The sequence below is a fragment of the Hylobates moloch genome, unplaced genomic scaffold, assembly GCF_009828535.3.
Source record: "Hylobates moloch isolate HMO894 unplaced genomic scaffold, HMol_V3 SCAFFOLD_4, whole genome shotgun sequence".
Lineage (NCBI taxonomy): Eukaryota > Metazoa > Chordata > Mammalia > Primates > Hylobatidae > Hylobates > Hylobates moloch.
Window position 1 is genome coordinate 60,114,766 of NW_026652279.1, and position 144,179 is coordinate 60,258,944.

General features: G+C 42.5%; 4 protein-coding genes, 2 non-coding genes and 1 pseudogene across 16 annotated transcripts in view; 2 read left to right on the forward strand and 5 right to left on the reverse strand.

Annotated features, from left to right (window-relative positions):
- The first annotated feature begins 6,271 nt into the window (after positions 1-6,271).
- Positions 6,272-42,869, forward strand: LOC116467428 (large ribosomal subunit protein eL32-like; annotated as a pseudogene).
- On the reverse strand, positions 25,381-25,483 carry LOC116467661 (U6 spliceosomal RNA). The gene has a single exon (XR_004247875.1). It is a non-coding gene; the product is annotated as a U6 spliceosomal RNA (small nuclear RNA).
- Positions 42,870-47,995: 5,126 nt separating the features above from the next.
- Positions 47,996-68,158, reverse strand: PCNP (PEST proteolytic signal containing nuclear protein). Of its 2 annotated transcripts, none has more exons than XM_032150285.2 (5): positions 67,973-68,158; positions 62,830-63,044; positions 56,933-57,007; positions 52,170-52,225; positions 47,996-49,841 (listed from the first exon to the last, which is right to left on the reverse strand). In XM_032150285.2, exons 1-5 carry the CDS (start codon positions 68,097-68,099, stop codon positions 49,715-49,717), a joined length of 600 nt encoding a protein of 199 aa, XP_032006176.1. In that variant the 5' UTR covers positions 68,100-68,158; the 3' UTR covers positions 47,996-49,714. The 2 variants fall into 2 exon arrangements, with proteins under 2 accessions (XP_032006176.1, XP_058293555.1); XM_058437572.1 differs by lacking the exon at positions 67,973-68,158 and adding an exon at positions 63,068-63,192 and having other exon boundaries at positions 62,830-62,992.
- A 7,423-nt stretch (positions 68,159-75,581) lies between these two features.
- On the reverse strand, positions 75,582-79,778 carry TRMT10C (tRNA methyltransferase 10C, mitochondrial RNase P subunit). The gene is made up of 2 exons (XM_032150286.2): positions 79,640-79,778; positions 75,582-76,913 (listed from the first exon to the last, which is right to left on the reverse strand). Exon 2 carries the CDS (start codon positions 76,899-76,901, stop codon positions 75,627-75,629), a length of 1,275 nt encoding a protein of 424 aa, XP_032006177.1. The 5' UTR covers positions 76,902-76,913; positions 79,640-79,778; the 3' UTR covers positions 75,582-75,626.
- A 39,188-nt stretch (positions 79,779-118,966) lies between these two features.
- LOC116466342 (putative protein FAM172B) lies at positions 118,967-120,052 on the reverse strand. The gene has a single exon (XM_032149139.2). The coding sequence runs from the start codon at positions 120,050-120,052 to the stop codon at positions 118,967-118,969; it is 1,086 nt and encodes a 361-aa protein (XP_032005030.1).
- An 8,640-nt stretch (positions 120,053-128,692) lies between these two features.
- SENP7 (SUMO specific peptidase 7) overlaps positions 128,693-144,179 on the forward strand; it is a 187,914-nt gene continuing 172,427 nt past the window's right edge. For 6 of the 10 annotated variants that reach the window (XM_032150287.2, XM_032150290.2, XM_032150291.2 and 3 more), the window contains exons 1-2: positions 128,708-128,814; positions 140,974-141,023. In XM_032150287.2, coding sequence (XP_032006178.1) covers positions 128,775-128,814; positions 140,974-141,023 — 90 coding nt within the window. In that variant the 5' untranslated portion in view covers positions 128,708-128,774. Of the gene's footprint in view, positions 128,815-129,377; positions 129,557-140,973; positions 141,024-144,179 lie in introns of all 10 variants that reach the window. The other 4 variants (XM_032150288.2, XM_032150292.1, XM_032150295.2 and 1 more) reach the window with 2 other exon arrangements.
- Positions 139,847-139,949, reverse strand: LOC116467719 (small nucleolar RNA U13). The gene has a single exon (XR_004247924.1). It is a non-coding gene; the product is annotated as a small nucleolar RNA U13 (small nucleolar RNA).

The following is a 144,179-nucleotide window of genomic DNA, read 5'->3' on the forward strand; positions in this document are numbered from 1 at the left end:
TCCTGCCTTCCAAGTAGTGTTTGCAAACGCACGTCCCATCATGAAAGAAGTGAGGAGGAAAAAGTAGGATGGAGCAGAGGACATAATAGGCGGAAACAAACAATAGAGGTAAATAAAAAGAATTAATCTGATGGCTTCACTCGACTTAGGTGCAGTTTTAAGGGGCCTGGCCCAGGCTTGGGGACCTATGTTTCTTGTTGGGCTCTGTTAGCCTTTTTGATGCGAGAGTGATGAATCCAAGCCAGAATGCCATCCAATTTCAGAGCCGTCGGCGTGGTGAGGATGACGGTATGAGGTCCTTTCTAGGCAGGAGTGAGTCCTTCTTTCTGTAACTTTTTAACGTACACCAGGTCACCTGGCTGGAAAGAGTGGCAGGGCCCCGTCTAGTCAGGAAATGGATTGGGATGAGCTCCCCGGACAAGTGGCTGGATGATGTCTTGTTACCTGTTGGAGAGACTGCAGGTACTGTAATAAATGAGCTTGTGAGATTTCTGCTAAATGGGTATCCCTTAGCTTAGGCAAAATAGGCAGAGCCCTCCCATACATGATTTCAAAAGGTGAAAACCCAGCCGCGTAAGGAGTGCATCTTACTCTAAGAAGGGCTAGAGGAAGGAGCTTTACCCAGTTTTCACCGGTTTCTAGGAATAATTTTGTAAGAGTACTTTTTAGGGTGCAGTTCATGCGTTCTACCTGCCCAGAGCTCTGGGGTCGATAGGCACAAGGGAGTTTCCATTGAATGTTTAGTGCCTTACTGACTGACTGAGCCATGGACGAGGTGAAGGCTGGTCCGTTATCAGACCCTATGGCAGCAGGCAGCCCATGTCGAGGGATGATCTCATTGAGTAAAAGCCTAACTACTGTGGTGGCAGTCTCGTTTCTGGTGGCAAATGCCTCGGTCCATCCGGAGAAGGTGTCTATTAGCACCAGGAGGTATTTGTACCCTGCCTGGTGCGGTTTTATCTCTGTAAAGTCAATTTCCCATCTTTCTCCTGGTGCGTCTCCCCGGAGACAGTGGCCCGGGCTGGGTTTAGGACGCTGCTTGGTGTTTACCTGAGCACAAGCCGTACACCGAAGAGCTGCTTGGTTAGCTAAGTCCTGAAGGTGGGGGATCTTGAAATGGCTCCTCAGAAGCTGGGCCCGTTTTACTCCTCCCAAACAGGTGGTAGAATGCAGACAACTGATTACAGTTTTCCCAAGGGCTCGGGGCATGAAGATTCTGGAATCAGGAAGAATCCACCAACCTTCCTGATTTTTACTGGCCTGAAAATCCGAAGCCTGTCTTTCTTCCTCTGTGGAGTATTCTGGGTGATCTGGTGAGTCAGGTTGTGGAAAGGACACTGCAGGCAGTAGGGTCAGAGGCACGACTGGAAGCCGGGCTGCCTCCCGAGCTGCAGAGTGTGCTGTTTGGTTACCACGAGCAATGGCCATGTCCTCTCTTTGATGTCCTTTGCAGTGAATTACAGCCACCTGCTGAGGGAGCCAAACGGCTTCAAGCAGGGCTAAAATTTCTTCTTTGTTCTTGACAGTCTTTCCTGCTGAGATAAGTAGCCCACGCTCTTGGTAGACGGCTCCGTCCACATGCACAGCAGCAAAAGCATACCTGCTGTCAGTGTAAATGTTAATACCTTTGTCCTTACCCCATCAGAGGGCCTGAGCGAGGGCAACCAACTCAGCTCTCTGTGCCGAGGTACCTGCTGGTAGTGCCTGGGCCCACAGTATATCTGTCTCCATAGTGATGGCCGCACTAGCCTTTTGAACTCCCTGCTCAAGGAAGCTGCTACTGTCTGTAAACACGGTGGCGTCCACCTCCTTTAAAGGCACATCTTGGAGATCAGGTCGGCCAGTTTCTGTAGTCTCTAACAGTTCTTGGCAGTCATGGACAGGTGTGGTGAAGTCTGGATCTGGGAGCAAAGTAGCTGGATTTAAACACATTGTGGGAGAGAAAGTTAAATGAGGCTGATCTAACAGTAAACTCTGACACTGCAAAATGAGAGCATTTGACATCCATTTGCCGGAAGCACTTCGCAGCAAAGTCTCTACGGCATGAGGAGCCGTAAGGGTTAAATTTTCACCTAGAGTCAGTTTATCAGCCTCCTGAACCAGGCTTGCTGTGGCTGCTACAGCAACCAGACAAGTTGGCCACCCAGATGCCACAGGGTCCAGTCTTTTAGACAAACAGGCCACTGGGCGTTTCCATGGCCCCAAAGTTTGAGTGAGTACCCCTTTAGCGACTCCTTGGCTTTCATGAAAAAAAGGTGGAATGGTTTTGAGATATTTGGGAGGGCTAGGGCAGGGGCCTCAGTTAATTCTTTCTTTAGGTTTTGAAAAGCCTGTTCTTCAGTGTTAGTCCAAACTAGTGGGCCATTCCGTCCGGTAGCGGTGTACAGGGGCTTGGCAATTTCCATGAACCCCAATATCCATAGGTGATAGTATCCCACAGACCCCAGGAATTCACGTACCTGTCTCTTGGTGGTGGGAGTGGGGATTTGCAGGATGGCTCCCTTCCGAGCACCGGTGAGTGCCCTTTTTCCTTTATCTCATACCCCAGGTAGGACACTCTGGGAAGACAAAGCTGGGCCTTCTCGGCCGAGACCCGATACCCGAGCTCCTGAAGGAGGTAAAGTAGGTCCCTAATATGTCGCAGGCAGCTGTCAGTAGTTTCAGTAGCCAGTAAAAGGTCATCCACGTACTGAAGAAGAGTACAGTCAGGGTGACTGGCTCAGAATGGTAGAAGATCTTGTTGGAGGGCTTCCCCAAAAAGGGTGGCGGAATTTTTAAAACCTTGAGGTAACCGAGTCCAGGTCAATTGGGTGGTGTCTCCTGAGCCAGGATCTGTCCATTCAAAAGCAAAGATAGGTTGGCTTTTGGGGGCCAGAGGAATAGCAAAGAAGGCATCCTTTAAGTCAAGGACAGTGTATACTGTATGTTCTGGTGGGAGCAGGCTGAGTAGAGTACAAGGGTTAGGGACAGTTGGATGGACAGTAACTGTCCACTTGTTAACTTCCCTCAAGTCCTGCACTGGTCGGTAATCATGTGTTCCGGGTTTCTGGACTGGCAAAAATGGAGTATTCCAGGTGGACTGACATGGTGTGAGTATGCCAGCGTGTAACAGTTGCTGAATGTGGGGACTGATCCCCTCTCTAGCCCGCTGACTCATAGGATACTGTTTTACCTGGACTGGCAGGGCAGTGGCCAGGAGTTCTACAACTACCGGCAGATGATGCTTTGCTAGTCCCGGGGGGTTTGACTCGGCCCAGACTCGAGAAAAGAGAGTCTGTAGATCCAATAGGAGAGAATTAGATTTGTTCTCCAGGGGTTGTGATGGTGAAACCAAAAGATATTCCTCTGACAGAGGGGTAGTTAGCAGGAGTTGGGCAGTAGGGGGCGTTGTGTCCCCTAATGTGAGGTCAGCCTGCTGGGCTGAGAAAGAGATAGAAGCCTATAACTTATGGAGCAGGTCTCGTCCGAGAAGGGGAAAGGGGCACTCTGGGACTACAAGAAACAAGTGGGTTACTCTTTTCTGTCCCAAACTCACTTCTCGTGAGTGGGTAACAGGATATTCCTGAATAGCTCTGGTGGCCCCTTGTACAGCCACTCTTTTATTAGAGACACTGCCTAAAGGTGTCTGCAGTACCGAGTGTTCCGCCCCGGTATCTATTAGGAAATGTACAGGCTGCCCCCCCACACTGTAGCGCTCATCATGGGCTCCCAGGGGCCAAGAGAGAGGGAGCCCCAGTCCCGTCAGTCATCAGACTCCTCTGCTGCAGGGAGGGTGAGGACCTTTTTCTTTTCTGGTTTTTCCTCTGGCTTTAATGGGCATTCCTTCTTCCAGTGTCCAGTCTGCTTGCAATAAGCACATTGGTCTGTTTGTAGGGAAACCTGCTCACTTTTCTGGCCTCTCTGGTGTGGACCAGGGTCCCCTGGCTAGTGCTTTGTAATGGGGGCCCTTCCTTTCTGGCTTCCTGGATGGCTGCCACTAAGATTTTCGCTTGTCTTTTGGATACTTTATCAGGAGCCCTTTCAGCTGCCTGAGCTACTTGTTTTTGTTTTTCAAACTCTCGATTGTCACAAACTTTCTGGGCTACTTCTAAAAGCTGGCTAATGTTCATTCCAGCAAATCCCTCCAGTTTTTGCAGTTTTCTGTTAATATCAGGGGCTGCCTGAGCCACAAATGCCAAATTAATAGCACAGCTATTCTCGGGAGCCGCCGGGTCAAAAGGGGTGTAAGTTCGATAGGCCTACTGGAGGTGTTCTAAAAATGCTCCAGGTGACTCATCAGGCCCCTGGACAACTTCAATTGTATTAGACAGATTCATGGGTTTTTGAGCAGCTCCCTTGATGCCCACAAGGCGATACGGGTGAAAATCATCCAAAGCTCTCCTCCCACCTGAGGAGTTTGGATCCCAATCAGGCCGGGTAGAGGGAAAAACCTCCTCAAGGAGGTTTTGGGCTTCCCCCTCTGGTCCACCGGCTGATGTAAAGAAATACTTTCTGGCTTCTCTTCATATAGGATCCCTCTCTTCAGAGGTGAAGAGGATTAAAAGGAGTTGCTGACAATCATCCCAGGTGGGCCGGCGAGTCCCGAGCACGGACTCCATCAGTGAGGTCAAAACCTGGGGCTTTTCAGAGAAGGGGGGATTATGAGCTTTCCAGTTGTACAGGTCAAAAGTAGAGAAAGGGACATAAACTAAGAACGGGGCTGAGCGCTCATCACCCAGAGAGATTTGTGCCTCAATGGGAGGAAGGGCGCTCCCTTCTCCTGCCAAGGCTGTCTCGGGATGCTATAGGCGGAGAGCCCACAGGGGATGTAATCGAGGAGACTAGGGAAGATCCTGAGGGAGCAGGAGGGTTATAAGGAGGCGGAACTGTGTGAGGAAAACTCCTCTTCTTCGGAGGGAGGCAATACAGGAGGAGCCAAGGGAGCTGAGGATCGGGACAAAAGTGTGGTCTGGCTTAAAAGGATCTTGGAGGTTGGATTACAAATGGCGCATGAGCAGAGCCAAGGGGGAGGGCTCCGGACCAAGCTCAGCCATTGATCAGTGTAGGGAAACTGATCGGGGTGACTAGGAGTTCCAGCAATGACCCTCCATACAGCCTGAACAGCTGTGAGGTTTAGTGACCCTTCTGGGGGCCACCCGGATCCAAACTTTGGCCATTCTACTTACAGAGTGTCCGGAGTTTGCCTTTTTTAGGGCGGACTCCGTAATCATCTGAAAAGCCCAGAGAGAAATTTTGTAACATACATTGGAGAGGGCTCCAACCTTTACAAGGTCGGGAAGGAGAGTTTCCCATTCTGGAGGCAATTTAACAAGGTTTGAGCAGAAATATTAAACCCAGCATGGACAGAGAAATTCACGACCTGGAGGGCTGTAGTATCGGAAGAACAGAAGTATCATAACCAGAAGAAGTAGGAAAACAACTATAGCCAACACTTCTTGCCACATAAGGTCAGTTTTTTACACTTCAAGATCTAGGGAGAGGAAAAGACGCGGGTCCGAGGCCAGTGGGACCTATGTGATCCCCCCCTCCTCTTTGACCTATAGCCTAAATATCTTTGGTGTCTCCACGACTCGAAGGCAAAAAGTTCAAACTTGGCCCTTTCTTTTGAGGGTTTAAAGAGGGAGGACAGGACCAAGTCTTCCAGACGCTGGACTTGCTGCAACACAGGAAAACGAGATGTGCAGGGTAAAGGATGGGGATGAGGAGGAAAAGGGCCACTGGGATCTTCCCAAGTTTGGAGAGTAGCCACGGAGGGGTAAAATAAGAGTCCAGATGGAGTAAAGCAGTAGGGGCGTAGGTTTCTCTGCACAGTGCCTTATTTAAGGGCACAAGAAAAGTTATGGGATGACAGAAAAGGTAAGCAAGGAGGTCAGCAGGGTGGCTATTTTGGATCCACCACGGGTCTAAGAGGAAGATGGATCGGTCGTTGGGGCGTGGGGTATGGCAATCTAAATGCCAGCAATCTGTATGGTACCAGAAATCCCAAATGGGCGAATGTTTCCCACACCGCTCCCTGTAACAACACCTGATTTGTTTCTGACAGAAAAGGCAGGACCGGGAAGGCCAGCCCAAACGACTGATGAGAAATTTGACCTCCTGTGTTAGAAAATCTGTACTCAGGACTTTGAAGAAGTCCTTGCCCAGTCGTCTTGGGCAATATTGATGACCTGACATACGAAACTTAGATAGACACCAGACAGGACAAGAGACACTGGGGTATATAAACAATTATGACAATTTTTATAGACAGACAAGGGGAGGGGGTCCTGTGATGGGATCAGTCAGATGCCCACCTGGCCGCTCCTCCAGAGGGGACTTAGGCTCCTCTTGGCATTGGCAGGCCAGTATAAACCCCCAGCTCGGATTGAACTATGCCCGATGCTGTCTTAAGCCTTATGAGGTCACCACGGAACTGCAGGTGAGGGCCCTCTCAAACTCCGTAGCTTTCGCCGTGGGGCTACAAACTGGAAATTCAAGCACAAGCCTTTGAACTCCCCATTCACACACTCACTCACACAGAGTTTATTACAATTCTTTTTTTTTTTTTTTTTGAGACGGATTCTCGCTCTGTCGCCCAGGCTGGAGTGCAGTGGCGCAATCTCGGCTCACTGCAAGCTCCGCCTCCCGGGTTCACGCTATTCTCCTGCCTCAGCCTCTCCGAGTAGCTGGGACTACAGGCGCCCGCCACCACGCCCGGCTAATTTTTTTTGTATTTTTAGTAGAGACGGGGTTTCACCGTGGTCTCGATCTCCAGACCTCGTGATCTGCCCGCCTCGGCCTCCCAAAGTGCTGGGATTACAAGCGTGAGCTACCACGCCCGGCCAGTTTATTACAATTCTTATTTCTGTTCTAAAACAGAGGTCTCCTGGAGACCTGAACGAGAGAAGGAGAAGACAGGGAAAGAGAAAGAAAGAGAGAGACAGTGACTAGCCTTACAGAGAAGCCTGATAGAAACCAGGACTCTGTCCTTCAGCATCCTAGAATATGAACAGAGTTAGAGGGACGCCCTCGTTCAGGGCCCCTTCCCTCTCAGAGAAACAGAATCAGACAGAAACCAGGACTCTGTCCTCCAGCGTCCTGGAATATGGGAGGAGTCAGAGGGAAACCCTCGTTCAGGGCCGCTCCCCTCCCAGAGAAACAGAATCAGACGGAAACCAGAAACCAGGACTCTTTCCTCCAGCATCCTGGAATATGGACAGAGTCAGAGGGACTCCCTTGTCAGGGCCGCTTCCCTCCCAGAGAAACAAAGTGAGATCTGACTTACCTTCCTGGGACCAGAAATGGAGGACTCAGAAGTTGATTTTGGTGGGCACACACCAGCAGTCGATCCGTTCCCCTCTGGAAGACCGGGGCCTATGGGGCCCTGGAACGTCTCAGGTGGCGCCTCCGCTATAAGCCTCCCGTCTTTCCGGGGGAGCCAGGAGTGAGTCTGGCACTCACCCGGTGGCGATAGATCTCGCTGGGGCCTCCAAATGTCGTAACCGAGTGAGTTATAGAGAAACGCCACACTCTGAGACGAATTCAGGAGTCCTTTATTAGCCAGCGACTGAGAGACGGCTAGTGCTCAAAATTCACTCGGTCCTGAAGAAGGGGCTAGATTTTCTTTTATACTTTGGTTTAGAAAGCGGGGGAGGGGGGGGGCGTCTAGTGAAAACAATCTTACAGAAGTAGGCAAAAAGTTAAAAGAATAAAGGGTTACAGGAAAGTAAACAGTTCCAGGTGCAGGGGCTTTAAGTCTATCACAAGGTGATAGACGCGAGGCTTTAGGCGTTATCAGCTGGACACAAACGCCAGGGCTCTGGGTGCTATTAACCGGGCGAATTCCTGGGAACTGCGGATATAGCTTACCACAGTATCTTATCAGTTAATTGCATTCTTGGATGTGCTGGGAGTCAGCTTGCACAAGTTAAGTCCTTGAGGAAGGGGGTGGGTAAGGGGCTGCAAGTGAAGGAGCCAAGATGGAGTCTGTCTGGCTCTCTTAGCTAAGGGAGAATCAATTCAGGTTAAAACAAGGTAGGGTATTACAGTGGTGCATGCCTGTAATCCCAGCTACTCAGGAGGCCCGCAGGAGAATTGCTTGAACTTGGGAGGTGGAGGTTGCAGTGAGCCGAAGTCATGCCACTGCACTCCAGCCTGGGTGACAGAGCAAGACTGTCTCAAAAAAATTAAAAATAAAAATAAATATACATTTTATGATTTTACCTTTTTTTTTGAGATGGGCTCTTGCTCTGTCACCCCGGATGGAGTGCAGTGGCTCAGTCATAGCTCACTGCAGCCTTGAACTTCTGGACTCAAGGGATCCTCTCACTTCAGCCTTCTGAGTAGGTGGGGACTATAGGCACCACCAATGCTGGCCTATTTTTTTTTTTTTTTTTTTTTTTCCATAGAGACGGGAATCTCTTTTTGTTGTCTAGGCCGGTCTTGAGCTCCTGATTTCTATAGCTATCCTCCCACCTCAGCCTCCGAAAGTGCTGGTATTACAGGTGTGAGCCACTGCACCTGGCCTTACTTTTTATATTTAGATCTATAATCCATCTTGAATAGAGCTAGAGACCAAGCTTCTTTTTTTAAGTATAGATTCCCAATTGTGCATACATAATTTTTTAAATGTACTGACATTTCACCACTGTTCAGCAATGTCATCTTTGTCATGAAGCTAGGGTACATACACATGTGGGTTTCATTCCAGACTCTCTATTCTGCTTCTTTGCTCTATTTTTGTATCCTTGCACCAATAACAGATTGTCTTAATTAATGTAGGTTTATGATAATTTTGACATCTGGTAGAGTAAGTCCTCCCACATTGTTCTTATTGCAGTTTGTCTTGGATATTCTTTCCATGTGAATTTTAGAATCACATTGTCAATTTTTCTTTCTTTCTTTCTTTTTTTTTTAAGATGGAGTTTCACTATTGTCGCCCAGGCTGGAGTGCAATGGTGAGATCTCAGCTCACTGCAGTCTCCGCCTCGAGATTCTCCTGCCTCAGCCTCCTGAGTAGCTGAGTTTACAAGAACCCAGCACCATACCCACCTAATTTTTGTATTTTTAGTAGCGACGGGGTTTCAACATATTGTCTAGTCTGGTCTCAAACTCCTGACCTCAGGTGATCCGCTCACCTCGGCCTCCCAAAGTGCTGGGACTACAGGCATGAGCCACTACACCTGGCCTACTTTTCAATTTTCATAGCAAAAACCTGCTTGGTTTTGACTGGAATTGCATTGACACTATAAATCAATTTGGGGAGAATTGATATTGTCGATGAAAAGAGTCGAACTCTAAAATATTTGAAAATATTTATTCTGAGCCAAATACGAATGACCATGGCCCATGACACAGCCCTCAGGAGGTCCTGAGAACATGTGCCTAAGGTGGTCGGGGTGCAGCTTGGTTTTTTACATTTTAGAGAGGCATGAGACATCAATCAAACACATTTAAGAAATACATTGGTTTGGTCCAGAAAGACAGGACAACTCAAAGCAGAGGCTTCCAGGCGATATATGAATTTAAACTTTCTGGCTGACAATTGGTTGAGTTTGTCTAAAGACCTGGGATTCATAGAAAGGGAATGTTCAATTAAGATAAAAATTGTGGAGACCAAAGTTCTTTTGAAGTCTTATAGTGGCTGCCCTTAGAGACAATAGATGACAAATGTTTCCTATTCAGATCTTAGTTAATCTCTTTAGGATTGGGAGGGTCTGGAAGAAAAAGATCTAGCTATATTAATAGAGATTCTTTACAGATGCAAATTTTCCCCCACAAAGAACAGTTTTATAGGGCCATTTCAAAATATGGCAAAGAAATATGTTTGGGGGTATATTTTGATTTTCTTCCTGTCTCATAATGTTATGCCAGAGTCAGGCTGGAAAGTTAAATCATGACATATAGGCCGGGCGCGGTGGCTCACGCTTGTAATCCTAGCACTTTGGGAGGCCGAGACGGGCGGATCACGAGGTCAGGAGATCCAGACCATGGTGAAACCCCGTCTCTACTAAAAATACAAAAAAAAATTAGCCGGGCGTGGTGGCGGGCGCCTGTAGTCCCAGCTACTCGGAGAGGCTGAGGCAGGAGAATAGCGTGAACCCGGGAGGCGGAGCTTGCAGTGAGCCAAGATTGTGCCACTGCACTCCAGCCTGGGCGACAGAGCGAGACTCTGTCTCAAAAAAAAAAAAAAAAAAAAATCATGACATATAGGGTTAAATAAAACCTATCTGATGAGAATTTGATTTGTAGGCATGACTCCCCAGACCCCTTAGACAGGAACTTGGGCAATATAAAAAATTAGAGTTTAGTCCTCAATATCTTTATAATACTGAATTTTTGTGTATAATGTTTTATGTGAATATTGTATATTTCTCCACTTATTTAGGTTATTTTAAATTTGTCTTACAGTGTTTTATAGTCTGTAGGTGTACATTTTTTGTTAGATTTATTTTTAGTTACATTTTTATATAATTGTGAGTTGTATTGTTGTGGCTCAGAAAATAAGGCTGGGCATGGTGGCTCACACCTGTAATCGCAGCACTTTGGGAGGCTGAGGCAGGTGGATCACCTGAAGTCAGGAGTTCGAGACCAGCCTGGCCAACATGGTGAAACCCTGTCTCTACTAAAAATTTTAAAAAATTAGCTGGATGTGGTGGCACGCACTTGTAGTTCCAGCTACTCAGGAGGCTGAGGCAGGATAATCGTTTGAACCTGGGAGACAGAGGTTGCAATGAGCCAAGATCATGCCACTGCACTCCAGCCTGGATGACAAAGTGAGACTCTGTCTCAAAAAATAATAATATGCCCCAAAATACAGTGCTTTGGGTGTGCTGAGTGCTTTGAACTAAAGAAGAATCAAGGTCTCTTTGACCTCCAGCTCCCCTGTCCTTCCTCCTCTTTACCTCCCTAAGCACAGGAAGGGGCTTTCTCTGAAGTTTCCTTATCTGACTAAGGGAAGTTCCTCCAGAAGAAATGCAACTACCGTGGGCACCACCCCCAACCCCCAAATAATCTCATGCATAGGGAAAATTAACTCATGGCAAGACTAAAGGTCAACACCACCTATTCTGAGGACTGCTACCTAAGAGACATTACCTGTATAATAGAGGACTGCTACCTAAGAGACATTAACTGTATAATAAAACAGCCTTCGTTCCCCTCAACATCCCGTAACCTGTCATTGCTTCTCCCCAGAAATCCCAAGCCCCTATTTCTATTTTTCCTTTTTTTTTTTTTCTTTTGAGACAGAGTGTCACTGTCGTCCAGGCTGGAGTGCAGTGGCACAATCTCAGCTCACTGCAACCTCTGCCTCCTGGGTTCAAGCGATTCTCCTGCCTCAGCCTCCCTAGTAGCTGGGATTACAGGTGCCTGCCAACACGCCCAGTTAATTTTTTTTGTATTTTTGTAGAGACGGAGTTTCACCACGTTGGCCAGGCTGGTCTTGAACTCCTGACCTCAAGTAATCCACCTACCTTGGCGTCCCAAAGTGTTGGGATTACAGGCATGAGCCACCACACCTGGCCCCCAAGCCTCTATTTCTTCCTGTAGGTTATGACACTAGAACAACTTAAGTCATCTGGTCCTTCTTTATGTCTCATGAGTTGTGGGACTCCTGTACACATGCATGTAATAAATTTGCATGCCACGGCTGGGCATGGTAGCTCACACCTGTAATCTCAACATTTTGGGAGGCCGAGGTGGGAAGATCATGAGGTCAGGAGGTCAAGACCATCCTGGCTAACACAGCGAAACCCTGTCTCTACTAAAAATACAAAAAATTAGCTGGGCGTGGTGGCATAGGCCTGCAGTCCCAGCTACTTGGGAGGCTGACGCAGGAGAATCACTTGAACCCAGGGGGCAGAGCTTGCAGTGAGCTGAGATTGCGCCACTCCACTCTAGCCTGGGCGATAGAGCAAGACTCCATCTCAATAAAATAAATAAATACATAAATTTGCATGCCACTTGTCCAATGGCAGTGGATTATCAGAACTTATTAACATTAGTGCCACTAAAACTGGTATACAAACTCGTCACTGTTAAATTTGACTGGCTTTTAAAAACTTGTATACCTTTTCTCCTGCTAATTTGTCCACCGTCAGTGTATTTCACAAACTCAAATTACTATTATTATTGTTATTATTATTTTGAGACAGAGTCTCATTCTGTCCCCCAGGCTGGAGTGCAGTGGAGTAATCTTGCTCACTGCAACCTTCGTCTCCCAGATTCAAGCGATTCTTGTGCCTCAGCCTCCCAAGTAGCTGGAATTACAGGTGAGTGCCACCACACCCAGCTAATTTTTGTATTTTTAGTAGAGACAGGGTTTCAGTATGTTGACCAGGCTGGTCTTGAACTCTTGACCTCAGGTAATCTGCCTGCCTAGGCCTCCCACAGTGCTGTGATTACAGGCGTGAGCCATTGCATCTGGCCAGACTCAAATTATTGAAACTTTACAGATATTAAAACTTTACAAAAACTTTACAAATATTAAATTATTGCAACTTTATAGTAGAGGGAAAGTTGAAAACTTCCCTAAGGTTTGTCTTTTAAATTTTAAATATATGATATTTTTCAATTATCATATATATATATATATCAAGACAAAACAATTTAGTATATGAAGAGAACTTTCTTCATCTATTAAAAGAAGTCTGGGCTGGCTGTGGTAACTCATGCCTGTACTCTTGGCACTTTGGGAGGCTGAGGCAAGAAGATTGCTTGAGCCCAGGAGTTCAAGACCAGCCTGGACAGCAAAGGGAGATCCCATCCCTATATTAAAACAAACAAAAAAAAATAGCCGGGCATTGCGGGGCGCAGCTGTAGTTCCAGCTACTTAGGGGGCTGAGATGGGAAAACTGCTTGAAGCCGTGAGGTTGAGGCTGTAGTGAGCCATGATTGTGCCCACTCCACTCTAGCCTGGGTGACAGATTGAGAACATTCTTTTTTTTTTTTTTTTTTTATTGTCAGCTAAGCTGCCAAGATTTTTTTTTTCTGCAAACCTTTTTAAGTGGTGAAATGGTTTTTTTTTTTTTTTTTCAGAAAAGCAACAATAAAAACATTTACCTGTAAACAGGCACAATCATTAGAAGGCTTTGCCCATTCAGTAATAATAATAAATATGAACAGACATATGAAGTACCGGAAGCGCACACACACACACCCACACACACAGTTACTATGGCCATATCCCCAACCCCTGCCCCCTCAAAAACATATTTTCATGGTGGAAAAACACCCATGTCTTCACCAGATTATCATATCCACAGAGGTCATGACATATCTCTGACATTACTGATGCTAAAGTCAGGGATGGAGAGATCGCAGAGGAGGAGCGGGCAACCGTAGGAAATATTTCTGGTTTCATTTAATCTGGGGACTAGAACTGGAAGATGACTCTGTATTTCTTCCAGGGTTGGTGTTTTTTATCCTACCTCCTACATGGGGGCTGGGCTGAGCCTACTTCTTCACAATGGCAGCAGGAAGAAGTCCCAGCTCTGATTCCAGAGTGGGCAAACCAAGATGAAGGCAGAGCAAAGCCCTGCAGAGCCTGAATGCCAGGCTGGCAGGTTCACCTTGTGCTTGTTAAAGGACGGATCAACTGGGCCAGGATACACTCAGACTTGTCAGCTCACAGGCAGACACTGCTTGACTTCTGTATTAGTCAGGGTTTTCTAAAGAGACAGAACTAAGGGAATATGTATATATGGGGAGTTTATTCGGTATTAACTCAAACGATCTTAAGTGGTGAAATGTTTAACATTTTCTCTGAGATGAGAAATAATACCTTTTATACAACAACCTTGTTTAGTTATCTTATTAATTCAAATTGCTTGAATTTTTTACATATCCAATTGTGTCATCTGCAAATAATGAAATTTTATATTGCCTTCCTATTCCTGTTGTAGCTTGCCATCTTTCTCTGTATAGGATTTTCCAGTACAATATTAAACAGATGTGATAATTGTCATTTTGTCTTTTTTCCAATTTCAGAGTGAAAATTTTCAACATTTTACCACTTAGAATGTTTTGCTGTGGGTTTTTGTAGACATCTCTTGTCACATGAAGAAAGTCTCTAAGCTTTCTGAGAGGATATTTTAAAATTATAAGTGTAGGCAGGTGCAGTGGCTCACGCCTATAATACCAACAGTTTGGGAGGCCAAAGCGGGCAGATTGCTTGAGCCCAGGAGTTCAAGACCAGTCTGGGCAACATAGTAAGACCCTGTCTCTACAAAAAAAAATTTTTTTAAAAAAGTACATGCTGAAGTTTATCATAAATTTATCAAGGCTGGGCGCAGTGGCTCATGCCTGCGATCCTAGCAATTTGGGAGGCCTAGATGGGAGGATCGTTTCAGCCCAGGAGTTCAAAACCAGCTTGGCCAATATAGTGAGACCCTGTCTCTACAAAAAATTTAAAAATTAGGCCAGGCATGGTGGCTCATGCCTGTAATCTCATCAATTTGGGAGGCCAAGGCGGGCAGATTGCTTGAGCTCAGGAGTTCAAGACCAGCCTGGGAAACATGGCAGAACCTCATCTCTACAAAAATACAAAAAAACTAGCTGGGCATGGTGGCTCCCAGATTTAAATAATAAAATAAATTTTATCATCTCATTGTATTAATGTGATGAATTTAATGGATATTTTGAATGTCAAGTTATCTTCTTTTCCAGAACAGTCCTAAATCCATTAGCCATGAAACAATGAAGTAGGCATTCTGTGGGCTACAGCGAGTTTCTGAAACTGAGGTAAAGTAAGGATGAGGTCTATCTTACGTAGGAGGGCTGGACAGCATGGGTTATCAAAGCCTGAGTCAGAAGAAGAGGACATCTGTAATACAATTTTTTAAAAAATCTGATCTTTGTCCCTGCTTTAAAAGCCTTGGAATTTCCTAAGTGATCCAACTGTCTTTTGTTATTCACAATGAGCCCCTTTCTCTCATTGATGATACCTGAGTTTATGCCAAACAGGTGACTCATGGTATGGCCCCTAATTGTTTTACAGTGGGGGCTTATCTTAGGAAAAGCCAACCTTCTAAACATTGAAGATTTCAGTCCCACCCCCTGACCTCCTGGGGAGGTAGGGGCTGGACATTGAGGTCACTCATGACCATAGATTAAATCAAAGGTGGCCACATAATGAAACCTCTAGAAAAACTCTTAAAGAGGATCAAGGCCGGGTGCAGTGGCTCATGCCTGTAATCCCAGCACTTTGGGAGGCTGAGGTGGGTGGATCACCTGAGGTTGGGAGTTTGAGACCAGCCTGACCAACATGGAGAAACCCTGTCTCTGCTAAAAATACAAAATTAGCCAGGCATGGTGGTGCATACCTGTTATCCCAGCTACTCAGGAGGCTGAGGCAGGAGAATTGCTTGAACCTGGGAGGTGGAGGTTGAGGTGAGCTGAGATCACGCCACTGCACTCCAGCCTGGGCAACAAGAATGAAACTCCGTCTCAAAAAAAAAAAAAAAAGATAAAAAAGGATCAGAGGAGAACTTCCTGGTTGGTGAACATATGAGGTACTGATAGTGACAAAAGGCAGTCAAATGGCTAGGCAGACAGGGGCGGGTCCCCAGTGAAACCCCATCTCCAAGCCAAAGATAGTTTAAAGCCTGAAAGCCAAGCTACAAGTTAAATCCTCAGACCAGATTAAGAACTTGTCTTCCTATTTGGCATGCTTTCTTCTGATTGATCCCTACCCTTCACCTATTTTACATATACCTACCTTTTCCTAATTGGTTTTCTACACTGTCATGGCCACCTTTAAGTAGTGTCTTCGCTTTAACCTTTTTTGCATACTCACAAACCAATCAGCACACACTCATCATTCTGAGTCCATAAAAGGCCCTGGACCCAGCCACATGGGGGACTTTCCTGCCTTCAGGTAGGGGGACCACCCCGACATTCCCTCTCTGCTGAAAGCTGTTTCATCACTCAGTAAAATTCTCTGCCTTGCTCACTCTTTGATTGTCAGAGCATCCTCATTCTTCTTGGGCACAGGACAAGAACTCGGGAACTGGAGTGCAAGCCAGAGTCAGCCTGGGTGGGCTGAGTGGGTGGGCCATCTCCTGCAGCAGGTAGGGTGGCCGAGTGAGGCCTGAGTGGGCGTCACTGGCCAGAGGTCCCCAATCCCATGCCAGTACTGACACACTGTGACTCCACAAGGACAGAAGCTGTGCTCCTCCCTGTCGCACCTTGCCTTATGCATCTCTTTCACTTGGCTGTTCTTCAGCTGAATTCTTTATAATAAAACTTTAAGTACATTACTTTTTTTTTTTTTTTTGAGACAGAGTCTCACTCTGTCACCTAGGCTGGAGTGCAGTGGCCCGATCTCAACTCACTGCAACCTCCACCTCCCAAATTCAAGTGATTCTCCTGCCTCACCCTCCTGAGTAGCTGGGACTACGGACACATTTGTTGTATTTTTAGTAGAGACGGAATTTCACCATGTTAGCCAGGATGGTTTCAATCTCCTGACCTCGTGATCTGCCCACCACGGCCTCCCAAAGTGCTGGGATTACAGACATGAGCCACTGCGGCTGGACAGTACAATACTTTTGTAGCCTGGTGCAGTGGTGCACATCTGTAATCCCAGCTACTAGGCTGAGGTGGGAGGATTGTTTGAGCCCAAGAGTTTGAGAGAAGACTGGGCAAAATAATGACCCCACGTCATTAAAAAAAAAAAAAAAAAAAAGTAGTGTTTTTAATGAATTCTGTAAGTCATTCTAGTGAATTACCAAACCTGTGGTCAGAAGCACAGGTAGCTTTGGGATATCTAAGACTTGCACTGGCATCAGAAGTCAGGAGCAGTTTTGTGGAAAAGAGCCCTCAATTTGTGGAGTCTGCATTAACTCCAGGTAATGGCAGAACTAAATCATAGGACACCCAGTTAGTGTCAGACAATTGGTGTCGAAACATAGCATTCATGTAGAGGGCTGGTCTGGATTGGAGTGGTAGAGATCAAGTTGGGGGTATCCATGTGGGAAGTATAAGGATTGGAGGCAATAAGGATTGGCTGCCTAAACTGAAGATAAAATACATAAACATATTAAGGATATCTGAAAACCACAATGAGTTTCTATGTCACACTGAGGTAGGAAGCAGGACTTGACTCCAGAGGTGAGGCTCAGACACCAGAACAAATTGAGGACTAACTAAAACAGGGACTGGGAGGAAGCAGCTTTCCATAAGACATGCCCACCAGTGTGCCATGTCAGTTTACCATTACCATGGCAACACCCAGAAGTTACCACTCATTTGCATGGCAATGACCCTGTGACCTGGAAGTTACCACCCCTTTTCTAAAAATGTCTGCATAATCTGCCCCTTAATTTCCATATAATTAAAAGTGGGTAAAGGCTGGGCATGGTGGCTCACACCTGTAATCTCTGCACTTCTGGAGGCCCAGGTGGGAGGATCACTTGAGGCCAGGAATTCAAGACCAGCCTGGTCAACACAGCTAGACCCTGTCTCTATTTTATAAAATTTGAAAAATTAAACATAAAATAAAATAAAATTAGATTTAAAATGTGGTTATAAATATGACTGCAGAACTGCCTCGGAGTTGTTCCTCTGGGCACATTGCCTGGGGGGTAGCCCTGCTCCACAAGAAGCAGAACCTCGGCTGCTGCTGTCCACTGCCACTTCAATAAAAGTTGCCGACACCACCAGCTCACCCTTGAATTCTTTCCTGGGCAAAGCCACACACCCTCCTGGGCTAAGCCCCAATTTTGGGGCTCATCTGCACTGCATCAACACCAGTCACGATGACTATTATTAAAAAGTCTAAGCCAGGCACGGTGGCTCATGCCAATCAAGCTTGCACTCCACATTCTGAGTCCGTAAAAGGCCCAGACCCAGCCAAACAAGGACTTTCCCACCTTCGAGTAGGAAATCCCAGAACTTTGGGAGGCCAAGGCAGGTGAATTGCTTGAGCCCAGAACTTCAAGACCAGCCTGGGCAAGATGGTGAAACCTTGTCCCTACAAAAAATACAAAAATTAGCTGAGCATGGTGGCATGAACCTTTAGGCCCTGCAACTCAGGAGGCTGAGGTGGAAGGATCATCTGAGTCCAGGAGGTCAAGGCTGAAGCGAGCTGTGATTGCACCACTGCACTCCAGCCTGGGCGACAGAGTGATGAGACCTTGTCTGAAAAAAAAAAAGGATAACAAATCTGCACATGACATGTAGCCCTGAACCTAAAATAAAAGTTAAAAAAAAAAAAAAGTCAAAAAATAACACGCTGGCAAGAGGCTGCAGAGAAAAGGGAATGCTTATACAATGCTAGTGGAAATGTAAATTAGTTCAGCCACTGTGGAAAGCAGTTTAGAGATTTCTCAAAGAAATTAAAACAGTTCTGGCCGGGCGTCGTGGCTCACGCTTGTAATCCCAGCACTTTGGGAGGCCGAGGCGGGCGGATCACGAGGTCAGGAGATGGAGACCACGGTGAAACTCCGTCTCTACTAAAAATACAAAAAAAATTAGCCGGGCATGGTGGCAGGTGCCTGTAGTCCCAGCTACTCGGAGAGGCTGAGGCAGGAGAATGGCGTGAACCCGGGAGGCGGAGCTTGCAGTGAGCCGAGATCGTGCCACCGCACTCCAGCCTGGGTGACAGAGCGAGACTCTGTCTCAAAAAAAAAAACAACCAAAAACAGTTCTGGATCAAAACTACCATTTGATCCAGCAATCCTATTACTGAGTATACACCCAAAAAATATAAATCATTCAACCATAGAAATGCATATACATGTATGTTCATTGCAGCACTATTCACAATAGCAAAGACATGAAATCAACCTAGATGCCCATCAATGATGGACTGGATAAAGAAAATGTCATCTGGGCATGGTGGCTCATGCCTATAATCCCAACACTTTGAGAGGCTAAAGCAGGAGGATCGTTTGAGGCCAGGAGTTTGAGACCAGCCTGGGCAATATAGTGGGACCCTGTCTTTACAAAAAAAATTAAAATTAGGTAGGTATGATGGCGCATACCTGTGGTCCTAGTTACTAGGGAGGCTGAGGTGGGAGGATCACTTGAAACTGGGAGGTTGAGGCTGCAGTGAGCCGTGATCTCACCAATGCACTCCAGTCTGGGTGACAGAGTGAGACCCTGAGTAAAAATAAAATAAAATGTCATACATATACACCATGGAACACTATGCAGCCATAAAAAAGAACAAAATCTTGGCCTTTGCAGCAATACAGATGGAACTGGAGGCCATCATCCCCAGCGAATTAACACTGGAACAGAAAACCAAATATCGCATGTTCTCACTTATAAGTGGGACCTAAATATTGAGTACACATGGATACCAAGGAGGAGACAGTAACTCCGAGGCCTACTTGAGGGTGGAGGTTGGGAAGAGGATAAGAATTAAAAAACTACCTATCAGGCCTGGCGTAGTGGCTCATGCCTGTAATCCCAGCACTTTGGGAGGCTGAGGTGGGTGGATCACCTGAGGTCAGGAGTTCGAGACCAGTCTGGCCAACATGGTGAAACTTCACCTCTACTAAAAATACAAAAATTAGCTGGGCGTGGTAGTGGGTACCTGTAATCCCAGCTACTTGGGAAGCTGAGGCAGGAGAATCGCTTGAACTCGGGAGGGGGTGGTTGCAGTGAGCCAAGACTGTGCCATTGCACTCCAGCCTGGATGACAGAAAACGACTCCATCTCAAAAAACACAAAAACAAACAAAAAACTCACAGAAAAACTACCTATCGAGTACTATACTCATTACCTGAGTGATGAAATGATCTGTACACTGAACCTCCATGACTGCAATTTATCCATGTAACAAACCTGGACATGTACCCGCTGAGCCTAAAATAAAAGTTGGAAAGAAAGAAATAATAATGGCCAGGCATGGTGGCTAATGCCTGTAATCCCTGCACTTTGAGAGGCCGAGATGGGTGGATAACTCAAGGCCAGGAGTTCAAGATCAGCCTGGTCAACATAGCAAGACTCCATCTCTAATTTAAATAAATAAATAAATAAAAAGAAAATAATAATTTTGATTCTGAGACAAAGAAGTTAATAGAACCAGACAGAGAGATGAACCAGTTACTGAAAAACTCTGACCAGGACTTTAGAATAATTATGGTTAATATGTTAAAGGATCCAGTGTAAAAGGTTTCCAGCCTACTTGAGCACATGGACATTTTCTGCAGAACAATGGAAACTATAAAGAAGTATTCAATGGAAATGCTAGAAATAAAAGTCATAATTTCAGGGATGAAAAATTCCTTGATGGCTTTGCCAGGATACTTGATTCATCTAAAGAAAAAAAAATTCTTTCTGACCTATGTATTAGCTTTTTTTTTTTTTTCTTTTGACAGAGTCTTGCTCTGTTGCCAGGCTGGAGTGCAGCGGCATGACCTTGGCTCACTGCAACCTCCAACTTCCTGGTTCAAGTGATTCTCCTGCCTCAGCCTCCTGAGTAGCTGGGATTACAGGCACGAGTCACCATGCCCAGCTAATTTTTTGTATTTTTAGTAGAGATGGGGTTTCACCATGTTGGCCAGGTTGGTCTCGATCTCCTGACCTCGTGACTGCCCGCCTCAGCCTCCCAAAGTGCTGGGATTACAGGCGTGAGTCACTGCACCTGACTTCTATCAGCTTTTTAAAAGAGGAGAAAAGAGGTCGGGCGCAGTGGCTCACACCTGTAATCCCAGCACTTTGGGAGGCTGAGGCGGGTGGATCACAAGGTCAGGAGTTCAAGACAAGCCTGGCCAAGATGGTGAAACGCCATCTCTACTAAAAAAATGTAAAAATTAGCCAGATGTGGTGGTGGGTGCCTGTAATCCCAGCTACTTGGGAGGCTGAGGCAGGAGAATTGCTTGAACCCAGGATGCAGAGGTTGCAGTGAGCCAGTATGGCGCCACTGCACTCCAGCCTGGGTGACAGAGCAAGACTCTGTCTCAAAAAAATAAATAAATAAAATAAAATAGGAGGAAAGAAGTTTGAGCTAGTGTACTGTATGTATTATAGTACTATTAACTAAGTCCTCACATTTGATTTATGTTATTCTTATAATAAAATCTGATAAGGTTGTGGTTAGGTTACAAAAAATAGGATATGAAAAGTCAGCTTTCTTGCTGTCAGAGTAGGGAGTTATAGAAAGGAGAATGATGAACTGGAATGGGAAGCATTGATATAAACTAGTAGTTGTCAATATATAGATACATAGACATATTTAGATGTGTATATACATATATGTACATACAGTCCCAGTTTACTCAGATGGCCTGGGAGCAATGACCTCCTTCAGCAATGATTGCAACCTAGCATCCATAGCTATGGCTGAATGTTTGTGTCCCTCTGAAATGTGTATGTTGAAATCCTAACCCCCGAGGTGATTGAATTAGGAAGGTGGGCCTTTGGGAAGTGATTATGTCATGAGGGTGGAGCCCTCATGAATGGGATTAGTGCCCTTATACTTCATTTGCCCCTTCTACTACGTGAGGACACAGCAAGAAGACCCCATCTAGGAACCAGGAGGTAGGCCTTCACTGGATGATGAACCTGTTGGCATCTTAATCTTGGACTTCTTTTTTTTTGTTTGTTTTTGTTTTTGAGACAGAGTCCCCCTCTGTCATCAGGCTGGTGTGCAGTGGTGCGATCTTGGCTCACTGCAACCTCTGCCTCCCGGGTTCACGCAATTCTCCTGCTTCAGCCTCCCGAGTAGCTGGGACTACAGTCGTAAGCCACCATGCCCAGCTAATTTTTGTATTTTTAGTAGAGACAGTGTTTCACCTTGTTGGCCAGGATGGTCTCAATCTCTTGACTTCATGATCCACCCGCCTCGGCCTGCCAAAGTGCTGGTATTACAGCCATGAGCCACCGTGCCGGGCCAGACTTCTTAACCTCTGGAATTTGTCAGAAATAAATGTGTTGTTTATAAGCCACGGTTTATGATATTTTGTTATAGTGTTACCCACAAAGCCGATTCTCCCCCTAAAATGGTCTTTCCCTGTTCAGTGCTACAAGGCCAATATGCAAAACCAAAAGTGAGTGTCAAGCAGTGCAGGCTTTATTCAATGGCCACACAATTGAGGGAGTTTGGCTCACAAATCAACTTCTCGACTAGTGAAGGATGAGGGGGTTAAAATATAGAGTTTCTCGCCTTGGCATGCAGTGGCTCATGTATGTAATCCTGGCACTTTGGGAGGCGGAGGTAGGAGGTTCTGTTGAGGCCAGAAGTTCAAGAACAGCCTGGGAAACATAGTGAGGCCCTGCATCTACAAAAATTTAAAAATTAGCTGGGCATGGTGGCACATGCCTGTAATCCCAGCTACATGGGAGGTTGAGGCAGGAGGATCACTTGAGCACAGGGGTTCAAGGCTGCAGTGAGCTGTGATTGAACTACCACACTCCAGCATAGGAATATTCATAGATTTTCTGGAAATGAGCAGTGAACTTCTCAGAACTGAAGCCCTGCCTTCCTTTTTGTCCTTTTATGGCTTCTGGTCATTCTCATGCCAGTGTCATTGTCATGGGTCAGTGTCATTTAGCATGGAAATGAGATTTAATAAAGCCTGAGATGTTTTGTTTTCTTTTTTTGGATGGAGTTTCGCTCTTGTTGCCCTGGCTGGGGTGCAATGGCACATTCTCTGCTTACTGCAACCTCCACCTCCCAGGTTCAAGAGATTCTCCGAGTCTGGGATTACAGGTGCCTGCCACCACACCCAGCTAATTTTTTGTATTTTTAGTAGACACAGGGTTTCACCATGATGGCCAGTTTGGTCTCGAACTCCTGACCAGCCTGAGGTCTTTTTGAGGTCGTTTGGTCAGCTATCTTGGTTCTAACCAGTCTCAGCTGGTCTGGTAACAAAGTGAACTTTTTAACACAGACGTCCTGTTTCTTAAAGGTAAGCTGAGTTAGGGTGGGGTAGAAATTTAGCTATTTCAAGTAGGCATGACACCAGGTAACAGTAGCCACCCAAACAGACTAAGACAGGGGTCTCTGTTTGGGGATTCACTAGAAATACTCACAGGACTCAGTAAATAGTCATACGCTTCTCATATGATAAGTAACTTGGCAAAAAAAAAAAATCATACTCATGTCTGTGATTTTTATTTTATTTTATTTTGAGATGGAGTTTCCTTCTTGTTGCCCGGGCTGGAGTGCAATGGCACCATCTCGGCTCACTGCAACCCCTGCCTCCCAGGTTCAAGCGATTCTCCTGCCTCAGCCTCCTGAGAGCTGGGATTACAGGCGCCTGCCATCACAGCTGGATAATTTTTGTATTTTTTTTAGTAGAGACAGGGTTTCACCATGTTGGCCAGGCTGGTCTCAAAATCCTGACCTTAGGTGATCCACCTGCCTCGGCCTCCCAAAGTGCTGGGATTACAGGCGTGAGCCACTGTGCCTGGCCTATGTCTGTGATTTATTACAGAAAGGATACACAACAAAATCAGTGAAGGGAGAAGGTGAATGGAACAAAGTCTGGAGGAAACAAGCACAAGTTTCCAAGAACTGTCCCACAGTGGAATTATTCTTAATTCCTCTGGCAATGAATTGTGATGAGACATGCAAAGTGTTACTTACCAGGGAGGCCCATTAGAGAACCAACACCCAAGGCTTTTACTGGCACAGGTCATGTAGGCATCCTCTGCCTAGCACATTCCAAATATCCAGACTCCCAGAAGGAAAGCAGGGGTTTAGCATAAACCACATTGTTTGTTTGTTTGTTCTGAGATGGAGGCTCATGCTATTGCCCAGCCTGGAGTGCAGTGGCATTGTCCTGGCTCACTGCAACCTCCACCTCCCAGGTTCAAGTGACTCTCCTGCCTCAGCCTCCTGAATAGCTAGGGCTACAGGAATAGCCACTGTGCCCGGCTAATTTTTGTATTTTTTTTTAGTAGAGACAGGGTTTCACCATTTTGGCCAGGCTGGTCTTGAACTCCTTACCTAAAGTGATCTGCCTGCTTCGGCCTCCCAAAGTGCTGGGATTACAGGCATAAGCCACTGCACCCAGCCATAAACCACATTATTTATACAAGAAATTTAGGCACAGTGAGCCTCACTTATTGTTTAGGAAAGGTTTTATATCAGTGTAGGGAACTGTTTACTAGTCATCTTCCCAGACGTCAACCGAGGGCCAACTTTGCACAGGAGTCTTTGTAAGGATAGAAATCTCAGACCTATGTTGTCTTTTTTCTGCACATCCACTTATCTAAATACACTGAAAATTCGATAAAGAATGGAGTATTTACATAATTTTCCTATAAAATAATTCTTAATTACAAATAGGAAAAGAGAACTTCATGGTGGAGAAGCCTGACAGACATCACCTTAATCAACTAATCATAATAAGCATCAGTAATAGGATAAATCAAAATTGTACACCGCTTGGCACAGAATATGATTAGAAGAACACATTACTTGTGATATTTCTGTGAAAGATACATAACTTAAATTTAATCATAAGGAAGCATTAAACAATCCCAAGTTGAGGGATCTTCTTCAAAGCAACTGGCCTGTAATATTCAAAAGTGTCAAGGTCACTAAAGAAAAACTGAAGAACTATACCAGACTAAAGGTGCCTGACAACATGTGACAACTAAGCATGATCCTGAACTAGATCCTTTTGCTTCAAAGCAATTGGTGAAGCTTGAACTTGACAAATAAAAGTTGTATATATTCAAGTAGTAATGTAAATTTCCTGACTGTATTGAGGTTATGTAAAAGATGTACTTATTTATAAAAAACACAGCTGAGCATGGCGGCTCATGTCTGAAATCCCAGCACTTTGGCTGAGGTGGGAGGATCACTTGAGGCCAGGAGTTCAAGACCAGTGTGGGCAACATAGCAAGACCCCATCTTTAGCCGGGTGTGGTGGGGCACCTGTAGTCCTAGCTACTTGGGAGGCTGAGGTGGAAGGATTGTTTGAGCCTGGGAGTCTGTGGTTATGGTGAACTATGATTTTGCCACTGCACTCCAGCCTAGGTGACAGAGCAAGACCTTGTCAAAAAAAAAAAAAAAAAAAAAGGCCGAGCGCAGTGGCTCACGCCTGTAATCCCAACACTTTGGGAGGCCGAGGTGAGCAGATCATGAGGTCAGGAGTTTGAGACCAGTCTGACAAACATGGTAAAACCCCATCTCTACTAAAAATACAAAAATTAGGCAGGCGTGGTGGCACATGCCTGTGGTCCCAGCTACTTGGGAGGGTGAGGCAGGAGAGTCGCGAATCCGGGAGGCGGAGGTTGCAGGGAGCTGGGGTTGCACCATTGCACTCCAGCCTGGGTGACAGAGTGAGACTCCATCTCAAAAAAAAAAAAAAAATTACACATCTATCGCCTCACACAGTTATTTAGTAGGGTGGTAGAGGGTTAGTGGTGACAATTAAGATCTATTATTTTAGCAAATTTCTAATTAAAAGTACAGTGTTTTTTTTTCTCAGAAAGGAAAGCATGGACTGTTTCATGAATTTGCGTGTCATCCTTGCTCTGTGGCATGTCAATCTCTGTATACTTCCAATTTTAGTATATGTGTTGCCAAAGTGAGCACAAAAAATACAGTATTATTAACTATAGTCACTGTCCTGTACACTAGCTCCCTGAACATATTCATCTTACAACTGAAAGTTTGTACTCTTTGACCAACATCTCCCCATTTTCCCCATGCTTCAGCCCCTGACCACCAACTGCCATTCTACTCTCTGCTTCTTCTGTTTTTTTTATTTTTTTGAGACGGAGTCTAGCTCTGTCGCCCAGGCTGGAGTACAGTGGCACAATCTCGGCTCACTGCAACCTCTGCCTCCTGGGTCCAAGTGATTCTCCTTCCTCAGCCTCCTGAGTAGCTGGGATTATAGGCGCCCACCACCATGCCCAGCTAATTTTTGTGTTTTTAGTAGAGACGAGGTTTCACTGTGTTGGCCAGGCTGGTCTCGAACTCCTGACCTCATGATTTGCCCACCTAGGCTTCCCAAAGTGCTGGGATTACAAGCGTGAGCTACCGCGCCCGGCCTACTCTCTGCTTCTGAGATTGACTTTTGTAGATTCCACATATACGCATATAGTATTTGTCTTTCTATGTCAGGCTTATTTCACTTAGTGTAATATCCTTCAGATTCATGCATGATATTCCACTGTATATACCACATTTCTTTCTCCATTCATCTGTCAAACATATCTTCGTTATATGCTTTATGTAGCATATATATCTTTGTTATATTCAAGATAGTCCGTATCTTGAAAATGCTGCAATAAACATGAAAATGCAGGTATCTCTTTGAGATACTGGTTTTATTTCCTTTGGATGTATATCCAGAAGTGGGATTGCTGGATCATATAGTAGTTCTATTTTTAAATATAAAACTATTTTTTATTTTTATTTATTTTTTTGAGACAGAGTTTCACTCGTTGCCCAGGCTGGAGTGCAGTGGCGCAATCTCAGCTCACCATAACCTCCACCTCCCGGGTTCAAGCGATTCTCCTGCCTCAGCCTCCTGAGTAGCTGGGATTACAGGCATGCTCCACCATGCCCAGCTAATTTTGTATTATTAGTAGAGACGGGGTTTCTCCATGTTGGTCAGGCTGGTCTCGAACTCCCGACCTCAGGTGATCCTCCCGCCTCGGCCTTCCAAAGTGCTGGGATTACAGACGTGAGCCACCATGCCCAGCCTAAAACTATTTTTTAAATACGTTGGAATAACATAGACTTCTGGTATGAAGGATGAGGAGCTCCACTGACTTGTTCCTCAAGGTACCTGGCAAAAATTATAAAAAACAAAAACAAACCCCAACCATTTAAAGCCTGTGATCATGAGCCTAAGGGCAAACAGCAAAAGAAGAAACATCTATTCAAGACAACCTATGAAAACTCATTAAGAAAGGCAAGTGTCTGTGGTATTTTATCAAGATCACTCCCTCCCTCTCCTATCTCAACTCAGTGAGGTGAAGACTCCACTCCAGCCTGCTATATCCTAAAACACAGGGCTCCCTCTCCCACCAGCTCCCAGGTGGAGGGCTGTCTTCCCAGGAGAATAGGGATGTCAGTATTTTATTTTAGTTTAGTTTATTTATTTTATTTTATTTACTATTTTATTGTGACAGGGTCTCACTGTGTTGCCCAGCTGGTCCTGAACTCCTGGGCAACACAGTGTTACATAGAGTTACAGGCCGGGCAAGGTCACTCACACCTGTAATCCCAGCACTTTAGGAGGTCGAGGAGGGCGGATGGCCTGAGGCCAGTCTGGCCAACATGGCGAAACCCCATCTCCACTAAAAATACAAAAATTAGCCGGGCGTGGTGGCGTGGTGCCTGTAATCCCAGAGACTTGGGAGGCTGAGGAGGGAGGATCACTTGAGCCTGGGAGTTTCAGGTTGCAGTGAGCCATGATTACACCACTGCATTTCAGCCTGGGCAACAGAGCAAGACTCCATCTCTTAAAACAAACAACAAACCAAAAAAGAACTCTATTTGAGGAATACATTAGAATCTACTGTTGTATCTTACATTGAAGTAGAAAAAAATCATCTCAAAAGTCACTGATAACATCTACGATGACGTTCAATAAGTATGCGGGGCTGTGCGCAGTGGCTTACGCCTGAGATCCCAGCACTTTGGAAGGCTGAGGCAGGTGGATCACTTGAGGTCAGGAGTTCGAGACCAGCTTGGCCAAAACGGCAAAACCCCATCTCTACTAAAAATACAAAAATTAGCCAGGCGTGGTGGTGAACGCCTATGATCCCAGTTACTCAGGAGGCTGAGGCACAAGAATCTCTTGAAACCAGGAGGCGGAGGTTGCAGTGAGGAAGAGATTACGCCACTACACTGCAGTCTGGGCGACAGAGTGAGACTCTTGTCTCCAAAAAAAAAAAAGCACACACACACAAAAAACAAAAAAAACCCCACCACCACCACCAACAAAACAAAGTGTTGGAGCCGGGTGCAGTGGCTCATGCCTGTAATCCCAGCACTTTGGGAGGCCGAGGCAGATGGATCGGGTAGATCACTTTGAGGGAAGAGAGAGACCCTCTCATATTGTTTTGTATTGTTTTATACTCACTACCTGTTTTAAGAAAAAAAAAAAAAACAAGGAAGTGAAATCAAAGACAAGCAGCCCGGCGCCAGGCCCAAAACCAGGCCTGGGCCTGCCAGGCCTAAACCTAGTAGTTAAAAATCAACTCATGACTTAGAAACCGATGTTATCCATAGATTCCAGACATTGTATAAAAGAACATTGTGAAACTCCTTGCTCTGTTCTGTTCCACTCCGACCACCGGTGCATGCAGCTCCTGTCACGTATCCCCTGCTTGCTCAAATCAATCATGATCCTTTCATGAGAAATCCTTAAAGTTGTGAGCCCTTAAAAAGGACAGGAATTGCTCACTCGGGGAGCTCGGATTTTAAGACAGTAGCTCGCCGATGCTCCCAGCTGAATAAAGCCCTTCCTTCTACAACTCGGTGTCTGAGAGGTTTTGTCCGCGGCTCATCCTGCTACATACAACTTGAGGCCACGAGCTCGAGACCAGGCTGGCCAACATGGCGAAACCCTGTCTCTACTAAAAATACAAAAATTAGCCGGGCATGGTGGTGGGCACCTGTAATCCCAGCTACTTGGGAGGCTGAGGCAGGAGAATTGCTTGAACTGAGGAGGTGGAGGTTGCAGTGAGCTGAGACTGCACCATTGCACTCCAGCCTGGGCGACAGAGTGAGACTGTCTCAAAAAAAAAAAAGTGTTGGTATTACAGATGTGAGCCACTGCACCAGGCAAGGATGTCAGGATTTCTTATCCTGCCCCCAGCTACCTGTTGCTGAGGCTAAGTCCTGGGTATGTATGGTTAAGGGTTTCCCCCACCCCCGCACCCTATCCCCACTTGTAGAATGGAAGTTCCACCTTGGACAAAATGTGATGAGAGGACTGAGACCTCTTTAAGCTTGTGAAGTGGTGGTTCCACACCAGGAGCGGAAAGCAAAGAGGACCTCAGGCTCCTGCATCTCGTGCTTAGCTTGCAAAGCAAGGCTGTCACTCAGAAACTCGCTATTGTCCCCACCTCCACCTCCAGAATCCTGGCTTAGATATTTTGCCTGAAGAGAGGAGCAGGCTGTAAAACAGAGAGATTCTAATCTCCTCCCAAAGGACTAACTTTAATTTTTTTTTAACAGTTTGGACATATTTAGATGTAAAGACTAAAAAAATGCAAACAAGGAAAAAAAAAAAAAGAAAAAATGTATATAAATCTAAGGACACACCCAAGCATGACGGAGATTCAGGTGAAAGGCACTTGGGAGGAAATTCAAGTTACAGGATAAACTGTAGACCTGATTGTTTGTAGGAGAGAACTAGGGAATAATACTGGGAGAAGCGGCCAGGCACAGTGGCTCATACCTGTAATCTCTGCAGGTGGCCGAGGCCGGTGGATCACCTGAGGTCAGGAGTTCGAGGCCAGCCTGGCCAACATGGTGAAACCCCATCTCTACTAAAAATACAAAAATTAGCTGGGCATGGTGGCCTGTGCCTGTAATCCTAGATACTCGGGAGGCTGAGGCAGTAGAATCACTTGAACCCAGGAGGCAGAGGTTGCAGTGAGCCGAGATTGTACCACTGCACTCCAGCCTGAGCCACAGAATGAGACTCCATCTGAAAAACAAAATAAAACAGGCCGGGCACGGTGGCTCACGCCTGTAATCCCAACACTTTGGGAGGCTGAGGTGGGCGGATCACCTGAGGTCGGTAGTTTGAGACCAGCCTGACCAACATGGAGAAACTCCGTCTCTACTAAAAATACAAAATTAGCCGGGCGTGGTGGAGCATGCCTGTAGTCCCAGCTACTTGGGAGGCTGAGGCAGAAGAATCGGTTGAACCCGTGAGGCAGAGGTTGCAGTGAGCTGAGATCGCGCCATTGCACTCGAGCCTGGGCGACCAGAGCGAAACTCGATCTCAAAAAAACAAAAACAAAACAAAACAAAACAAAAACCTGGGAGAAGCCCTCCCAGAGTCAGCATAAATATCAAACATTGACCTCAGAAACTCTCCATGAATTAGTTTGTAGAGCAATTTCAAAACAACTGAGCAACTAGCCATCAATGAGAAGAGTTTAACAGCTGGGGGTGATCAGCGAAAAGGGAAGAAGGTTTCCGGAAATCACTATCATCTCAAGTTGACTGTGAGCATACTCAGTGCTGCACCTTAGACCGTGGAAGGGGAAACAGACTTCACTAAAATAACACAGCCAGTCACTAGACACATGAACAAGCAGATAAAGATAACCAGACCTTGGAGGGAGAAAGATAGGGGACCAGTACTCAGAGTTGCTACAATAAATATTATATTATCGAAAATGTCCAGTTTCCAATAAAAATTAAAGACATGCAAAGAAGCAAGTCTTATATAAATATATAAAATTTAGGCTACACTAAATTTATTTATTTTATTTTTTTTAATAAATAGAGATGGTGTCTCACTATATCACCCAGGCTGATCTTGAACTACTGGCCTCAAGCAATCCTCCTGCCTCAGCTTCCCAAAGTGCTAATATTAGAGGTGTGAGCCACCACACCAGGCCTTCACTAATTTATTAAAAATTGCTTTTCTTCAATAATAAACTTAGCTTACTACAGTTTTCTTCACTTTATAAACTAATTTTTTAAACTTTTAAATTCTTTGTAATAACACTTAGCTTAAAACATAAACACATAGCCAGGCACGGTGGCTCACACCTGTAATCCCAGCACTTTGGGAGTCCGAGGAGGCGGGAGGATCACGAGGTCAGGAGATGGAGACCATCCTGGCTAACACGGTGAAACCCCGTCTCTACCAAAAAAAAAAAAAAAATCAGCCAGGCATGGTGGCACATGCCTGTAGTTCCAGCTACTTGGGAAGCTGAGGCAGGAGAATCGCTTGAACCCGGGAGGCGGAGGTTGCAGTGAGCCAAGATAGTGCCACTGCACTCCAGCCTGGGTGACAGAGCAAGACCCTGTCTAAAACAAACAAACAAACAAACAAACACCTTATACAACTGTATAAAAATATTTTCCTTCTTTATAGCCTTATTCTATAAGCTTTTTCCTATTTTTGAAATTTTATACTTTTCTTTGCATTTTACTTTTTAAACTTTTTTTGGTTAAAAATTAAGACACGGGCCAGGTGCAGTGGCTCAAGCCTGTAATCCCAGCACTTTGGGAGGCCGAGGTGGGCGGATCACGAGGTCAACAGATACAGACAATCCTGGCCAACATAGTGAAACCCCATCTCTATTAAAAATACAAAAATTAGCTGGGTGTGGTGGCGTGCACCTGTAGTCCCAGATACTTAGGAGGCTGAGGCAGGAGAACCGCTTGAACCTGGGGGGCAGAGGTTGCAGTGAGCCAAGATAGCACCACTGTACTCCAGCCTGGGCAGCTGAGCGAGACTCCATCTTAAACAAACAAACAAAAACTAAGACATGGCAAGGCACAGTGGCTCATGCCTATAATCCCAGCACTTTGGGAGGCTGAGTGGGTGGATCACAAGGTGAGGAGTTCGAGACCAGCCTGGCCAACAAACATAGTGAAACCCTGTCTCTACTAAAAAAACACAAAAAATTAGCCAAGTGTGGTGACTGGCACCTGTAATCCCAGGTATTCAGGAGGCTGAGGTGGGAGAATCACTTGAACCCGGGAGGCAGACGTTGCAGTGAGCTGAGATCGTGCCACTGCACTCCGGCCTGGGCAATGGTTTGAGACTCTGTCTCAAAAAAAAAACCCAAAAAAAAAAACAAAGACATAAACACACAGATTAGCCTAGGCCAATGCGGGATCAAGATCATCAACATCACTCTCTTCCATCTCCACATATTTTCTCATTGAAAGGTTTTCAGGGACAATGACAGGCATGGAGCTGTCATCTCCTATGTTAAAAAAAAAAATGCCTTCTGAAATACTTCCTGAAGGACCTACCTGAGGCTGGTATTACAATTAATTTTTTTAATGAGTGGGAGTATACTCTAAAACAACAATAAAAAGAATAGTATAGTAAATAAATAAGCTAGTAATATAGTCATTTGTTATCAAGTATTATGAATTATACATAATTGTATTGCTGTAATTTTTATTTTTATTTTTGAGACAGAGTCTCGCTCCGTCGCCCAGGCTGGAGTGCAGTGGTGCAATCTTGGCTCACTGCAAGCTCCACCTCCTGGGTTCTGGCCATTCTCCTGCCTCAGCCTCCCAAGTAGCTGAGATTACAGGCGCCCGCCACCACACCTGGCTAATTTTTTGTATTTTTAGTAGAGACAGGGTTTCACCGTGTTAGCCAGGATGGTCTCCATCTCCTGACCTCATGATCCACCTGCCTTGGCCTCCCAAAGTGTTGGGATTACAGGTGTAAGCCACTGCACCCAGCCATTTGTGTTTTTTTTGAGACAGAGTCTCGCTCTGTCGCCCAGGCTGGGGTGCAGTGGTGTGATTTCAGCTCACTGCAACCCCTGCTTCCCGGGTTCAAGTGATTCTCCTGTCTCTGCCTCCCGAGTAGCTGGGATTACAGGCACCCACCACCATGCCCAGCTGATTTTTTTTGTATTATTATTATTATTTTTGAGACAGAGTCTTGCTCTGTTGCCCAGGCTAGAGTGCAATGGCACGATCTCAGCTCACTGCAATCTCCGCCTCCCAGGTTCAAGCGATTCTCCTGCCTTAGCCTCTCAAGTAGCTGTGATTACAGGTGCCTGCCACAGCACCCGGCTAATTTTTTTTTTGTATTTTTAGTAGAGATGGGGTTTCACCATCTTGGCCGGTCTGACTTTGTGAGCCACCTGCCTCGGCCTCCCAAAGTGCTGGGATTACAGGCGTGAGCCACCGCAGCTAGCCTGTATTGCTATACTTTTACAGGTGTGGCAGTGCAGCATACACTAGCATCAGCACAAACGTGAATAATTCATTGTGCTATGACATTACAATGATTGCGATATCACTGGGTGCTAGACATTTTTCAACTCCATTATAATCTTATGAGACCACCATCATTTATGTGGTCCATTGTTGGCCAACATGTCATTATGCAGCACATCACTGTATGTGCATAACAGGAATACCAGAGGGAGGGGAGAGAAAAAGGCAGAAAAATATATTTGTAAAAATAATAACGGAAAACTTGCAAAATTTATTTTAAAATAATAACTTATACATCCAAAAAGCTCAACAAACTCCAAAAAGGATAAACACAAAGAAATGCCAGAAGACATCATGGTAAAAATGCTGAAATGCAAAGATAAGAATCAAATTCTAGTCCAGGCACCGTGGCTCACGCCTGTAATCCCAGAACTTTGGGAGGCCAAGGTGGGTGGATCATGAGGTCAGGAGATTGAGACCATCCTGGCTAACATGGTGAAACCCCGTCTCTATTAAAAATACAAAAAATTAGCTGGATGTGGCGGCACGTGCTTGTAGTCCCAGTTACTCGGGAGGCTGAGGCGAGGGAATGGTATGAACCCGGGAGGTGGAGCTTGCAGTGAGCCAAGATCGCGCCACTGCACTCCAGGCTGGGTGACAGAGCGAGACTCCATCTCAAAAAAAAAAGAGAATCAAATTCTAAAAGAAGCAAGAGAAAGACAAGTCATCACTTACAGGGAAATCCCAATAAGATTAACAGATGGCTTCTCGGCAGAAACAATGAAGGGCAGAAAGTAGTAGGATTACATATTCAAAATGCTCAAAGGAAAAAACAAAACAGTGTCTATGAGAAGTCCTATATCCAGCAAGGTATTTTTCAAAAATAAGATAACATAAAGACTACCAGATAGACAAATGCTGTGAAAAGTTGTTAGCAGATCTGTGTTAATGAAATACCAAAGGAAATTCTTCAGGCTGAAAGCAATCACCACAGATGATTATTCAAATCCACATTAAAAAAAAAAGCACAGGTAAAAGTAGTAATGAAATTATAACAGACAGGTTAAATGTATAATCATTCTCCTTTCTTCTCTTAACGAATTTAACATGCATTGTATAAAATAATGTGTATATAATGTGCAGGTGAGCCAATAATACATATAATGTAATACGTGTAATATAATAACTGCACAAAGAGATGAGTGACAGCAAACCTATATTGGGCTAAGGAAATGGTAACGGTAAAGTAATAATTATAATACTATATTGTTGGGGTTGTATCATTAATAGATATAATACATTTAATAATAATACTACAGGCTGGGCGCAGTGACTCATGCCTATAATCCCAGCACTTTCAGAGGCTGAGGTGGGTGGATCACCTGAGGTCAGGAGTTTGAGACCAGCCTGGCCAATATGGTGAAACCCCATCTATACTAAAAATACAAAAATTAGCTGGGTGTGGTGGTAGGTGCCTGTAATCTTAGCTACTCCAGAGGCTAAGGCAGGAGAATTGCTTGAACCCAGCAGGCAAAGGTTGTAGAGAATGAAGATCGTACCACTGCACTCCAGTCTGGGTGACAGAGCAAAACTCTGTCTCAAATAATAATAATACAAAAGTGAGGAAAAGGGAATAGAGCTATAAGAAAAATAACCTTTCTATATATAAAAAATTAAGCAAGTATAAATCTGACACTGATTTTGATCAGAAGGTTGCATGTTCATGTTATGTTGGGGTTAAAAAAAATTTATGGTAGACCCTAGTGCAATCACACACAAAAAAATACTCAAAAAAGAAGTCAAAAATGATTAAATTTAAGTGCTACATTAGAAAATATCCACTCAATAAAAAGCAGTAACAGAGAAACAAAAAAAGACATGAGACATACAGATAACAAAAAATAAAATAGACAAAAATACAACTATATAAATAAAACATTAAATGTGAATAGATTGGCTGGGCATGGTGGCTCATGCCTGTAATCCCAGCACTTTGGGAGGCCAAGGCAGGTGGATCACCTGAGGTGATCAAGACCAGCCTGGCCAACATGGTGAAACCCCGTCTCTACTAAAAATACAAAAAATTAGCTAGGTGTGGTGGCAGGTGTCTGTAATCCCAGCTACTCAGGAGGCTGAGGCAGGAGAATCACTTGAACCCAGGAGATGGAGGTTGCAGTGAGCCGAGATTGCACCATTACATTCCAGCCTGGGCAACAAGAGTGAAATTCCATCTCAAATAAATAAATAAAGTGAATGGATTAAACAATCCAATCAAAAGGCAGGGATTGTCAGGCTGGATAAAAACAAAACAAGTGACCCAAGTATATGCTGTCTACAGGAGACACAATTTAGATTCAAAGATAAAAATAGATTAAAAGGATGGAAAAAGATATATCATGCAAAAAGTAACCACAAGAAATCTGGAGTGGCTATACTAACTGTCAAACAGTATAGTCTTTAAAACAAAAAATGTTACTAGAGATAAAAACATTTTATAATGATAAAATGTTAAATTCCTCAGGAAGACATAACAATTAAAAACATATATGCACTAAGAGTAGAGTGCCACAAGAGACCAAGATGGCCGAATAGGAACAGCTCTGGTCTGCAGCTCCCAGGGAGATTGACACAGAAGATGGGTGATTTCTGCATTTCCAACTGAGATACCTGGTTCATCTCATTGGGACTGGCTGGACTGTGGGTGCAGCCCATGGAGGGTGAGCCAAAGCAGGGTGGGGCATTGCCTCACTTGGGAAGTGCAAGGGGTTGGGGGATTTCTCTCTCCTAGCCAAGGGAAGCCATGACAGACTGCAACAGCATGACAAGTCACTGCAACCTCTCCACCTCCCGGGTTCAAACAATTCTCCTGCCTCAGCCTTCCAAGTAGCTGGGATTACTGCACCTACCACCATGCCTGGCCAGTTTTTGTATTTTTAGTAGAGACAGGGTTTTGCCATGTTGGCCAGGTTGGTCTTGAACTCCTGACCTCAGATGATCCACCTGTCTCAGCCTCCCAAAGTGCTGGGATTACAGTCGTGAGCCACTGTGCCCCACCGTAAGACGTTTTTATAAGCCTCATGGTAACCATAGTGCAAAAAATAATAATAAATTCGCTAAATAAATGTAGTAGGTCAGGCATTATGGCTCACGCTTGTAATCCAAGCACTTTGGGAGGCTGAGGTGGGTGGATCACCTGAGGTCAGGAGTTCAAGACCAGCCTGGCTAACATGATGAAACCCCATCTCTACTAAAAATACAAAAATTGGGCCAGGCGTGGTGGCTTACGCCTTTAATCCCAGCACTTTGGGAGGCCAAGGTGGTTGGATCATGAGGTCAAGAGATCGAGATCATCCTGGCCAACACAGTGAAATCCCATCTCTACTAAAAATACAAAAATTAGCTGGGCATGGTGGTGCGTGCCTATAGTCCCAGCTACTTGTGAGGCTGAAGCAGGAGAATCGCTTGAACTCAGGAGGTGGAGGTTGCAGTGAGCCGAGATCATGCCACTGCACTTCACCTGGCGACAGAGCAAGACTCTGTCTCAAATAAAAAAAACAAAGACAAAATTAACTGGGTGTGGTGGCACGCACCTGTGACACCAGTTACTTGGGAGGCTGAGGCAGGAGAATGGCTTGAACCTGGGAGGCAGAGGTTGCAGTGAGCCAAGATCGCGCCACTGCACTCCAGCCTGGGCAACAAAACGAGACATTGTCTCAAAAATAAAAAATGCAGTAAATTAAAACATACTGTCAGAGATAATAACTCAACCACAAAGGAAGGCAATAAGAACAGAAAAGAGGAGTTTCAAAACAACCAGAAAAGCAAAAACAAAGTGGCTAGTAAGTTCTTACCTATCAGGAATAACAAGTGTAAATGTTCTTCAATTAAAAGGCATAGAGGCTGGGTGTGGTGGCTCATGCCTGTAATCCCAGCACTTTAGGAGGCTGAGGCTGGTGGATCACTTGAGGTCAGGAGCTTGAGACCAGCCTGGCCAACATGGTGAAACCCTGTCTCTACTAAAACTACAAAAATTAGCCGGGTGTGGTGGCAAATGCCTGTGATCCCCACTACTCAGGGGCATGAGAATTGCTTGAACCCGGGAGGAGGATGTTGCAGTGAGCCAAGATTGTGCCAATGCACTCCAGCCTGGGTGACAGCATGAGACTGTCTCAAAAAAAAAAAAAAGGCATAGAGTGGTTGATATGATTTGGACTTGGGTCCCTGTCCAAATCTCATGTCAAATTGTAATCCCCAATGTTGGAGGAGGGGCCAGGTGGGAGGTGCTTAGATCATGGGGCAGATTTCCCCACTGCTTTTCTCATGATAGTGAGTTCTCACGAAATCTGGTTGTTGTAGCAACATTCTCTTCTCTCTCTTCCTCCTACTCTGCCCATGTAAGACGTGCCTGCTTCCCCTTTGTCCTCGGCCATAATTGTAAGTTTCCTGAGGCCTCCCCAGCCATGCTTCCTCTATAGCCTGTGGAACCGTGACCCAATTAAACTTCTTTTCTTTGTAAATTCCCCAGTATCAGGTATTTCTTTATAGCAGTACAAGAATGGACTAATACAGTGGATGAATGGATAAACAACACCAGACAGTATCTGCCTTCAAGAAATCCACTTCACCTGTAAAGACACAACTAGCCTGAGAGTGAAGGGGCGGAAGAAGATATTCCATGCAACTGGAAACCAAAAAAGAGCAAGTAGCTATACTTATATCAGATAAAATAGACTCCAAATTGAAGACCGTAAAGATAAAGAATATCACTATATCATGATAAAGGCGGTCAACTCAGCAAGAGGATATAACAATGATAAATATCTATGTATCCAAAATAGGAGCTCCCAAGTACATAAAACAAACATTAATAGATCTAAATAAAGAGTTGGACTGCAATACAATAATAGTATCAGACTTTAACACCCCACTCTTGATGATGGAGAGTTCATTCACAGAGAAAATCAACAAAGAAACAGCAGAGGTTAACTACACACTAGATCTAATAGGCCTGATATTTATAGAACATTTTACACAACTGCAACAGAATACATTGTTTCATCAGCATATGAAACATTCTCCAGAATAGACCATATCTTAGGCAACCAAACAAGTCTGAACAAATGGCCAGGTGCGCGACTCACGCCTGTAATCCCAACACTTTGGGAAGCCAAGGCGGGCAGATCATCTGAGGTTAGGAGTTTGAGACCAGGCTGGCCAACATGGCAAAACCCCATCTCTACTAAAAATTCAAAAATTAGCTGGGCATCGTGGTGTGTGCCTATAATCCCAGCTACTTGGGAGGCTGAGGCAGGAGAATCGCCTGAACCCAGGAGATGGAGGTTGCAGTGAGCCGAGATCATGCCATTGCACTCCAGCCTGGGCTACAAGAGCAAAACTTCGTCTCAAAAAAAAAAAAAAAGTCTGAACAAATTAAATAAAAAACATACCAACTATCTTTTCTGATAATAATGGAATAAAACTAGAAATCAATAACAAGAAGAACCCCAGAGTATACACAAACACATGGAAATTAAACAACATGCTCCTGAACAAGCCATGGGTCACTGAAGGAATTGAGAGAGAATTAAAAATTTTCTCAAAACAAATGAAAATGAAAATACAACACATCAAAGGCAATGTAATATGGCAAAAGCAGTTCTCTTTTTTTTGAGATGGAGTTTCGCTCTTGTCACCCAGGTTGGAGTGCAGTGGTGTGATCTTGGCTCACTGCAACCTCTGTCTCCCAGGTTCAAGTGGTTCTCTTGCCTCAGCCTCTTGAGTAGCTGCGATTACAAGCGCCTGCCACCACGTCCGGCTAATTTTTGTATTTTTAGTAGAGACGGGGTTTCGCCGTGTTGGCCAGGCTGGTCTCGAACTCCTGACCTCAGGCAATCCACCCGCCTTGGCCTCCCAAAGTGCTGGGATTACAGGTGTGAGTCACCACACCTGGCCTGCAAAAGCAATTCTAAGAGAGAAGTTCATAGCAATAAACATCTATATCAAAAAAGTAAAGAGTTGCCCCATGTGCTGTTAAGACTTCCTTGCACTAACCAGGTGAGGTGGCTCACGCCTATAATCCCAGCACTTTGGCAAGCTGAGGTGGAAGGATCACTTGAGTTCAAGACCAGCCTGGGCAACATGGTGAAACTCCATTTCTGACCAGGCACAGTGGCTCACACCTGTAATCCCCTACTGTGGGAGGCCAAGGGGGGCAGATCACCTGAAGTCACAAGTTCGAGACCAACCTGGCCAACATGGTGAAACCCCATCTCTACTAAAAATACAAAAATTAGCCAGGCATGGTGGTGTGCACCTGCAATCTCAGCTACTTGGGAGGCTGAGGCAGGAGAATCACTTGAATCCGGGAGGTGGAGGTTGACCAGAGCCACGATCACACCATTGCACTCCAGCTTGGGTGACAAGAGTGAAATTCTGTTTCAAAAAAAAAATAGTAGAAGATTTTGACTAAACAACCTAACAATGTACTTCAAGGAAGCAGAAAAGCAAGAACAAACCAAGCCCCAAATTAGCAGGTGGAAATAAATGATAAAGATCAGAGCAGAAATAAATGAAATTGAGACTAAAAAAAAATTAAAAAGAAGCTGGGAGTGGTGGCTCATGCCTGTAATCCTAGCACTTTGGGAGGCTGAGGAGGGTGGATTGCCTGAGGTCAGGAGTTCGAGACCAGCCTGGCCAACATAATGAAACCCAATCTCTACTAAAAATACAAAAAATTAGCTGGGTGTGGTGGCAGGCGCCTGTAATCCCAGCTACTAGGGAAGCTGAGGCAAGAGAATCGCTTGAACCCAGGAGGCAGAGGTTGCAGTGAGCTGAGATCGTGCCATTGTACTTCAGTCTGGGCAACAAGAGCAAAACTCCATCGCAAAAAAAAAATATATATATATACACACGTATATATGTACATATATACACATATATATACATATATGTGTATATGTGTATATATGTATATATACATATATATGTATACATATATACATGTATACATATTTGTGTGTATATATACACATGTGTATATATGTATATATATGTATATGTGTGTATATATATAAGCAAAATGAAAAGTTGGTTTTTTGAAAAGATGAAATTGACAAACCCTTACTAGAATAACCAAGAAAACAAGAGAGAAGACCCAAATAAAATTAGAAATGAAAAAGGAGACATAACAACTGACACCTCAGAAATACAAAGAATCATTAGAGACTATGATGAATAACTACCTGACAACAAATTCAAAAGCCTAGACAAAACAAATAAATTCCTAGACATATACAATTTACCAAGATTCAACCATGAAGAAATAGAAAAATAGAAAACCTCAACAAACCAATAACAAGTAATGAGATTGAAACCCGCAATGAAATGTTTTACATCAAAGAAAAGCCCAGGACCTGATGGCTTCACTGCTGAACTCTTTTTTTTTTTTTTTTTGAGACAGTATCTTGCTGTGTCATCCAGGCTGAAGGGCAGTGGTGAAACTTTGGCTCACTACAGCATCCACCTCCTGGGCTCAAGTGATCCTCTCTCCACTTCACCCTCCTGAGTAGCTAGGACTACAGGTAAGCATCACCATGCCTCGCTAATGTTTGTATTTTTTGTAGAGATGGGGACTCAGTATGTTTCCCAGGCTTACTGCTGAATTCTACTAAACATTAAAAGAAGAATTAATACCAATCCTATTCAAACCCTTCAAAAAAATTGAGGAGCGACTCATTCTAAGAGGGCAGCATTACCCTGATATCAAAACAAGACAGGGACACAACAGCAACAGAAACACTACAGGCTAATATCCCTAATAAACGTAGATGCAAAAATTCTCAACAAAATATTAGCAAACCAAATTCAGCCACACATTAAAAAAGAACCATTCATTATGATCAAGTGTGATTCATCCCAGGGAGGCAAGGATGATTTGACATATGCAAATCAATAAACATGATACATTACATTAACACAATCAAGAACAAAACTATATATTTCAATAGATGTCAAAAATGCATTTGAGGGCTGGGAGCGGTGGCTCACGCCTGTAATCCCCGTACTTTGGGAGGCCAAGTTAGGTGGATCACCTGAGGTCAGGAGTTGAAGACCAGCTTGGCCAACATGGTGAAACCCCGTCTCTACTAAAAATACAAAAATTAGCTGGGCATGGTGACAGGTGCCTGTAATCCCATCTATTTGGGAGGCTGAGGCATGAGCATTGCTTGAACCTGGGAGGTGGATGTTGCAGTGAGCCGAGATCGTGCCACTGCACTCCAGCCTGGGTGACAGAGTAAGACTCAGTCTCAAAAAAAAAGAACAAAACTAGACTTGTCTCTCACAATACACAAATATTAAATAAAAATGGGTTAACGACGGAAATCTAAGACATGAAACTAGCAGAAGAAAACATTGGGAAAGTTTCCAGGACATTGGTCTGGGCAGAGTTTTTGAGTAAGACCTCAAAAGCACAGGCAACAAAAGCAAAAATAGACAAAAGGGATCATATCAAGCTAAAAAGCTTCACATGGCAAAGGAAACAGTCAATAACGTGATGAGACAACCCAGAAAATGGGAGAAAATATTTGCAAACTATCCACCTGACAAAGGATGAATAACGAGAATATATAAAGAGCTCAAACAACTCAAAAGCAAAAAACAAACAACAAAAAACAAGAAAAACAAAAACCAAATAATTTGATTTAAAAATAGGCAAAAGATCTGAACAGATATTTCTCAAAAGAAAGCATACAAATGGCCAAAAGATATATGAAAAAATCCCCAACATCACTAATAATCAGAGAAATGCAAATCAAAATCACAATTAGATAGTATCTCTCCCCAGTAAAAATGCCTTGCATCAAAGACAGGCAATAACATGCTCCAGAGCAAGTGAAGAAAGGGGAACCCTCATACACTGTTGGTGGGAATGCAAATTAGTACAGTCACTATGGAGAACAGTACAGCGGTTCTTCAAAAAACCAAAAAATTGCCTGGGGGCGGGTGGCTCACGCCTGTGATCCCAGCACTTTGGGAGGCGGAGGCAGGTGGATCACTTGAGGTCGGGAATTCAAGACCAGCCTGGCCAGCATAGTGAAACCCCGTCTCTACTAAAAATACAGAAAATTAGCCAAGTGTGGTGGTATGCGCCTGTAATCCTAGCTGAGGCAGGAGAATCGCTTGAACTCGGGAGGCGGAGGCTGCAGTGAGCGGAGATCGCACCACTGCATTCCAGCATGGGCGACAGAGACTCTGCCTAAAACCAAAACAAACAAACAAACAAAAACAAAAAATTAAAAACTAAAAATAGCTGGGCACGGTGGCTCACGCCTGTAATCCCAGCACTTTGGGAGGCCGAGGCGGGCGGATCACGAGGTCAGGAGATCGAGACCATCCTGGCTAACACAGTGAAACCCCGTCTCTACTAAAAATACAAAAAATTAGCCGGGCGTGGTGGCGGGCGCCTGTAGTCCTGGCTACTCGGGAGGCTGAGGCAGGAGAATGGCGTGAACCCGGGAGGCGGAGCTTGTAGTGAGCCGAGATGGCGCCACTGCACTCCAGCTTGGGTGACAGAGCGAGACTCCGTCTAAAACAAACAAACAACAACAACAAAAAACTAAAAATAGCACCCTCTTCCTCTGTGTTGCCTACAGAGGTGGCAGCCATCTCCTTGGCATCGTGGCTGCCCTCAGACCCCTCATGAAGCCCAAGATCGTCAGAAAGAGGACCAAGAAGTTCATCCAGCAGCAGTCAGACTGATACGTCAAAATTAATCATAACTGGCAGAAACCCGGAGGTACTAACAACAGGGTTCATAGAAGGTTCAAGGGCCAGACTTTGATGCCCAACACTTGTTATGAGAGCAACAAAAAAACAAAGCACATGCTGCCCAGTGGCTTCCGGAAGTTCCTGATCTACAAGGTCAGGGAGCTGGAAGTGCTGCTGATGTGCAACAAATCTTACTGTGCTGATGTCACTCACAATGTTTCCTCCAAGAACCGCAAAGCCATCCTGGAAAGAGAAGCCCAGCGGGCCATCAGTCACCAAACCCAATGCCAGGCTGTACAACGCAGAAAGTTAATAGAAAGCTTATATAAGTGCACGTTTTGTGTTTAAATGAAACCATAAAAACTGTAAAAAAAAAAAACAAAACCTAAAAACAGGATTACCATATGGTCCAGCCATTCCACTACTGGGTATATACCAAAATGAAAGTAAATCAATATATCAAAGAGATATCTGCACTCTCATGTATATTTCAGCATTATTCACAATAGCCAAAATATGAAATTAACTTAAGTGCCCATCAACAGATGAATGGATGAAGAAAATGTGATGTATTTACACAATTGAACACCATTTGGCCATGAAAAAGAATGAAATCTTGTCAATTTCAGCAACATGGATGGAACTGGAGGCTGTTAAGTGAAATAAGCCACACACAGACAAATATCACATGTTCTCGCTCATAGGTGGCAGCTAAAAAAGTAGGTCTCATGAATAGAGAGTAGATTGGTGATTATTACAGGCGAAGAAGGGGAGGTGGGGGATGAAGGTGAAAAACAAGAATATAAATGTATTACCACTGAACTGTACACTTAATAATGGTAAAGATGGTAAATTATATATGTATATTTTGCCTCAATTAAAAATTTTTGTATAAAAAGAAATAACTCCAATTCTTCATTAACCCTTCCAAAAAACAGAAGAGGGAACACTTCTCATCTCACCTTATAAGGCCAGTATTACCCTGATACCCAAACCAAAGTCATCATAAGAAAAGCACAGACGAGTATCTTTTTTTTTTTTTTTTTTTTTTTTTTGAGAAGGAGTCTCGCTCTGTCGCCCAGGCTGGAGTGCAGTGGCACAATCTCGGCTCACTGCAAGCTCCGCCTCCCGGGTTCACGCCATTCTCCTGCCTCAGCCTCTCCGAGTAGCTGGGACTACAGGCGCTCGCCCCACGCCTGGCTAATTTTTTTGTATTTTTAGTGGAGACGGGGTTTCACCGTGGTCTCGATCTCCTGACCTCGTGATCTGCCCGCCTTGGCCTCTCAAAGTGCTGGGATTACAAGCGTGAGCCACCGCGCGCAGCCTGACCAGTATCTTTTATGAATAAGAATGCAAAAATCCTCAAGAAAACACTAGCAAACTGAATCCGACAACATATCCGAAATACTTTCCCTACTTTCCTTTCTGTCTTACACATATTACTTCCAGATTAATATTTAAAACTGCCCTTCATCTTTCAGCTTTCCAATTTTCTAATAGCTCTGTCTGTAACAAAGAAGCCATGCAAAAGAATTAATTAGCTTTTTATATGGCAAGCTATGGCTGTTACCATTATTCTCCATTTCATCATGGTGGTACCACCAGCCCTGACTTAAGAGTTAATACAGAATAGCAGTTGCTTCTTAAATTACTCCTACCAGAGAAAGCAAGGCATCTGGTAAAAATCAGTACTTAATATTCCCAATTCTCTTCCTTGGAGCATGACATAGCGAATGGCTAGTATAAAATTCAAATAAGAATAAAACGGAAGAAACACCTGTGTTTAAAATTACCTGGGAAAATGACATTTTCTTCTCAAAGTGGTCCCACAAGAATATAATTGACTACACTTAAATCCTGTTAGGGGAAATTATACTTACATATAAAATGAGGGTTACATTAACATCCACACAGAGCATTACAGTAATGTTAATGTTACCAATATCTTGAGATTTTATATCCAACTATTACTTATATTCATGGTGAAGAGAGGAACCTTGTGAATCTTCCAAGTCAAACCATGCTCGCACATTCACTTTTTTTTTTTTTTTTTGACTTGCTCTGTCACCCAGGATGGAGTGCAGTGGTGTGATCACGGCTCAATGAAGCCTCAACTTCCCAGGCTCAAGCCATCCTCCTGCCTCAGCCTCCCAAGTAGCTGAGACTACAGGTGTGCACCACTATAATGGGATATTTTTTTTTTGTAGCGATCAGGTCTCACTACGTTATCCTGAGTGGTCTTGAACTTCTGAACTCAAGTGATCCTCCCACCTTGACCTCCCAAAGTGTTGGGATTACAGAGGTGTGCCATAGCATCCGGCATACCTCTTTTGTTGTTGCTAGTAAACTTTTTAAGAGTAATTTTAGGTTCATAGCCAAACTTTGCAGAAAGTACAGCATTCAGTGAGCTGAGATCGCGCCACTGCACTCCAGCCTGGGCAACAGAGTGAGACTCCGTCTCAAAAAAAAAAAAAAGTACAGTATAACCTTTATCCCCACGCATGCACATCTTTTTACTCCCAAGTCAATCTCGTTATATTTGCTTTAATCATTTGCAAATATTCCAATATCTATTACTTGCGTTCCCTGAATGTCGCTTTCTTTGCATTACTTAGTTGTTCAGCTTCTTGTTATAATCTTTTTCCTCATTGGGTAAAATACTTTATTTTCAGTCATGGTTACATGGGTTGTTTTGTAGTTTCTACTGACCTATTCAAAGTTTCATATCAACCATAATTTAGTTATGGAATTCTTATAGCAGGAATGAAATACTGAGGTATTGCATAAATGCATAAACTGAATTTAATCATATGGAAACATCAGGCAAACCTAACGTTTGAGATACCTTTTAAAAATAATTGGCCTGCTGGGTGCGGTGGCTCACGCCTGTAATCCCAGCACTTTGGGAGGCCGAGGCAGGTGGATCATGAGATCAGGAGTTCAAGACCAGCCTGATCAATATGATGAAACCCCATCTCTACTAAAAATACAAAAATTAGCCGGGTGTGGTGCTGCGCACCTGTAATCCCAGCTACTCAGGAAGGCTGAGGGAGAATTGCTTGGAGCCAGGAGACAGGTTGCAGTGAGCTGAGATCACGCCATTGCACTCCAGCCTGGGAAACAAGAGAGCGAGACTCTGTCTCAAAAATAATAATAATAACAATAATTGGCCTGTACTTTCGTCTAGGGTCATGAACAATAAACATCAAAGTGTCCTAGATTAAAAGAGACTAAAAAAAGATGAAAATCCACAAAGTGATAATGAAGATCTTGGACTAGGGTTATATTAGTGGGGCAAATCTGAAGGTCTGTAGAATAGTATAAAGTAGCATAACAGATAATATTGCAATTATGTTAATTTATTGATTTGTACAATTGTCCTGAGGTTTTGGAAAAGAACATTTGGGGAACATGAGTAAAGGGTATATGAAAATACTTTGTAATATTTTTGCAGTATGTTTTGTAAGTCTGAAGTTTTTTCAAAATGAAAATCAAAAAAATTAAAAAGTAGTATTTTTACTTAGCCACTAATATAATTTGAGCCATCCCTTCACTGTCAAGCAACCTTGATATAAGAAAAAAACTTGACAAGACACCATCTCTACAAAAAAAAAACAAAAAACTTAAAAAAGAGAAAAAACCTTGAAACTCATAGCCTTTATTTATTAGTCAAACTAGAAATGAATCTTAATTCCACAATGTAGTTCAAGTTTTCCATTAACTAGGACCTGACCTGTTAAGCAGGAGCACTGTGTAAGTTAAGAAAATATATTTTAGCCAAACGTGGGTGGCTCATGCCTGTAATCCCAGCACTTTGGGAGACTGAGGCGGGTGGACTACTTGGGCCCAGGAGTTTGAAACCAGCCTGGGCAACATGGCGACAGCCTATCTCTACAAAAAACAAAAAATCAGCCAGGTGTGGTGGCATGTGCCTCTAATCCCAGCTGCTCAGGAGGCTGAGGCTAGAGGATCGCTTGAGCTGGGAGATGGAGGTTGCACTGAGCCAAGATTGCACTCTGCCCTCCAGCCTGGGTGACACAGCTACTCACTCTGTCTCAAAAAAAAAAAAAAAAGAAAAGAAGAAAGAAAAAAACGTATTTCTAAAAGGGAAATATCTGACAAGTTCTTGTCAAGTAGAGGAAACTAAAGGGAAAAGCTGCACTAATCACATGGGAGCAAAATGGTCAGCAAAGTCAAAGTGATAAAAAACGAAAGAAAACAACTATGTGGTCTTAAAATTCATGATAACCAAAGAAATGAAGTTTGGGCAACTACAATGTGTTGACAACGCATAGCATGCAAACAAAGAAGGCAAATTGAGTCAAAAATACCAATAAATTATCAAGTGGAGATATTTAAGCTGTGAGGGGGGAGGCAGAAGTGTAGGGTAGAAACAAAATTCAGGCCAGTTGAGGTGGCTCACGCCTATAATCCCAGCACTTTGGGAGGCGAGGCTGAGGCAGGCGGATCACAAGGTCAGGAGATCGAGACGATCTTGGCTAACATGGTGAAACTCTACTAAAAATACAAAAAAATTAGCCAGGCATGGTGGCGAGCACCTGTAGTCCCAGCTACTTGGGAGGCTGAGGCAGGAGCATGGCGTGAACCCAAGGGGTAGAGCTTACAGTAAGCCGAGATCGCACCACTGCACTCCAGCCTGGGCGACAGAGCGAGACTCTATCTCAAAACAAAACAAAAAAAAAAAAAAAGAAAGAAACTTCAAATATTTGAAGAAAGCCATTAAGTAGAAGTGAGATTACGTTTTTTTTCTTTATGGTCTAAGTCCATACGTATGGTTAATGGACAGAAGACACTAGTAAAAGAATGCCTTCTAGGCCGGGCGTGGTGGCTCATGCCTGTAATCCCAGGACTTTGGGCTAAGGCAGGTGGATCACCTGAGGTCAGGAGTTCGAGACTAGCCTGAACATATGGTGAAACACTGTCTCTACTAAAAATACAAAATTTAGCTGGGCGTGGTGGCATGCGCCTGTAGTCCCAGCTACTTGGGAGGCTGAGACATGAGAATTGCTTGAACCCGGGAGGCAGAGGTTGCAGTGAGCCGAGATCGTACCACTGCACTCCAGTCTAGGCAACAGAGTGAGACTGTCTCAAAAAAAAAAAAAAAAAAAAAAGAATACTTTCTAATAGTTAGTCATTGTCATGTCTCAAAAAAAAAAAAAGAATACTTTCTAATATTTAGTCATTGTCAAAGAAAAGCTTTGGCAAGATTTTCTAAAGCACTGGACAATCATTTGACACTGGAGGAGGATTAAGTCTTTTTGAGTCTGAGATTCTGTAATGCTACAGAACTAGGTGCTGAGCTAGGTAGACACTAGTAATTCAGAACTTTAAATCCCCGATTACTTTGGTCAACAATATGAACAAGAGCAACACTTGACATTTGTCTCAACTTTAAAAACAAAAACCAGTAAGCAACAATTAAATGGAACAGAAAATAAAAACACTATTGAGTTTGACAAATTTATTGGTACTTTAGTAAAGACATTCATCTCAGTCATTTCTCTCTCCCAGCTTGACCTTAGGTTAATATTTCATTTGGGTCAAGAAAATAATATGTAGGAGAGGTATGTTATTTTAACAAACAGGAAAATGGACAAAAAATGGATAGTTTGCCTGCATTAAAGTAAGTTAAATTCATGTATCTTGATATAATTAAATCATGTAAGAACTAAGAGTTCTATATACATTTCCATTGTTTTACTTGGGCTTATTCTAAACTTAAATGCTAGTGAACAAAGTGTTAGGAATATACACAGGCTGCTTCTCTGGAGTTATTACCAACTAAAAGACCTCAGCAAGCAGTTACCACCAACAGAACAGTCTGAAGCTGCCTCCAAATATAATATTGTAGGAGTTTTCAAGGAAATTTTTATACTGTATGCTTTTGTCTGTGACTATGCTTTTAAAGATGTGTTTAACTGTCACATTTAAAAAGAAGTTCATATACAATACAAAAATACAAAACAAACACCCTACAATACACAAATCTAACAAAGTATATGAGGTGAGATTTCAAAAAATGTTTGAAGATGCATTTTCTTTCCTTCAATTTCAGTATCTAAAATGTGCTTTTTCAGAGGCCATTGGTCAATATGTACACATTTAAAATAAACCATATAATTTTACTAGTAAGAAAGCCGATAGTTAAGCTCAATTCAAATTGGAGTTCACAAGTTAGTAATTTAAATCCTTAGACAAAGTTACAGAAAGTGCATCTTCTTGTTTTCCATCTTCATACAATGTTAATTTTTTTTTTCGGTGTTTATACCTTTTAAAAAATAAAAAGAGCCAAATACTTAAGCAATATGTACATTTAAATTTTTGGTGGTGGTTTGTGTTTTAAAAGAAACAGCTTCCTTATGATTTGCCTCAAGTTCTGGTGGAAATGCTTACAGGAACTAGCTAATAAACAAAAAACAAGAGAAGCACATTCAAAATACTGATTTACTTTGGTAGCAAATGGTTTTTCTTTGAAGACTAATGAAGATAGACAAGATCCATTAAGGTGAAGTGGGCTATTTCAAATATTCAACAGTTTACATAAAAAAAAAAAAAATTCTTTTAAGAGCTAAGCGTCTGTATCCACGGATAGCAATGCAATACCTAGTTTATGATGACTTGAAACAAAACAAATGCCCGTAAGGAAAAAAGCTGTATTTTATCTAAATTTACTTTCAGTCAATAGTTCAGTAACATTTTCCTCCCAATACAATACTCCCTCTCTCTATAAGGCTGTTCCCGGGAGCCAGACAAGTTTAGGTAATAAGGGAGTTAAGAGAGTTAACTGCTTGCAGTTTTAAATAGACAGTAACTTTTTGCTTCCCTCTTAATGTGCTAATAGTTGTGTCTAAAAAAATATGCAATTCTTAAAAAGGTACCATTTCTGATTTATTATCTGTAACCTTTGGAAACTAATCACATGAAACTACAAAATTAGCAAATGTCTTGAAATCTGTATATAAAACATAAATTACCTCTAATTTCAAACTCTCATTTATTAGTGTACCACTCAATTTTTTAAAAAAATGAAAAAGAAAAAAAAAGCGGCTCCAAAGATAGTCTTATACCATTCTTTAAAAAAGGAAACTGTTCCTTTTAACTTTACACCCACCCCACACCCCAATTTCAAAACATCATTTAATTGTCTTGGTCATGGACATTTCCAAGATGAGATTTTATATTTCGCTCCCACAGCTTCTGGTTATCAGAAAACCCATGCTTTCCTTTATTGAAGGAGTTTGGTCCAGCTGATGTTGGTGTATCCCTGTGTTAAAAGAAAGAAAACTTATTTAAAATGTTATATAAAGCCTTTCAGGTTATGATTTTGATTCATGCAATACATGTTTGTTTAGCACCTATTATAAACACAGACTGAACACTGGAAGCCCCCACAGAGCTTTTTAAAAATACATTTCGCAGGCCAGGCACGGTGCTGATACCTGTAATCCCAGCACTTTGGGAGGTCGAGGCAGGCAGATCACCTGAGGTCAGCAGTTTGAGACCAGCCTGGCCAACATAGTGAAGCCCCGTTTCTACTAAAAATACAAAAATTAGCCAGGCATGGTGGCCCGTGCCTGTAGTCCCAGCTACTTGGGAGGCTGAGGCAGGACAACCGCTTGAACCTGGGAGGCAGAGGTTGCAGTGAGCCGAGATCACGCCACTGCACTCCAGCCTGGGCAACAGAGCAAGACTCTGTCACAAAAAACAAACAAACAAACAAACAAAAAAACACTTCATAGACACAGCTGTAGAATTTCAGATCCAGCAGGCCTAAACTGGGGGTGGGGATAAATCTGTAGTTTTAACAAACATTTAAGGTAATTCTGATACATAGCTAAGTGTGGGAACCACTACAGTTTTAAAAACTGCTGCCTCCCAGCCAGAGCAACATGGTGGACCCTGTCTCAACAAAAAATTTAAAAATTAGTCAGGTGTGGTGGTGTGCGCCTGTGGTTCCAGCTGCTCAGGAGGCTGAGGTGGGAGGATTGCCTGAGCCCAGGCCAAGACTGCAGTGAGCTATGATCATACCACTGCACTCCAGCCTGAGTGACAGAGCTACATCCTGTCTTAAAAAAAAAAAAACAAAAACACACCAAAAACAAAACAAAACAAAAAAACAAAAAAATGAAAAAACCTGTTGCCTGTAACCCATTAACAGCATCATGAAGTCAATGTGATAGCTGGCCGCCAGCATTTGTAAAAAATGAAATAGAAGAAAAACAAGAAGATATATTACACACAGAAAGGTTCGGTGTCATTTTATGAACTTCTGCTTCAGTTATTTATGTTTAACTATATTAATACATGTGCTGGGTGTTTAGGCGGGACAACAACGTCATATGTACTTCCTACTTTACACTCAGTATGAAAGGAAGGCATGCAGGCAGCCACTGGGATTGACTCTACTTGAATCACATAATGGAAGTCTGGAGACTTATGCTTGTGTATAGATTTAGCACTTAGCATTATCATACTGGTAGTTAAACAGGAAAAGGAAAAAGATTTACCACTCAGTTCTTTGTGGGTTCATACATTTGGAAGAAATGGGGACATAATATGGGGTTGAGGTGGAATTAAGCTTTCTTACTGATCTCTAAGCTATCCATTAATGAACACAAAGACAGGAAACTGCACATTATGTTAACTTAAAATTAAATGTTATCTCCATGACAACAGCAACAATGGAGAAAATTAAAATACTTTCATTTGTCTTATTTTGGTATTTGGCAAAGTCATTAAAGCAAAAAAGAAATATAGGATAATGTGGTAGAAATGATATCGTAAGTGAAGTGGCTGGGCATGGTGGCTCACACCTATATTCCCAGCACTTTGGGAGGCTGAGGCAGGACTGCTGGAGGCCAGGAGTTTGAGACCAGCCTGGGCAACATAGCAAGATCCTGTCTCCACTTACAAATTTTTTTAAAAAATGAAGTGACTGAAAGCCATTTGTTTTATACCAGGAAAAATTTTGAAATCAGAAACATTTCTCATAGCTATTTCTTATTTGAAAAAACAGGCTGGGCGTGGTGGCTTACACCTGTAATCCCAGCACTTTGGGAGGCTGAGGTGGGGAGATCACTTGCACTCAGGAGTTAGAGACCAGCCTGGGCAACATAGCAAGACCTTGTCTCTACTAAAAATAAAAAAAAAATCAGCCGGGTGTCGTGGCATATCTCTGTGGTCCCAGCTACTTGAGAGGCTGAGGTGGGAGGGTAGCTTGAGTGTGGGAGATTGAGGCTGCAGTGAGCTGTGATCGTGCCATAGCATTCCAGCCTGGGCAACAGAGTAAGACCCTGTCAAGAAGTAAATTATTGTTATGTCTTAAGATACTCATTTTCTTTAACTGGGAGACTAAATAAAATCACTGATAGTTCACAGAATAATTACAGTTATCTTTCTTCATGAGGATTGATCCATGTCTTATTCATCTTCAAAATCCTAATTAATCATCTAGTACACAGAAAATGCTTTTAAAAATTGTTCTGCCCAAATGCACAAGAAAAGCCTGAACTCTAAGAAATCATGTGCAAGTAATTTTTGTTCTTAATTCACCTTTGTAACTTTCTATAATATTTATGAAAAATTATAATACCTTCCAATATTCTTCATCCTCATCTTTGCTTCTGGAGGCATTTCCTCTGGTTCACTCTAAAGAAAAAAGTAAGTAAACCAAGATAACTGCATACAGACTTATTCAATTCCTGCTTACTAATACGCTAAATTTTATATCTAAGTCTTTTAGCATTTTCACTACTGTAAATTTTGGTAAAAGGAAAAAATTAGTGAGCTATTTACCTTAACTACATTTAAAAAATAAATGCCTGTCTTCTAGGGTGCTGATTTTGCATAAAGAAAAAAAATTGCTGAAAAAACAAACATTCTAGAAATAAAACCATTTAGCTACTAAATGCTACACATTGTGTTAAATGTTTGTGTATGTCCTATCTCTTAAAAATCCTAACATAATCGCATGAGGGAGGTATGATTATCATCATTCATATTTTGCAGGTGAGGTAACAAAGTTAACTTGCTCAAGGAAACAAAGCAAATGAATAGCAAAAGAGTTTGACACCACAGCAAAGGTTCTTAACCACTTTAAGGTACTGCTCCTCAAAAATATCTACTACAATAAAGACATCTTGAAAGCTCATTCCTGGCTGGGTGCAGTGGCTCACACCTGTAATCCCAGCACTCTGGAAGGCCAAGGTGAGTGGATCACCTGACGTCAGGAGTTCAAGACCAGCCTGGCCAACATGGTGAAACCCTGTCTCTACAAAAAATTCAAAGAATTGGCCAGGCGTGGTGGTGCGTGCCTGTAATCCCAGCTACTCAGGAGGCTGAGGCAGGAGAATTGCTTGAATTCGGAAGGCAAAGGTTGCAGTGAGCTGAGGTCGTGCCACTGCACTCCAGCCTGGGTGACATGAGTGAAACTCTGTCTCAAAGAAAAAAAAAAAGAGCTCATTCCTTTTTCTATACTTATAGTTGTTGAAAATTGTGGGGAAAGTTCCTTTCAAATGTAAGTTTTTATGTATAAATGCTGCTGCTTAGCTAAATACTACTGCTTAGCTAAATACTACTTTTTAAAAGAGTGTTGATCCAGCTTGAAGGGACTTCTACTGGTTAAATCTGTGACAATTTGAGCTTTATAACCTATTGAATAAAGTAAGATTCCATGAGTATACACTTGAATAAATACAATTTAAGTGTGATAATAAGAAGCTCTTCCTTACAGTAAGAGACAGTTAATAGATGCAGAAAGGATGACAGAATCAGAAAAATCATCATTTGGCAAACCTTATCATAATAATTCTGGTGAGAATTATCAACGGATGTTAACACTAGTGAGTGAACGTCCTCAATCATATTATTTTCACATATTTTCAAAGCCTATCCCCACAAAATAAATTTTAATTACAAAAGGTAGAATAGTAATTTGACAGTGAAGAAATCTGGCAGGCACCACTTTAACCAAATGATCAAAGTTAACACTGTTTTAGTGATGGGGCATATTGACAGCATGTGCTCCCTGATATGATGCACTGACAACTTGGCATCACTTTTGTGGTATTTGTGCCAAAAGAAAGAAACGTGAAACTAATCATTAGGAAACATCAGACAAATCCAAATTGAGCGAGTTTATACAAAATAACTGGCCTGTACTCTTCAAAAATGTTAATACCATGAAATATATACAAAGACTCAGGAATCTGTCCAAATTAGAGGAGACTATACATATGTAACAACTGGAAAAATATTTTAAAATTCAAAATTAACTAATTAAGTGGCTATCCTCTTTGTTCAGTATATTTCAAACTCAAATATATATCCAAGGTTACTTATGATTTCCAAAAAAAAAAAAAGATTTCGGACACATGTGTTTTTTAAATCTATGAGACAGTTTATCCTTTATTACTGTTATATTATAGCAGAAAGAATGTTGTCTAAATGCATCCGAAATTTATTTAAAAGCAGGGAAAACAGCAGGGTATGATGCAAAGAACAAGTAACAGGAAGACCTAAAAGACAACACGTGTGTGCACTGGCATGTGCTCATGCATACTTGATTTCTCCATTTTCATTTTTTTTGGAGATGGAGTCTTGCTCTGTTGCCCAGGTTGGACTGCGGTGGCGCGATCTCGGCTCACTGCAACCTCCACCCTCCGGATTCAACCAATTCTCCTGCCTCAGCCTCCTGAGTAGCCTGGATTACAGGCTTATGCCACCATGCCCAGCTAACTTTTTGTATTTTTAGTAGAGACGGGGTTTCACCATGTTAGCCAGATGGTCTTGATCTCCTGACCACGTGATCCACCCGCCTAGGCCTCCCAAGTACTGAGATTACAGGCGTGAGCCACCGTGCCCAGTCAATTTCTCCATTTTCAAAATATGAATAAATATATCACACAACTCACAAATTAAGGGTAAAATAATGTGAAAAGATATCCAAATTGTTAGCATTCAAAGTAAGCCACTGTTGTAATGTAGGTGCTTACAATTTCCAACCTCTGCACTTTTGCACGTATTCCCTGCATCCTGTATCGTTCTTCCCTCCTACAGTCTGTACATATCTGAATGGGTTGAATCAAATGGTATCTGATTTCTTAAGAATGTTAGAGATGCCAAGAAACTTTAAATATTATTTAAGTTAGTGTTTCTCAAACTTAATTCAGGTCTTCCAACTGCCAGTCCAGTGGTCTTTTACATGCTGCTGCATCTAGTATCTGGCCTTTACTCCTTTTCTCAATTTCCACAGTATCATTTATTCAGATACTTTCGATTTTTATCTTGTACTGTCTTACATTTAAGTCTGCCCTACTAGGCTGGGTTCCTAGGTGAACGTTTCTGATTTACCTTTATAACATCACAGTGGCTAACATACAGAAAGCACTCAAATGGATAGAATGAGTGAAAGTCCAAGAGAGAACACACTGATGACTACAATAATTTTCTGCTTATTGATTTGGGCTCCAATGATTCCATATTTATCCTTGCTCAAAATTCCTCTACAAAACTCTCCAGTTCAGTCAAATGCAGCTACTCAGTATTTACTGCTTGTGACTTGAAAATTGATAGCTTGGCTTACAAAAGTATTTTTTTTTTTTTTTGAGACAGAGTTTTGCTCTTGTTGCCCAGGCTGGAGTGCAATGGCGTGATCTCGGCTCACTGCAACCTCTGCCTCCCAGGTTCAAGCAATTCTCCTCCCTCAGCCTCCCGAGTAGCTGGGATTACATGCATGCACAACCACACCCGGCTAATTTTGTGTTTTTAGTAGAGACGGGGTTTCTCAATGTTGAGGCTGGTCTCGAACTCCTGACTTCAGGTGATCCGCCCGCCTTGGCCTCCCAATGTGTTGGGATTACAGGTGTGAGCCACCGCGCCCAGCCACAAAATTATTTCTTGATTCACTAAAACCCTGCCTAATGTTTTAGTATCTACTTCATATATATTCTTCCCAAATCGCTCCAGCCCTCTGAACATATTAAGTCTTATCCACATAAGAACATATGGCCGTGTGGTGGCTCACACCTGTAATCCCAGCATTATGGGAGGCCAAGGCAGAGGTTCACTTGAGCCCAGGAGTTTGAGACCAGCCTGGGCAACATGGTGAAACCCTGTCTCTACAAAAAATACAAAAATTAGCTGACCATGGGGGGGCATGCCTGTGGTCCAGCTACTTGAGGGGCTGAGGTGGGAGGATCACTTGAGCCTGGGAAGTCAAGGCTACAGTGAGCTGTGATTATGCTACTGCACTCCGGCCTAGGCAACAAAGCAAGACACACACACTCTCTCTCTGAAGCAAGAAACTCACTCACACACACACACAGACACACACACGAATATACGCCCACATATGCTTTTGGGAACAACTACTGATGTATCCTGAAACACTTATTTGCTACACAATGACGTCACGTCATGAGTAGGGGTTAGGTTTTAATGTCAGAGTCTAGTACAAAAACATCAGTCAGAATTATACTTGAAACTTCCATAGGTCATTCATAACATGGGAAGACAGAGACATTGTGAGGGGCATGAGGAAATTGGGACTAAGAGACTGTCAGATAAGCATCTCATGCTCATTCTGGACCACATGCTTTTTGAGTAGAACTTCTGGCAGAATCACCAGCACTATTTAATTGTTATCCCTCCTAGGGATATGGGAAATGGGCACAATAGTTGACTTTTTTTTTTTTTTTTGAGACAGAGTCTCGCTCTGTTGCCCAGGCTGAAGTGCAGTGGCATGATCTTGGCTCGCTGCAACCTCCGTCTCCTGGGTTCAAGCAATTCTCCTGCCTCAGCCTCCTGAGTAGCTGGGATTATAAGCGTGTGCCACCACGCCTGGCTAATTTTTGTATTTTTAGTAGAGATGGGGTTTCACCATATTGGCCAGGCTAGTCTTGAACCCCTGACCTCAAGTGATCCACTTGCCTCAGCCTCCCAAAGTGCTAGGATTACAGGCATGAGACACCACGCCTAGCCAATGGTTGGCTTTTTAAAATTGAATGCATGCATAATGTATCATTACTGAAGACCCCAACTATAAAAATTATTAAGGCAACAGTATTGGATTTTTCTTTTTTTGGATCCTACATACTTCCTAGCACAAACTACTCATAATAAGCATTTGCTGATTTCATCCTTAAGCTTCTTGCTCCCAAAGTCAACAATACTCTAAAATAATCCTACAACCAAATAAAATGCAAAAATAGAGTATCCAGTTTTTATGGATGTCACACACAGACACAAAAACTATTATAAAGAAAATTCACTAATACTATTATAACCTATAATTTGCCACTAATACCTTCCTTAAATAACTGGTTAAAGTAAAAAAACAAAACGATATCAACTTACATCTTCATCTTCATTAAAAGCTGCTGCTACTGAAAGAGTTTTTGGAGCAAGAGTTGGAACGGTTTCTTTAGGCTTCTGAAGAAGAAACATATTAAAAAGAATATCATGTAAATAACATTTATACAAGCTTGTTTAATGATATGAATAATTTATCTTGAAAGATTTAACTGTATTTCCATAGAAATTTGTATAGTAACGAACCCAATACTTTAGACAAATCCATTCTCTCTTTTCAAAAATGTGGATTATCAGTGGGTATGTTTTACTTACTAACTAGTGGTGTCCATTTGTTGCCCTCCTATAAAAGATTTTCTAATTAAGATCTACAATATCACTTGCCTAAGGGGTACGGTACAGGCAAGAGAAAATGATTAGTAATACCTTCCCATAGTAATGTTAAATACAATGTGCCTTGAAAGCATAAAAGGGGCTTTCTGCTCCTAGGCCTATAAACATAATTAATCCAAACCATCTCTTCTCACTATGTTTTTTGTTTTTCTTTTTGAGAATGGAGTCTTGCTCTGTCGCCCAGTCTGGAGTGCAATGGCATAATCTTGGCTCATTGCAGCCTATGCCTCCTGGGTTCAAATGATTCTCATTCCTCAGCCTCCTGAATAGCTGGGATTACAGGTGTGTGCCACTATGCCCAGCGAATTTATTTTGTATATTTAGTAGAGATGAGGTTTCACCATGTTGGCCAGGCTGGTCTTGAACTTCTGACCTCAAGTGACCTACCCGCTTCAGCCTCCTAAGGTGCTCTCTACTAAAAATACAAAAAACCAGCCAGGTGTGGTGGTGAGTGCCTGTAATCCTAGTTACTTGGGAGGCTGAGGCAGGAGAATCGCTTGAACCCAGAAGGCAGAGGTTGCAGTGAGGTGAGATCACGCCACTGCATTCCAGCCTGGGTGACAGTGAAACTCTGTCTCAAAAAAAAAAAAAAAAAAATAAATAAATAAAAACACCCTTTCCTTGGCTTCTGTAAATGCTTTTTATTGGTTATTCTCCTAATTCTCCGACATTTTGTTCTGTCCCTTTCCTGCTGCTCCCCATTTAGAAGATAAAGATACCCGGGCAGGCACAGTGGCTCACATCTGCAATCTCAACACTTTGGGAAGCTGACTCAGGAGGGGTGCTTGAGACCAGGAGTTCCAGGCCAGCCTGGTCAACACAGCAGGTCCCCCATCTCTAAAAAAAATTTTTTTTTAATTAGCAGACAACCAGAATTTTGTTGTCAATGACTTTTCCTTCTCTGGTTGATTTCATTCATTCCTAGTTTTAACTACCAAATCCTATGTCTACCCCTAAATGGGCTATCATCTGCCTACTGGGCAGCTCCACTTAGGAGCTCCCCTAGGTACTTTAGTTAGTGTTCATAAGTACTCAAACCAGAAAATCTTTTCTTCAACTTGTAAGGTCCTGTTGATTAGAGACCTATTAAGTAAACTTAATTCTCCCTCTGCCTTTTCAATCATGCTATCACATTACCAACTTAAGGTCCTTAGCATTCATTACCTGCCTGGACTACTGTCAGAAATACATCTCCTAGCTGGGCACGGGCTCATGCTTGTAATCCCAGCACTTTGGGAGGCTGAGGCAAGTGGATCACTTGAGGTCAGGAGTTCGAGACCAGCCTGGCCAACATGGTGAAACCCTCTCTCTACTAAAAATACAAAAAAAAAAAAAAAAAAAAATTAGCTGGATATGGTGGTGACGCATGCCTGTTATCTCAGCTACTCAGGAGGCTGAGGCAGAAGAATTGGTTGAACCCGGAAGGCAGGGGTTGCAGTGAGCCAAGATCACACCTTTGCACTCCAGCCTGGGTGACAGAGTTGAGTCTCCATCTCAAAAAACAAAAAATAAAAAAAACCATCTCCTGACCTTTCTTTCTTTTTTGAGACAAGGTCTTACTCTGTCACCTAGGATGGAGTGCAGTGGTGCAAATCTTGTCTCACCGCAGCCTCGACCTCCCTGGCTCAAGTGATCCTCCCACCTCAGCCTCTCAAGTAGGTGGGACTATAGGCACACCCTGCCATGCCTGGCTCATTTCTTATTTTTGAGACAGTCTTGCTCTGTCACCGAGGCTGGAGTGCAATGTCATGATCTCAGCTCACTACAACCTCCAACTCCTGGGTTCAAGTGATTCTCCTGCCTCAGCCTCCCAAATAACTGAGATTACAGGTGTGTGCCACCATGCCTGGCTAATTTTTTGTATTTTTCAGTAGAGATGGAGTTTTGCTATGTTGGCCAGGCTGGTCTCGAACTCCTGGCTTCAAGAGATCCACCGACTTGGCCTCCCAAACTGCTGGATTTAGAGGCCTGAGCCACTGCGCCCAGCCTTGTTTATTTTTTGTAGAGAAGAGGTCTCACTGTGTTGCCCAGGCTGGTCTCAAACTACTGAGCTCAAGCAATCCTGCCTCAGCTTCCCAAAATGCTGAAATTATAGGCGTGAGCCACTGCACCTGGCCTCACCACTTTCTGCATCCTCTTCCCACCAACCATCTATATGGTACCACTGTGATGCTTCTAAGATGCAAATCTGTTTAAGTCTTGAGACTCATTATGGAATACAAGCCCTTAAATTCGGTCTCATGGTCTTAATTTTGGGGGCTGTTTATCCCTACATTTCCCCACCAAACCCTGTCCAAATACTAATGATTTTCTCAATGTACTATATGGCTTCACATCTTAACTGCCTTTGCGTGAAATGCCCTTTTGCTCCTGCCTACATTTAAGTCCAACTCAAAGATCACTTCATCAGTAAAATCTTCTCTGATCTACTGAAACAAAATTAACCATCCCTTCTTTTATACCACACACATTTTTTCTATAAATAGTGTTTTCTTTTGAAGGAATAAAACATGGTTCAGTTAGAGATTATGCATAGTAACTCTAGAAACACCCTTAATTTTTTAAAGATGTCATGTTTTTAATGTTCTGGACACAAATAAGCATTTGTTGGCTGATTAACTATCTTCATATAATCAATCCAACAATTTCAATTTTTTTTTAATATCCTACACCTCATCCCCGCAATAAAACTGTGTTTACACTGTAGCTTATCTTATTTTTGAGACGGAGTCTCACTCTGTTGCCAGGCTGGAGTGCAGTGGCACAATCTTGGCTCACTGCACCTCTGCATCCCGGTTCAAGCAATTCTCCTGCCTCAGCCTCCCGAGTAGCTGGGACTACAGGCGCATGCCACCACACCCAGCTAATTTGTGTATTTTTAGTAGAGATGGGGTTTCACCATGTTGGCCAGGATGGTCTCGATCTCTTGACCTTGTGATCCACCCACTGTGGCCTCCCAAAGTGCTGGGATTACAGGCGTGAGCCACCACGCCCAGTCTTGCAGTTTATTTTATAAAAACAGATTTGTTTTCCAAAACTAAAAAGTTTTACTAAGTAGTTTTTTCAAAATATAACCCTCCCACCCCAAATTATCAGAAATTACGAATCATGTCAATTATTTAGAAAGAGTAGGCCGGGTGCGGTGGCTGACACCTGTAATCCCAGCACTTTGGGAGGCTGAGGCAGGCAGATCACCTGAGGTTGAGAGTTCGAGACCAGCCTGACCAACATGGAAAAGCCCCGTCTCTACTGAAAATACAAAATTAGCCAGGCTTAGTGGTGCATGCCTGTAATCCCAGCTACTCGGGAGGCTGAGGCAGGAGAATCACTTGAACCCTGGAGTCAGAGGTTGCCATGAGCCAAGATCACACCATTGCACTGCAGCCTGGGCAACAGGAGTGAAACTCCATCTCAAAAAAATAAAAAAAAGAAAGAGAGGCCGAGCTCAGTGGCTAATGCCCATAATTCCAGCACTCTGGGAGGCCGAGGTGGGCGGATCACCTGAGGTCAGTAGTTTGAGACCAGCCTGGCCAACATGGTGAAATCCCAGCTCTACTAAAAATACAAAAATTAGCCAGACGTGGTGGCGTGCACCTGTGGTCCCAGCTACTCAGGAGGCTGAGGCAGGAGAATCACCTGAACCCAGGAGGCAGAGGTTGCAGTGAGCCGAGATTGTGCCACTGCACTCCAGCCTGGATGACAGAGTGAGAGACTCCATCTCCAAAAATAAATAAATAAATAAATACATAAATACAAATAAATTGAAAAAAAAGAGTAGAGATTTAGATTTAGGGCCGGGCGCGGTGGCTCAAGTCTGTAATCCCAGCACTGTGGGAGGCCAAGGCGGGCGGATCACGAGGTCAGGAGATCGAGACCATCCTGGCTAACACGGTGAAACCCCGTCTCTACTAAAAATACAAAAAATTCACTCCAGCCTGGGTGAAAGAGCGAGACTCCGTCTCAAAAAAAAAAAACACACAAACAAACAAACAAAAAACAAAAAATTAGCCGGGCGTGTTGGTGGGCGCCTGTAGTCCCAGCTACTCGGGAGGCTGAGGCAGGAGAATGGCGTGAACCCAGGAGGTGGAGGTTGCGGTGAGCCGAGATCGTGCCACTGCACTCCAGCCTGGGGGACAGAGAAAGACTCCGTCTCAAAAAAAAAAAGAGATTTAGATTTAGGAACTATGTTCATGCACAGTAAAATCTATTCTCAAGGGGACCATCTATAGTAGAAGTACACCTGAGAATATATATTTAATATACTGCCTATCAAAAAACATTAAATATTTATGCAGTTAGGTCTATACAAGTTTTATAACTACATATTAAAAACAATCAGCTGAAATACAGAAATAGAGTAATGAAGTACTGATGTTATAAGCTCAATGTTTTTTGTTCAGACTGAATTTTTTAAAAAATAGAAATAGAAAAAGGGCAAACAGAGCAGAGTGAGGGTGGGGATTCTAAGTAATAATAGCTTTTTAAAATGAGAATAGCCCAAATATACTGACTGCTCCAGACCATATTTTTAAGATCTTTGAATAAACATCTAATGTAGAATAAAGCTATGCACATCTGACAAATGAGCATTAACTTTCACAGCACAAATAAAAATAACCAACTCAAAGGGAATTTTAGGATTTTTCTCCTCACACAAGAATGTAACCATTTTCCAAAGCCAATAGCAATACACTATTTAAGTAACTTCCTTTTTCCTTAAATAAGAAATCTATTTGGTTGAAGGTTATGAAGTTTTCATATTATAGGTCAGAAACAAATATCTACAACTTCATATGCTTCAAATTAATATTTCAAACACTTCAGAGGTTCCATGGTTAATAAGTATTAATCTAAGGCTGACATCTTAAAACAAAGGATCAAATATTGACCTGTAAAAGACTACCAACATAAGATATACAGTATTCAATGCCCATTTGTCGTTCCAAAGTAAGATAATTAGGTAGATCTTATCAAGCAATACCTTACTAATATTAACCTTTTAAGATACAAATAACTGATTTCTCAATATTATTTTTAATACTACAGGCACTGAAAGATAAAAAAATAAACTTTGGAAAATCTTTCTGACAATATTTTTCAGAGGATTTGCTCAACTTAGAAAAAAGATTTTTTTTTTTTAATTATATTTTTATTTTTTGTAGAGAGAGATCTTGCCATGTTGCCCAGACCGAAATTCCTGGGCTCAACTGGTCCTCCCACTTTGGCCTCCCAAAGTTTTCAGATTACAGGTGTGAGCCACTGTGCCCAGCCAACTTAGAAAAATTCTAAGTTTATCATTTTATAAATCATATTCCCTATAATAGTTGTTCCTAATATTGCAAATCTTTGTTTCTTAACAGCTTTATTGAGATAAATTCATTCAGACCCTTCTTAAACAGGGTGCTAATCATCTAAGTTCATAGGTCAAAGATTACTTCTCAAACAATGTACCTTTTCACCCTTAATTTACCATAACCTAGTAAATGCCACATTTCCAAAGCAAATCCTTAAGACCCATTACAAACATTATATATGAAATAACAACTCACACTTGATCCAAGTTTGATGGATATGGCTGATGCTTTCTTTGTCGTCTGACTACCTATGGCAAATCCAAACTTGGAGATCTTTGTAGGCTTTGTTGGGAGGTCGGCAGCTTCTTCTTCAGCTGATCGCTTCTCAGCGCTGCGACTGGAACTTTCCCCTCCATTACTGGAAGAAACAGTCTTAGTTTTCACAGGTTTTTCTGCTTCTTCTTCAGGTCCTGGTGAAGTCGAAACAACTTACCAAGATGAGCTATTTTTACTGAGCAGATTGATGGGAGCAGCAACCTCAAAAAGCATCGTTATATGGAAGATACCTCTGCAGCTGTCACCTACTGACCCAACAGTCTCTTCCACTGTTTGTTAGAGTATACAGCAGGAACTGAGATTGTGTGGCAGTAGAAGAGGCTCCCATGAATTAACTAGCACAAAATACAGAGCAATTTAAAATTATAAACACAGAGTTCACAAAATGTCAACACCCTGCAACTAAACACTACAATTTGTACAATAATCTGGTTATTCGTGGAATTTTGCTTTTTAGAAATCAGATCTATCTAACATCTTTTACACTTAGTAGTTTGTGAGCAATTAGTCACATGGTAAAATAATACACTTGGCTAATAAATTTTAATATTCTTCGGTACTGCAGTAATAATCATACAAAGTACCTAGTTATGAACAGGCCCATTATTACCCAAACGACAGTGTTAATACAGCCCAGTTATTTCCTTGAGTGATGTGTTCCTCATGTACATCTCACACAATCTTAGGAGTTGAAAAGGAACTTCAAGGTCATTCCCTCTTGAGAAATTTAATTCTACTCTGACAATTTGGTTATTACCTGTTTTAAGCTATTAAAAGCTATTAAAAAATCATACTTTGGTTTATATGTTAGTTTTTTCATGAAAGATGAGCTAATCATAATTTCAAACAGTAGAAGGCATACATATGTAGGTTTGGAAGGCAAAATGTCTTGCTAATTTTGCTTCTGTTTGTATGAAGTCAATGATGAAATTAGTTCACATTCTGACTTTCTTGGGTCTGTTATATAAGACTAAGAACATATCAGGCGATAAGACAAAAGAAGGCTGGCTGATCATTAAAACTTTTATTTTCTTTCCCCAGTTTGCCCATTCACCATATAGAATGTATTATGCTACACTGGATCAAGAGTTTATTTATGGAGAAAAAGAAGATGCTCCAAGAGATGGCCTTGATAACAGTTAAGAAAGCAGGACACAGAGCTAGAATGGGGAGAAAAAAGTCGAACACAGACTGACAAGTAAAGGACTAAAAGATCAGAGGCTAGAGATATAGATCTATATAGTTTTGGAATAATGGGGTCTCTGGATTAATAAGCTCTTTGAACAAAACATTTGATTCTGTTTAGATGAAAAATAGAAGAAACTCTTTATTTCCTTTGGACAAGGAGTAAAAGTTGTAATGACAGTATAGGGCAGGGAAATTAAGCAGGATTATGCTTTGGGATTTCCCTAAGAGACAAAGATAGCACTGAAATGGTTGCTTGAGGTGCCATTCTCTTATTTATGTGTAAAATCACAAAAGCACCTGAAGGATTAAAGAATCAAGATTGCTATTCGATCGCTGAAAAATGGAACTCAATTTATGAAGCACAGAATATCTTTGAAAAAGAGTATGATGCAAACGGTTTTTTCAGAGTCTGTTTATAACTAAAAGCACTTAACGCTAATTTTATTCTGTATTCTATTTGTAGCTCTAATCAAGTATGACATTTCATAGCGGAGCCCAAACAATAACTACTTTCCTGTGACTGACACACAGTTAAAAACCTCTTTGGCTCTACACAATGGAACAGAGAAACATACAGAAAACCTTCTGGTTTTATATGTAGAAACAATCTATACACTAAAGAATGACTAAATACATGATCAGTTTTTTTAAAAATGAGAAAATCGCTTATCAATTTAGAACATAAAACATGGATAAAATAGCAAATTACTAGATTCTTTACTAAGGAATATTTTAATAAAAGGAATTTTATCTAATTTGTACTCTGAGCAAATAAAACATGTAATTAATATGAAATCAAATTACACATGGTACTAGCATTTTTTTTTTTTTTTCATTGAGTAGCTGGAGAGGGGTGAGCCTTAGAGCACAAAGGTACCGTACTTTGAAAAAAATTACCCAGTAAGTGGGGCACAGTGGCTCACACGTGTAATCCTAGCACTTTGGGAGGCCAAGGCGGGTGGATCACCTGAGGTCAGGAGTTTGAGACCAGCCTGGGCAACACGGCAAAACCCCGTCTCTACTAAAAATACAAATTAAGATGGGAGTGGTGACAAGTGCCTGTAATCCCAGCTACTTGGGAGGCTGAGGCAGGAGAATCACTTGAACCCAGGAGGCAGAGGTTGCAGTGAGCTGAGATCATGCCACTATACTCCAGCCTGGGCGACAGAGCGTGACTTCATCTCAAAAAAAAAAAAAAAAAAGGAAGAAAAAACTACCTAATAAAGTTTAAGTCCATAAGGGTACCCTTCATAACCCATTTGCATTCTGGTTGCTTTCTTTTTTGAAAGAAGGGCAGAGCTATCTCTCTAGTATGCACAGAGGTGTGCAGCCTAAATGAGAAGGTATTCAAGACCCTACTAGTGTCTGACATAAACGTCCATTTCATTGACGCAGTTCTTGGTATAACCAAAAAAGCTTGAGATGGCCATGACTATGTATGACTAGCTCTTCTTTAACATTTTTCTTAACATTATTTCTCCTAACCTTATTTCAAAGAGCTACAAAGATTTAACCAAAGGGAGGAGAAAAAAAACTACCAGTTTTACCCTATTATTTAAAGCAGGTAGTTCAAATAAGTAGCTTCTTTCATAGACATAAATTAACGTTGGCCGGGCGCGGTGGCTCACGCCTGTAATCCCAGCATTTCCGGAGGCCGAGGAGGGCGGATCACGAGGTCAAGAGATTGAGACCATTCTAGCCAACATGGTGAAATCTCGTCTCTACTAAAAATACAAAAATTAGCTGGGCGTGGTGGCACGCGCCTGTAGTCCCAGCTACTTGGGAGGCTGAGGCAGGAGAATCACTTGAACCGGGGAGGCGGAATTTGCAGTGCATCCAGGTCACGCCACTGCATTCCAGCCTGGTGACAGAGCGAGACTCCATCTCAAAAAAAAAAAAAGAAAAGAAACGAAATTATTAATAAAAAAAAAACAAACTTATACTTCCAACTCAGTAGACTGCTCGACAGGAATTAAAATTCAGAATATTCTCTAGTTAAGCCCCTAAGACAAACTTGACAGTGTTTTAAAAAAAGTGACTATCTGCCATAAAATTACCAATTTCGCAATATCCATGGTATGACATATTTTAATTATGATTCCTCTGCACAATTTCATTAAAAATATCTGACATTCAAAAATGGCTTAAATGTAACAGCACTACTTTCTTGTAACGGCAAGGAAACAAATTATGTAGAAGTTAAGGGATATTTACTTACTCTAAGTTACCAAGAAAAAGACCATAATAATTTTTCTGATACCAATTAGCAAAGTAATTTTATACTACTTCTCCCCACATGCTAAGATGGAAACATCAATATTCATACTATAGAATAACCCTCAACTGAAAGAATGGCAGATAAGTTATACAGTGGATTTATAATGACACTCAAGATACATTTTGACAGCACATTAAACACGTCTGCTACCCTCGGTCAAGACAGTTAACGAGATGGCCTTAAAATCAACACATGATTCTTTAGGCTTTTCCTTAAACTACTTCTAAATTTTTTTGCTTTTCCTCAAACTACTTTTAAATTTTTATGTAATTTTCTCCCACAATTTCCAAGACAAATTTTTTGGGAAAAAAAATTCCCTAGTGAGAAAGCAGCAGATGGTTTAAATGTAAATCGTTCTTTCATTAGGTATTTTACTAGTTTTCTTTTTTTAAAAAAGGCAGGGGGTGGGGAGGGAAGAGAGAGATGGAGTTCCAGCTTAACTAACAGAACTGTACGTGTTTTTTAAAAAGGAAATCCTGGGTCCAAAGTAATTAACATTACACTTAATCTTTTCAATAATTTTTGTTCCCAAGGCAATTCACATGAAACATTATGTTAGTAGGTCTACTAGTGGCCTTCATATGCTATTAATCGTTCCTATTTTCTCATATTAAATAATTTCGGGAATGATAACTGAGGTGGTCAGAATAGAGAATAATGTTTAAAATGTTTTTAGAACATTTTAAACAGCTCGCACGTGTTAAGTCACTTGTCTTGTTATGTGCAAAGAGGGAGCTGGAGAGATTACGTTTCTTTTTCTTAACGCACAAGACCCGAATTTAGGGAGTGGAACGGACAGAATAAGGATAGCTGTAACCTGAGTTTAACATCGTAACAAAATACAGGAAGAGTCACGCTAGACTATTTAGTCACCTAAGTATCTGGCAAGCGGTCAGCTGGCAACAGCCTAAGGGAAGATACTTCAAAGAAAGGCAACCAAACCTTAGCCCTAAACCCCGCAGCTTAAACCAGAGGGCAGGCAAAGGCATTCCTCTTCCCCTCCATCACCTCGGCCCATCCTGTCACAGGGTCAATATTAAACTTGGAAGTAAAGGAAAGAGAGCAGGCCGGAGTTGTCCACCTCCTCAGTGAAAAGGGAGCAGCAAGCGTAATTAACTCCTGCGTGTAACTGAGAGGCCGGCACCGTCAGAAACTCAGCCTGCGGCCAGTTCCCGCGGCAACTACTCGGTGGCTCGCAGTGTGTGTATGTTTTGTCTCATGAGCGTCTCCGGTGTGTGTGTTTTGTGTGATGTGCGTCTCCGGTGTGGCGGTAGCGGCTCCTGCACCGCCGCTCCTGGTCCCACCCCGAGTTCAGTCTCCCTTTCTGGCGCCCAACTCCCTTCTCCTCGGAATCAGGGCCTCCGCTGGGGCCAGGAGGTGACGAACAGTGGCCGGCTCTCCCCAGGCAAGGAGGCGATGTAGGCCCGGAGCCCAGCGGGCCGCATCGGGCGTGCCCGAGGCAGGTCTGGGCCCAGCACCTGGCCGGGTGAGGTCCAGATCCGCCCATTCTCGCCCCACCCCACTCCCCCCACCCTGGGAGCTCAAAGAAAGGCCCGGAGCATCCCACGCTGCCCACGACGCTGGGGTTGTGTTCACCTCCGGCGGCTCCAGCTCGCTGCGACTTTTCAGGCTTCTCCTCTCCCGCCTTCCCGTCCGCCATTTTCCCCGCCGCGGCCTCCCCTGCAGCCACGCCAAGGACGTCACGACCCCGCCCAACAACCATTGAGTTTTTGGGGCCAGCCGGCGTGGTGGCAGCCTAGAGCGGTCCCGAGGAATGAAAAGAGGCCTCCTTCGGAAGCGGAAGTGGATGTGATGTCATCGAGTAGCCGCCTCGGAAGGAAGAGCTGGGAAGGTTGGGCGGTCTAAGAGTGCTGGCTAGGGGCTTTATTAGAGGGCAGTCAGGTCCGGAGAAGTGAGGGGAAATGGAGCATCTCCCTGGAGACGCTGGGATCTTAGAAGGTTTCTGCATACCCAGATGTGGTTGCAACTGAAGCTGAGAGGGTCTTCCGTTCCGGCCTTGCCGGATAACGCATGCCTACCAACTCTATGTAAATAAAAAGCCTGCATTCTTTTTCCCTATTTAAAGGAGAAATCAGCGTTTATCTATCGCCCCCTAGCTTCAGACGCCTTTCATACACTCGTTTAATCACCGCGATTGTCCAAATAGAGAATTCTCTTCCCAATTAGCCGTGAGAGTTGAGATCAGAGACAGTAATTTGTCTAAGTCACGTAGCCAACTGTAAAGTTACTTTTTCTGTAGTCTGCTTCTACCAAGCTGAGAAACTACTATGTCAAGTTAAGACTGCAGTAATTTCTGCCTTACTAAGAAACCTTTAGCGGATTCCTACAGTCTGCATTCTGAAGTCCGTGAGTTACATTAGGCCCTAGCCTACCTTTTTGGCTTCATCTTCCCCCTTTCTCAGTATTTATCCAGCCTTCCTAGCCAAATGGGGTCTATTACTTGCTTAGGGAACTGGAGTTTCTGGGTTTGCCCTACCGTGTATAGTTAAAGTCTTAGGAGTCAGAACTTGGATTTGAATCTATTTTGCCCTTTCCTGCTTGAGTAACCTTGAGACTTGCTTACTGCCTACAGACCTACCTTTTCTTCTCTATAAAAGAGCAATAATAATAGTACCTCCTCAAAGAGTGGTAATAGGGATCAAATGAGATCATCTTTGTATACCATTATTTGGTCACTTCATACTTCCCTCAGTGTGTGTGTGTGTGTGTGTGTTTTAAGTGTTGTCTCTCTGAATGACTCAAAAGTTCCTTGACAACAGAGACCAGTTTTTAAAAACTGTGTACTGTGCGTGTCATATATGAAAAGTGTTCAATATTTGCAGATGGATTACTCCTCGGGCTTCAAGTCCAGGGAGTGGAGAAAGAATGAAGAAAGTATCAAAGTGTGTTTCCCATGACAGAAGCAGGGCAGTGTGGTGGTGATTTTGTGATCTAGGTTGAAGTCCTGATCCATCATTTATCATATATGTAAAAGTAACCAGCAAACTATCTCACAGGTACTTAATTCATGTTTGTTTCATTTTCCTTGTGATCTTTTCAAGGTAATCATTGAGACTCTCGTTTCTATCATTTTAAAAATGGAGATATACACGAAGATTTTTATTTGAGATTATGTATTTACAGATGCTTGTAATTTTTTTGCGGGGGGGGATGGAGTCTCTCACTCTGTCACCCAGGCTGGAGTGCAATGGCATGGTCTTGGCTCACTGCAACCTCCGCCTCCTGGGTTCAAGCGATTCCTCTGCCTCAGCCTCTCGAGTAGCTGGGACAACAGGCGCGTGCCACCACACCCGGCTAATGTTTGTATTTTTAGTAGAGACGGGGTTTCACTATGTTGGCCAGGGTGGTCTCGAACTCCTGACTTTGTGATCCGCCCACCTTAGCCTCCCTAAGTGCTGGCATTACAGGCGTAAGCCACTGCGCCCGGCCGATGCTTGTAGTTTTTAAGTGAAGAAGATAAAGCTCAGAGAAGTCCCATACGTATTTAGGAGCAGATCCAGTTCTCATATACCACACTGCAGAAGTTAAGGATGCATCTGCAGGACTAGGTATGAAAGGAAAAAAACGAAACAAAAAAAGGATGAAGATAGTAATCCATTCACCTTTCAGTGTTGTGAATTTCATGAGGTGTGCCTGTCTTGTTCACCACTGTGTCCCCAGCACCTGGATTATACTAGTCTGGATAAATATCTATTGAAGAAATTAATGCAAGCTTCAGTAACCTCCTACAAACGGGTTAGGAAATGAAAAGGTAGTGTAGTATGAAGGGGTGGAAAGGGGGAGATCACTTTCCTCCCCATCAAAAGAGTCATGACAACATGCTTGTAACAAAAGACAGGTTAACAAGAGAAAAGCCTAACAAATTAATATGCATAAGCATGGGAACAACACAACAAAATAAGAAAACTCAAAAAAGGGTCAGATCGTTGAAGTTTAATACTTTTCATAGGGGAGAGAGAGGTGGGGGGGGGGCTACAGGCAATTTTAGAGGAGTAGTAAATGATTTTAGGAGAGATTAATGCAGAAATTCACTTGTAAATTATTCTCTTTGTAAACCAAGTGAAACTGGAGAACCAACAATAATTTGAAGGCCAGTCGTGGTGACTCACTCCCATAATCCCAGCTACTAGGGAGGCTGAGATAGAAGGATCACTTGAGCCCCGGGGGCAAGGTTGCAGTGAGCCAAGAGCTCGCCACTGCACTCCAACCTGGGTGATAGAGTGAGACCCTGTCTCAAAAACAAAAAACAGTAGTTTGAGGCAAAGTTTGGGCTCTAAGTGTGGTGGTTAATTTTCAGTCTCTTCCTCTATGATAGTGAATTTTGTTTTGTTTTTTTATGAGACCAGGTCTCACTGTGTTGCCCAGGCTGGAGTGTGGTGGCTATTCACAGGCATGATGATAGCACACTACAGCCTCAAACTCCTGGTCTCAAGAATCCTCCCATCTGAGACTCACAAGTAGCTGGGACTACAAGTGTGCACCACTGTATCTGGCTTTGTGATATGTTGTTTTTTTTTTTTTTCGAGACGGAGTCTCGCTCTGTCGCCCAGGCTGGAGTGCAGTGGCGCAATCTCGGCTCACTGCAAACTCCACCTCTCAGGTTCACGCCATTCTCCTGCCTCAGCCTCTCCGAGTAGCTGGGACTACAGGCGCCCGCCACCACGCCCGGCTAATTTTTTTTGTATTTTTAGTAGAGACAGGGTTTCACCGTGGTCTCGATCTCTGACCTCGTGATCCGCCCGCCTCGGCCTCCCAAAGTGCTGGGATTACAAGCGTGAGCCACCGCGCCCGGCCTTGTGATATGTTTTAATTTCTTCTGGTTAATGAAATTTCAGGGAGGAAGCAGATAGAAAACAATTGTGTTCTTTGATGGGTCTGGTTTCTAGGTAGATAAGAAACTTCAAAGAACAGTCTTATCCCGTGTTTTGGGGGAGGCAGAGAATTGAGAGGCAGGAGGTGGGGTGGGGAGATCAGAGAAACCTTGCGGCTGCTTCTCTGGTTCAGCATGTCAAAGCACCAAATTTTGGGGTACTGTTTTCTGACAATGAATAGGCAATGTAGTCCAAGGCAAAGAGCATTAGTTTTGCACCACACAAAAACTGGACTTTAATTCTGCGTTTTGCTAATTCTATGAGTTTGGACTGGATAACAATGTTATGGAATATGTTATACAAATGGAATAATACGTATAGGGTTACTGAGGGCATTAAGTGAGATAATAAAGGTTAAATCTATAATATGCTGCCTGGCCATGGTGAGAGCTTGCTTCATAGTAGCTATGGATTATAACCTCTAGTGAGCTATTTAAGTGGTTTAAAAAGCTGGAAATGGAAGGTAATATGAGCAATTATGATTTTAATTTAGATGTGTAATTTGTGAGGTGACAACTATAATATCTAACATTTATTCAAGCTTACTATACACCAAGCATTGTTGCAGGTATTCTACATGAAATTAAGTACATTAAGTCATTACAACCCTATGAATTAAGTGCTACTATTACTCCCATTTTTATGGAAGAGGGAATTTGGGCACAGAAAAGATAAGAAATGGAGGTGAACTTGAAATTCAGGCCAAGAGCTACCAAAAAAAAAAAAAATTAGAGTGGAGAAAAGTGGCTAATCTTGATTTCACTAACCTTAAGTAGGTTCTTTTGTTTTTTCTGAGACAGGATCTTGTTCTGTTGCCCAGGTTAGAGTACAGTGGCTCATAGCTCACTGCAGCCTTGAACTCCTGGGCTGAAGTGATCCTCCTGCCTTAGCCTCCCAAAATTCTGGGATTACAGGTGTGAGCCATTAAGTAGGTTCTTAATGTAGTCTTATAATTCTATTACATGTCCTTAGACTATACTCAATTTCAGTGTACATCAGAATCACCTGAAGGGCGTGTTAAAACAGATTGGTGGGCCCCACTGCCAGTTTCTGATTGAGTTGACTCAGTGGCTGGGGCCCTAAAATTTGCATTTCTAACTAGTTCCCAAGTAGTGCTGATGCTGCTGGTTGGGGGGCCACACTTTGAGAACCACTGCCCTAATTCATTCACTTTACTATACTATTTCATATTTTGTTGGCTCTCCAAAAATGTCCATTACCTCCTCCCACTCGGGATGACTTTGCTTTTTATTTTCAATGAGAAAATAATAGCAATCAAACAGACCTTCTATATATTCTCAACCATATCTGAGGTGTGGCACCTGCATTTATACCTATATACTGTGTGTTCTGTTACTTATGAAGTGGAGCCTGTCCTTGTTTACACACATCACTATTGTTCCATCCGATTTTCTACTATTGAAACATTCCCAACATCATACATACACGCTTTTATGTCTCCTATCTTAATAAAAGACTCTTCTCTTGATCTCATATCTTCCTGTAGCTCCTCATTCCTATTTTCCTTCATATAGAAACTCTTTGAAAAGATTGTTCATACTCTGTCTCCTATATCTCTGTCCATTCTTTTCATCTTTTGAGACAAGGTCTTGCTCTGTTACCCAACCTGGAATGCAATGACATGATCTTGGCTCACTGCAACCTCCACATCACACGCTCAAACGATCCTCCTGGCCCAGCCCGCCAAGTAGCTGGGACTAAAGGTGCACACCACCATGCCTGGCTAAGTTTTTGTAGAGACAGGGTTTCACAGTGTTGCCCAGGCTGGTCTCAAACTCCTGGACTCAAGGGGGTCCACCTGCCTTGGCCTCCCAAAGTACTGGAATTACAGGTATGAGCCACCATCACGCCTAGTCCTGTCCCTTTTTTTTTTTTTTGAGACGGAGTCTTACTCTGTCTCTCAGGCTGGAGTGTAGTGGCACAGTCTCGGCTCACTGCAACGCCCACCTCCTGGCTTCAAGCAGTTCTTCTGTCTCAGTCTCCTGAGTAGCTGGGATTACAAGCCTGTGCCACCACACCTGGTTAATTTTAATTTTTGTATTTTTAGTAGAGCTGGGGTTTCACCATGTTGGCCAGGCTGGTCTCAAAACTCCTGACCTTTGAGCCACCATGCTCCGCCTGTCCATTTCTTTTTTTTTTTTTTTGAGAGGGAGTTTTGCTCTTATTGCCTAGGCTGGAGTGCAGTGGCGTGATCTCGGCTCACCGCAACCTCCACCTCCCGTGTTCAAGTGATTCTCCTGCCTCAGCCTCCCAAGTAGCTGGGATTACAAGCATACACCACCATGCCCAGCTAATTTTTTTTGTATTTTTAGTAGAGATGGTGTTTCTCCATGTTCGTCAGGGTGGTCTCGAACTCCTGACCTCAGGTGATCTGCCCACCTCAGCCTCCCGAAGTGCTGGGATTACAGGCCTGAGCCACCACACCCGGCCTTGTCCATTCTCTTTTTTTTTCAGATTCATTTATTCTTCAAATGTTTAAGCAGCAGGCACTATACTGGGCTCTAAGGATATAGCAGTGAATAAGACAGAAAAAAAAAATCCTGCCTTCACAGAGCTAATATTCCAGTTTTCCTATTAAAACATCAGTCGGATGTCACTTTTTAGCTCAAGACCATCTGATCTTCTGGTAAAAACCAAAGTTCTTATGGTGGCTTAAGATGCCTTACTTGACAGACCTAGCTACTCCTCTGACCTGATCCTCAGGTCTTTTTACTCATTTTGCTTCAGGCGCACCAGCCTCCTTATTGGGCCTTGAACCCTCTCTCTCAAGGGCTTTGACACTTGTTCCTTTTGCTTGGAATTCCCTTCCCTCATATCTTCATAGCTTACTGTCACTTCAAGTCTGTGATGTCACCTTGTCTGTCTTTAGGCAAATTAGGAAAGGAATACCTCCTTAGTGGATGCAATCTTTTAAGCACATGGCCTAAAGGCGGACAGTCTTTGTATGAAGAAATGGCGTCTCTTCCTTCTAGCAAATGCAACCCTGCAACAGGGCATCATTCAGGGTTCTAAAATTCCAGCTACTTGGGAAACTGAGGCAGGAGGATTGCTTGAGCCCAGGAGATTGTGGCTGCAGTGAGCCATGATCACACCACTGCACTCCAGCCTGGGTTACAAGGGAAGACTCCATCACAAAAAAAGTAAGAGAAACAAAAGAAATGCATTGGACGTTTATGCCAATTTCCAATTCAGAAATTAGGAATAGTTGCCTATAGCATTCCTATTTCCTATGTTTTCAAAAATTTTATTTTTAATTTCTCAGACAGGGTCTCACTCTGTTGCCCAGGCTATAGCACAGCAGCACAATGTTGGCTCACTTGCAACCTCCACCTCCCAGGCTCCAGTGATCCTCCCACCTTAGCCTCCCAATTAGCAGGGACTACATGCACACACCACCACACCTAGGCTAATTTTTGTATTTTTTTTTAGAGATGAGGTTTCACCATGCAGCCCATGTTGGTATCAAACTCCTGGGCTCAAGTGATCAGCCTGCCTTGGCCTCCCAAAGTGCTGGGATTATAGGAGCCAATGCACCAGACATAAATTCCTTTTTCCGTAAGAAGACAAGAAATCAGTTTTATCCCTGTGAACCCGTTTTTCATAGTTGTATGGAAAAACCCCCACAAAGTCCTTTTTCCTATTTTCTCACTCAACAAGCAACACAGACAGAAGACCTCTGTGACCAAATGTGGGGGAATTTCTCATCAACACGCAAGCAATCAATTCTGCAGCAGACACCAGCTAGGTGTTCTGTTAATTCAATTCAGATGCTATCTACCTGGAGATAGTGTCAGAGCACACAGGTTGAGGGCCCGGTCCCCAAAACTGCTCCCTCCTCCCACCAGGCACAAGCTGCAAATCTGGGCCTACAGAACTTCTGACTGACTGGCTTCAAGTTGGGGTACCAACTCCTTCTCTTAATTTGCTTGAGTGGCTCATAGAATTGAAGGAAACACATTTACCAGTTTACTATAAAAGATATTACAAAACATACAGACGAAGAGATGCACAGGGAAAGGTATGGGGGAAGGGGTGCAGAGCTTCCAAGCCTACCCCAGGGCATCACCCTCTAGGAACCTCCATAAAAAAGTCAATCAATGGTACAACTATTTAACTGGGATAATTTAAAGATTATTCTGTTCAACAATCTTGGACAACTCTTTTTATCTTTTTACAGTAAACAAAGTATAATCCCAAAGTTCTGCAGATATTTACTTGGGAAAAGACACAACCCTGCAGTCAGTTGGGAAAGACTACCTTTAGAAGAGAAAAATGAATTGTTTGGGAAGAAATATGTTAACAGAACTGTATTTCCAACCCATTTACTTTTTAAGCCATCAAATGTTCTCATTTGAGCCACGTGTTCTGTGCAGAGAACCTTTTGAAAATAAGTTAGAAGTCTTTGCCTTCTTCATTCTGTTGATCAACTCTTGAGAATGCTGAGAAATCTCCAGAAAACCGGTATGTTTTCTCTTGGGAACGAATTGCAGAGCCTCTTCCCAAGTACCATTGTTTTTCAGACATAACAAAATACGCATCATTTGATCTAAGGTGAGATTTTTGTTACCAATTTCCCATTGTAAATATTTATCTAATGGAAGGCATTCAGTTGCTAGCTTCAGCCGTTTTGCCTTGGCTAGGGATGTGCCTGGCTGCATATTCTTATCAACAAAAGACCCAATTATATAAATTTTGTCATGCCTGAAAGTAGTCATAACATTGGGAGAATCTGCAGTTAAATAGATAATACTGTCCTTTGGAAATAAATCTACATGAGACTTTTCTGTTGCTGTTAAAAGCAATTTGTCCCATTTTCCTTGATACCGTTTAACTAACTCTCTGTGAAAAGCACTATCTATTTTTAGATTGCAGAAATAAATATGGAAAGGATCAACATCTCTTCTGTTCCATCCTTCACTTTCTAAAAGCTGGGAAACAGTATTCTGCAATTCGTTTTGTTTCATATAATTTTCGTAAGCCATGTCAAAAACCAAAGGTTGTCCAAACTGCATGGCCTGGGCACTCTTCCAGCCCATTGCTATGTTTATATTCCTATCCCAAAGTCGTAAAAACAGAAAGTTTTTCTGTTTATCTTCCTCAGTGGTTTCTAGCAACTTGACATTTTTTGCTTCTTCCCTTGCTGCTGCTTTCCTTTCCTTTTTTATTTGCTTAGCTTTTTTCAGTTTTTCCTTCATATATAAATATTTTAAATATTTTTTTTTTGCTGTGTTAGAAACACATTCCATAATGGTTTTGAGCTCTTCTTCAGTGATGTGTTCTGGTACTTCTTTGCCAAGCAATCTCCACATCTCAATGAACTCTCTGGTGGCAGCTAGAGGATCTTCCTCCTTACTGCTTGAGATTGTTGAAACACATTCTTCTTGCACACTAGATTTCATGGTAGTTTTCCACTTATCCAATTCTAGCTCTTCAGAAGGGGATGTACTCTCATTATTAGGATAAGTAACAGCTGGTATTTTGGAAGACAAGTATCTCTGCAAAATTGTTGAGTATAAGTTATTTCTCTTCCTATGAAGGGTAAATGGCACCAAAAACCTGGTGAAAGGTCTGAAGAAATTGACACTAACACTCATTTTGAGGAAAGCAGCCATGTAACAAAACCCCTGTAAAAGAAGAAAAATGCAATTAAAAAATAAACAAAGATTTTTATAACTTCTCAAGTAATTGTACAAGTATAAATCTGAAATACCAAAATAAAATCAATTTTTGAAACACAAAGTAAAATCTTTGTACCAATTTTTTTTCTAGACTCCTGTGGTCTAGAGCTTGTGATCACTCATTGAGCAAAAAGTTTAAAACTTAGTTGGGTTCTTGGCTGGGCGAAGTGGCTCATGCCTGTAATCCCAGCACTTTGGGAGGCCGAGGTGGGAGGCCGAACTCCTGACCTGAGGTCAGGAGTTCAAGACTAGCCTGGCCAACATGGTGAGAAACCTCATCTCTACCAAAAACACCTCAAATAGCCAGGTATGGTGGCAAGCACCTGTAATCCCAGCTTCTTGGGAGGCTGAGGCAGGAGAATTGCTTGAACCTGGGAGGTGGAGGTTGCAGTGAGCCGAGATTGTGCCACTGCACTCCAGCCTGGGTGACAGAGTGAGATTCTGTCTCAAAAAAAAAAAAAAAAAAAAAAAAGTTGCATTCTTATCTTATACATGAATTTCACTATTGCTTTAGCTAAAAGGATAACTTGAAGACCCTTTTTAGATTTTTATCTAGGGGCCCAGAGAATCAATGTTACTGGGCAACAAAGTTATGTACCACCGAGGCAGCTGACATCATGATGCTGCATACTCCTCCATCCTACACTAAGCCCAGATACAGAACCAAACACAAGATCCTTCACAAAAGCAACAAATAAAGACAAAGGACATGAAAGGTACTAAGAATGGCAACAGGTAAAAAGCACTTAGAAACTGCTGTACCAATGCCCTCGTTACAGAAATATACCAAGATCTACTGATCAAAAAATAGCAACAAATTCTTCCCCAGTTCAGGCTTTATTTTGCAGCAAATAATGTTATTAACAAAGAAAATGTCCAAGATTGAGACAAATGTATATAAAGCTCCACAATTTTATCCTAAAGGCCTGGATGTCTATGAGATATTGAAGATGCTTAAAGATGTAAAACTAGTCTCAAATTTGAAGGAAAAGAAATAAAGGGAATTCAAATTTTTACAAAATGCAAATAAAACACTTGAAAAATTCCTTCTTCCCTTGGCTTCACTGAATGACCCTGCACAGGCTCCTAGGTTTCCTGCTCTCTGACCTGTGCACTGATGTCCAGATGCCCCTCCCTTAAAGGTGGATGTAACTCTGCATTCTATCCTATTCTTTTTTTTCAATCTATGTATTTCCCTTCTGAGATGTGACCTACTTCTGTGGCTTCAATGACCATGCATCAGAAAGACACCTCAAATGCAGGCCGGGTGCGGTGGCTCACTCCTGTAATCCCAGCACTTTGGAAGGCCGAGGAAGGAGGATTGCTTGAGGCCAGGAGTTTGAGACCAGCCTGATCAACATGGTGAAACCCCATCTCTACTAATAATACAAAAATTAGCCAGGTGTGGTGGCGCACGCCTGTAATCCCAGGTACTCGTGAGGCTGAAGTAGAAGAATCACTTGAATACGGGGGGCGGAAGTTGCAGTGAGCCGAGATTGCACCACTGCACTCCAGCCTGGGCGACAGAGTAAGACTGTCTCAAAACAACAAAAACAAACAAAAAACACCTCAAATGCAACAAATCGAAATAACCCCTCTACCTTTGCTTCACAATCTGATCCTCCTTCAGTGTTCTGTTTCAAGGGATATTGCTATCCATTGGTATTGTTCCCAACATATATTTCTAAGCTTATTGGGGCCAGGTCAGCAGCATCTCTAGCTATTCTTCACCTCACACTTTAAGTATTCCACCATTAGTTTTCACAGCACTCTTGTGCCTATGACAGTACTTCTAACACTGTACTGTAATTGGCTGGTTATCTATTTGCATCACTAGATGGTAGGGACTAACTAGTGTCCATGAGGACAAGGACTTTGTCTATAATGTTAACATTGAATCCAATGCTGGACAGTACTTGGCTCACAGTAATCACGCAAATATTTTTCTAATACCCTAGATCGATGCTTCCTTCATTTAAAAAAAAAAAAAAAAAAAAAAGCTCAGCCTCCCTTTATTATTTTTTTTGAGACGGAGTCTCGCTCTGTCACTCCAGGCAGAAGTGCAGTGGCGCGATCTCGGCGCAAGCTCCGCCTCCCAGGGTTCACACCATTCTCCTGCCTCAGCCTCCCGAGTAGTTGGGACTACAGGCACCCGCCACCACGCCCGGCTAATTTTTTTGTATTTTTAGTAGAGACGGGGTTTCACTGTGTTAGCCAGGATGGTGTCGAATCTCCTGACCTCGTGATCCGCCCGCCTCGGCCTCCCATTGTGCTGGGATTACACGCGTGAGCTACCGCGCCCGGCTCAGCCTCCGTTTAAGGAGAAAACAATTTACTTTAGAATCCCGGAAATATTTAACTGGGGTCCCCAGGCCCCAATCTAATAACATTGATTTCAGAAAGAGTTTTAAAAGTTTTATTCTCGTAACTGGCAAGGACTTAGAATACCACAGAAATGAAAACCCCAATTGTAAAAAGCAAGCAAGGACATCATTTCAGGAACCACTGATTTTGTTTCAGATACTGTACTAGTTACAGTTTATTAAATCACTGGGCTTCCTCTTACCTGTGGGCCTTCCGAGCGCACGTGCTCCACTAAGTGCATCTTGGAACGTCTCCGGCGTCCTCCCACCCCCAACACACACATTAGGAGAAAGAAGAAACTCGCTTACCAGGAGTGCAGAGATAGCGGTTCTCCCTGGCGCAAAGAACAGGGACCCTGAAGGACAAAGGACTCCGACGTACGGACGCCCAGGGATCCGCGCCGAAGCTAGCAACGCAGACTTCCCAACAATCCACACAGCCGACCAAAGGAGCCGCTGGGGCTCAGCCGGAAGTTCCGCCCTCTCCCTTCCGGCGCTGCTTTTTTACGTCACAGCACGCAAAGAACGCTTTCCTGGCTGAAAGAAGCGCCTTAGGGGAGACGGCTGTTTGTAGGCAACTGGGTACTTGCAGACTGCGCTCTCAGTTGTCACGGACTTGTAGCTGTGTTGTATTGTGTTGTGTTTTCCTCCATATATCCTAAAAACTGTTTCTGGGCCGGGCCAGTTGGCTTACGCCTGTAATCCCAGTGCTTTGGGCGGCCGAGGCGGGCGGATCACTTGAGGTCAGGAGTTTAAGACCAGCCTGGCCAACATAGTGAAACCCCGTCTCTACTAAAAATACAAAAATTAGCCAGGTGTGGTGGCGCGCGCCTGTAATCCCTTTTACTGGGGAGGCTGAGGCAGGAGAATCGCTTGAACCCGGGAGGCGGAGGTTGCGGTGAGCCGAGATCGCGCCACTGCACTCCAGCCTGGGCGACAGAGCAAGACTCTGTCTCAATAAAAACAAAAACTGTTTCTAATCCTCTTCTCAACCTACTCTCTGTTTGGGCCCTGTATTTATAAACACTTGCTGACAAAGTACTAAAGTGTGTTATTTTTTCACAAGTCTTCTTACTCAGCTTCAAACTCCTTGACGCTAGGACTTTAAACTCTTTATCTTTTTGACCAGTTTATCACCAGTACCTGGCACTATGCTTGGAACATGATCAACCACGGTAAGTTTCTGTCTCCTCCTAGCTCATTTGGAAAATTTAATGTGAAATGAAGTTAAAACGCATTTGTAAATTGGTGGCCTTTGGGCCAAAATCCTGCCTCCACATATTTTGTTTAGCTAGCACAGTGTTTTCATGTTTTCAATTATTTTGGTTTAGCTGTCATCTTAAAAACATAAAGTACAAGACCATTTACAGGGGAAAGGTCAATCTTTTCAACGTTGGTGCTGGGAAAACGGGATATACACATGAGAAGAATGAAATTGGACCCTTACCTAACACCATATATAAAAACTAACTCAAAATGAGTCAAATACTTAAATAGTATAGTGAAAACTATAAAACAGAATAAAACAGAGGAAAACCTTCATGACATTGGATTTGGTAGATTTCATGGGTATGACACCAAAATCATAGGCAACATAAGAAAAAATATACAAATTGGGCTTCATAAAAATGAAATACTTTTGGGCTGGGCGTAGTGGCTCATGCCTGTAATCCCAGCACTTTGAGAGGCCAAGGCAGGCAGATCACGAGGTCAAGAGATCGAGAGCATCCTGGCCAACATGGTGAAACCACGTCTCCACTAAAAATACAAAAATTAGCTGGGCGTGGTGGTGCATATCTGTAGTCCCAGCTACTCAGGAGGCTGAGGCAGGAGAATTGCTTGAACCCGGGAGGCAGAGGTCGCAGTGAGCCAAGATTATGCCACTGCACTCCAGCCTAGCGACAGAGCGAGACTCTGTCAAGAAAGAGAGAGAGAGAAGGGACTTTTGTACATAGAAGGACACTCAACGAATAAAAAGGCAATCCACAGAATGGGAGAAAATAGTTGCAAATCATGTATCTGTTAAGGGATTAATATCCAGAATATGGCTGGGCTCACGCCTGTAATCCCAGCACTTTGGGAAGCCGAGGTGGACGGATCACCTGAGGTCAGGAGTTTGAGACCAGACTGTTCAACATGGTGAAACCCCGTCTCTACTAAAAATACAAAAAATTAGCTGAGCGTGGTGGCAGGTGCTTGTAATCTCAGCTACTTGGGAGGCTGAGGCAGGAGAATCGCTTGAACCCCGGAGGCAGAGGTTGCAGTGAGCCGAGACTGCGCCACTGCACTCCAGCCTGGGCACGACAGGGTGAGACTCCATCTCAAAAAAAAAAAAAAAAAAAAAAAATCCAGAATATGTAAAGAACTAGAACTCGACAACAAAAGAAACCTAAACAACTCAATTCAAAGTGAGCAAAGAACTTGAGTAGACATTTCTCCAGTGAAGATATAAAAATGGCCAGTAAGCACATAAAGAGATGTTCAACATTATTATGGAAATGCAAATAAAAACCGCAATAAGGCTGGGCATGGTGGCTTATGCCTGTAATCCTAGTGTTTTGGGAGGCTGAGGTGGGATGATTGCTGAGTCCAGGAGTTTGAGATCAGCCTGGGCAACATAGCAAGACCCCATCTCTTCTAAAAATAAGAAAATAGCCAAGTGTAGTGGTGTGTGCCTGTCATCCCAGATACTTGGGAGGTTGAGGCAGGAGGACCACTTGAGCCCAGGAGTTTGAGGCTGCAGTGAGCTATGATTGCACCACTGCACTCCATCCTGGGTGACAAAGCAAGTCTGTGTTTCTCCTGTCTCTGAAGAGAAAAAAAAAAGCCAGAAAAATTAAATGTTGGCAAAGGCATGTAGAAATTGGAACCTTGTATATTGCTGGTAAGAATGTAAAATGGAGCAGATGCGGCTGTGCGTGGTGGTTCATGCCTGTAATCCCAGCACTTTGGGAGGCCGAGGTGGGTGGATTACGAGGTCAGGAGATCTAGACAATCCTGGCCAACACAGTGAAACTCCATCTCTACTAAAAATACAAATGTTAGCTGAGCGTGGTAGCGCATGCCTGTAGTCCCAGCTACTCGGGAGGCTGAGGCAGGAAAATTGCTTGAACCTGGGAGGCAGAAGGTGCAGTGAACTGAGTTCGCGTCACTGCACTCCAGCCTGGTGACGGAGCGAGACTCTGTCTCAAGAAACAACAACAACAACAAAATGGAGCAGATGCTATGAAGAACAGTTTAACAGTTCCTGAAGAAACCAAACACAGAATGAACATATTCTGCAGCCATTCTACTCCTAGTAATATACCCAAAGAAATTGAAAGCAGAGACACAGACAGACACTTGTACTCTAATGTCATTGTAGCATTATTGATAATAACCAAAAGATGGAAGCAACCCAAATATCTATGAACAGATGAATGAATAAAAAAAGTTGCATGTACATATAATGGAATATTATTCAGTCTTAAAAAGGAATGAAGTTCTGATACATGGTACAACATGGATAAACATTGGAGGCCTTATACACTAAGTGAAATAAGCCAGGCACAAAAGGACAAATATTGTATAAGTCCACCTATATGAAGTACCTAGAATAGTCAAATCATAAAGACAGAAAGTAGAATAGTGTTTACCAAGGGCTGGGGAAAGGGAAGAATGGGCAGTTACTGTTTAATAGGTATGGATTTTCAGTATGGGATGATGAAAAAGTTCTGGAGATGGATAGTAGTGATGGTTGTACAAGAACGTGAATGTACTTGATGCCATTGAACTGTAGACTTGAAAATGACTAACATGGAAATGTTTATATTGTATATACTTTACCAAAATAAAAGAAGGAGGTAGGCATAGTCTTTTCCAAATGATTTTAAAAAACGAGATCTTGTATAAGAGACTGATTACTATCATGTTAGAAAGGTGAGGTGGGGATAGCAAAATAATCATGAGTTTACTCCCAAACATGGAAAAAAATCAAGAATAAATATCCTCTAGTAGTTATAACAAATAGCAGTGGTAGAGGTTATCTTTTTCTTGTTCCTGTTCTTTAAAGAGATACATCTGAAGTTTTTCCATTAATATTTTATGAAGGTTTTTGCTATATGGTCTTTGTCAAGTAAAGGAAATTTCATTCTGTTAAGTTTAGTAAGATTCTTTATGTGAAAAATCTTTGGAAGTGTTTCTATAAATATAGCAGAACATAATTTATTCAATATGTCTGGGATCAGACCTATTCTAGATTAAGAATATTTCCAGGGTTCAGACATCTTACCTCCAACAAAAAGTGATTTTCAAAATACATTTTTTTTTTTTTTTTTTTTTTTTGAGACGGAGTCTCGCTCTTTCACCCAGGCCGGAGTGCAGTGGCGCGATCTGGGCTCAGTGCAAGCTCCACCTCCCAGATTTACACCATTCTCCTGCCTCAGCCTCCCGAGTAGCTGGGACTACAGGCGCCCACCACCGCGCCTGGCTAATTTTTTGTATTTTTAGTAGAGACAGGGTTTCACAATGTTAGCCAGGATGGTCTCGATCTCCTGACCTCGTGATCCGCCCACCTCGGCCTCCCACAGTGCTGGGATTACAGGCGTGAGCCACCACCCCCGGCCTCAAAATACATGTTTTGGCATAGAAAAATGGCTTGTAATATGGGATGTTAGGTATCAAAAAAATAAAAAATAAATTGTAGGCCAGGAGCAGTGGCTCATGCCTATAATCAGCATTTTGGGAGGCCAAGGCAGGCAGATTGCTTGGGCTCAAGAGTTCCAGACCAGCCTGGCCAACATGGTGAAACCCTGTCTCTACAAAAAATACATAAAAAAAGAAAAAGAAATAAATTTTAAAAGCAAGGAAATATATAAAAACCCATAAGACAATGTCACATAAACACTGGAACTGAAAAAGTAGAAGGTCTGAACTCTCTCTTGGCTCATATTTCTTCTTGGAAACAATGGTTAGACCTAAGTAAAGGCTGTTTTGTAGTCAAGGCACCCACTCTCCAGTTGCCCAGAGCTTATTCCACCACGTTATCTTTTCTACACTGGTACAAATGTCCTTTGCCATGTATTTTGCCTGCACTGTTTATTATATGATACAGAACGATTTCTCTATACTAACGTCTGTTTCAAGAGTTGGAAAACAAAGCATGGATTCAAAGATTTAGGTGTTACTTACAAAGTAGAGAACTCTTGTATCTGATTCTCTGCTCTACCTTCAGTGTCTACAACAGTGCTTGGCAAGTATCGGAAACTCAATAATTATTTGCTGATGAATGAATACTAAATAGATCAGGTAAGTGATGTTAGTGGCTTGGACAAGAGTGGTGGCAGTAGAGGCAAAGAAAAGGGGGAATATTTGAAAGATATTTAAGAGCTGGACATGACAGAATTTGGTGATCAATTTGGGAGAGAAGGAGAGGAACAAGTCAATAGTCTGGTTTGAGCACCTGGGCAGACAGTGAAAAGGAGTATATGGGGTGAGGGCAGGGATGGTAAGTATAGTATTAGACATGCGGCTTTTGAGCTCTCTTCAAGATAGCCAAACGATATCTCCTTTAGGATATTTGGCAGTTGGTGTATGGGTCTAGAGTTTAGGTGAAAGAAGAATGCACCAAAGGCACAGATTTGAAAGTTACTAACATAGAGTCTGTGAAACCATATGGGTGGAAGAGATTACCTAGGGCTTGGGTAGAGAACAAGAAAGGACAAAAGAAACTGAAAACAAGCAGCTAAAGAGGTGGGAGGAAAACAACCAGAATATGACATAGAAATCAAGGAAATTGTGTTTTCAAAGACAAGTGGATGGGTAACAGGGTCAAATATTGCCTAGAGATCATGTAATGCAGACTGAAAAGTATCTACTAGATTTAGCAATATGAGGGCCACTGGGACCTTAATTGTGAGGTTTGGGGGCTTTAGCCACATGAGAGTGAATAAAGAATGAGGAGATTATGAGAAAATAGATCAGCAAGTTTAAACATTTCTATGAAATTTGTCTAAAGAAAAGACAGTGTGCTCAGTCCCTGGATGTGGAGTCCAGGAAAATTTTCTTCATTATTGTTACTGTTAGGTTGGGAGAGGCCTGACATTTTAAATGCTGTTAGAATCATCAGCAAAGGGATAAGAGAAAGAAAGGATAACAGGATGGGTAGACTTCCTGAGAAGATTAACAGAGATGGTATTTAGAGGAGAGATGGTATTTAGAGGAGAGATGGTATTTAGAGGAGAGATGGAGAGATTGGTTTCGTATAAGAGGAAGAAATACCACTTTCATTGTAACAAGAAGAAAGGAAGAAACTTAGGTGGGTATGGAGGACAATTTATAAACATGATGGCTACAATTTGATACAGTTCGCATTCTTTGTGAAAGAGGTAGACAAGACTACCTCTGCAGAGACTAAAGATTGGGTGAAGGTTTGTTATTGTCATAAAGAATAACATAACAAATGTATAGAAACAGAAAGTAGAATGGTTGTTACTGTGGAGTCCTAATTAGGGAAAAGGAGTCAGGCCGGCGGGACCAGAGGAAAGCAAAGAGATAAAACAAATAAGCTATAAATATGCCTTTCATCACGGTTCAGGAAATATAAACAAAAAAGGAAGCAGATGAATTACAGATCTGTTTTTCTTTATGCCCAAGGACATATTGCTCAATACATATGGCCCTCCTACTCAGATAATGTACATAACTCACAAACTTACTGCTTACCAACAAACGCCTCAATTTATCAAACATCTCAGCTGACAAAAGAAAGCAAGTTATGCTCCCAGTGCATTGGCATTATCAATCAGCCCAAGTTCTATGTTATAAAATCTCCAGCTAACCTTTGTCTCTTTGTAGTCGGCTCCTCTTTTGCAGGCTTCCGGTTGTTTTATTGCAATGTATTTTCCTACTTTCTTTCTCTCTTTCTTTTTTGTTTTTTTGAGATGGAGTCTCACTCTGTCACCAGGCTGGAGTGCAGTGGTGCGATCTCAGCTCACTGCAACCTCCGCCTCCTGGGTTCAAGCGATTCTCCTGCCTCAGCCTCCTGAGTAGCTGGGGCTACAATCGTGCGCCACCATGTCCAGCTAATTTTTGTATTTTTAGTAGAGACGGGGTTTCACCATGTTTGCCAGGATGGTCTCAATTTCTTGACCTGGTGATCTGCCTGCCTCGGCCTCCCAAAGTGCTGGGATTACAGGCGTGAGCCGTGCCTGGCTTTTCCTACTTTCTTTAATAAATTTGCCTTTCTTTACAAGCGTTTTTGGTAAATTCTTTTACTCCAGAGCCACCGGCCCAGATAGTTGTCCCTTGCCACCCCCTGTGACAGTTACCAGGAATAGTGAAGTTGTTTAATGAGTTTCAGATATGCAAGATGAAAAAGTCCTGGAGATCTGTTGCACAGCAATGTAAATATACTTAACACTACTGAACTGCACATTCAAAAAATGGTTAAGATGGTAAAGAAAGAAGTATGAGTTGACTAGTGAGACAGCCATGATATCAGGCAGTGTTAATGGTCTAGTTCAGTTTGGGGATCATGAATTTATAGTGATATCAATCTGTGTTACGTGATCTTTCTCCCTATTTTGCTAATGCTGCTAAGGGCTAAGACGGCTGGGTATAACTCAGTTTACAGAAGGGGAGTGGTGTAAAGTTGTTAAATATTTTGGTATAGGGGAAGAAATATGACTATCTTCCCTTCATGAGTTCTTAGCTGGGACTCTCTGTAACAAAAGACAGATTGAACAAGAGAAAAACAAGTTTAATAACTTGTATGCCTCTTGTATGCATGGGACATAACCCAGAGAGATGAGTAAATCTTAAAAAATAAAAATTAACAAAAAAGATTTTAAACTTCAGACTTGAATATTATCATTTCCTGAAAACAACAACAACAACAACAACAAAGAAGGATGTGGAGACAGAGACAGATTCAGTTAAGTTGAGATGACCAGCAAAATTACCTTAAACAGAGATGAGGTTTGTTATGCAGATTTCAGTTGATTCTGTCTTGATTGTTTAAGAGTCTTTAGTGATTTAGGGCCGGACTGGTGGCTCATGTCTGTAATGCCAGCACTTTGGGAGGACGAGGTGGGCTGATCACGTGAGCTCAGGAATTTGAGACCAGCCTGGCCAACATGGCAAAGCCCAATTTCCACTAAAAATACCAAAAAAAAAAAAAGATTAGCTAGGCATGGAGGTGCATGCCTGTAGTCCCAGCTACTAGGGAGACTGAGGCAGGAGAATTGCTTGAACCCAGGAGGCAGAGGTCATGCCACTGCACTCCAGCCTGAGCAACAGAGTGAGACTCCATGTCAAAAAAACAAAAAGCGTATCTAGTGATTTAATAATCAGTGTCTTCTTGGTGCAGAGAGGGAGACATCCTTATCAATGGAGATTTCCTTTATTGAGATAAAAGGACAACTTTTCATAGCTGCTTCTGTGTCTGCAGCTTCCCAGAATAACTAGATCAGAATAATCAATATGTCAAAGAGGCATATTTTAGGGTTATGTGTTCTAGTCTCCTATGGTCATATTTTGGGTTGGTGTATCCTGAGCCCCATCATCAGCATCAGAGTGGCTGCAGGAGTGGTCTATAGAGTCTATAGGAGATCAAAATATACCATCCCAAAAAATGTCTCTCTGGTGTAAGGATTATTTTGAACTGAAGACAATTAATAAAAAGGAGACATAACATGAGCTCTCTGCCCTCTCCTATCTGCCTGAGAGTAAAACATACATTTCCTCTTGTGAAGGTGTTCCTCCCACCCACTCACACACTTAATGAAGTTGTTGTCACAGGGTTAGCAAGAATAATGGACAGAAATACAATTATAATTAAGCATTAATCAAGCTGCACTTTGACTCACTTCCTCATAACCAAAAATTACATAGCACCAGATTTGCATCCCCATTGTTCCTATAAATAGAATTTCTGATGTTAAAATCATAAAGTTTTTAAGATAGGTAGGAGCTCTGATATTAGAATCATAAGAATTTTATTTAAAAAGTGCTTGGCCAGGCTTAGTGGCTCACCCCTATAATCCCAGCATTTTAGGAAGCTGAAGCGGGAGGATCAGTTGAGTCCAGGAGTTTGAGACCAGCCTGGGCAATATAATGAGATTCTGTCTCTATAGAAACTAAAAAAAATTAGCTGGGCATGGTGGTGCATGCCTATAGTCCTGTTACTGATGGAAGGTATCTGAGTTACTGGCAGCAGCGACTTTGTATGGGTCTGCAGCAACTTCAGTTCTTGTCTCCTCAGAAGAAAGATTTCAACTGAGGGGCATAAGGCAGAAGAAGAGACAGAGGTGAGTTTCAGAGCAGGAGTGGAAGTTTATTTTAAAGGCTTTAGAACAGGAAAGAAGGAAAATTCACTTGGACGAGATCCAAGTGGGCACCTGATGGTCAAGTGTGGTGTTTAATCTCGATCCTAGGACTTTATAGGTGTGTTAGTCTGTTTTCATGCTGCTGATAAAGACATACCTGAGACTGGGCAATTTACAAAAGAAAGAGGTTTAATGGGCTTACAGTTCCATGTGGCTGGGGAGGCCTCACAATCATGGCAGAAGGCAAAAGGCACTTCTTACATAGTGGCGGCAAGAGAGAGCTTGTGCAGAGAAACGCCCATTTTTAAAACCATAAGATCTCATGAGACCCATTCACTATCATGAGAACAGCCTAGGAAAGACCCACCCCCATCATTTGATCATCTTCCACCCTGTCTCTCCCACAAGTGGGAATTATGGGAGCTACAAGATGAGATTTGGGTGGGGTCACAGAGCCAAACCATATCATTCTGCTCCTGGCCCTTTCCAAATCTCTTATCTTCACATTTCAAAACCAATCATGCCTTCCCAACAGTCCCCCAAAGCCTTAACTCATCTCAGCATTAACTCAAAAGTCCACAGTCCAAAGTCTTATCCAAGACAAGGCAAGTTCCTTCTGCCTATGAGCCTGTAAAATCAAAGGCAAGTTCCTAGATACAATAGTGGTACTGGCATTGGGTAAATACAGCCATTCCAAATGGGAGAAATTGGCCAAAACGAAGGGGCTACAGGGCCCCTGCAAGTCCAAAATCCAGCAGGGCAGTCAAATCTGAAAGCTCCAAAATCATCTCCTTTGACTCTATGTCTCACATCCAGGTCATGCTGATGCAAGAGGTGGGCTCCCATGGTCTTGGGCAGCTCCGCCCCTGTGGCTTTGCAGGGTAGAGCCTCCCTCCTGGCTGTCTTCATGGGGTGGCATTGAGTGTCTGCAGCATTCCCAGATGCATGGTGCAAAGCTGGCAGCGGATCTACAATTCTGGGGTCTGGAGGACAGTGGCCCTCTTCTCATAGCTCCACTAGGGAGTACCCCAGTAGTAGGGACTCTGTTTGGGGGCTCCCATCCCACATTTCTCCTCTGCACTGCCCTAGCAGAGGTTCTCCATGAGGACCCCGCCCCACAGCAAACTTCTGCCTAGGCATCCAGGCGTTTCCATACATCTTTTGAAATCTAGGCAGAAGCTCCCAAACCTCAATTCTTGACTTCTGTGCACTCGCAGGTTCAACACCACATGGAAGGTGCTAAGGATTGAGGCTTGCACCCTTTGAAGCCATGGCCCAAGCTCTATGTTTGCCCCTTTCAGCCATGGCTGGAGTGGCTGGGATGCAGAGCATTAAGTCCCTAAGCTGCGCACAGCAGGTGGACCCTGGGCCCAGCCCACAAATCACGTTTTTCCTCCTAGGCCTCTGCTTGTGATGGGAGGGGCTGTCACAAAGGTCTCTGACATGCCCTGGAGACATTTTCCCCATTGTCTTGGTGATTAACATTCAGCTCCTCGTTACTTATGCAAGTTTCTGCAGCCAGCTTGAATTTCTCCTCAGAAAATAGGATTTTCTTTTCTATTGCATTGTCAGGCTGCAAATTTTCTGAACTTTTATGCTTTGTTTCCCTTTTGAAACGGAATGCCTTTAACAGTACACAAATAGCCTCTTGAATGCTTTGCTGCTTAGAAATTTCTTCCACCAGATACCCTAAATCATCTCTCTCAAGTTCAAAGTTCCACAAATCTCTAGGGCAAGGGCAAAATGCTGCCAATCAGTTTGCTAAAACATAACAAGAGTCACCTTTGCTCCAGTTCCCAATAAGCTCCTCATCTCCATCTGAGACCACCTCAGCCTGGACCTTATTGTTCATATCATTATCAGCATTTTTGTCAAAGCCATTCAACAAGTCTCTATGAAGTTCCAAACTTTCCCACCTTTTCCTGTCTTCTTTTGAGCCCTCCAAACTCTTCCAGCCTCCGCCTGTTACCCAGTTCCAAAGTCACTTCCACATTTTTGGGTATCTTTTCAGCAACGCGCCACTCCACTGGTACCAATTTACCATATTAGTCCATCTTCATGCTGCTGATAAAGACATACCCAATACTGTGCAATTTACAAAAGAAAGAGGTTTAATGGGTTTACAGTTCCACATGGCTGGGGAGGCCTCACAATCATGGCGGAAGGGGAAAGGCACTTCTTACATGGTGGTGGTAAGAGAGAGCTTGTGCAGAGAAACTCCTGTTTTTAAAACCATCAGATTTTGTGAGACCCAATCACTATCATGAGAACAGCACAGGAAAGACCCATCCTCATGATTCAGTTGTCTCCCGCCAGGCCCTTCCACAACACATGAGAATTATGGGAGCCACAAGATGAAATTTGGGTGTGGACACAGAGCCAAACCATATCAATAAGCTTGCTTCTTTCCCATGATTCTTCCCTTAGGATAGGCTGTCTGCATGCACAGTGCCCTTTTTACCCTTGGAAAATGAGCACATACATGCAGTGTGTTTAGGCAGTTGTACGCATGCCCATCTGAGGCTTTCTTCCCTTTTCCAGTGGAGTGTCCCTGGAAGGTCATACTTCACCATTTTGTCTCTTAATGTGCATGCCCAGGAAATTGCTTCTCCCTGGCGTCTGCATTCAGTTAACACTTTAATGTTTTTTTTTTGTTTTTCTTTTTAAGACAGAATGTCACTCTGTCACCCAGGCTGGAATACAGTGGCACAATCTTGGCTCACTGCAACATCTGCCTCCCAGGTTCAAGCGATTCTCCCACCTCAGCCTTCTGAGTAGCTGGGACTACAAGTGTGTACCACTAAGCCCAAATACTTTTTGTATTTTTTGGTAAAGACAGGGTTTCACCATGTGGGCCAGGTTGGTCTTGAACTCCTAACCTCACATGATCCACCTGCCTTGGCCCCTGAAAGTGCTGGAGTTACAGGCATGAGCCACTGTGCCCGGGCTTTTTTTTTTTTTTTGAGACAGAGTTTCACTCCTTCACCCAGGCTGGAGTGCGGTAGTGCCATCTCGACTCACTGTAACCTCTGCCTCCAGGTTCAAGTGATTCTCCTGCCTCAGCCTCCTGAGGAGCTGGGATTACAGGCATGCACCACAATGCCTGGCTAATTTTTTTTTGTATTTTTAGTAGAGGCAGGGTTTTGTCATGTTGGCTAGATTGTTCTTGCACTCCTGACCTCAAGTGATCCACCTGCCTTGGCCACCCAAAGTGCTGGGATTACAGGAGTGAGCCAATGTGCCTGGCCTAACACTTTAATGGTAATAGCTGTGGGTCATCAGGAGATTGTCCCTCCCTGTCACTGGCTGCCAAATTATTTTTAGAGAGTCAGTGTGAAAATTGTTGAACCATCACCTGACATTCTTAGTGGGTGGGGAAGAAGAGCCCTGTCCTGACCCACACATGCCTATTTAACTACCTGTAACAGTCCCAGCCATTCAGGAAGCTGAGTTGGGAGGATTGCTTGAGCCCAGGAGGTCAAGGCTGCAGGGAGCTGTGATTGTGCCACTACACTCAGCCTGGGCAACAGAGTGAGACAGTGTGTAAAAAAAAAAAAAAAAAAAAGTGCTTAAGCAGATTCCGAATTCCAGTGGTACAACTTGAATGTTTGAAGACCCCCACAGAGGAACTGAATCAACATGAGAATACAGTTTCTTTGAGCCCAGGAGGTCAAGGCTACATTGAACTGTTATTGTGCCACTGCACTTCAGCCTGGGAGACAGAGTGAGACTCTGTCTAAAAAAAATATATATAGATATACAGTTTATTCATCTCCCTCTTCCATGGCTTCACTCTATAATTTTCTACAAATCGACAGTCTCCATACTTCAGCCCACTGCAAAACCCTTAAAATCTCTAACCCCAAACCCCTTGGGGAGATGGATTTGAGGTTTCTTCTTGTCTCCTTGTTTGCAGCCCTATGATTAAAACTGTTTGCTGCAACCTGGTATCTCAGTATATTGACTTGCTGAGTGCATCAGGAAACAAATCTATTATGGTTACATACCAGGAAGAAAACAACTTATCACCAGAGATGAGATGGCACTGAGAAAGAGTCTACATAAACAAACCTACTGACTAGCCTTTATCTATCGTCAGTTTCCCCATATATTTGCCTTTCCTCAATTTGTTACTCATAGAAGCTCAAAGTCCCTTTCCTTTGCCTTGTCTCTTCTCTCTAAGTTTATCTTTCTTATGAAAAAACTAGCTGAGCATGGTTGTTTGCACCTGTAGTCCCAGCTACTTGGGAAGCTGAGGCAGGAGGATTGCTTGAGTCTGGGAGTTGTGTGAGCCATGATCACACGACTGCACTTCAGCCTGGGTGACAGAGTGAGATCCTGTCTTGAAAAAAAAAATTATCTTTCTCAGTCCAAATTCTCCAAGCCTAGCTGTTTTTTGGGGGATTTTCTTTTTTTCTATGAGGACTCCTGTGCCATGTAAAACATTTAACATCAAATAAATTTGTATGCCTTTTCTCCTGTTAATTTGTATGTTGTCAGTTTATTTCAAAGACCCAGCTGGAGAACCTGAGAGGGTAGAGGAAAGTTTTCCTCCCCTACAAGTCCCAGCTGTATAATGAGAGGCAAATAATAATAGAAGGTGGGATGAAAGACTGTAGAAAGTAAATGAACAGTTGACTGAAGATTTCAGAGGAGTTGAGAAACAGGTTAGTAGATGTAATTGAGTAAGCAAGCTGAAGTGATAGGAGGTTGTGGTACAATCAGGTATCTGCTTTTGTGAATGTCCTGATGGAGCAATATCAGGTAATGCCAAGATTTATAATATAACCACAAAAGTGAGTGGTAGGCATATAAGAGAAGAGGTCACTAGAGATGATCTAGGAATGGAGGTCAAAGTATAATTACTTTTGTTTCAAAAGTCAGTTTTGTTCTCTGTATTTAGTACCATATGAATGTTCTCTTTTGCTTTTGGTGTAGGTATTTCTGTCCTAGAGCCTGCCAAAATTAGGAAGGCCTCTTCTTTCTGGGCCCGTAATTGCCTGGTGAGTTCTTCCCGAGTGATGCACAGACAAAATCAATTCACTGAGATCCCCACATTGCAGTAATGAAAGTTTAATTGACGTGAGGCCAGCATAGAGGAACTTGAATTCTCAAATCAGTTCTCTGAGAACTAACAGGCTAGACATTTTATGGACCATTTGGTGGCCAGGTGGCTAGGGAATGGGTGCTGCTGATTGGTTGGAAATGAAGTCATGGGGGTGTGGAAACAGTCATCATGTGCTAAGTCTACCTCTGGATGGGCCACAGGACCAGCTGAGTCAAGAGTCATGGGTCCTGGTGGGATCAGTTGGTTGCCAGAAAGTCTGAAAAAAATCTCAAAAGACCAATCTTAGTGATGTTATCTATAGGAGCAATTGGGAAAGTCATAAATCCTGTGGCCACATGACTCCTGAGGAACAGGGATTATAGAAACTATACTAGAATTCGGGCCCCTCCCATAATCCTAATCTTGTGGCATTTCATCAATCTTATGAATGTGGTTTTCAATCTCTGAACAAGGAGGAGGTTAGTTTTAGAGAGGAACTATTATTGTCCTTGCTTTCAAGTTAAAATATAAATTCCTCCCATGCTTAGCTTAGGCTACACTGAGGAATAAGCACAGACAGCTTAGAGTTTAGAAGAAAGATGGAGTCAGCCATGTCAGACTTCTTTTACTATCATAATTTTGCAAAGGTTGTTGAAGGCCAGGCCTTTTTTGCTTTTTAAAACTTTAATGAAATGAAAGTCTTTGGACAAAGAGAATCAGAGGCCTAACAAAAGAATTGTGCTGTACAGCAGGTACTCAAATAATATGGGTGTGGGTTTTCTCTTAGTACTCCAGTTTCCTTTCACAATCCAAAGATGTGCACATTAGGTTAATTGGCATGTGTACATTGTACCAATCAGAGTTAATTCAGGTGTGTGTGAGGGCACTGTGCAATAGGATGATGTTCTGTTCAGGTCTGGTTTCTGCATTATGCCCTGAGCTGCTGGATAGACTCTGGCTATCCCTGACCCTGAACTGGTGGAATAAATAGATTGGAAAATGAATGAAAAAGTTAATACAGATTATTGTAAAATAAAATTTGTAAATTATACAATGATCATACAAAATATATGACAATAAACAATGTGGTATGAAATCGCTCAATGACTCTGCCATGTTCGTGATTGTTATTGAACTGCATGGTGGGAGGAAGTGCTGTTTATGTCAGAGACATTTCAACCAAAGCAACTCCATCTTTTTTTTTTTTTTTTTTTTTTCGGAGACAGAGTTTTGCTTTTGTTGCCCAGGCTGGAGTGCAATGGCTCCATCTCGGCTCACGGCAACCTCCGCCTCCTGGTTTCAAGCGATTCTCCTGCCTCAGCCTCTGGAGTAGCTGTGATTACAAGCATAGGCCACCATGCCTGGCTAATTTTTTTGTATTTTTAGTAGAGACAGAGTTTCTCCATGTTGGTCATGCTGGTCTCAAACTCCCGACCTCAGGTGATCCGCCCGCCTCGGCCTCCGAAAGTGCTGGGATTACGGGTGTGAGCCACCACGCCCGGCCTGCAACTCCATCTTTTGTAGGGACTGGGTAAAATAAGGCTGAGACCTACTGGACTGCATTCCCAGGAGGTTAGGCATTCTTAGTCACAGGATGAGACAGGAGGTCGGCACAAGATACAGGTGGCAAAGACATTGCTGGTAAAACAGCATGTTATAAAGAAGCCGACCAAAACCAAGATGGTGACCAAATTGACCTCTGATAATTCTCACTCTTCATTATATGCGAATTACAATGCATTAGGATGCTAAAAGACACTCGCATCAGCACCATGACAGTCTACAAATGCCATAGCAATGTTGGGAAAGTTACCCTATATGGTCTAAAAAGGGGAGAAACCCTCAGTTCTGGGAATTGTCCTTTCCTGAAAAACTCATGAATAATCCACCCCATGTTTAGCATATAATAAAGAAATAACTATAAGTATTATCAGTTGAGCATTCCAAGCTGCTGCTCTGCCTATGCAGTAGCCATTATTTTGTTTCTTTACTTCTCTAATAAACTTGCTCTCAGTTTCTGGATTCGCTTCAAATTCTTTCTTGCATGACATCCAATAACCTTCTCTTGGGGTCTGGTTTGGGACCCCTTTCCAGTAACCCCTTTCCAAAAACTTAACAGTTTTTGCTTTGCAAAAGTATATTTCTTGATTTAACCCAACACCATTATGACTTTCATCACTTACTGATTCACCAAAAATTGGACAATTATCTTGTTTTTATTAATCCTTTAAAAACGTATGTATAGCTCACATTTATTTCAGTGTTTAATATTGGGGTGTTTTTTCTCTTTATTTAGAAGTTTTGTAATGTTTTCGTTACTGGAAATATGCCTTAGGAACTTAACTCTTGTTTATATCAATTAGCCAAGGTAAATTTGGTTTTATTATGCATTATTTAGCTTAAAGTAACAGCTTCAATAACCTATTGAGGAAAGAAAAATAGCTCAGAGCAGTCTCAGCTGTGTGAAGTTTGCAAAATTTTTAAGCCCAGAGAAACATGAGTATGGGACTTTGGTCACATATACCCCCATTTCCATTGCTCTCCAACCCAGGCCCAGGGGTGTTTTTTGTTTGTTTTTGAGATGGAGTCTTGCTCTGTCGCCCAGGCTGGAGTGCAGTGGTGTGATCTCGGATCACTGCAACCTCCGCCTCCCGGGTTCAAGCAATTCTCCTGCCTCAGCCTCCTGAGTAGCTGGTATTACAGGCACCTGCCACCACACCCAGTAATTTTTGTACTTTTAGTAGAGACAGGGTTTCACCATGTTGGTCAGGCTGGTCTTGAACCCCTGACCTCGTGATCCACCCATCTTGACCTCCCAAAGTGCTGGGATTACAGGTGTGAGCCACCATGCCCGGCCGCCCAGGGGTAATTGTTTAAAAGCATTTGTTCTCATGACTAGGTGCTTCACTTATTATTTTCATGCTCCTGGAATTTGTGATACAAAGAACAATGTATAGACAATCAATAGCTTATGTTATTTTGATGTAAATTCTTGGTAAAAAATGTATGAACTGCCTCTTCTCTTTTGCTTTAAAAAGCCACTTGTAACTGCTGCTAATCAGAGTGTACATTTAGGACAACTTGAATCTATGCTCCTGGGTAGCCATCCTTAAGTTTTGAGATCAGATAAACTATATTTAATCATATTTTCTGAATCTCATTATTTTAAGGTTGACACTATCTATGAAGTTAAATGAGGACTTACTGTAGTTTAATGCTTTGCAAAATTCATTGCTCTGTAATACCTTTGCTGCTTCCTCCTCTCTCTGCCTGAAGGTGGTGTCTTCTATTACCTGATTGCTCTAGGACTTAGGAAATGGTATATTATTGTTGGGAAAATGCAATTAAAAACAAAATCTTCCCAGCATTTTGGGAGGCCAAGGCAGGAGGATCACTAGAGCCCAGTTCAAGACCAGCCTGGGCAACATAGTGAGACCCTGTCTCTCTTAAAAAAAAAAAACTCCCAACCCCAAAATCCTCTCCACAATGATAGTAGAGATAGAAAACAGTTTTATTATTGAATGAGCATTAAACCACAATGTGATGGACATCATAGGCAACTCATTAAGAGATTGAAAAGACACAAGGAATCTCACCCCTTTATACTGACAAGCAGATGCAATCTATTACATACATGTTTTCAAGATAAACAAAAATAGGCTTCAAGTAAGAAAACTTGACAGCATATTTTGTCACATATAGTTCATCTTAAGTTTAGCATAATTGTTAGGAGGACCACCAGTGTTAGCTAATTGGTTTTATCCAAATGAGAAGAAGCAAACTCCTCAAATCTTTTCATAAGGATATAGTTTTGAAGATTGGGCCAAGGCACCCTGCCCACCAAAATTCAGTTCATATCCTCCCAGAACTATGAGAGCTATCTCCCTTGAATATGCATTTTGAAACATGGCTTCCAGGCCCTAAATTGTGAGACTGAGAAGAGGTTTATTTAGCCATTATAAAGATGTAACATACATTTGAAAAGGACAGAGGATTAAATTCTGAAAGAAAAAGGAGGGGTCAGAGCTGTGTCTTCCCTTATTTCCACAGAAAAAAAAATTAAGTCTTTTACTTTTTTTTTTTTTTTTGAGATAGAGTCTCACTCTGTTGCCCAGGCTGGAGTGGAGTTGTGCAATCTCTGCTCACTGCAACCTTCACCTCCTGGATTCAAGCAATTGTTGTGCCTCAGCCTCCTGAGTAGCTTGGGTCACAGGCCCACACCACCATGCCCAGATAATTTTTGTATTTTTAGTAGAGATGGAGTTTCACCATGTTGGCCAGGCTGGTCTCGAACTCCTGATCTCAGATTATCCACCCACCTTAGCCTCCCAAAGTTCTGGGATTACAGGTGTGAGCCACCACGCCCAGCCTGGGGCAATTGTTTAAAAGGCATTTTATGCCTGACTAGCTACCTAAGCCATTATCTTCATGTTCCTAGAATTTGTGATACAAAGAAAAATGTATAGCCAATCAGTAGTTTATTTTAATGTAAATACTTGCTAAATAATTTAAGAACTGACTCTTCTTTTCTGCTTTAAAAACCCATTGTTACTACTGCTAATTGAAGTGTATATTCAGGGCAACTTGAATGTATGCGCCTGGGTGGCCATCCTCAATCTTTGAGCTCTAGTAAACTCTATACGTAATCATATTTTCTAAATCTCTTTATTTAAGGTTGACACATTATTGTAAAACAACAGGAAGATTGGTCTTATGAAATGCACCACTTCCTTTACTACAGGAGGAAAAGATAAATGTTTCAGTTTGAGTCTTTGGGTGAACAAAACTGGTTTAGCTAACAACCTCCTTTTGTTGCTTTTCTCAGGGGTGGAACTATGGGGCTGATGATATCCATCATAACTCACACCTCATGTAAGGTAGATTCAACTTTCTTTTTCTTTTTTTTTTTTTTTTTGAGATGGAGTTTTGCTCTTGTTGCCCAGGCTGGAGTGCAATGGCACGATCTTGGCTCACCCCACAACCTCTGCCTCCTGAGTTCAAGTGATTCTCCTGCCTCAGCCTCCTAAGTAGGTGGGATTACAGGCATGTGCCACCATGCCTGGCTAATTTTGTATTTTCAATAGAGATGGGGTTTCTCCATGTTGGTCAGGCTGGTCTCAAACTCTGACCTCAGGTGATCCACCTGACTCAGCCTCCCAAAGTGCTGGGATTACAGGCATGAGCCACTGTGCCTGGCCAGATCCAACTTTCTTACTGTAAACCAAAAATAAAATGATAAGCCCCCAACTGACTGATGGACCCTCCTCTTGGCCAAGGGCATTCCAAAATTAATCCGAAAAACTAGTTCAGGCCATGATGGGAAGTAGAGGGTGGTGGGTGTCAGACACGCCTCACACATGACCAACATTAACATAAACATAGAGACCTTAAGACTGATAGAAAACGGCCAGGCGCGGTGGCTCACGCTTGTAATCCCAGCACTTTGGGAGGCCGAGGCGGGTGGATCACGAGGTCAGGAGATCGAGACCACGATGAAACCCCGTCTCTACTAAAAATACAAAAAATTAGCCGGGCGTGGTGGCGGGCGCCTGTAGTCCCAGCTACTTGGGAGACTGAGGCAGGAGAAAGGTGTGAACCCGGGAGGCGGAGCTTGCAGTGAGCCGAGATTGCGCCACTGCACTCCAGCCTGGGCGACAGAGCGAGACTCCGTCTCAAAAAAAAAAAAAAAAGACTGATAGAAAAGACTCCAAGTCTGATAAGAAACATCTATAATCTATTCTCTCTGAAGCCTGCTACATGGAGGCCTTATCTGCATGATGAAACCTTGGTCTCTATAACCCCCTATCATAACCCAGACATTTCTTTCTATTGATTCCAAGTCTTTAGATAATAACTCTGTAAACCAATTGCCAATCAGAAAATCTTTAAATTTCTAAAATGTATGACCTGGAAGATACCCACCCCCAAACCCCACTCCCAGTTGTCCCACCTTTCTGGACCAAACCAATGTACATCCTACATGTATTGATTAATGTCCTATGTCTCCCTAAAATGTATAAAATCAAGTTGTAGCTCGAGTTGTAGGGCACATGTTCTCAGGACCTCCCAAGGGCTGTGTCACAGACCAACGGTCACTCATATTTGTTTGTTTTTGAGACAGGGTCTTGCTCTGTCACCCAGGCTGGAGAGCAGTGGTGTGATCTTGGCTCACTGCAGCTTCAACTTCTTGGCCTCAAGTGATCCTCCCACCTCAGACACCTGAGTAGCTAGGACTACATGCATGCACCACCATGCCAAGCTAATTTTGCTTATTTATTTTTAGAGATGATATCTGACTATGTTGCCCAGGCTGGTCTCAAACTCCTGCACTTAAGCTATCCTCCCATCTAGGCCTTCTAAAGTGCTGAGATTATAGGCATGAGACACCATGCCTGGCCAGTCACTTATATTTGTCTCAGAATAAATATCTTCAAATATTTGAGATTTATTTGACTCTTTTCTTTTTTTTTTTCCTTCCGAGATGGAGTCTTGCTCTGTCACCCAGGCTGGAGTGCAGTGGCACGATCTTGCCTCACTGCAACCTCCACCTCCTGGGTTCAAGCAATTCTCCTACCTCAGCTTCCCTAGTAGCTGGGATTACAGGCCTGCACTACCACGCCCAGCTAATTTTTGTGTTTTTAGTAGAGATGGGGTTTCACTATGTTGGCCAGGCTGATCTCAAACTCCTGACCTCAAGTGTCTTCCTGCCTCGGCCTCCCAAAGTACTGGGATAACAGGCGTGAGCTGCCACACTTGACCTATTTGACTCTTTTCATCAACATAACTGACAAGGATTATTTCCTTGACCTAGCTTTACTCAAGTTCCCAAAACTTCTCCTGAGCCCATTTGTGCACTTCTTTGTAAAATCCAATTTTAGGAATGTAGGCTTGCGGTTCCAAGATGGCCGAATAGGAACAGCTGCAGACTACAGCTCCCAGCGTGAGCGATGCAGAAGATGGGTGATTTCTGCATTTCCAGCTGAGGTACCAGGTTCATCTCACTGGGGCTTGTTGGACAGTGGGTGCAGGACAGTTGGTGCAGCCCACCGAGTGTGAGCCGAAGCAGGGCGTGGCATCGCCTCATCTGGGAATTGTAAGGGGTCAGGGAATTCCTTTTCCTAGCCAAGGGAAGGGGTAACAGACAGCACCTAGAAAACCATCCTAATACTGCGCTTTTCCAATGGTCTTAGCAAACAGCACACCAGGAGATTATATCCCATGCCTGGCTCGGAGGGTCCCATTCCCGCAGAGCCTTGCTCATTGCTAGCACAGCAGTCTGAGATTGAACTGCAAGGCAGCAGCGAGGCTGGGGGAGGGGCACCCACCATTGCTGAGGCTTGAGTAGGTAAACAAAGTGGCCAGGAAGCTCAAACTGGGTGGAGCCCACCACAGCTCAAGGAGGCCTGCCTGCCTCTGTAGACTCTACCTCTGGGGGCAGGGCATAGCTGAACAAAAGGCAGCAGAAACTTCTGCAGACTTAAATGTCCCTGTCTGACAGCTTTGAAGAGAGTAGTGGTTCTCCCAGCACAGAGTTTGAGATCTGAAAATGGACAGACTGCCTCCTCAAGTGGGTCCCTGACTGCTGAGTAGCCTAACTGGGAGGCACCTCCCAGTAGGGGCCGACTGACACCTCACACGGTCGGGTGCCCCTCTGAGACGAAGCTTCCAGAGGAATGATCAGGCAGCAACATTTGCTGTTCTGCAATATTCGCTGTTCTGCAGGCTCCACTGCTGATACCTAGGTAAACAGGGTCTGGAGTGGACCTCCAGCAAACTCCAACAGCCCTGCAGCTGAGGGTCCTGACTGTTAGAAGGAAAACTAACAAACAGAAAGGACATCCACACAAAAACCCCATCTGTACATCACCATCATCAAAGACCAAAGGTAGATAAAACCACAAAGATGGGGAGAAACCAGAGCAGAAAAGCTGAAAATTCTAAAAATCAGAATGTCTCTTCTCCTCCAAAGAAACGCGGCTCCTTGCCAGCCACGGAACAAAGCTGGATGGAGAATGACTTTGATGAGTTGAGAAGAAGAAGGCTTCAGACGATCAAACTTCTCCGAGCTAAAGGAGGATGTTCGAACCCATTGCAAAGAAGCTAAAAACCTTGGAAACAGATTAGACGAATGGCTAACTAGAATAACCAGTGTAGAGAAGTCCTTAAATGACCTGATGGAGATGAAAACCATGGCACGAGAACTACATGATGCATGCACAAGCTTCAATAGCCAATTTGATCAACTGGAAGAAAGGGTGTCAGTGATTCAAGATCAAATGAATGAAATGAAGTGAGAGGAGAAGTTTAGAGAAAAAAGAGTAAAAAGAAATGAATGAAGCCTCCAAGAAATATGGGATTATGTGAAAAGAACAAACCTACGCCTGATTGGTGTACCTGAAAGTGACAGGGAGAATGGAACCAAGTTGGAAAACACTCTGCAGGATATTATCCAGGAGAACTTCCCAACCTAGCAAGGCAGGCCAATATTCAAATTCAGGAAATACAGAAAACACCACAAAGATACTCCTCGAGAAGAGCAACTCCAAGATACATAATTGTCAGATTCACCAAAGTTGAAATGAAGGAGAAAATGTTAAGGGCAGCCAGAGAAAGGTTGGGTTACCCACAAAGGGAAGCCCATCAGACTAAGAGCTGATCTCTCAGCAGAAACTCTACAAGCCAGAAGAGAGTGCAGGCCAATATTCAACATTCTTAAAGAAAAGAATTTTAAACCCAAAATTTCATATCCAGCCAAACCACGTTTCATAAGTGAAGGAGAAATAAAATACTTTACACACAAGCAAATGCTGAGAGATTTTGTCACCACCAGGCCTGCCTTACAAGAGCTCCTGAAGGAAGCACCAAACATGGAAAGGAACAACTGATGCCAGCCACTGCAAAAACCTGACAAATTGTAAAGACCATCGATGCTATGAAGAAACTGCATCAACTAATGGGCAAAATAACCAGCTAACATCATAAGGACAGGATCAAATTCACACATAACAATATTAACCTTAAAGGTAAATGGGCTAAATGCTCCAATTAAAAGACACAGACTGGCAAATTGGATAAAATGTCAAGACCTATCAGTGTGCTGTATTCAGGAAACCCATCTCACGTGCACAGACAAACATAGGCTCAAAATAAAGGGATGGAGGAAGATCTACCAAGCAAATGGAAAACAAAAAAAAGCAGGGGTTGCAATCCTAGTCTCTGATAAAATAGACTTTAAACCAACAAAGATCAAAAGAGACAAAGAAGGCCACTACATAATGGTAAAGGGATCAATTCAACAAGAAGAGCTAACTATCCTAAATATATATGCGCTCAATACAGGAGCACCCAGATTCATAAAACAAGTCATTAGAGACCTACAAAGAGACTTAGACTCCCACACAATAATAATGGGAGACTTTAACACCCCACTGTCAGCATTAGACAGATTAACGAGACAGAAAGTTAACAAGGATATCCAGGAATTGAATTCAGCTCTGCACCAAGCAGACCTAATAGATATCTACAGAACTGTCCATCCCAAATCAACAGAATATACATTCTTCTCAGCACCACATCACGCTTATTCCAAAACTGACCACATAGTTGGAAGTAAAGCACTCCTCAGCAAATGTAAAAGAACAGAAATTATAATAAACTGTCTCTCTCAGACCACAGTGTAATCAAACTAGAACTCAGGATTAAGAAACTCCCTCAAAACTGCTCAACTACATGGAAACTGAACAACCTGCTCCTGAATGACTACTGGGTACATAATGAAATGAAGGCAGAAATAAAGATGTTCTTTGAAACCAACAAGAACAAAGACACAACATACCAGAATCTCTGGGACACATTTAAAGCAGTGTGTAGAGGGAAATTTATAGCACTAAATGCCCACAAGAGAAAGCAGGAAAGATCTAAAATTGACACCCTAACTTCACAGTTAAAAGAACTGGAGGAGCAAGAGCAAACACATTCAAAAGCTAGCAGAAGACAAGGAATAACTAAGATCAGAGCAGAACTGAAGGAGATAGAGACAGAAAAAACCCTTCAAAAAATCAATGAATCCAGGAGCTGGTTTTTTGAAAAGATCAACAAATTGATAGACCGCTAGCAAGACTAATAAAGAAGAAAAGAGAGAAGAATCAAATAGATGCAATAAACAATCACAAAGCGGATATCACCACTGATCCCACAGAAATACAAACTACCATCAGAGAATACTATAAACACCTCTACACAAATAAACTAGAAAACCTAGAAGAAATGGATAAATTCCTCAACACATACACCATCCCAAGACTAAATCAGGAAGAAGTTGAATCCCTGAATAGACCAGTAACAGGCTCTGAAATTGAGGCAATAGTTAATGGCCTGCCAACCAAAAAAAGTCCAGGACCAGATGGATTCACAGCCAACATCTACCAGAGGTACAAAGAGGAGCTGGTACCATTCCTTCTGAAACTATTCCAATCAATAGAAAAAGAGGGAATCCTCCCTAAGTCATTTTATGAGGCCAGTATCATCCTGATACCAAAGCCTGGCAGAGACACAACAAAAAAAGAGAATTTTAGACCAATATCCCTGACGAACATCCATGCAAAAATCCTCAATAAAATACTGGCAAACCGAATCCAGCAGCACATCAAAAAGTTTATCCACCACGATCAAGTGGGCTTCATCCCTGGGATGCAAGGCTGGTTCAACATATGCAAATCAATAAACATAATCCAGCATATAAACAGAACCAAAGACAAAAACCACATGATTATCTCAATAGATGCAGAAAAGGCCTTTGACAAAATTCAACAGCCCTTCATGCTAAAAACTCTCAATAAATTAGGTATTGATGGGATATATCTCAAAGTAATAAGAGCTATCTATGACAAACCCACAGCCAATATCATACTGAATGGGCAAAAACTGGAAGCATTCCTTTTGAAAACTAGCACAAGACAGGGATGCCCTCTCTCACCACTCTTATTCAACATAGTGTTAGAAGTTTTGGCCAGGGCAATCAGGCAGGATAAAGAAATAAAGGGTATTCAAGTAGGAAAAGAGGAAGTCAAATTGTCTCTGTTTGCAGATGACATGATTGTATATTTAGAAAACCCTATCATCTTAGCCCAAAATCTCCTTAAGCTGAGAAGCAACTTCAGCAAAGTCTCAGGATACAAAATCAATTTGCAAAAATCACAAGCATTCCTATACACCATTAATAGACAAACAGAGAGTCAAATCATGAGTGAACTCCTATTCACAATTGCTAGAGAATTGTGAGAATAAAATACCTAGGAATCCAACTTACTTTGAGAAGGAGTTTCGCTCTGGCCAGGCTGGAGTGCAGTGGCGCCATCTCGGCTCACTGCAACCTCCACCTGGGTTCAAGTGATTCTCCTGCCTCAGCCTCCTGAGTAGCTGGGACTACAGGTGCCACCACACCCAGCTAACTTTTGTATTTTTCTAGAGACAGGGTTTCACCATGTTGGCCAGGATGGTCTTGATCTTTTGACCTTGTGATCTACCTGCCTCAGCTTCCCGAAGTGCTAGGATTACAGGCATGAGCCACTGCACCTGGCCACTTTCCTACTTTATTAAATGCAGCATTTACGGTTTTCAATAGCTGGGAGGAAACATCAAAAATAAGAAAGGCCCAATTGCAGAAGGAAAAATGCTGCCACCAAGCTAATTACATGGCAACAGCATTGGCATATCATTTTTCATTAGCTGATAACTGCAAGGCTCATCCCTATAATACTAACAGAATGGGGCTCTGTCATTTTGGCAGGAATCCAGGACACTGGAATAGAGAACATTCTAAACCTCTGGGTTACAAGCCATTCATGGGACCCTATCATCCTTGCAAACAAGAGGGTCACTGGAAGAGTGAGTGCCTCTCTCTCTCTCATGATTGGAGGCCACCTCTTCCTTCTAGGCTATCACACCCACAACCTCACCAAACCATCTGACAAAGAGGTCCTGCAGAATGAGGACAAGGGCAAGGGCAAAGGCAAAGACAAGCACCTCTAACTCTTTTCCAGGATTCTGATCAAGCCTCTGAAATTCATCCTCTAGATGACTGATAGGGCCTTGAGGCCTTCCAGGCTCCTATCATTTCCATCTCTACAGACAAGCCTTGGGTAAATCTGATTGTGGCTGAACAGGAGATAATGTTCCTCGTAGTTACAGGAGCCAGTTATTCAGCTTTAAATGTTTACTATGGCCCAATATGCCAGTCCTCCATTTTCCTCATGGGTACTGATGGAAAACCCCAACAAACCTGTTTCATGCCACTACTCCCTTGAAAAATGGAAGGCTCTTCCTTTACCCACTTCTTTTTCATCCTGCCAAGCTGTCCTGTTCCATTATTAGGTTGTGACTTAACTCAAGCTAATTTATAATTACAAGCTAATTTATAGACAAGGCCCCACCTTCTGGCTGTATTAACTCACACTTCACAAAACGAGCTCCTGCAGTTGATAAAACCTTACATTCTGGCTGGGCATGGTGGCTTATGCCTGTAATCCCAGCATTTTGGGAGGCCAAGACGGGTGGATCACCTGAGGTCAGGAGTTGGCGACCAGCCTGGGCAACATGGTGAAACCCTGTCTCTACTAAAATACAAAAAATTTGCCAGGCATGGTGGCACAATCCCTGTATTCCCAGCTATTTGGGAGCCTGAGGCAGGAGAATCACTTGAACCTGGGAGGCGGAGGTTGCAGTGAGCTGAGATTGCGCCACTGCACACCAGCCTCGGTGACAGATCAAGACTCCTGTCTCAAAAATAAATAAATAAATAAAACCTTACATTTTAAAACAAATGCCATTTGAGTTTTGGAATACTTCTATTCCTGTCCATTCAATATCAGCTGCTCCCATCATTATTCAGCTTAAAAATCCCAATAAGTTCCCTGGAAACCCTCAATACCCCTTGAAACCTGAAGCACAAAAAGGGTTAAAGCCCCTAATAACGAAATTTTTAACCCATGGATTCTTATGCCCATGCAATTCATCTGGCAACACTCTTATTTTAGCTGTATAGAAACCTGATGGCTCCTATTGACTAATACACGACCTTATGATTATTAATGAAGCTGTTATTCCTATTCATCCTATTGTCCTAAACCCTTGGGCTCTTTTGGGACACACTCCCTCCACCACAGCTTGATTTACTCTACTTGATCCTAAGGATGCCTTTTTCTGCCTATTTGTACACCCAGATAGCCAATTTTTGTTTGGTTTTGAATGGCAAGACCCAGATACTCAAATTATCAAGTTAACTCAGACACTTTTGCCCTAGCAATTCAGAGATAGTCTCTACTCTTTTGGACAGGTCTTAGCTAAAGACCTGTATACCCTGCAGCTTCTCCCAGATAGCAATCTATTCCAGTATGTGGATGACCTACTAATCTGTAGTCCTAACAATGCTATTTCAGACCAAAATATGGTATTAGTACTAAAAGAACTTGTTGATTGTGGGTACAAAGTATCTCCTTCTAAGGCACAAATATGCATACAAAGAATTCAATTTTGGAGTCTTATTTTAACTCCGGTTACAAAGAGCCTTCCTAGTGTTCATAAAGATCTTATTTTACATGTGAGAACCCCAGTAAATAAACAACAGCTTTGGTCCTTCTTGGGTATGGCCGGGTTTTGCAGTATATGAATTCCTTCCTTTGGAGTACTAACAAAACCTTTATAGGAAGCTCTCAGGGAACTGAGGAACAACCTCAATGCTGGACTATTGATATGAAGCATGCTCTAAACATTTTTTTTTAGGGGGACACAGGCTCCAGTGTAAACTAAAAGAATGCTCCCTCTAAACACTGTAAAACAAACTTTAATCTGAGCTCCGGCGTTATCCCTACCAGATCTGACTAAGCCTTTCTTTTTGTATGTGTATGAATGAAGAGGAATATCTTTGGGAGCCTTATCCCAAGATCTGGGGTCCTCTAAGTGCCATGTAGCATATTTTTCAAGAACTTTTGACCTAGTATCCCAGGGATACCCCTGGCTTAAGAGCCTTAGCAGCCATGGCCCTCTTAGTCCAAGAAGACTCAAACTATATTATCTGCCCTTCCTGGACTCTTATGGCTTTATGGCATTGCTAATACTTATTTAAACCTTTTTCAAGCTTTGGTCCTATCCCACCTTGATAATTCTCTTCATTATAGTGATTGTACTCTGGGAACAATGGCTCCCACTGAATTCACTGTCTTGAACATAACTTCCAATCTAGAACTACATTCTAGAAGAAAAAGTGCCCTAGGAGTTATTGTGGCTGGAGTTGTGGGAACTATCACAACTCTCACCCCTTGTTAGGTTTTACTTACCATGAAATCATAACCACGAGAATTTAATGCCTCCCTTGAAATAGTCTTAGTGAAAACTGGCACAAGTCTATCGGCACTAGAAAAGTCCTTAAACTGACTAGTAGGAATGGTTTTTGATAATAAATGAACTCTGGTTTAACTTCTAGTAGCTGAACAAGGAGAAGTCTGTGCTGTCATCAAGAAAACCTGTTGCACCTACATTAATGTGTCTGGAGAAGTAGAAACTAATGTCTAAGGAATTTTCAAAGAAGCCAAATGGCTACACACACACTTTTCTGAAGAAACCAAGACTGAGTCAAAACCTTTACTGATTTTAATTTTCCAAAAATAACTTGGCTTCTCCCATTCCTTGAACTTTTGCTCCTTTTCAATCTTCCTTTAATATTTGGTTCCTGCCTTTTTAATGCTCTCATTAAGTTTTTATCTTCCAGATTACAGTGATTCTATTTATAGATGACTATGCAATCCCAATACTGGCCTGCAACAGCAACTTCCATTTACACGAGGCCTCTTGATGAAATCTCATTCCTCTGTGACCTCTGTGCCTGCCCTGTGAACAAGTTTGTCATGACCCTTCATCGCCTAATGACAGGGAGCAAGAAGGAGAAAAACACAACTTATCCCTTCAATGTCCCCTTTCAGCAGAAAGTAGCCAGACAGACTCGACGTCCCTTTTCACTGTGCTGTTTTTCCTTTCTTCAGACCCTAATAGGCAGCAGGTAGACATGAGCATGGGGGAATATAAAAGGTCAAAGATTTGACCAAGATATTTATCGGGGGGAAATGAGGACAGCAAAGATCGCCTGGTGACCATCAAGCACAAAACTCCTTATTTGAGGAATTCAGAAATAATTAGACTTCCCTATTATCTAAAGCAGGCATCTGGTACGAGGCTTAAGAAAACTGTAAGTAACTAGAATTTCTATACATCTCTGGAATGTATGCATGTCAAAACTTGTTGTACAGCCCTCACTGACATCAAGGCACCAAAATGTCTACAAATGTAACCATCTATCATGACCTATGTGGCTAATACGGTCCAAATTACCCTTAAGCTCCCGCTTTAAGTTCCATAGATATCCCTAAGGAAAAATCCACCGTGTCTGCACTGTGGCAGTCCTCTCTTTCTGAGGCAACCTACTGCACTCTTCTGCAGTGTTCTTTCTATCTGATAAAATTTTCCTCTTCAAACCTATTCTGTTGTCAGTAAATTCTTCTTACCAACCTGTGAGTCGACCAGTTTCTGATGCTGGGGCTCTGACACCTCACCTGGCAAATATATGATCAAGTTCCTCCTCTTCCATCATTCCCCAGTTGATGTTTGATCACACTGGCCTGTTTTCAGCAAGAATTGTGTTAGGTTTAGACATAATCCCCTTTACCCTGTCCTCCAGAGAACTTTCTGTCACTGACACTCAACTCCTTGGCTATAAATTCCCACTTGCCCATGCTGTTTACAGTTGAGCCCAACTTTCTTCCTCACTGTAAAATCATACTGCTATAGTCCCTTTCCCTATTGCATGGTCCTGAATAGTCTTCCTTACCATGCTTTATTAAGTATCATTGATTATTTTTTTCTTTAACATTACCTCCCTAGCCTGTCAACTGAAATGAAAGACTGAGGCAGGAGTCTCAATCAGTTGAGGTTTATTGAGCCAGAGTTTGAGGATGCCCCTGGGAAAAACTCAAGTCAAAGAGGCATCTGTGGCCTGTACTCTCCAAAGAGGTTTTCAAGAAGCTCAGTATTTACATTTTTCTTTAAGGAGGAGAGAACATTCAGGAAAATGTGGAGGTGGGATGGGGGTGAGGGAGGGTAGGCAGTGAGGCAAATGATTACATTCTTGTGAGGCTCCAATTAGTACCCAGTAATCTACATTTTACATAAGATAATGTGAACATTCAAAGAAAAGGGAATAAAGAGCCAATTATACAGTCGTTTCAGTGTAGGCAGAAGAATGATTGATCTCATCTTGTCCTTGTTCTGACCTGTGAAGATAAGCTTGTAACTGACATTGTCAATGTGAGATTTAACATATCTTAGTTTTAAAAGTTAAACAGGTTGCAGACCTATGGTAACAATTGATAAGTGCTTATTTTATAGAAGGATATATGTCCTGAAAAATTTAGGAGCCACCAAAGATTTCCTTGTAAACAATTTGTGAGGGCAGCCCTTTGGAGAGGCATGAAGCCTTTTGTCTGTGGGGATGTGGTATGACACAGGGTTTCAAAGTAATAGTTATCTGTTTGGGGAAAAAGGATGGCAATGTTGAATGACTCATTTCCCAGGCTTAACTCTCCCCTTGGCATAATGAGTTTGGGCATCCTGAGATTTTTCTTTTCCTTTACAAGCCATTCTTATCATTTCTTATCTTTTTTTTTTTTAAGATGGAGTCTTGCTCTGTATCCCAGGCTGGAGTGCAGTAGCATGATCTCAGCTCACTGCAACCTCTGCCTCCTGGGTTCAAGTGATTTCCAGCTAATTTTTGTATTTTTAGTAGAGACAGGGTTTTACCGTGTTGGCCAGGCTGGTCTCTAATTCCTTACCTCAAGTGATCCACCCACCTTGGCCTCCCAAAGTGTTAGGATTACAGGTGTGAGCCACCACGCCCAGTGCATTCTTAGTCTTTCTAACAGTGGTTCATGAAATGTGGTCCTTGGACCAGCAGCATCACCATCACTTAGGAACTGGTTAGAAGTGGAAATTTTTGGCTTTCACCTACTGATTTTACTGAATCAGAAACGCTGGCAGTGGGCCCCAGCAATCTTTGTCTTAACAAGACTTCCAGGTTATACCGATGCACTCTAAATTTAGAGAACCATTTCTTTTGAAGAAACATTGAAAAGCAAATAAGTGTAATTTCCAGTTAATGAGACGTCCCATAGCAAATCTGTAAAAATAATGATAGAGGAGATAGAAATTATTTAGGTAGTTAGGGTAAAAGAGTCCCCGACAGAAACTTTTCTTCTAACAAAAAGCAGCTCAGAAATTACTTCCTTTCTAACAACATGAAGTTCAAAGAAATCACTTCTAACAGAAACAGCCTAGAAGATTGGGCTATAAAAATAGATAAGCAACTCTGACATAGAGGGAGAGTTTCCTGGGTAATCACCAAACTTCATATACATACAATGGGTCCCAGTAAAGACAGTGGGCCTTAATGAGCACATTCCTTTCCCTTTTTGGGGGACACTAATATAGGGAAACTGGAAGCTTGCACAGGGTGGCAGATGCCTACAGTTGCAATGAGGTACCTGCCACCAGGCACAGAAACTCCCCCTCTGCTTTTTAGCACATGCATGGTGGAAGGAGATAAGCAGTGTGGAGTAGCCCAAGCTAAGAGCCCAACTGCATGATAAAGGAGTGGGGTGGGGGCTGCCAGAGACTCTGCTCTATGCAGATGGCACACCTGGTTCTAACTGTTTTTTCATGCCCTATGTAGATAAGATACCCCCTTCCCCACTAGCTCATTTATAAAAACCCTTACATTTTACACAGCAACCCATTTGGAATCCCTCTCTGTGATAGACAGCTGTTTTCCTTTCACCTATTAAACTTCTGCTCTAACCTCACCCTTTGTGTGTCTATGTCCTTGATTTTCATGGCCATGAGACAAAGAATCTCAGGTGATGTCCCAGACAATGCAGCTGCTTCAATAATATGTTCTCCTTTTTTGTTGAGCTATATTTGGTCTAGTATTGGAAACTAATACATCAATTTTCGTGTGCCTTGCTTAAGAACAACGATCAATTGATCAATTATCTCCAACTATTTTCCACAAGAAAGCAAAAAAATCATTACATGGTGATGTCAGAGGTTTTAGGATTTCCCTAAAGGCCTCCCATATCAGTCTTCTGTCAGCATACATCCCTGGTTTTCAGTTGACAGCCAAAAAAGCAGAGATGTTCTTTATTGACTTCAAGCTGTAAAGACAGATCAATATCAGAAGTCAGAGTAAGGGAATAATAAGAGACTAGGAGAGAAAGCTTAAAATAAGCTGTGCTTTCGACACAAACATTTCCTGTCTGGAGCAAAAATGATGACGCTTTGCATAGAAAAACTGTTTCTAAATATACAGAGCTGTTTATCAAAACATGAAATATTTTGAAGTGACAAGATAAACACATTCTGCTTTGGTCTATTTGGGCTGAAATTGTTGAAAAAATTCTTCAATGATACCTGTTAAAGCATGGTAAGGAAGACTTTATTCAAGACCATGCAATAGGTATAGGGGCCACAGTAATGGCATCACAATATTGGCAAGTAGGAATTTATAGCCAAGTAGTAGGGTGGGGTCAATAGATGAAAATTTCCTAAGAGGAAACATCAAGGATAAGGAGGATTATGGCTAAACCAACCTAACAGGATTTTTGCTGAGGATAGGCCAGGGTGATCAGGCATCACTGGTGGGTGGTAGAGGATGAGAAACCTGATCAGGTATTGAGGGTGATCTGGCATTAAGGGTGAGGGATTCTTGCTAAACTGACTTAGCAGGGTTCTTTACTAAAATTGGATTTTACAACAAAGTGCACAGTGGGCCTAGAGCAAGGTTCAGGAGCCTGAGTAAAGTTTGGCCAAGCAAAGAATTGTTACTTTAGCAAAAATACCACAGACTAGGTGGCTTGTAAACAACAGATGTTTGGCCAGGCACGGTGGCTCACACCTGTAATCCCAGCACTTTGGGAGGCTGAGGAGGGTGGATCACGAGGTCAGGGGTTCAAGACCAGCCTGGCCAACATGGTGAAACCCCGTCTCTACTAAAAATACAAAAATTAGGTGCAATGGCAGGCACCTGTAATCCCAGCTACTGGGGAGGCTGGGGCAGGAGAATCACTTGAACTCAGGTGGCAGAGGTTGCAGTGAGCCAAGATCGCACCACTGCACTCCAGCCTGGGTGATAGAGTGAGACTCCATCTCAAAAAACAAAATCAAAAAATAAAACCCCAACACACACACACACACACACACACACACACACACACACACACACACACAAAACCCAGAAATTTATTTCTCACAGTTCTGGAGGCTGGAAAGTTCAAGTCAAGGCACCAGCAAATGTCTGGGTCTACTTCCTGGTTCACAGATGGCCATCTCTTCACTGTGTCTTCACATGGCAGATGGGGCAAGACATCTCTCTGGGCCCTCTCTTATAAGAATACTAACCCCATTCATGAGAGTGGAGGCCTTATGAACTAATAATCTCCCCTAATCACACCCTACCTCCAGATACTATCATATTAAAGATTAGGTTTCAACATATAAATTTTGTTGGTAGGGAGAGAAGGGGACACAAATATTTAGTCTATAGCACTCCCAGAGCAATATAATCTTATAACCACAACTGAGTTGAGCTACTTCATTTTTTTTTGCCATTTAAATGGCAAAAAAACACAATAACTTTTGCACCAACCTAATGGTTTCAGTTAGCCTGCTTAGTCCAGTTTTAGCAAGAATTCTGTTAGGGCTGGGCACAGTGGCTCATGCCTGTAATCCCAGCACTGTGGGAGGCCAAGGCAGGAGAATTGATTGAGCCCAGGAGTTTGTGACCAGCCTGGGCAACAGAGCAAGACCTCATCTCTACAAAAAGTTTTAAAAATAGTGAAGTTTTGGTGGCACTTGCCTGTAGTCCCAGCCACTCAAAAAGCTGAGGTGTGAAAGTCACATGAGGCTTGGAAGGTCAAGGCTGCAGTGAGCCATAATTGTACCACTGCATTTCAGCATGGGTGAGAGTGAGACCCAGTCTCAAGAAAAGGAAAAAAAAAAAGAATCCTCTTGAGTCATTTTAGTGAAAATCCCCACCCTTGATAGCTGAAAACCTTTGATATCTGATCAAATTCCTCACCCTCCATGCATAATGTCTTATCACCCTGGCCTACCTTAGCAAGAATCCCTCTTAGCCTGTATTAGTCAGGGTTTTCTTAGAGAGACAGAACCAATAGGGTGTGTGTGTGTGTGTGTGTGTGTGTGTGTGTGTGTGTGTGTGTAGGGAAGTTTATTAAGCATTAATTTACATGATCACAAGGTCCCACAATAGGCTGTCTGCGAGCTGAGGAGCAAGGAGAGCCAGTCTGAATCCCAAAACTGAGGAACCTGGAGTCCGATGTTCAAGGGCAGGAAGCACCCAGCACAGGAGAAAGATGTAGGCTGGGAGGCTAGGCTCATCTCTCTTTTTTCATGTTTTTCTGCCTGCTTTATATTCACTGGAAGCTGATTAGATAGTGCCCACCAGATTAAGGGTGGATCTGTTTTCCCCAGCCCACTGACTCAAATGTTAATCTCTTTTGGCAACACCCTCACAGACATACTCAAGATCAATACTTTGTATCCTTTAATCCAACCAAGTTGACACTCAGTATTAACCATCACATAGCCCTGATATTTTCTTTTAGTAATTTTTCATCCACTGACCCCACCTTGCTCCTTGGCTATAAATCCCCACTAGTCCTTGTATTCAGAGTTGAGCCTGATCTTTCTCTCCTACTGCAAATTCCTCACTGCAGTAGTCCTTCTTGTATAAGGTCTTCCTTACTGTCTTTAACAAGTATATTAGGCCATTTTTGCATTGCTATAAGGAAATACCCAAGAGTGGGGAATATATAAGAAAATAAGTTTAATTGGCTCACAGTTCTGCAGGCTGTACAGGAAGCATAGCATCAGCATCTACTTCTGGAGAGGCCTCAGGAAGCTTACAATCATGGAAGAAGGTGAGAGGGGGGCAGGCATCTCACATGGTAAGAGCAGGGGCAAGCAAGGTAAGGAGAGGTACCACACACTTGTAAATGATCAGATTTTTTGAGAACTCACTATCATGAAGACTGCACCAAGCCATGAGGAATCTGCCCCCATGACCCAAACACCTCCCATCAGGTCCCATCTCCAGCATTGGGGATTACAATTCAACATGAAATTTGGGCAGGGACAAATATCCAAACTTTATCATTCTGCCCCTGGCCCAAATCTCATGTCCTCCTCACTTTGCAAAATACAATCATGCCTTTCCAACAGTCCCCCAAAATCTTAACTCATTCCAGCATTAACTCAAAAGTCCAGAGTCTCATCTGAGGCAAGGCAAGTTCCTTCCATGTATGAACCTATAAAATAAAAAAGAAGTTAGTTACTTCCAGGATACAATGGAGGTATAGGCATTGGGTAAACATTCCTATTCCAAAAGGGAGAAATCAGCCAAAAGAAAGGGGCTACAGGCCCTATACAAGCTTGAAACCTAGCAGGGCAGTCATTAAATTTTAGAGCTCCAAAAATAACCTCCTTTGACTCCATGTCCCACATCCAGAGCACATTAGTATAAGGGGTGGGGCCCCAAGGCCTTGGGCAGCTCCACTCCTGTGGCTTTGCAGGATCTGGCCCCTACAACTGTTCTCATGGGTTGTTGGCAGCCAGGAGCTTTTCTAGGTACAGATTGCAAGCTGCCAGTGGCTCTACCACTCTGGGGTCTGGAGGATGGTGGTCTCCTTCTCACAGCTTCACTAGGCAGTGCCCCAGTAGAAACTCTGTGTTGGGCCTCCAACCCCACATTTCCCCTTGGCACTGTACTAAGAGAAGTTCTCTGTGAGGGCTCTGCCCCTACAGCAGGCTTCTGTCTAGACACTTAGGATTTTTTTTTTTTTTTTTAGACAGGGTCTCACTCTGTTGCCCAGGCTGGAGTGCAGTGGCACCATCATGGCTCACTGTGGGCCTAGGCATTCCAGGCTCAATCTTCCCAACTCAGCTTCCTGATTAGGTGGGACTACAGGCGTGTGCCATCATACCTGGCTAATTTTTGTATTTTTTGTGGAGATGGGGTTTTGCCATGTTGCCCAGGCAGGTCTTGAACTCCTAGGCTTAAGTGATCCACCTACTTTGGCCTCCCAAAGTGCTAGGATTACAGGTGTGAGCCACCATGCCTAACCACTCAGGCTTTTTCATATATCCTCTGAAATCCAGGCAGAGGCTGCCAAGCCTCAACTCTTGCACTCTGTGCACCCACAGGCTTACCATTATGTTGAAGCCCCCAAGACTTATGGCCTGCACCCTCTGGAGCTGTGGCCTGAGCTGAACCTGGGCCCCTTTGAGTCCTAGCTGAAGCTTGAGTAGCTGGGATATGGGAAGCAGTGTCTGAGGCTGCACAGGGCACTGGGGCCCTTGGTCTGGCCCATGAAACCATTCTTCCTTCCTAGGCCTCTGGGCCTATAATGGGATGGGCTGCCTCAAATGTCTCTGAAATGTCTGTCCTCAAGGACTTTTCCCACTGCCTTGGATATTAGCATTTAGCTCCCTTTCAGTTATGCAAATATCTCTAGCAAGTGGTTATTCCACAGCTCACTTGAATTCCTCTCCAGAAAAAGCCTTTTCTCTACCACATGGGCAGGTTTCAAATTTTCCAAACATTCACTCTCTGCTTCCTGCTTAAATATAAATTTTAAATTTGAGTCATTTCTTTGCTCCCACATTTGAATGTAGGCTGTTAGAAGTAGCCAGGTGACATCTTGAATGCTTTGCTGTGTAGAAATTTCTTTCTGTCAGATACCTAAATCATCACTCTCACGTTCAAATTTCCACAGAACCTAGGGCAATGGCACAATGAGCCAAGCTCTTTGCTAAGGCATAACGTGTGAACTTTGCTCCAGTCCCTAAGTTCCACATTTCCATCTAAGACCTCGTCAGCCTGGTGTTCACTGTCCATATCACTATCAGCATTTTGGTCACAACCATTTAACCGGTCTCTACAAAATTACAAGCTTTCCCTCATCTTCTTGTCTTCTTTTGAGCCCTGCAAACCATCCCAACCTCTGCCCATTACCCAGTTCCAAAGCTGCTTCCACATTTTCAGGTATCTTTCTAGCAACATCTTTCTCCTTGGGACTAATTTTCTGTGTTAGGGTGTTCTTGCATGCTATAAAGAAATACCTGAGACTGGGTAATTTATAAAGAATAGGGGTTTAATTGGCTTATGGTTTTGGAGGCTACACAGGAACATGGTACTGGAATCTGCTTGGCTTCTGGGAAGGCCTCAGGAGCTTTCATTCATGGTGGAAGGTGAAGGGGAGTAGGCCACTCACATGGCAGAGCAGGAGCAAGAGAGAGAGAGGATGGGGGAGGCGCCACACACTTTCAAATGACCAGATCTCACTAGAACTCAGTATTGTGAAGACAGCACCAAGCTATGAGGGATCTGCCCCTATGACCCAAACACCTCCTACCGGGCCTCACATTCAGCGCGGGGGATTACAATTCAACATGAGATTTGGGTAGGGACAAATATCCAAATCCAAACTATATCAACAAGTGTCATAAATAATTTATTTCTGAACACACTACTCCTTCTCAGTCTTTCAGCTGTAGCTGAGCTAGCCTTCTTTCTCCTGACTGAACACCTTTACATAGGCTGTTCATTTGCCTGTGACTTTGTTCCCCTAGCCAACTACTATTATTCTTCAAACTAAGCATCATTTTATTTGGGAAATATTCCCTGAACCCCAAGACTAGTTAGGTCTCATGCTAGATATTCCATGGCACCTTTTCCTTTTCCTTTTTTTTTTTAAGGATGGAGTTTCACTCTTGTCGTCCAGGTTGAAGTGGAGTGGCACGATCTTGGCTCACTGCAACTTTTGCCTCCCAGATTCAAGTGATTCTCCTGCCTCAGCCTCCCAAGTAGCTGGGATTACAGGCGCTTGCCACCATGCTTGGCTAATTTTTGTATTTTTAGTAGAGATGGGGTTTCACCATGTTGGCCAGGCTGATCTCAAACTCCTGACCTCAGGTGATCCGCCCACCTCGGCCTCCCAAAGTGCTGGGATTACAGGCATGAGACACCGTGCCCAGTCTCCTTTACTATTTAACACTCTTCACATTTGTAATTTCTTGGCCATTGTAAACTCTGTAAAGAGAAAGGCAATGTTGGGGTTGTTTGCTATGGTGTCCCTAACACCTAGTCTTGACTGGCACATAGCAAGCACTCAGATATTAGTTGAAGATATGAGTGAACACACGCACAAGACCAAGAAATTTATTAAAAATTGTTTTTTTCTTCAGACCTGGTGAACAGGGAGTACAACAAATTTTAACAAAAAACATAAACATACAAAGAATGCAGTTTGCTTATGATGTTTAATTTTTATGTTCACTTGTAATTTTACTATGGTATTAATATTATAGAAATCAAAGATTGATTCAATATCTAATTTTTATCAATTGCCATTTTGTTGTCATTATATCAAACCATAGCTTTTTAAAAGAAAGATCTTCACACTTAACACTGTAAAATATTAATGATGACACTGAATTCCCAGTTCATCAATAGGCTATAAGAGAGAAAATGTTCACTTTTCAAAAAAGCAACAAAATGGCCAGGTGCAGTGGCTTATGCCTATAAGCCTAGCACTTTGGGAAGCCGAGGTGGGTGGATCACCTGAGGTCAGGAGTTCTAGACCAGCCTGGTGAACATGGCGAAACCCCGTCTCTAGTAAAAATACAAAAATTAGCTGGCCGTGGTGGCACATGCCTGTAGTCCCAGCTACTTGGGAGGCTGAGGCAGGAGAATTGCTTGAAACTGGGAGGCGGAGGTTGCAGTGAGCTGAGGTCGTGCCATTGCACTCCAGCCTGGGCGACAGAGTGAGACTCCTCCTCCTCCAAGAAAACAACAACAACAACAACAACAACAACAAACCTGGCCATGTGCAGAAACTGGCCATGGCCATGTGCAGTGGCTAATGCCTATAATCTCAGCACTTTGGGAGGGTGAGGTGGGAGGTTCGCTTGAGGCCAGATTTCCATACCACCCTGGGCAGCAAAGTCAGACCCTGCCTCATAAAAACAAAATAATAAAAACTAACAAATCAAACCTCAAGCCAGAACATCATATTGTGTGTGAGTTGAAAGTGTTTTTTTTTCTTCCAGAATCTATATTAGCAAAGTTGCAAAAGGACAAAAAAAATCTTAGATGACAAAAGTAGTTTAAGCACTTTGCTTTCTTTTGGTGGAGCTTCTAGTCACTATTGGCATTCGGGAGAAATTAATGGTTGTTCTGGCTTTTAAAGCTTTTTTAAAGTACTTAAAAATTGACTGAAGGCTAGAGGAAGGGGCTAAGCTGTACTTTTCTGTACCAGCAGAAACCATAGGAAATTCCTTTTTGAAAACAGTAGCTGTAGGTTTATCCAAAGGCTTAGGACTTGTCACCCATTCACGGCAGTGGTGCTTTATCCATGCTAATAATTGTACATCACTTCCCAGCTGGTGTCCTACATGATGTTCAGAGTCAATAAGTGCAACAGCATATACTTTTCTCATCACTTCCCACCTTCTACGAACAAGCAAGTCCATAAAAACCAAGCCTCCATAACCATGTACAATGAAGGCAATATCCTTGTCTTCAGTCTTTGAAATGAAGTAATCCCATATGTAAGCCATGTGTTCTTCAGGGGTGTTGCTGCATCTTTTTGGAATGCATTTGGGAGGATTCTGGAGAGAGAAAAAGCTCCCACCTTGAACCATTTTTAGAGGAGACTCAATATTTTGTGTTAAAAGGCCTTTCCACTCTTTTTCCATCTTTAGTTCCACAAAATTATCATTGGGGTTTAGCACAATTACATCATAATGTGCCTGCATAGCCATTTGAATACATGGTATCTGACTTCCATGTTGGAGACCATGATGTATTATTGCCTGCTGACTCCACTGACCGGCTCGAAAGACCCCATGGTCTTGAAGAAGGACAAGAAGAGCAGAATGGTGATTTGTTAATGCTTTCTCGCTCATGAAAAAGAAGCTTCTTTGTTCTTCTTTATCAGCCTCAGGTGGGATATATACTTTTTCTAATTTGCACACTTTCTCCAAAAGCTCATAAATGTATTGTTCAAGCAAATGGCCAAGGGCCTGGTAGCGCATGCTATTTTTCTCAAGGACGTTTTCATAATAGTTAAAGACAAAAGGCCTTTGTGTCTCAGTGTGTCTGAATTCAGCTTTTTCATTGAAGTCATATTTAAGTTCTCCTAGTAAGTCAGATTGTTCAATAAATTTTTGGAAGCTCAGCTCCTGTGTCATTGGTAACCACTGAAAGTTAAAAGAGTAATAGTATATAAGTGCTAGCAAAAGTAAAATGAAAATTTCAGCTTGCCAAATTCTTCCTATGGCACATGTTGCTAAATTAAGCATGTCAGAAAGACATTAACCTTCTAACCTATGGTGAAGACGTCAATTCGAAACAATTGTGAATGATTCAAAGCAGTGAAAGACTGAATATATGAAGGGACAATGGAGAGACCATATGTAAATATGGATTTTTTTGACACACAACCTGCAGCAACCTGCCCAGGAAGCCAACCCCTCATTTACAATAAACAACTCAGGAAGTCAGTCTGGTATAAGTAAGACTGGCAGGAAACCAGATTTCTATCACTAGTGAAAATTCAGGAAACTAACCAGTAACTTCTATAATAATTGGTGCCAAAGGGCAAGAACTTCATTAATAACTGACAACTTTCCTAATTTTGTCTCTATTTCCAACTTGAGACCAACCAGAGAGAGCCAAATATGTACCCCTAGCCAATCACGCAAGATGTCCCCATTTCTAGTTAGCTTACCTACAGCTTCCCCATGACAACTTGCAATCAGGGCAAATGTGAAGTCTTCACTTTTTTTCCCCACTGTACAGCTCTCCTACTCTTCTGCCTGCCTTGAGTCTCAGCCAAAACGCAAGTGATAGTGGTGGACTCCCTTGCTACAGCAGGTTCAGAATAAATAGGCTTTTCTCATTTGGTTGGTCTTCATTTATTTCTACAGAAGTTATTTAATAACTTTTGCTGTTAAATGAACGGCAGAAGATAGAAGCGGGAGTGAAATGTGAATCAGGCAATGGAGATTATGATCAATTCAGCGAATACTAGAAGATACAGTTATTCTGATGTCTGAGAAGGAAAAAAATAGGCTAGATGAGAAGTTAACTTAGTTCCTGTAGGTAGAGCTTAAAGCGGGGGAAAAAAGGCTTTGAAAGGTTAAGTGGCTTTCTCTAAAGCCAAACAACTACCAAAGAAATGATTGCGTATGAGGCTGACTCTCAAATGCACATTCTTAACAGATATATTAACACTCTACCTTCTTAACTGCTTAACACTGACACTGGCAAGCTACAACCTACTTCCAATAAGTTGCACTCAAAATGATTTTCAGTGCAACTCGAGTTGCTATTAGGCCTAAGGCAAAATTCAAATGGTGCTTGCTTGGATGTCTTAAATCTCTTTTAATTTTTTTTTTTTGAGATGGAGTCTCATCTGTCGCCCAAGCTGGAGTGCAGTGGTGTGATCTCGGCTCACTGCAACCTCCACCTCCCAGGTTCAAGCAATTCTCCTGTCTCAGCCTCCCAAGTAGCTAGGATTACAGGCCCGCGCCACCACACCCAGCTAATCTTTTTGTATTTTAGTAGAGATGGGCTTTCACCGTGTTGCCAGACTGGTCTTGAACTCCTGAGCTCAGGCAATCCACCTGCCTCGGCCTCCCAAAGTGTTAGGATTACAGGCATGAGCCACCACACCTGGCCAAATCTTTTTAAATTTTTAATTTTTTTCCCCACTTCAATAAGCTGGTCTAAGATTTCTTAACTCCCTTCTCACTTTCTAAATCTTATTCTCTAACCCCTCTAACCCAACAGGTACTTTATAAAGGTTTTTGGTTGTCCAAAGCACTATCCACACTGCTCTCCATTCCTTCCTTTTCTATTAAAAATGCTTCTAGTCTTTGCTGATCTCAGGTGTTATTTTTGAGAGACAGGGTCTGACTCTGTCACCCAGGATGGAGTGTGGTGGTGTGGTAACAGTTCACTGCAGCCTCGACCTTCTTATCTTAGGGAAAAAAAAATATTAAAAGAGATTTAAGACATCCAAGCAAGCACCCCCTCAGCCTCCCAAGTAGCTAGGACTACAGGCACATGCCACCGTGCCTGGCTAATTAATACAAATTTTTTTTAGAGATGGGATCTCCCTATGTTGCCTAGACTGGTTTGAAACTCCTAGGCTCAAGTGATCCTCCTGCCTTGGCTTTCCAAAGCTCTGGGATTACAGGTGTGAGTCACCATGCCCAGCCTCTCTCTCAGATGTTATTATGTAATTAATTTACTTTTTCTAAAGTGTAAATAATTGACAGACTTAACTATCCTTAAAAAAAAAAAAAAAAAAAAGGCCTTGAAAATGGATGCAATTCATGGCAAAAATCCATGGTCCAAAAATCCAAGAATTTTTTTTTTTTTTAGACAGAGTCTCGCTCTGTTCCCCAGGCTGGGGTGCAATGGCATGACCTTGGCTCACTGCAACCTCCGCCTCCCAGGTTCAAGCTATTCTCCTGCCTCAGCCTCCCAAGTAGCTGGGTTTACAGACATGTGCCACCAAGCGTGGCTAATTTTTTCTATTTTTAGTAGAGAGAGGGTTTCACCATGTTGGCCAGCCTGGTCTCGAACTCCTGACCTCAGGCGATCCACCTGCCACGGCCTCCCAAAGTGCTGGGATTACAGGCATGAGCTACCGCGCCCAGCAAATCCAAGAATGTTTTACATTGAGGCCGTGGTGAAACAATCTAATGGGATGTCACAACCTTGTTCAAAATTTTCAATGGTGATGTTTGTTGACTTCTTGTTTCCAGACTGGCATGTAAAAATCTTGGAAGTTGCTACTCAGTCCTAACAACAAGTAAAAAGCTAGACAAACCAAAAATCAACAGCTCTTCTTCATAAGATCCATAAAATAAGTAAGGTTACTGGGCATACTACCACCTCCAAAATTGGAGGGACTGAAAGCAGGTGAATGTAGAGAATCACAACTTACCAGAGCAGAAACTAGCTGCTGAAGCCTCCAATGGAACAAGTACCAGGATAGGTAAACCTGAAGGATCAGTGTGGACAAGTCAGAGGGACCTAGCCATTCCCTCTTCCCCGCTCCCCAATTTTTTTTAAGCTCCTGGAGCTCTCACATGTCCTCAGGGCGACTATCCACGCCTCTGGTAGTGGGTGGGGAAAAGCAGCCATTTTGAAATACGCCAGAGCGTTTTGTTCTTCTTAACAAGGTCTGCCCTCAGGAGAAGCTATTTAATCAGAAGCTAACCTGCTGGGGTTTTATCAGAGCCTAACTGACTTGGGGGAAGGGAAATACCCAACTCTAGCCCACTCTAGCTACCCTGCCCTACCCAAGGGGGTTGTAGTGAACTGAGACCTGTGAAGTTCACAGTCTAGATGCATAGGCTTACTAAATTCTCAATGGTCTCCCTTCTCACTCAGAATGAAAACTAAGTTCTTACCATGGCCGACGAGGTCTCACATGGCCCTTAGCTCTCCAATGTCATTTCCTACCACTCTCTCACTGGCTTACTCATCCAGTTACATGATCCGGGTCTTAGCTGTTTCTCAGGTGTCATTGCCTACCACTCTCTTGTTGACTTCACCATAGTCGCACCTGGTCTGCTTTGCCATCAATTTGTGAAGCAAGCTCCTGTTTTAAGGGTATTCACTCTTGCTATGCCCACAGCCTGGAATATTCCTCCTCATTATAGATATATATAGGGCTTTTATTTTAAAGTTTCTGCCCACTTTTTATCTCATCAGAGTGATTTTCTTTGAGCAGTCTATCTGAAAGAGCAACTCTCTCCCTTCCTTTTTTTTTTTTTTGGCACTTATTACCAACTGACGTATGTTTGCTTAGTGTCTACTTCTCTCCATTAGAATGTAAGTTCCATGACAGTAGAAACAGGGACTTTGTTTTGTTCACTACTGTATCTCTAGTTCTTGGAATAGTGTCTGGTGCACAGTAGGCACTTAAATATTGTTAGAATTTTACAATTTTTTGCCAAGCACATAAAGAAGTAAAGCACACTTTAAAAGTTCTCTAGCAGTATATTAATACATAAGAGAAAGATGCAAAGCTTTTGAAAAATTATAGAGACTTCTTTTATAATTCTAAACGTAATAAATGTCAAAGGTTTGTGAATTATTCTTAGAGAATATCCCATCCATCAATTTATATATGCTTTGTCTTTTGCAAATCAAGATAAACCATCTCTCAAGCAAATTCAACATGGTTCATTAAAATAAAGAGGGAGAGAATCAAACAATTTTTATGCTTAATTTTCCAAAGAATGGATTAGAATAAGATAGTGTAGGGGAGGAAAAATAATTATTTCCTTAACCCTCATGAGTTCTTAGTTGGAATGAACCCTTGTAACAACAGAAAAAAAAAGAAGTTTATTAATGCATGCAGCGCACATCACCTTAGAGAAACCTAAATGCGGAGTAACTCAAAACAGTGGCTTACAACTCTGGCTTATGTATCTTCAACGAAGAACAATACATTTGTGGAGAGAAGAAAGAACAAAGGAAAGAGTTTCAGGCTTCCAAGGGTGAGCAACTGTGGGAATGTAAATCTACAGAAGGAAACTAATACAGTAAGATTTGTTTGTAGATTCGTCTAGGGCTTTCAGGGCTGGTAAGAGTCTAGACAGAATTTATGTCCTGCCTTTTAGGCAGAAAAAAGAGGAGAGAGAGAGAGCTTTCCCTCCATTTTCTGCTTCTTAATTGCCTTCAGCTCAAAAATAATTTTTATATAAAAGAGGTATATTTTGGTCTGGCGCAGTAGCTCACGCCTGTAATCCCAGCACTTTGGGAGTCTGAGGCAGGTGGATCACGAGGTCAGGGGTTCGAGACCAGCCTGGCCAACATGGTGAACCCTCGTCTCTACTAAAAATACAAAAATTAGCCGGGCATAGTGGCGGGCGCCTGTAATCTCAGCTACTCAGGAGGCTGAGGCAGGAGAATCACCTGATCTGGGAGGCGGAGGTTGCAGTGAGCTGAGATCGTGCTATTGCACTCCAGCCTGGGCAGTAAGAGCAAAACTCAGTCTCAGAAAAAAAAAAAAAAAAAAAAAAAAAAGGCATATTTTGAGGTGACATTCTGGTTTCCTTCAATAGTTTACCTTCAAGAATAAGACTGTTAGAGCTAGAAGGGACCTTATTGATATTCTTAGCTAACATGTTTATTTTATAAATGGAGAAGTTGAGGCTTTCAAAGGTAAAGTGGCATGCCCAAAGTAGCTGAGGCAGCTCAGGAGCCTGAGAGAAGATTTTTTTTCCCCTTTTTTGACTTTTATTTTAGGGTCGGAGGAACGTGCAAATGTGTTACAAGGGTAAATTTTGTGTCACTGGGGTTTGGTATACAAATGATTTCATTACCCAGGTAGCAAGCATAGTATCTGATAGGTAGTTTTACAATGCTCATCCTCCTCCCACCCCAAGATTAGTCTTTACCAAAGATTTAAAAATGCATAGTATTTGACTTTTTATTTCATTAATTTACCAAAAATTTAGTGAGGCCATTTGGTAGGCACTTTGTTTCCTATGTCAAGTACTCCAGTCGTTTTATGTAGACTAAAATTTTAAAAAAGGAGAACAGCATATATGAATTAGAGAAAATTTGAAATTAGGCTTTTCCAGTATCCTGGATTAGGTGGTGACACAGCTGTAATGATTTGTTCTAGGTGTGGTTATTTCTTAAAATAAAAAACAATTGTGAAAATATACATAACAAAATTTACCATTCTAACCATTTTTAAGTGTGCAGTTCAGAGGCATTACGTACATTCACATTGTTGTGTAACCATTACTGACATCCATCCACAGAATGCTTTTCATTGTACAAAACTGTAACTCTATACTCATTCAACAGTAACTCCCCATTCTCCTCACCCTAGGCACTAGCAACTACCATTCTACTTTCGATCTCTCTTAATTTGACTTCTCTAGGTCAGGTGTGATTATCTTTAAAGAAGAGGGTGGGTGGGACACCAGAATCATAGACGCAAATAACTTTAATTAGCATATTTGGATTTTTAAGGAACCCCTTTCCTTTCTAGGATCAAAAGTGGTTACATTTAACAATATTTACATTTTTCATAGGTGATTAGTAAGCTTTTATAAAAGGTAATTTTATAATCTGAGAAGTTAGGAAATCCCCTGGTTACAGAGTAATAATCTAACACAGTAATTATAATCCTTTTTTATATTTAGGAAGGTCCTTTTGTATATACCATGCCATTAATAAGCACAGAATAGAGAATATTTTTACTCAGAAGATTTAAAAATGTCTAATGATACTTTTTTTTTTTTTTACAATGAGTAAGTTTGCATTTATTTTCATATTTAGGAAAGCAAAACAAAACAAAAAACCTCTAGAAAATATGTTTTAAAGAAAGAATACTGTTTTGGTACAAAAGCAGTACCATTTTTCTTTTCCCAACACAGAAAGCAATTATGCAGTTTTTTAGAAAAATAATAATGCCTGTATTACAATTCCACTTAGTAAATTGTAGAAAATAATAGTGGTTGTGAAATTATATCTGTAGAAATTTCAAAATAAGATGAAAGTACATAATGTTCCTCCCCACTGTTCACCTCTCCCTAGGAAACAAAAAAGCTGTATTTAATCCACCAGAGGCAAGGACACATAGAAAAAAGAATATTAGAGATAGGAAAAAGAAAAAAGCAGATGTCACTAAGTGTTGGTTTTACCAAATTGGAGTATGCAACAGAATCGTCTGGGAAGTTTATTTTTTATTTTTTTTTTGAGACAGAGTATCTGTGTGTCACCCAGGCTGGAGTACCATGTAGTGATCATAGCTCACTGCAGCCTCAAAGTCCTGGACTCAAGTAATCCTTAAATCTCATCTTCCCCAGTAGCAGGGACTATAGGTGTGCTCCACCATGCCTGGGTCATTTTTTTTTTTTTTTTTTCTTTGAGACAGTCTGGCTCTGTCGCCCAGGCTGGAATGCAGTGGCCTGATCAAGGCTCACTGCAACTTCAACTCCATGGGCTTAAGTGATCTTCCTGCCTTAGCCTCTTGAGTAGCTGGGACTACAGGCATGCGCCACCATGCGTGGCTAGTTTTTAATTTTTTTTGTAGAGAGGAGGTCTCACTATATTGCCCAGGCTGGTATCAAACTCCTGCATCTGGCCTGTATATTTTTGTGGAGAGGGGGGTCTTGCTTTGTTGCCCAGGATGGTCTTAAATGTCTGGGCTCAAGCTATTCTGCCTCGGCCTCCTAAAGTGCTGGGATTACAGACTTGAGCCACTGTGCCCGGCCCAGCTTGACTTTAGAGTCAGTTAAGTTCTTTAGTTAAAAAAGTTAATTTGGGCCGGGTGCGGTGGCTCATGCCTGTAATCCCAGCACTTTGGGAGGCTGAGGCGGGCGTATCACGAGGTCAGGAGATCGAGACCATCCCGGCTAACACGGTGAAACCCTGTCTCTACTAAAAAATACAAAAAATTAGCCGGGCGTGGTGGCGGGTGCCTATAGTCCCAGCTACTCGGGAGGCTGAGGCAGGAGAATGGCGTGAACCCAGGAGGTGGAGCTTGCAGCAAGCTGCGATGGCGACACTGCACTCCAGCCTGGGCAACAGAGCGAGACTCCGTCTCAAAAAAAAAAAAAAAAGTTAATTTGTGAGGAAACTGAAAATTCAATTATTTTTCAGAAAGCAATGTTTTTGTTAAACAGAAATTAACCAAATAAACCAACAAAATGAAATCCTTACAGTGAACTTTAATCCTAGCAAGACTTAAAGTATTTCTGCTTTGCAGTCATTCCTGCCATGTAGAACACTTCCCCAAGCCCAACACCCCACAACACCTGGGGCTTTACCTCTACCTGGGGACTGAACACATTATAATTAACAAGGCTTGACTCACGATGAAGGGGACTGCTATAGTGGACGAGTTGGGCCGATCCCTTTATTGACTCCCGTAGGATGGGAGTTGGGGGTTGGAGGGATAGGGGTTAGGGGTATAAAGGGGCCAGCTTGGGAATCAAACCCTATTTCCAGAGTCCCTTTGGGCTTGGAACATGCCAGAAACATTTTCCCTGCTTAGAGCACTGTGCTGAATTTTGTTAAACTTGTGATTAAATCGTCATGAAAGCTTACACGTTCATTTAAAAATTATTCAGATATGCACCACTAGGGATAATCAGGCTAATAGTACCAGACGTTGAGTTCATTCAGGACTGGGCTAGTCCCTTAAGTATCGTGGTAAATGTTAATTGAACAAATTCCAGTTTATAGCCACCCACTTTCTGTCATATCAGCATTTCAGTTATTGAAAAATTAAGTTCTAGCTTTTCTTTTAAGGAACTTTAAAAATCACAAGTTTGAATTTTAAAAATAAATCCTAAGACATTTTTCCTCGTCTGCTGACATATTTCCACAGCAAACGCTAAACTAAAAGCTAGGCTATTATTAGGTGATTTTGCCATCTTAAAATCTTTTGGTTTCTGAGTTCGAGTTAGGGCGTTGGGGGCAAATATGTAAGAGAGGCTGTGAGGAATGTAATACTGCAAACGCTAACGTGTTGTTTTCATAGTTGTTTGGCCACCTCGCGAGATCCAGTGGAGGAGTTCCTGTTTTTTTCTTTTAATTTTTGTCAATCTAATCTTCAAAGTCAACAAAGCTAAAATCGAGCACCCAGGTGGTTCACTTCCCCAGAGGGGCTCAGATCATGAAATAAACGCCACCAAAAAAACGCTGGAAGAGGCAGCCCACAGTGAAAAGTCCCAGGAAGTGCTTTCCGGTTGAAGGTGGGAGGGGCGGCTGATTTCCGGTCGAAGGGCAGGCGACGGCTCTTGCGCAAGCGCGCTTCGCACTTTGCTGGCTTTTTTTTTTTTTTCCCCCTCCCCCTCCCTCTCCCAAGCCGGAGGGGTCCTGAGGTGACAGCGCCTGCAACTGAAATTTCAGCAGCGGGAGAAGATGGACAAGAGAAAGCTCGGGCGACGGCCATCTTCATCCGGTGAGAAAGGGTCGGAGAAGGGCTGAACATATTGTCTTCTACCCGGGGCAAACGGGAGGCGCAGGCGGCAGCTGGGGTTGCGGCCCGAAGCCGCGAGGGCGAGGGCAGGGGCGGGGAGAGGAGGGGGGGCGCACAATGGAAGGCTCCCGGGTCGCCCCCGCCCCTCGAGTCGAAGACCCAGTCCGAGCTGTCATCGAAGCCTCGGGCGCTCTTCACCTCAAAACCCCTTTTATTTTTTCCCTCCTCCCGCGAACACCCTCCTTGCGTCTCATCGGCCCATGGATCTCCCCGGTTGGCTTGTCACTCTCTGCCACGCCTTCCTCGTAATTCCACCAATGTTCCAATTTCATTTCGGCTTCTCAGCGCCTGACCCCACTTTCCTCTCTTCCTTTGATTCTCGACTTTGCGTCCCTTCCCCTCTCCCTCCTCTTTCCCTCAGCAGGTAGCTGCTGCTGGGGAGGAAAGGTGGGGCTTGCGAACGGAGACTCCTTTTCTTTGATACAATGCCTCGCCGGGTCTCGTTCTGCTGAACAGGCCCGCCTAATAGCCTTTTTCTTTTCCAGCCTCCCCTGCGTCTTCCAAAAGTGATTGGAAAGTCAAACAAAGGATTTGAAGCCGTGCTTTCGTTGTGTTTTTATTTTCAGCACATTTTTGTTTTGGACGTTACTTTGTTTTAAGTGACTATCTTCAGTTTTGTGAACAACGTCTTGGAAACAAGAAAGTGGAGTTATAAAGACGTGAGGTAGAGCTCCTCCCAGTCGAGAAGTTTTTGTCAAACGTTTCATCCATTAAGGGGTCCTCAAGTCCTTGTGTTAAGTCCTATGGATGGTAGGAGGAGAGGACGAGGACTCATATACTTACAGTCCAGTACACAAACGAACGCCCAATGAATCAACTATTTCATTTCATTTTTCTGTTTCTTATGGTACCGTTGATTTCTGCAGAGACAGTGTTAACAATTCCAAATTTATTGGCCGGGCGCGGTGTCTCACGCCTGTAATTCCAGCACTTTGGGAGGCCGAGGCGGTCAGATCACAAAGTCAGGAGATCGAGACCATCCTGGCTAACATTGTGAAACCCCGTCTCTACTAAAAAATGCAAAAAATTAGCCAGGTATGGTGGCAGGCGCCTGTAGTCCCAGCTAGTCGGGAGGCTGAGGCAGAATGGCGTGAACCGGGAGGCGGAGCTTGCAGTGAGCCGAGATTGCGCCACTGCACTCCAGCCTGGGCAACAGAGCGAGACTCCGTATCAAAAATAAAACAAAACAAAACAAAAAAAATTCAAAATTTATTTAGGAGTGCCCTGTGGCAGTGCATCTCAAACTGCTTTCTGCCTTAATTGCAAAGGAGAGTGATTATGGATCTCTGGGGACACTGCTTGAAGCAGTTGAAAACCTGAAATCCCTTTTCATATGCAACCAATGTTATTGATGTTCTTGGTGTGTATTCTGGAGATAATAGTTTTTTCCTTTGAAAGCACATGTATAAGTGATATATACATGTATATTTATACATACATGTAGGTGTATGCCTCCAACTGATGAGTGTTTTAATAGTCTCCACCCCCCACCAAACCTCTAAGTAAAATGGACACATTAGGAAAACGCACAATGCTTAGCGGGTGTCATTTGCGTGCTTCCAACACAGAACTTTAGGTATAATCATATCTTCGTTTGAGATGCACAGTCTTTTTTAAGTAAATGCATTTCATCTAGGTTTAATACATTTTTGAGGAGGGAAGGTAAGATATTTGCCTTGTACTTAAACAAGTCACATTCCCCTTTACCTGATTGCACTTAGATTTATTTATTTGTCACAGTAACTTGATGTAAGTAGTTGTGGGAAGTGGATTTTGATAATAGAGCTGTTAATCCTTTAAAGACATTGATATTTACGTTAGTTATATCTCTGGAGAGCGTTTTCTTTTTCTTGTGATCTCTCTTTTGGAGCTGTCCTTTCTGAAGAGTAAGGTATAATAAAATCCATACCCAAATCTAATGTTACCTAGCTGTTCTCCAGTATGCCTCTAGTTTTAAGATGTGCACTGATTAATTTTTAAGTATGCTTCTGCTTTTCTTAATAGTGTATATTTAATTTCCTGAATAAATTCTCAGAAATAAAAAATCAGCTGGTTGAAAGATTCCATGTAATGGTTGTATGCATGCAGTTGCCATTTCCTTATAAGTTGTTGCTAACTGGAACCCAAATGAAGTGACTTTTTTTTTTTTTTTTTTGAGATGGAGTCTTGCTCTGTTGCCCAGGCTGGAGCGCAGTGGTGTAATCTACCACCTCTGCCTCCCAGGTTCAAGCGATTCTCCTGCCTCAGCCTCCCTAGCAGCTGAGATTACAGGTGCCTGTCACCATGCCCAGTTAATTTTTGTACTTTTAGTAAAGACGGGGTTTCACAATGTTGGCCCGGCTGGTCTTGAACTCCTGAGCTCAGGTGATCCACCTGCCTCGGCCCCCCAAAGTGCTGGAGTTACAGGTGTGAGCCACCGCGCCTGGCCATGAAGTGACATTTATAGTCATCAAAGTTTCCTAAGTACACAGAAGAGTTTGATTAATAAAACAGGAAGAAGAGGTAGAAGGAGGGTGGGTAGCAGTAGAAAGATAAAATAAAACACAAAATTTGAAGTTTTATCTGTGAGACTATATTAGGCTGCCCTAAACTTTCTGCTAAACAAGGAAGAACTGTAAAATGTTCACAGTGTACCGCTCAAAACTTTTTCAGTTGCAAGTAGCAGAAACCCAATTCCAGCTGGTTTAAGCTAAACACATGTATTTGTAACTCATATAACTGATAACTATAAAGCAGTATGTTAGATGGTGATACACATTAAAAAATGGCTGGTATCAGAGACAGGTTCATTGAAGTTGAATGATAAAGTGTGTGGGAGCAAGGGAGAATGACCATTAAAAGTGTTAACAAAAATACAGCACAGATAAATTATAATCATAGACTGCAATTTTCAAGTGAATTTTTGAATCAAAATAGGAAACGTCAAGTAAATTTGAACCAGTTTTCAACTGATTGCTTCAGGCAACATTCTTGGAGGCCTGTGTCACTCTCATTTGCAGTTAAGGATGCATGCGTTCTGTAAGTACTTAGGCAGTAGTCACTGTGCTAAGAACTTTACAAACTTCAATATTTTCAAAAGCCTTGTAAGGTAATTGTTTTTCATTTACAGATGAGAAAACTGGGATTTAGGGGCAGGATAAAGATTAGTAATAGCTAGTAAGAAACAGAATTCAAAATGTGGTCTCTAATTACAAAATCGATAGTTTTAACTTCATTTACTGCTACTAGTGTCCCTGATGATATAACTTTCTTAAATCTTTCAGTAGGTCCAGATGATGTTTGTTTTGCATTGAAAGTATAATGAATGATAATTGAAGCTCAAGACGAGAACTTAACAGTTAGTTATTATAAAGCTGCATTATTTGCAGAGATCTTAGTTGAAGTCATTGAAATGAATGGAATTGCCCACAAAAATAGTATAGAGTGAGGAAGGTCTTAAATCACATACAACTAATTTCAAAGTGGGGAGGAAGAGATATTACTAAGCAGTTAGATAGACCGATTAGGATTGTGACAGGTTCGGGAAGAAAGGGAGGAGAGTAAAAAATATGTTAGCCTTTCAGAGAGTTAAAGTAGCATGAGGGTACTGGATTTGGCAATTAGGAGGCCACTTTTACTGATGGTAAGAGTGGTTAGTAGACTAGTAGACAAAAGCCAGATTTCAACAGGCTAGAGGAATGAGTGGCTGTGAGGAAATGGGGCAGCAAAAGTAAGCTGAGAAAATGAGATGGGAAGGAAAGATTTCTAGAACAAGCTTGAGTAGGAAATTAGGTAGAAAGGCTTGTTTTTTTTAAGAATATGAGAGACTTAAATCAGGTTGGTAGGGAGCGGGAAAGGGGTGGAGAGGGAAAGATTGAATATATATCAGGTAGGAGATAATGGAGTGAGGTCCCAGAAGAAATGGGAGAGAGGGATGACATCAAGGAACAGTTTGGTGAGATATAGGGAAAGGAGAAAAGATGGATAAAGATATAGACAAATCTTGAGAAGCTAAAGATGCTGCAGTTGTGGCTTCTAAAATGAAATAATAAGGTAATTTTTTGAGAAAGGGACTTTTAAATGGTACTGGGAATGCAAGATAGGTCAATTAGGGATGAATATATATTAAGTACTCTTGCAGTCTTAGTTAAAGCAAGTGTGAGTTTTATAGTAGTTGGAGCTGTTAATACTTTGTGACTTAGTAGTGCCAAGCAGTACAAGAGCAAGAGTTTGGAAGAAAAATGAGTTTAATTTTACTTAAAGGGTGTAGCAAGATAAAAGGGCAAAGAGTGGATTTAGTGGCAGTGAGGAAGACAGTATATAGAACGAAAGGTTTGCATTTGAGAACTTGAGAGTTTTCCTTAAAGCCATAAGGAACAGTTTTCCTTAAAGCCATTCTTTTTTTTTGGGGGGGGCGGGGTCTCGCTCTGTCCCCCAGGCTGGAGTGCAGTGGCACTTTCTCGGCTCACTGCAAACTCTGCCTCCCGGGTTCCTGTCATTCTCCTGCTTCAGCCTCCTGAGTAACTGAGACTACAGGAGCCTGTAACCATGCCCGGCTAATTGTTTTTTGTATTTTTAGTAGAGACGGGGTTTCACCATGTTAGCCAGGATGGTCTTGATCTCCTGACCTCGTGATCTACCTGCCTCGGCCTCCCAAAGTGCTGGGATTACAGACGTGAGCCACTGCACCCAGCCTCCTTAAAGCCATTCTTGAATGCATATTGCTGAAATGGAGATATATAGAAGTTTGTACCATTAAATGAAGATGAGTCCATTGTTGTGAGTGAGTTGATTAATGGATGTTTTAGTGCTTCAGAATGATGGTGAATTTTGATGATACATAAACTATGAACCAAGAATCAGAGTATTCTAGACATGTTGGAGAGGATCTTGGGTCAGTAGATGGCAGTCATAAATATGGGAAAGGGAATATATCCAATTTTTTTTTTCTTGAGATGGAGTCTCGCTCTGTTGCCAGGCTGGAGTGCAGTGACGTGATCTCAGCTCACTGCAACCTCTGCCTCCTGGGTTCAAGTGATTCTCCTGCATCAGCCTCCTGAGTAGCTCGGACTACAGGTGAGTGCCACCATGCCCAGCTAATTTTTGTATTTTTAGTAGAGACAGGGTTTCACCATGTTGGCTAGGATGGTCTCGATCTCTTGATATCATGATCCACCTGCCTTGGCCTCCCAAAGTGCTGGGATTACAGGTGTGAGCCACTGTGCCCAGCCAGGAATGTATACAATTTATGTTAATTTTAAAGGAGGAATTATTATAATAAAGTTAGAATATTAATGGGAGATGGTGGCGGTGGGGAAGGAGTTTTTTTTTTTGTCTTCCTCCCCCAGGAAACAATGGAGATTGTTCATCTCTACTTCTGTTTTATAAGTGGGAGAGTTTTAACAAAGTAATATATCTAATAAAAAGCTAGGATTTAGTTAACCTAAGGTAGAGGAGAAGTTCAAGGAAAATATTCAAAATTTAAGGAAACTGTATTGACTTTGGAAAAGAATTTGGTAAACTAGGGAAGAGATGGAGAAGATGTAGATGAGGGGGTAGAATTCAATTATATGAGGTGTGATAATAAGAAGGTGATAGGCTATAGGGATTGACATCTTGGTGGTGATTCCCAGGCCTGATGATGGAAAGCGGAGGATTGAAAAGTAAATTAAGGGGGTATGGTAACACAGAGGACGGGTTATGAATAAGATTGAGTAGCTCCAAAGATCCAGACTAGAATTCTGTTATAATGCCTTCCTGATGAATAACTTTCATTTGGGTTTTCAGTAATTTATGAATCTGGCTGATGTGGTCTGCTTCATCCTAGTTCGTGTGTGCTTGTATTGGTAAATCACCCTTGGGTTCTGCCTGTCTAAACCTTATTCTTCAAAGTCCAGTTCTTTTTTTTTTTTTTTTGAGATGGGATCTTGCTCTGTTGCCTAGGCTGGAGTGCAGTGGCATGATCATAGCTCACTGCAGCCTTGAACTCCTGGGTTCAGGCTATCCTCCTACTTGAGGCTCCGGAGTAGCTAGGACTACAGGCCTGCACTATCACGCCTGGCTATTTTTTAAAAAAACTTAGTTTTTGTAGAGATGGGGTCTCACTGTGTTACCTGGGATGGTCTTGAACTCTTCACCTCAAGCGATCCTCCCACCTTGGCCTCCCAAAGTGCTGGGATTATAGGCATGAGCCACCATGCCTGGCCCAAGCCCAGTTCAGTTGTGCCTTTCCAAGAACCATTTCCTTAATTAACTCAAACTTAAATTTATGCCTGTTTCTGCACTTCTGTGGGTTTTTATGCCTCTTATATGATAATTATCAGATTCCATCATATATTCTAGCTTGCTGAGTTGTCTAATGTCTACTGCTATACTATTAACACTGTGACAGGGACTGTCATTAATTTTATTTCCCCATAGCATCCAGTATGCCTAGAGTGTACTGGTTTAGAGTACCATCTCTGGAATATGACCAGTGATGGATCACTATGGTAACATTGGGCAAGTTATTTGGATTCCTCAAATCTTAATTTCTTAATCTATGAGATGGAGATAATACATTATTGATTTCATGATATAAGGATTAAGGAAAATAATTTGTGTAAAGCACTTAGCATAATTCCAGGCAATGATAATTACTATTATGTCAAATAAATAGGCTGGGCGCGGTGGCCCATGCCTGTAATCCCAGCACTTTGGGAGGCTAAGGGGGGCAGATCACTTGAGCTTAGGAGTTCGAGACCAGCCTGGCCAATATGGTGAAACCCTCTCTCTACTAAACATATAAAAAATTAGCCAGGCGTGGTGGTTCCTGCCTATAGTCCCAGGTACTCGGGAGGCTGAAGCAGGAGAATCGCTTGAACCTGGGAGGCGGAGGTTGCAGTGAGCCGGGATCGTGCCACTGCACTCCAGCCTGGGTGACAGAGCAAGACTCAGTCTCAAAAAAAAAAAAAAATTATGGAATAAATAAGTGAATGAATGGGAAAAGTTATGCTTTTAGTTTTTTGACTCATATATTTAGAATGAGATTAATTGGAGAGATTTTCCTATATGCTAATGCTAATATACTGCAGTCTCTTAAAGGGAGATACTTGACTATAAAATGTTATAGTTACCATTTCTTTTGCACTAACTATATGTTAGACATAATGCTAAATGCCTTAATATAGACTATCATGCTTTAATCTTAATGATTAAAAAGGCAGATATTCTCCCCCGTTTTACAGATGAGAAACTGAGACTCAGAGAAGTCACACCTAGTAAGCTGAGATACAAATTTAGGTTGTCTAGCTTTAAAATATGTACTCTTGAGTATGATAACTATACCATACAGTCTCAAGTCGAGGCACATCATATGCTTATTTAAACACTCCAGAGCTAACCTGGTATAAGATGGAGCAAGTCAGCTATAAGAAAATTGTAAATTTTTTTATTAGACAAAGTTGGCCAAGAAGAAAAAAACATACATATTTGGGAATTCACAGTAGCTTTAATGAAAGGAAATAGGGGAACATACTACAAAACAGGATGGAAGCACTTTTAACCCAGTGAGATATTTTGGGGATATAAATTTGTAAATTAAAATTTAAGGAACTGATATTCCTTTAAAAATGACATGTACTTTTTTATTTGTGTAAATTTAAGGGGTGCAAGTACAGCTTTGTTATGTGGGTATATTGTGTGGTGGTGAAATCTGGGCTTTTAGTGTAATCATCACCTGAATAGTGTACATTGTACCCATTAAGTAATTTCTCATCCCTCACTGCACTACTCTTAGCCTTCCAAGTCTTCAATGACTGTTATTCCATACTCTATGTCCATGTGTACACACATTATTTAGCCCCTACTTATAGTAAGAATATGTGTATTTGACTTCCTGAGTTCTTTTTTTTTCTTTTTTCTTTTTCTTTTTGAAATGGTTTCGCTCTGTGGTCCAGACTGGAGTGCAGTGGTGCAAAAACGGCCCACTGCAGCCTTGACCTCCTGGGCTCAAGCGATTCTCTCACCTCAGCCTCCCAAGCAGCTGAGACCACAGGTGGTGTCACTGTACCCAGCTAATTCAAATAAATATTTTTAGAGACAGGGTCTCACCATGTGGTGCAGGCTGGTCTCAAACTCCTGGGCTCAAGAAGTCATCCTGCCTTGGCCTCTCAAAGTGTTGGGATTATAGGTGTGAGCTTCTAATCTGAGTTGTTTCACTGAAGATGAAGGTCTCCAGTTCTGTGTTACTGTAAAAGACGTGAGTTCATTCCTTTTTCATTCCTGAATAGTATTCCATTGTGTACATATAGATAATGTGTTTTGTTAAATTTAAAATTGACTAGAAAATGAATTTCTACAGGATACTTTCTTATCACTTACTTAAAAAATTCTTTATTTTTGGCAGTCAACTTTACTAGTTTATTGAAATTATTTGAAGTTATCAAAAGCTTAAGTATACAGGTGAAAATAATTTTTTTTTTTTTTTTTGAGATGGAGTTTCGCCCTTGTTGCCTAGGATGGAGTGCAATGGTGTGATCTTGGCTCACTGCAACCTCTGCTCCTGGGTTTGAGCGATTTTCCTGTCTCAGCCTCCTGAGTAGCTGGGATTATAGGTGCCTGCCACTACACCCAGCTAGTTTTTTTTTTGTATTTTTAATAGAGACAGGTTTCCCCTTGTTGACCAGGCTAGTCTCGAACTCCTGACCTCAAGTGATCCAACCACCTCGGCCTCCCATTAGTGCTGGGATTACAGGCGTAAGCCACTGTGCCTGGCCCAAAAGTAATATATTTTTTTTTTTTTTTTTTTGAGACAGAGTCTTGCTGTTGCCCAGGTTGGAGTGCAGTGGCGTGATCTCAGCTCACTGCAGGCTCCGCCTCCCGGGGTTCACGCCATTCTCCTGCCTCAGCCTCCCAAGTAGCTGGGGCTACAGGCGCCCGCCACCTCGTCTGGCTAATTTTTTGTATTTTTAGTGGAGACGGGGTTTCACCGTGTTAGCTAGGGTGGTCTCGATCTCCTGACCTCGTGATCCGCCCGCCTCGGCCTCCCAAAGTGCTGGGATTACAGGCGTGAGCCACCGCGCCCGGCCCCAAAAATAATTTTTTAGATCAGGAAAACATTACATGGTTTCTCAGGAAATGCATATAGTGAAACTAATGCTGTGTATTATGAACTTAGAAGAAATCATTTCAGCAATATAGATTTCTGGGCAGTCTATATTTCATTAGTTATTATTATTTCTGATTTTAAGTACCATATAGTACACATATCTTTAGTATATAGTTCTGTGACTTTTTTTTTTTTTTTTAAATTTGAGACAGTGTCTTGCTCTGTTGCTCAGGCTGGAGTGCAGTGGTGCCATCATGGCTCACTGCAGCCTCAACTGCCTGGTGCAAGTGATCTTCCCACCTCAGCCTACTGAGTAGCTGGGAGTACAGGTGCACACCACCACACTCGGCTAATTTTTGTACTTTTTTATGCAGACGAGGTTTCACCCTTTTGCCCAGGCTGGTCTCAAACTCCTGAGTCAAGCGATCTACCCACCTCAGCCTCCCAAAGTGCTGGGATTATAGGCATGTGCCATCATGCCTGGCCCCCGTCACTGTTTTAACTAGTGTTACCATAGGTTTATTTAAACTCTTCTTGAATTTCAGAGAAATAGAATCATATATTCTTCTGCATCTGGTTTCCTTTGAGCATGCCTGAGAGATGTATCCATATTGTGTGTAGCAGTAATTCATTATCTTTTATTGCTGTATAGTTTTCCATTATATAAATATGTTTATCCATACTTGATGGATATTGGGGTTGTTTCCAGTTTTTGGATATTAAGAACAAAAATACCTGAATATTCTTATTTCTGTTGGTTATTTATCTAAAAGTGTAATTGTTGGACATTGCATAGGCAGGTGTCTAACTTCAGTAGATGCTGGTGAAGCAGATGTACTCATTTACACTCTTATCAAGAGTATATGAGTTCTAGTCTCTCACCAATACTTGGTGTTGTCAGTCTTTTTACTTTTACCCATTCTAAATGGCTGTTTAATGGTTTTCATTGTCATTTTAATTTTGCATTTCCCTAGTGATTATGAAATTGAGCACCTGTTTATATGTTTATTGGCCATTTGGATATTCTTTTTTTGTGAAGTGCCTATTCAGACTTTTGTCCATTTTGAAGATAGGATTATCTTGCTTTTGCTTTGCAGGAGTTCTTTATATATTCTGGTCATGAATTCTTTGACAAATACATGTATTATAAATATTTTTCTTTTAATCTTGACATGCCTTTTCACTCGATGATTTTTGATGAACAGAAGTTCTTTTTTTTTAAATCTGAGACAAAGTTTCACTCTGTCACCCAGGCTGGAGTGCAGCGTTGCAGTCATGGCTCACTGCAGCTGTAACCTCCCAGGCTCAAGTGTGATCCTTCCATCTCAGCCTCCTGAGTAGCTGGAACTACAGGCATGTGCTACCATGTCCAGCTACTTTTTAAATATTTTTGTAGAGATGGGGTCCCACTGTGTTGCCTAGGCTGGTCTCAAACTCCTGGGCTCAAGTGATCCCCATGCCTTGGCCTTCCAAAGTGTTGGGATTACAGGCATGAGCCACTGTACCTGACCTTTTTTTTTTCTTTTTTCTTTTTCAAAGTGAATCCAGGCCAGGCTCGGTGGCTCATGCCTGTAATCCCAGCACTTTGGGAGGCCGAGGTGGGTGGATCACCTGAGGTCGGGAGACCAGCCTGACCAACATGGAGAAACCCTGCCTCTACTAAAAATACAAAATTAGCCGGGCGTGGTGGCACATGCCTATAATCCCAGCTACTCGGGAGGCTGAGGCAGAAGAATCGCTTGAACCCGGGAGGTGGAGGTTGCAGTGAGCCGAGATTGCGCCACTGCACTCCAGCCCGGGCAATAAGAGCAAAACTACGTCTCAAAAACAAAACAAAACAAAACAAAAAAACATGCTAATCCAGTGTGGTTCTTTATTTTTTTTTCATGTCGGATGGGTAATATGCTGACCTGGTAACAAGGTTCAAGGTGGCGCATCTCACAGATGCGTGTGAACACCCAGTCATCATGCTCATGAGCTACAGTAGGATCAGAAGTTCTTAATTTTAATGAAGTACAGTTTATTAACGTTTTCATTTGTGGTTAGTACTACTTGTGTCCTCTTTGAAAAATCTTTGCCTACCCAAAGGTCATGAAGATATTCTCCTACTTAAATGTAGATGCTTTGTTTTTATCTTTGACATTTCAATCTATGATTCATTTCAAATTAATTTTGTGTATGGTGTGAGGTAGTCAAGGGTGTTATTCCCCCATTTGGTTATCAGATTGCCTCAGCATCATTTTGAAAATCATCCCTTTCCTATGGAATTGCAGTTGTGCATTTGCCACAAGCAGGTCACCATATAGATGAATCTCTGCCATTTATTTTTTTAGTAAAATCTGTGATATATTGCAGTAGACTATAAGTTCCAGGAAAGTTTGGAATTTGCTCACTATACTGTACTGCCTAATTTGCCCACTATACTGTACTCATTGCCTAGCACAGTGTCAGGCACATAATAGACATTGAATTAATGTTTGCTGGTTGGAAGTTAGAACTCAGAAAAATCCACAGCAAGTCTGAAAAATGTTGGTGAGTAAAAGAGAGTTAAGCTGTTCCCAGTTGCACAGCATGCTTAGATATGTAGTAGAACTGAAAGTGTTTTTATAGAATATTCTCAACTTCTAACTTCTAGAATGTCACCTGCTTCTACCTCCCCCATTATAAGAATTTGTCTGATCAAATGGTTCCACTACTAGGTGTGAGGTCTTTGGTCAGGGAATTTCTGTTTAGTTCTTAGAGCCAAGTTTTCCTCTTTCTATTGTCATGATATATATATTTATATATATAAATATTTTACTGGAGACATTTTGTGAGAATCTGCTATTCTTCTGACACATGTAGTTATTTTTTGACTTTTGTGTTTAGCCCTTCAGTTTTGTAAAATGTGTAAGTTCTAAATCTAACAAGTTAATTTAAAACAAAGGATGAATGTGAAAGAATCTCCTTTGTCAAACTGTTTATCTCATTTAGATGTTAAACGATAATTTTTACCACATCTTTGGTTTTTGTAGAAATCATCACAGAAGGAAAAAGGAAAAAGTCATCTTCTGATTTATCGGAGGTAGGCATTTGTTTTGCTTTTAACCTATTATCTTTGGAATTACTGATATTGAAAGTATTTTGCTGTTTGTCTTTTTAATAACATTTTAAAGAAAATAGTATAAAACTTCAGTCAGTGTTTTGGGAGAGTGGTGTATTCTAATTAACTGAAGGTTAACCAGGAGACTCTTCTACCAACTTTGTTTAAATAGTTGACTGGTATACTTTCTGGACCAGATGACCGGTATACTTTCCAGAGCTCATTTTAGATTTTATTTAAAACATAGCACAGCATTTCTTTGATGACTTAATCTATTAGAGTACCAATGTTTATTCATTAGTAATGCTGTAGATGCAGAACAGTTGTACTCAAGGTATGTGCTGAACATTACTATTGGGAATATGTCATTTTAAGCCTTTTTTTTTCATTTATTTCTTCTACATAAGCCAAGAGTAGCAAAACAAACAAAATGAAGTTTCTACCTATATAGGAAGTGTTTTAAAAAATTAATTCCTTTTAAGAAAGATAATCTTTTTCTTTTCTTTTTTTTTTTTAAGAGACAGGGTCTTGCTCTGTTGCCCAGGCTCAAGTACAGCTCACTGCAGCCTTGAACTCGTGGGCTTTGGTGATCCTCCTGCCTCAGCCTCCCATGTAGCTGGGAATACAGGGATGTGCCACCATGACCAGCTAATTTTAATTTTTTCTTGTAGAGACAGGGGTCTTGCTATGTTGCCCAGGCTGGTCTTACATTCCTGGCCTCAAGCAATCCTCCTGCCTTGGCCTCCCAAAGTATTGGGATTATAGTGTAAGCCACCATACCTGACATACAGAGATAATTTTTTTTCTAGAATTTTGTTCTTTAAATGCAGTAATATCCCGATTTACATTATAAGAATTTATTAAACCCTTTTCTCTGAAGCAGTCTAAGTTATGCACAGAGAACTTTAATATAATACATCTTCATGTTACATAGTTACAGCATTTAACAAAGAAGGAGAAGAAGTCATAAAGGAAGACAATGAGAGGAAATCAAGAGTACCTTAGAAGACCATATAGAAAGTATGGCTTTAGATACACTTTCTTTTTTGGCTTAAGATTTGCATGGTGTGGTTTCTCCATTTAAAACTCTGGATTTAGTTTAAGTGGGGTAAATAGGAGGTTAAAAAAAAATCTTATGCTGAGGTGGGCGGATCACCTAAGGTCAGGAGTTCAAGACCAGCCTGGCTAACATGGTGAAACCCCGTCTCTACAAAAATACAAAAATTGGCCGGGCGCAGTGGCTCATGCCTGTAATCCCAGCACTTTGGGAGGCTGAGGCGGGCAGATCACGAGGTCAGGAGATCGAGACCATCCTGGCTAACACGATGAAACCCCATCTCTACTAAAAATACCAAAAATTAGCCGGGCGTGGTGGCGGGTGCCTGTAGTCCCAGCTACTTGGGAGGCTGAGGCAGAAGAATGATGTGAACCTGGGAGGCCGAGCTTGCAGTGAGCTGAAATCATGCCACTGCACTCCAGCCTGGGTGACAGAGCGAGACTCTGTCTCAAAGAAAAGAAAAATTAGCCCGGCATGATGGCAGGTGCCTGTAGTCCCAGCTACTTGGGAGGCTGAGGCAGGAGAATCACTTGAACCTGGGAGGCAGAGGTTGCAGTAAGCCGAGATTGCGCCATTGCACTCCAGTCTGGGTGACAGAGCGAGACTCTGTCCCCCACTCCCCCCCAAAGAAAATCTTACGTTGCCAGGATGAATACTATCATATCTACTTTGAAATACCTCTGTATTAACTACCACTATTTTTGTTTTTATTCTATCCAGTGAAGTGAAATATCCTGCTTTAGACTATTGCATTATTCATGCAATTAATCTGAAATCCTGCCATTAGAAATTAATACTGAGTTAGTCCATTTCTCTGATTTTTAGATGTACTACAGTGTTTCTTAAATTTTTTGTTTACAGGGAAGTTGAGACTTACAGAAAAGTTACAGAAATTTTACAGAGTTCCTGTACAATTCACTCAGGTTCTCCCAATGTTATTATCTAACTTTAGTATGATTTTAAAAAACAAGGAATTTATATTGATACAGTACCTTAAACCAGTGGTCCCCAACCTGTTTGGCACCAGGGACCAGTATCGTGGAAGACAGTTTTCCCATGGACAGGGTCGGGAGGATGGTTTCGGGATGAAACTGTTCTACCTCAAATTTTCAGTCATTGGGTTCTCATGAGGAGTATGCAACCTAGATCCCTTGCATGCACAGTTCACAATAGTGTTTGTGCTGCTATGAGAATCTAATGCCACTGCTGATCTGACAGGAGGTGGAGCTCAGGCCCTAATGGTCCCGTGCTGCTCACCTCCTGCTGTGTTGTCCTTGGCCTGGGGGTTGGGGACACCTGCTTTAAACTATAGACATCATTTGTATTTCTTCAGTTTCACTAATGTCCCTTTTCTGTTGCCAGATCCAATCCAGGATCCCACACTGCATTTAGTTGTTAGGTCTCCCTAGTTTTCTTAAGTCTATGACAATTCTTCAGTCTTTTTTCTTTCATGACCATGACACTTTTGAAGAAAACTGGACAGTATTTTGTAGAATATCTCTCACTTTGGGTTTGTTTCAGGTTTCTCAAGATTAGATTAAGGTTATGACTTTTTGGGAGGAATACCACAGAAGTGATGGTGACCTTCTTAGTACATTATATCAGGGGGTACATGATAGTGATATATCTTAATACTGGTAATGTCAGCCTTGATTGTTTGGTTAAGATGGTATCTGCCTGTTTCTTCCATTGTAAAGTTACTTTTTTCCTCTTTATAGTTAATAAATATCTTAGGGGAGATGCTTTGAATCTATGCAAATATACTATTTCTTCTCAAACTTTTGTTTACTATTTTAGCATCTATCAGTGTATCTTGCCTGCAAATTTGTATATGTGGTATTTTGGTGGTTTTCTCTTTTGTTCATTCATTATAGATTTATGAATGTAAGTTCTTCTATAAGGGGCCAGTGTGGTGGCTCACAACTGTAATCCCAGCACTTTGGGAGGCCGGGGTGGGAGGATCACTTGAGGTCAGGAATTTGAGGCCAGCCTGGGCAACATAGTGAGACCCCGTATCTAAAAAAAAAAAAATCAGCTGGGCATGTTGGCATATGCCTGGAATCCCAGCTACTTGGGAGGCC

Coding starts and splice junctions, on each gene's coding strand:
- PCNP (XM_032150285.2), bottom strand. CDS start 68,099: ATGGTTGTTGGGCGGGGTCGTGACGTCCTTGGCGTGGCTGCAGGGGAG. Junction 63,045..67,972: donor GCGAGCTGGAGCCGCCGGAG/GTGAACACAACC, acceptor CGACTTCACCAG/GACCTGAAGAAGAAGCAGAA. Junction 57,008..62,829: donor CCATCAAACTTGGATCAAGT/GTGAGTTGTTAT, acceptor TTTCTTCTTCAG/AAGCCTAAAGAAACCGTTCC.
- TRMT10C (XM_032150286.2), bottom strand. CDS start 76,901: ATGGCTGCTTTCCTCAAAATGAGTGTTAGTGTCAATTTCTTCAGACCT.
- LOC116466342 (XM_032149139.2), bottom strand. CDS start 120,052: ATGACACAGGAGCTGAGCTTCCAAAAATTTATTGAACAATCTGACTTA.